General features: G+C 38.8%; 2 protein-coding genes and 1 long non-coding RNA gene across 12 annotated transcripts in view; 2 read left to right on the forward strand and 1 right to left on the reverse strand.

The window, feature by feature from the left end:
- Positions 1–922: 922 nt before the first annotated feature.
- Positions 923–110,483, forward strand: adgrb3 (adhesion G protein-coupled receptor B3). 10 transcript variants are annotated; one of them, XM_055018933.1, is made up of 32 exons: positions 925–1,249; positions 1,478–1,673; positions 3,352–4,120; positions 47,444–47,554; positions 50,069–50,230; positions 56,050–56,214; positions 57,014–57,178; positions 58,982–59,146; positions 59,752–59,853; positions 65,613–65,719; positions 66,765–66,962; positions 68,867–68,935; positions 71,814–71,922; positions 76,800–76,946; positions 77,939–78,014; positions 79,696–79,798; positions 80,361–80,404; positions 89,436–89,562; positions 90,588–90,691; positions 90,846–90,948; positions 98,695–98,845; positions 100,630–100,699; positions 101,103–101,169; positions 102,500–102,603; positions 102,911–103,009; positions 103,309–103,480; positions 103,779–103,874; positions 104,742–104,781; positions 106,365–107,041; positions 107,184–107,219; positions 108,056–108,160; positions 109,445–110,483. In XM_055018933.1, exons 3-32 carry the CDS (start codon positions 3,367–3,369, stop codon positions 109,631–109,633), a joined length of 4,617 nt encoding a protein of 1,538 aa, XP_054874908.1. In that variant the 5' UTR covers positions 925–1,249; positions 1,478–1,673; positions 3,352–3,366; the 3' UTR covers positions 109,634–110,483. The 10 variants fall into 10 exon arrangements, with proteins under 10 accessions (XP_054874913.1, XP_054874915.1, XP_054874908.1 ...); XM_055018936.1 differs by having other exon boundaries at positions 925–1,673; positions 102,500–102,585; XM_055018934.1 differs by having other exon boundaries at positions 925–1,673; positions 66,768–66,962.
- A 3,550-nt stretch (positions 110,484–114,033) lies between these two features.
- On the forward strand, positions 114,034–125,773 carry LOC129350874 (uncharacterized). Its single transcript, XR_008604444.1, has 3 exons — positions 114,034–114,807; positions 115,739–116,035; positions 121,438–125,773. It is a non-coding gene; the product is annotated as an uncharacterized LOC129350874 (long non-coding RNA).
- Positions 125,774–126,451: 678 nt separating this feature from the next.
- lmbrd1 (LMBR1 domain containing 1) overlaps positions 126,452–144,179 on the reverse strand; it is a 54,134-nt gene continuing 36,406 nt past the window's right edge. Inside the window, exons 12-16 of the mRNA XM_023261798.3 lie at positions 140,957–141,061; positions 140,725–140,874; positions 139,283–139,358; positions 127,825–127,916; positions 126,452–127,439 (exon numbers count right to left, since the gene is read on the reverse strand). Of these exons, the coding sequence (XP_023117566.1) occupies positions 127,329–127,439; positions 127,825–127,916; positions 139,283–139,358; positions 140,725–140,874; positions 140,957–141,061 (534 nt within the window). The 3' untranslated portion in view covers positions 126,452–127,328. The remainder of the gene's footprint in view (positions 127,440–127,824; positions 127,917–139,282; positions 139,359–140,724; positions 140,875–140,956; positions 141,062–144,179) is intronic.

Below are 144,179 nucleotides of genomic sequence, written 5' to 3' on the forward strand. Positions count from 1 at the left end.
AACTCTCCCATGTCCATTATAGTTCCATTCTTCCCATGATTTTAGCCAATGGGCAATGAAGGCTATTGCAGGAGCCATTGGTGCCACATTGTCAGTGACCAACTGCTGAAGCCTGGAGCTTACATGGGATTTAATTGACTGTTGATTGTTGAATGAATGCCTTCTCAGAATGTCAGGGCAGAACACTGGAAAGAAGGAAGGGAGGGGGGAGGCATTAACGCTGAGCCGTGCATTTAGGAGGGAAGTAGCTCATAATCTGCACATAGGAAGATGGTGAAAGAAAGAAAGAAGAAAAACTGCAGGTCTGGTGTTGCACCTGTAAAGTGCAACCTGGAACAACTTTCCCAAACACAGCACAGAAGTTGCCCCCATAAGCATTTGTTCTTCCAGAGAGCGATGCAGCAGCAGACAAGGTGGAGAAGAAATATCAAAACAGCGGCTGTCACCCATCAGGACAGAAGAGTGGGAGAGGAGCAGAAGGAAGAAATAAAAAAAAAATAACCAAAAAAAAAAAGGGCAGCTTTCAGCTTTCAAATCCCACTGATAGAGCACTCGGGTTTATGATCATGTTATATGCTCATCCACTCACCCTTTTTCCCCGCAGAAGAAAAAACCAATAATAATAATAATAATAATAATAATAATAATAATAATAACAGTAAAAGTCCATTGATAGATTCCTGCTTGGGCTGCAGCAGCAAAGCGCGTCGCTGTCTGCGCACTACTGAGAGGGTCCAGTTCAGGGGGGGAAACCCTTTTGACTGGAATTAAGGGGGAGCTTGTGCGAGAGGAAAGAAGAGGAGAGAGAAATAATTTTTTTAAAAAAGAAGAGGAGAGGAAAGGAGGGGGAGGAGGAGGGCAGGGAAGAAAGTGGTGGTGGTGGCGGTGCCAGACGCAGCGGCAGTAAGAAGCGTACGTACGTGCTTTATCTTAGGGGCTGAGTGTGACGTGATATTGCAGCCTGCTCCTGGAGCTCTGCAAGCACCAAGCAAAGCGCGTCTATTTCTCTGTGTGTTCTAACTCACTGGCCCCCCAGCATCCACCCACTACGGATCTTTTTTCCCTTCTTTTTATTTTTGGCTAAAAATCTCACCCTCTCTTTTTTTTTCTCCCAAGAAGAAGAGGAAGAGGAGGAGAAGGAGGGGAGTGTTTTTGCGCGACTTACTGGAAAAAAAACATATCAGAAAAAAAAAAGAAAGGGGAGAGAGAAAATTGAGACGTGGAGTCGTGGAAGCCGAATTAATTTCTGGTAATACTGTAAGAATTGCTCTCCTCTGCTCATCACTCCAAGAATTTCCCCCTTTCTCCCCTTCTCTCTCTCTCTTGTCTCTCTTCGGTCTTTCTGGTCTTTCTTCTTCCCCCCTTTTTCTCTCCTCTCTCCTCTCCCTCTCTCTCACCCTCTCTCCCTCTTTTCTCGGTGGCTGTCGTGGTGGTGGTGGTGTTGTTGCGCTCCGTTTTGATGGGAAAAACCCAGAAGAAGGAGAAGACGGGGGGATATGAGCGGACAGACCGGAGTGTAACGCATTTTATTTTCATCCATTGAACCATCTTGTTGCGCCGGACTTCTATTGTCGGGAATGGGGAGTATTGATTCACTGGAGGGCTGCAGAATTTATTTATAAAGGATGTGGTCAAGTATGTTGGAAAAATAGCCATAGCTTCCGCAGTGTAAGGTAAGATATTATTATTATTATTATTGTTATTATTACTATTGTTATTATTATTATTATTATTATTATTATTATTGCATGATGTGATGCTGCTGAGGCACCAGAAAAAGCCCGATTTTTTCCTATGTCATCTGTCAGTTAAAGTTTAGCCACCCCTGTTAAATATTTGCCCCGTCTATTCAACACGACGGCTGTGGAGCGTTCATGCGCTCGCATTAGTCCAGGGTGCTTAACGGATGATTTTTAAGAGCTGATCTCTCTCTTAAGAGGCAAAAATCACTTTAAAGTGCCGAGCGTCGAACTGACACTGCATGAGATGTAGCTCCGTACGTGTCTCTATATTCAGATTTCCTCTCGAGATGAAAATTGCTCTTGGAAGCCGGCAATAAAAATCAGAGTCTCTTGACGACCGATTTCTCGTCTCCAGAATACTGATTTTCCCCCCCTGTTCCATGCAGCCTTGGCCATGAATCTTTGCGGAAGGAATCATAAGGATTTATCGCGGCCAAAAAAAGAAAAAAAAAGCTGATATAACTCAACACCGCTTCCACAAATCCATTTATTATTCTAATGTGGTGTGACGGACAGGTTGGAGGGAGAAGAAGTTGGTGGCGCAAATTTATGTATTCTGTGGAAACTGGTATCTATAGCCCTACTTTGGATTTGAACGCCTACACAGACACACGCGCACACACATATACATATGCACACACATACACACACACAGTTTGAGACGCGCGCACACGCATGCACGTTCTGCTGTGACACTGCTCACAGCTGCATTGCCTGTAGGATTAAAGCAATCAGGACATCGCATTGCATTCTCTCTCGTTCTCCATCTCCCCCCCTCTCCCTCTCTCACACAAACACAGTTAAGAGCGCGCACGCACACATGCGAGCTCGAACAGACACACACACTCACACACACACACACACACACACACACACACACACACACACACACACACACACACTGGCTCTTTATCAAATTGCATTGTCAAATATGTCAAGCCCTGAATTTCGGAAACATGCAGGTCGAGTGGTGGAACCGAAAGCGCGCAAGAGGAGAGAAGCCACAGTGACCAAGCAGACGCAGACATTTTTTTTTTGGTCTGTGAATTCGTCTCCTTCGTATTATCTAACTGTCCTGCAAGGAAGCAGCCTAAATCACGAAGAATACGGCTACGATGTTTTTTGAAAGGATCCTAGTTTTACTGCGTAAAATGAGCAGTTGCATCCAGCACAACTCGTGGGCACCGCGCTGACTTGCGCACCGCTTTTTCACTGTTTGTCTTTTGATGTCAGGGATTCTAAATAGCTACATTTGAATATCTCCGGGGATTGTGCCATACCAAATACGACCCAATTAATAATGTCTAAATGACTCACATTATTGCACCCACCTCCCTTAATAAAATAAATAAAGACACCACGGGCGAAGCAACCACAAGGTGGCAATGTGTGCACAAAGTAAAGTGATGAAGGAGGCAGGATGAGATGCAAAAGACATTTTGCTGAGGTTAATGTGTCTTTATATTCCTTCCCCTCTGTTCATGGCAGGTTATAATAAGTCCTATTTGAAGAATATCAGTCAGACTTGATATAGATTAACTGTCATGTTTTCTTGTGAGCTCTGCTTTAACACCTCTTTGTGTTCATCTCTCTTTCTCTCTCCTTGCAGGCCAAATGACATAGGATGAAGGCTGTTCGAAACCTGTTGATTTATATATTTTCCACCTATCTTCTGGTTATGTTTGGATTAACTGGTGCCCAAGATTATTGGTGTTCCACTCTGGTCAAAGGGGTCATTTATGGATCATATTCGGTGACTGAAATGTTTCCCAAGAACTATACAAACTGTACATGGACGCTGGAGAACCCAGACCCAACCAAATACAGCATCTACCTGAAGCTATACAAGCGAGACTTGAGCTGCTCTGAGTATTCTTTGCTTGCTTATCAGTTTGATCATTACTCACACGAGAAGATCAATGAGTTGCTGAAAGTCAACGAGTCTATAGTGTATCTGTGCGATTCAAAGAATATTTACGTATTTTTGCTGTATGACAAGAATTTCGTTCAACTCCGGAGAGTTTTCCCTTATGATTACAATGGATTGACGCCGCAGAAGCTGGATGAGGAGGAGAAGTCCATTGTGGAGTTTTTGGTGTTGAATAAGGCGAGCCCTAGCCAGTTTGGGTGTCAAGTGCTTTGTACATGGCTGGAAAACTGCCTGAAATTAGAGAAAGGGACAGTGGAGACATGTGGGATCGTGTACACGAAATGCACATGTCCTCAGCATTTAGGCGATGGAGAATCAGAGAGCATGCTCATGCTCAACAACGTGGTTTTACCTTTAAATCCACAAACGGAGGGTTGCTTGTCGCCCCAACTACAAGCTGGGCAGGTCTGCAATCTGAGCGCGGAAGTGAAGCGGCCTCCTAAAGAAGGTGAGTATTCTGTCGTCTTCCTCTTTTATGCTGAAGTAGCTGTAGATTTAATGGACCACTGTATGCATAGATAAGATAGTGATCATGTCAATAAAATGTGCACGTCAATCACTCCTATCTCTGCCCTAATTGCATGTTTGAAGTGTGATGGCCCATGAAACAAAGAGCACACATAGATATATGGACTGTAGTTGGCTCACAAATGTGTCAACTTCAAGAACAAAGCTGCCAGAGGAGTTGGGTGTAGTAAAGACCACAGCAGCACATACCAAACCACCTAAAGGGGGTCTTTCATTTGGTTGGACTGAATTCAAAATGCACTATCATTGCTGTGAATTTAAAATGGCTGTTTTTGTACACATCAGCACAGAGTTAAAATGGCTGCAAATCCAAAGATAATATATATATTTTTTGTGTGTTCATACACTTATGTCAGTGTCATCCATACAAAGACCAACTATGGTCAATATGGACACATCCTTCATTTCTATTGGCATCTATGTCACACAGAATGATTGGGATTATGGATGCAGCAGATTGGATCACATTGCTCGAGCAATGCAACATTTAAAAATTTGCGGTTAGGATTTAAGAGTACATTGCTTTGTCAAATCTGCAAAGTGAATAATTTACAATATTTAGATTGTTTAATAAAAGAGTATCAGTATTTTCAGAGCTGTTCTGCAGGAATGCTGCTTGTTCAGTGTTGCCATAGAGCAATGCAACGTGTTTTCACTCTATGTTGGAATTGAGTATAAATAACATAGTCAAAGGCTCACAGAAGAAAATGACATTTTCAGTAGATCTGCTTTGCGGTATGCAATTCACACATGTGCACATCACAAATCCACACTCATTCACAGGTAGAAAGCTGAATGAACATTTACCAGCAAGCAGCTACGATAAGGCTCTTAATGATTCTGTGCATTCGTGTAACCAGCGTGCAGGGGGGAGGTTTTGTAGCTAACACATTCATGTAGCCTGTTTTTTTTTTTTTTTTTTTTTTATGAATTGCAAAGAGAGCCCTACTTGACACATAGCTGCTTGCATTTTTACAGATAGCACAGAAAAACACCCCAGAGGAATATGCTACATATTTCAGAGGTGAGGTGCGTTTACCACGAGACATAAAGGAGGGGCATTCATCACGGCACGCTGAACCAAAAATAATGAGTCAACCTTTGGATTTTGGGGGGAAAAATAATGATGGCAGGAACATTCTGGAGCTTTCTCCCTCGTGGCACTTACCAAAATAACAGTTACTATAATAGCACCCCAGATAACAGGTGGCAGTTTTCCTTTCAAGAAGAACAGATGAATATTGATTGCAGTAGTTCAGCTGTTTAGTTGGCTTCTGTTAACAAATGCTACATGCTACCACACATTTTTAGGCATGTTTTTGGAACACACTACTGCAAGATTTTTGAAAAATACAATTACTATACCTTGATTCTACTATAGGACACTCTTGCTCCAGATTTTCACATGATTATTCAGTGGCTAACCTCCATCAAGTTGGATGATAGACCCATTTTGAGCGTCATTCACCTGGCCTTCCTAGAGCCCTTAAGCAATGATGCACACAGTATCTGATGCAAATTACCATTGCAATTCAGCCCACAGTCAAGTAGCATGTACAGCAACAACGGAAAGTATGACTCGGCTGTGTATTTTATCAGATCATTTCATCATTTAATGAATCTCATGTCCATGTCACCAATACCACTAGGAAGCATAATGCTTATTTTCACTGGAAATTCTCCTCCTCCAAAATAACATTTGACATTTTTCTATCAGCATGTTAATAACAGCTTAAGAGCACAGCTTATTTTTTTTTCACTCAGAAGATTTTCCACAAGCTTCTATTTATAGGGTCTGTTGATGGGAGGTTTGAATAAATCCGTTTTCATCTGGATAACGGAGAGATCACCACTGGGTTTAAAAGAGCACTGTGTCTCCTGTGGCATCACGGTGACAGAATGGGTGTTCCTGATGAAGAATAAAGCATTACAAACAGTTGACAAGAGCTCCATTTGATAAAATCGCGTGTCTTTGATCTTCTCAGTGCCTGGTAGAGGATGGCTTCAGAGCACATCAAAGAAAAGCAGGGCTGGAGGTTGTGTACTCCAGCCATGCCACTGAAATACCCCACCAGTCTCCCGCATAGACGGAGGATATCAGCATTAAAGGTTAAAGCTCTTAACTATTTAGGGTGATTATTCAGACAAAAGACAGATCCCGTTCCTTGATATTGTGGGATTTTGAAAACCACAGCGACACAATGGAATCCAGATGTACCACTCAGATGACTCATTTATGCAGTTTTATTTTTATCACATTCTCCTGTTTCATGAATAAAAGTTGTAAAAGGAGGCAGCACAGTGGCGCAGTGGCACCGACAGCAAGACACATTTAATTTGCAATCTTTTTTTTTTTTTGCCCTGTGTGTTCTGTGTTTGTGTGGGTTCCCTTCCCGCATCCCACATAGTCAGAATCAAGTAGGCTGATGACTCTGAGCTGCTTATAGGTGAATGAGTGGCTGACTGTGTTCTGACTGTGTGACTCTTTGATGTCCTCGGATTGACTCCAACTAGTGTGACTCTAGAAAACATCTCACAGATTCTCTATCCTGTCACAGATTTAAAGTAAGCATATAAAAAGACATTCAGTAGCCTGACAGCACCTACAACCTGACATTTTAGACTATGTTCTCACCTAGATGCATGCCCTTTTCCTCACACAGCACCTCTGCAGATGCTGATATTTTTCATTTAAGCTGAAAATCCTCAAATTCACGCTGCCCTGTTGAAAGCATCTGCAAATTTCACTTGGCTACGGGAAATAAGCATTATCATGTGGCATTTTCTTTTTTTGTGGCTGAGCATGCTTGTATGCCCTTGGCTAAGGAAAAATGTATGATTCTTTGTGTCATTTGGTGGGAAGTTGCCAGTTTTCAAAGCTCAGGGTCAAGGAGTGTCATTATCTGAGAGGATGCTTTGTTGCACGTCCTCCATGGTGATCACTGTTAATCAGGCCTCAAGCTGACGTTCATGTCAAGATTTTTCACTGTTATAAAGACGGTCTGGTACAAAGAATTGTGACACTTTTGTGCTTCCTGAATTATTGTCACTGAAGAACTATTCTTACAAAACTATTTAAAATGAAACAGAGCAATCATCCCAGCAATCTTTTAATTCTGTAATATATTTTACTTCCTATTTACGTGGTCTCATTGAATTATAGCGAGAGAAATACAACAAATAATGCTACAATGAGATGCTTTCTGGGGATAAGGGGTTTATAATTTGTTTCAAGCCCAAAAATACAACAAAAGAACTGAAGCTTGTGTAAAATATTCATTTTAATATTTTATGAGTCCACAAACTAGGTCTCCAAATTCATTGTTAGAACAAGGTTAGAAATGACTCTGGCATCTCAGATTTGAGTCCTGATCCTCTGTTTGCCACATAAAAGAAAACTGTTCACAATTGGGAACACTGATTTGACGCTTACATGCAATATGTATAAGCTATACAAATTCTTTATTTGAATATTCTAGCTTTTCTCTAAAAAGAGTAATCAAATCAACCACCACTAAACCAAAAGAGGGGTAGAAATTTCACATTTCAGGAAGAACAAAAAAACACTATATGACTATATGCAGATGCCCATTTGATCATTACAGTTTCTGACGACGCAGACCGTGCACCATGTGGGAAATGGCAATAGGATTTATTGGCAAATGAATTGTGTGTGAAGCATTATACACTGTCACCCGCCAAAGTCCTGAGCACTGCAGCAGCTCAGCCTCGCTGCCTCACATAGTGAGGCCTTTTATTCACTTTGGATCTCAGTCAAGTCACTCAGTAGTCACACTGCATTATGCTCACCCCCATTGTTCAGTACACTTGGAGGCCATTTTAGTTCCAATTCAGTGAAGGAGAGAGCTCAGATCAACAGCACAGAATCTGTTTTATCTTAGAAAGGCATTATTTGTCTGCAGCTTCAGTAAATATCTTTAATATTCCATGTCCCAATTCCCCCTGAAATAATGGGCTTGTTTATTGCACCTTTTAAGAATACCAGAATTTTAACCCACTGTAAATATCGCTTCCATGTTTGGCTCTTGGGTTTTGGGGTATTTTATCCCCTCTTCTTTTTGTCGTTGTGTCTATTGTTGCAGTTCGCATGTTTTCATCTTCCCGAAGCTGCAGTGTTGGAATAGAAATGCTAAAGAAAGTTGTTGGTGAATGACAAGGTCAACACAAAAACCTTGACAGACTGTAGGTCCCTGAAGAATCAAAGAGACACTGCCAGCCATCTTCTTTGTCCATTAACTGTGAATTAAATTTTACATGATGATGATGCAGAGCGTGGAATGATTACGTTTTATGCTCTAATCAGTGACATAGCTTTGGGTCAATTCCAGTCAGTTTTGTGAAACATATACAGAAAACTGCTAAAATGAGGTCAGACATGCAAAATTACTTCATGATACACAAGACTGTCATTCCTAGGAAAAGACAATGGAGGTGACTTCGCAGTTCTTTTCTGTGTGGCTCCCAGAACTATACATACAAAAACTGTCCATTCTTCAAATGGCCCAGGCGGCCATTTCTGGGTATAAAAATTCATGAGGCTCCGTGACTCCTAAGTGATTTTACACAATGATACAGAACCACAAACAGTGTTGTCATGTTTGAAAGTCTGCTTAAAGCACTCACACTGTCACACATGGATGCAAATGGGCTCTTTGGAAACATAAAAGTGTAAGTTTTCAAGCTATTACAAATTGATGACACAGTAAAGCATGAGGTCCACCACATGAAGCTTGATATCACAAAGATAAAACTTTTACAGTCATGCATGATACCAAATAGCACTTTCTGATAATTACATTACCATAGGTCATGGATGGTAGCCTATTTTCTGAATTAGCCTCATACAGCATGAGACTGGATCCAAATGAAGCTGTGTAATTTCCTGGCAAAGTTAAATGTCATTTTGGGTGTTTGACAGAGCTCATTTCATAAGGTGGGGACACATATTTCTGTGCCCCAAACAGTTCAGCAGCATATCCAGCTATATGAAACATCATCTTCTTTTTAGATTTCATATTATTTATTTTTTGTATTTTCTAACCTTGAACCATTTTACATTTAGCATTCACAGTAGGTTTAGCTCTAATTCTGACAATGACAACCTGGCAGTGGGGTGGATGCAGATCAGCTGCAGATACAGTTGTTCATTTGACACGGATTGGTGATCTCAGTCCTGAGGCTCTATTTCAGTTGCATGACAATTCGAAGTCAGAGTGATAACCTTCCACTGCATAGTCAGACTCTGCTCTGCAAAACTGCCTCAGAGTAAATGAAAGCCTTGTGTTGTCACAACTGAACTGTTGACAGGATGCAATGAAATGCAGCGAGTCTGGAAGGAAACCCAGAATACAATTCAAAAAGTGAGGACACGACTTGCAGTTTTCAGACACACAGAAAGAACTGGTGAATACATAGCAAAACTAAATAAATACATGAAAAAAAGCATCTCATATGCAAAAAATTGTGATATTGTAGCACAAACTGCCTACAATTTAAAAGACTGATCTTTGTTTAATCTTAATTTGAAATGTCTGTGTTCTTAGTTCATTGTTAATTCTTAAATATTGAATATATATATATTCTGTTGTTAGTTATTGTGTATGTGGTATTTTACTGTTGTAGTTGGGTAATTTTGACAATTTATATACTATTAGGTGGCTTATTCTGTGTTATTGCATCATATATTATAGGCTTGTTACATATTTTGTAAAATATAAACCTGAAAAGTACCTAGTAACTACATGTTAAGTGAAAGTTCTTCAAATATATAAATGTACTACATATTAAAACAGAATAACTTGAAGCTGTCAAAACAGGTTCAAACCATTTCTTGATTCAGGGCATCAACTCTGAGTCCATTTCCAGCTCTTTTGCAGTGTCATGGAGGTGACAAGTCCCTCTTCCTTTAGCTTTACAGCCTACAATAAATGCAATTGTAATAAAATTTGCAAGTAACAGTTGTTGCCCATAAGACTGTCATATTACAGCAGGAACAGTAATCAGAGTAATGGGTTATGTAATGCGGTATCTAATTCTGTGATGTGATGTAGCCACACCTCTTGTCCTCAAAACTGAAGTGCTTCACCAGTAAAATCCTGCATTAGAGATGAGGAACCATGCATGTGAGATTTATTAGTGTGTATATCCCACCTGTATGCGTGCTTCTTGTTATGAATTCCACACACTGGTAGATTTGTGTCCACACTGCACCAGCTCCCACAACTACTCATAAATTCTTCTTGAAATGCCACAGATTCACCCGATTAGCATTCAAGCTCCCATTCAAATCATGCAGCTTTGCCTAATAAATAAAAATAGCACAAAGCAACAAATCTAAGCCACCACTGTGTTGTCGACAATAAAAAAAAACATGTTTTATGCACTGTTGACACTGCAGATGAAGAAAAGTAAAGTATGTGGAGGTGAAAAATACCATTTCTTCACCTGCTAGTATTTCAGTCAATTTGCATTATTCACATAAACTTTTAAATAATTCTTTAGCTGTAATATTTACTTACGTACATATAGTATGGCTTCCAAATGAGACCACTGTACGGAACATTTTAGCAGTGACCATCACTGAAAGATTTGTGCAATGGTTACATTTCAATGTAACATTGAAATGTAACCATGAGTATGTTTTAGATAAATCATTAAGTTACAGATTTTTTAAATTTTCCACTGCAGAGAACTTATTTTACATCTAATTATGTTGCACACTGGCGTTGTATCACTTTTGCCGTAGTGTGTTTGTGGCCGAAGCTGATGCTCTTCTTTGTCAAAGGCTCCAAACAGAACGCTGCTGCTGTACTGCTTCATCACCAGCACAACAGCAGACACTTATCATGCATGGAAACATTTCCATTTGTAATTGCAAGTCTTGCTTTGACATCACAGCGCTTCCAGTCGCTATTTTGCAATTTATGAGTTAATGATAAGTGGACCCCATAAATCAAAGGAATAGCCACTGTTGTGATCTGGTTTCCTTTGACTTCAAAAAGGTTTCTATATGAATGCAGCCATAGCACATAATGAATCTCTGTAGATGAAGACGACAGTCTCATCTTATTATTATACAAATTAAACTTGTTTATTGCTATCATATGCATTATTCAGCACAATGGTTTCTGATTTCCTGCTATAACAAAAGAAAATATTCCTGTAGTCTACTTCAGGAGAGACGGGGGACCACTATGAACTTGATTCCATTATATCCAGCTAGAACTCAGTGTGAAATGAAGGCTTGGTATCTTTGCTTCACAGCAGAAAGGAGCGATTCAGCTCATTGTAAAAGCAAATTTGGACAACAACAATTGTGATTCTCATGTGACAAATTCATTTAGAATGAAAAATCCTTCCAGGCAAGCCTCAACAACCACACTATTCATCCTTCTAAGAAAACACGAACAACATTCACATGAGTCTTCTACAGCTTTTCTCTACAGTTGTGAAGCGAGGGCGAGTCTTTGAAGCTCTTAGTGCGGATAAACACTGTCAAATGTCTTGAACATTTTTTTTTGCATTTAAAAAAAAAAAAAAAGCTAAAAAAAATCATATTCTAACTTTTATGTGGGATGGCTTGCTGTGGCAAATTTTTATCAAGCCGTTGTTGTGTGTTGCCAGAGATTTTAATGTGAATTATGCACTGCTTTCAGCCTCTCAGTTGCATGCTCCTGCATTTCAACCCAGTTAGTTTTGGCCTGTCACTGGATGGCTATTTCAGCCCACAGAGGAGAGGCATTTGCATAAACATCCACCCACAAAACCTGGCAAATGAGTCTGTCACTCAAAAACACTGTCTATGTGGGAAAGTGGAGGCAAAATCCAATTTTTTTCTCAAGGGGCTTCTGTAGCTGCTCTCACTGGCAGTCCCTCTGCAGGGTATGGCAAGTGTCCTCATGTAGCTGTAATGGATGCTGCCTTTAAACTTACATGGTATACTATGATCTAGAGCAGATACAGTACACACACAATCACTGTTGGCTAACACTATCATGCAGTTTACATATTCCCTTGCAAACAGTTTAAGAATTTAGGAAATACAACCTCTATTTTTCATTCTAAATAATGTTAATCATGCACTGATATCATAGAAACTGGTAGATTTGTAGCGATAATGTCATTCAGATCTTCAGTGCTGATACCTGCTATTTGAAAATTCTGTCCTTAATGCAGTTTTGCGGTCAAGGGCATGGGCTGAAGGCAAATGCCAATTAATTATTCACATGTTTATCCTTCGGTTCTAAATTGTCATTCTTTTCTAATAATGCCAGAGATAGGGAAATCCAAAGTGATGCGGATAAACGAAATCCCGACTAAATACAAGAACAAGAACAAATCCCTGCACCTGTCTTCACCTTCTGCACAAAATTTCTATTGGGTGCCCTCTTTTCCATATTTTCTAAATAAACAGTTTGTTTCTTGTTCTTGTGTATTGACAGCTATAATGCCTCTAATAAAAGAAGAAAAGAGAGCAAAAAGATGACATTACTTTTAAGTAGTGAGATTTAAATCAGTAATTTTCTCCGTAGAAGATGCTAAATGTAAGCAAATAAAACAACAAGCATTACATAATGTACCGTTCAATAAACAAGTGTAATAAAAAGTGTTCTTCTAACAGTGTCAGTGTTCAGGCATAGTATGCTCTGTTTAAAGAAAAGCGCATTATGTTCACCGTTTATTCAACTTAACAAGACATTTTAACAGCTATCTTTGAATTACAAGAATATATTATGTGAAAGGAAAATTACAATAAATTGAACTGAATTTAGAACACAGTGCTACAATGAGTAAACTAAAATATACAACAGACGGCAGCACACAACAGCATGGATAATTAAAATGAAAACACTGATATTACTTTTGCTGTGATTAGTGAGATGTTCTGGATTGATCCACTGGCATATCACAGTAATGAAAAATCAAAGTTTCAGTCTAATTGGCCCAGTTTGTATAATTATGAGGACAAAACAGTAGAAATCCAAATATCTTTGGCCTGATTCTGGTAAAATAGAGGCAGCATTCAAAAATCAGGTGCAGAGCTGTGTTTGTGTTTTGGTTATATGACTTAAGGCAGGCATACAAGTATTAATTGTAATTTCAGAATTTTTGAAGGAAAGGTCTTTTAAATGGCAGCATTGGTGCCTGACGGATGCATCCATGGGATATTTCAGTAACAGCCATCACTAACTAAGACAGCTGACATTTGTTTGCACTGCCTGCATATTTGCATAGAGCATTGTGGTTATTACGCTCCTCTCATTGTAAGGAGAAATGTTACGTAATGAAGAAAGAGATTCAGAAATTAGCACTCTGCAACACTCTTGTGCCAAATTGTCCTGCTGTCTGTGGCTTTGTCCTTCATAGCATGGAGAGAAAGGAACGGCAGTGAATCTCCTCTGATAGTCTATTATAACATAACAATAATAGCGAGTAATGTAAGTAAAGTAAGTCAAAAAAGTGATGCATAAACCTATTATTTTAAGAAGTCCATTTGTTTCAGCACTTAACACGAATCTGCCTTATTATACATTTAAATCACTGGGTCAGAGAACATTAAAAAAAAAAAAAAGGAAAAAATACTTAAAAAATGGTGATTATATTAAGAATATATGCCACTGAAATGTCTAAGTAGCTGCCACTGTATGAAAAAGTACATGTCTTAGTTTTACTGTTAGATTTCTTTTGTGCTGTTATTAACCCTGTGGTCCTGAATATAATAGCTGATTATATAAAATAGAAGGGTAGCCATTGTTTGCTTTGCTGCAGGTGTTTTTTGTCAGTAGAGGTGGCATCCAGCTTTGATTTGCTGAGTAAAATAACAAGCTTGAGTGAAGTAATTGGAGGGTATACTCATTGTGGACCTGCGGATATTTGGCATATCCAGATCTGAATTAGAATTTCACAGGGGGACTTAATTTACAAGTCAGATTTGAACCATATTCATGACTCTGCCAAAATCAGATTTGAGTGGAATTTCTGGACACTGTGTGTCACAGTCTGCCTGTTTAAATCAGATTTTAAACTATCCTTTACACCACTGGCAACCAACACACAGCACTGATGTCAAATTCAGAGCATGGTTAGCCTGCCAACGTTGCTGCACATCTTAAACTCATCTGTCACTGATGCTGTCTGGTGCCGTGGCAGAGTTCTGCACCACAAGTAGACATCGCTATGGCATGAAGAGAAAAATGGGCCTGCAGCATGATGGTCTTACTCTGCTCTGTCACTTACCACATCTACACATTACTGAGACCTTCCTATAGCAATTGGAGTAGGCAGCGTCACAATGCCACAACATATAATTTCTAATCGATCACTTACAAATAGCAGTGTGGGCACTTATCCCTGAAATTAGATTGGAGACACAAATGTGATTTTCCAGCCTTCTGCAGATAACTTTTATCCATCATCTTTGCTATTGCCATAAATGTCTATTACCTTATACTGATAAGCCACAACATTACAACCATCTGCAAAATATTTTGTAGATCACCCTGATACCACCATACAGATCTGATCCATCAGACCATGGACCTCTTAGAGTGTCCTGTGCTGTCTGGTACTGGGACGTTGGCAGTAGATTCTTTGGGTCCTGTGGGTTGCAGGGTGGGGCCTCCATGGATCTGGCTTGTCCTAGTGCATGCTTGATGCTTGATCTAACTGGGATCTTGGCAATTTAGTCAATGCCTTGGGCTGTTTGTCACATTCCTTGAGCTGTTCCTGAGCAGTTTTCATGGTGTGACAGGCTACATTGTCCTGCAGGGGAGGTTGTTGGTGTTGAGGAGTACTTAGTCTGCAGCAATGCTTAGGTGGGTGAGCATGTGTCAGAGTAACAGGAACCAAGCATTCAGAGCAGAGCAGTGCAGTGTAATGAGATGATCAATGTTATTGCCATCACCGGTCAGTGTTTCAATGCTGTACTCGATCGGCGTATACATGGAGGTCATTGTCAAAGACAATGATGCTGTGACATAAAGATTTCAAGAATTAATCAGACAAACATTTTTTTCAACTATCATCTAATTTTTTTTTTTAATGTTTGGTTTATTGAGGCAAACAAGACTTCTTCATCAAGACTAAGGAAAGGTTATGCTCTTGGTAGCTGCAGGAGTCTACCTTGATAGCAGCTCTGTGAAGCTGTACTTACAGTAGACTTTGTTTGAATTACTAATATCAGCTTGCTATCAGTGGAAATGTTAACATGCTGATGGTTAGCAGATTACCAATAACTATTAATACATTTAGTTATTTATTTTATTGTGCAAACCTCTATGAATGTCACTGTCAACATGCAGTGAAAAATTTGTGACCAAGTCCACCTTACTGCACATGTGCCAGGAAAACATAGTGATTAAAATAAATGTTTGGTATGAGGAGTGACTGTATGAGGTGATTCTCTGTCATTCACTGTTATTATAATTTATCATTAAAGAGTTGTAATTGAAGGAGGGGCTACTGGAGGCACTTTGATTCATGCTTTTGATTAATGGTGTCCAAGCACAAGAGGAAATCCTAATTTCTCCAGAAATCCTGTGCTATGTTCACCAACTGATAGATCTTTGTGCATTTTACTTCCTCTGATTTGAGGAGAATTGCAACCCTAGCATACCAATGTGTGCCTGTTGCAGTGAGAGTAGAACCGCATGTGTCTTTGCCTTTTGCATTCAAAGCTTGCATTAATTTGCACTCACACGTGCATAAAGCATGAATTAGCCCTTAGTCTGAAACTGGATTGTCACCCATTAGACTGGGGTTTCAATTCCGTTTTATTTATACAGTACCAATTAATAACATGCCATATATCGAGGCACTTCACATAGTTAGGTGGACACCTTGCAAACTTCCAGAGAGAAACCCAACAAATCTATTTTCTTCAGATTAGAGCTAGAACTAGAAGAAACTTCCAGCAGAACAAGGCTCAGGGAGGGCAGCCATCTGCCTCAACAGGTTTGGGTGAGGGTAAAGGAGAGAGAGAAATAAACAGATAAAACAAAGATATAAACACTTTGTAGGTTGGTAAGGCCAGTAATTGCAGATCAGAAACATGTAGCTCCACTGCCAGGGATACCTGCAGAGAGAACAAAACACACACTACGGGAGAGAGAAGACACAAATTACTGACATGCAATGGTGGCCTATAAATGTATAAAGAGAAAAAGAGAGGAAAGAAGAAGAGAGATGCTCAGCATAACTAAGGGATGTTCAGGGTCGCCCGAACAGCTCTAACTATAAGCTTTATCAAGAAAGAAAGGATTGTGTCCTGCTTTAGGCTTAAGTTTTGTTTTCACATGGTGGTTACCTTCATTTTCACTGGCTGTTTGGTTATGCTTAGGCACTATTATAGTTAGGTTTACAAAATAACGGTTTGGACTAAAACAAACCCTTTTACAATATTAACTAAATGTTAGAAGCTTGAGTAGATTTAGGCGTCAAAAGTACTTGGTTAGGAAGATATCATGGTTTGAGGTCAAATATGACCCTATCACAACATATTTGAAGCCCCATCTAATAAATGGTTGACTGGCTCAAAAGCGGCAGTTAGTAAACTGCAACTCAGTGTGAAAGTGCTGTTCACATGTATAGGAATGCAATTTTTGGTAGACAGGTTAAGTGGTACCAATGACTGCTGTTGTGGTTGAAGGAAAGCTGTTGTTAACGCACACAAGCCCATGCCTCCTGGTATAACTGTCGTTTACTTTGCTTTGTCATTAAAAAAAAAAAAAAAAAAAGAAAAATCACACTTCTCCTGTTTTTGGACCTGAACATGAACATAGCTTATTTACACCTGCTTAGACAAATGACCCATACTCCATGCTGTGATTCTTCCCGAGAGGACAGTCTGTTTGTTGTACACTATTAATTTAGCAGCAACCTCCAAAGTGAATGAAGAACTACTATTTTTATATTGTGAAGAAAATACTGAGTTGACCTGAATATGTAATATAATGAACATGCTCTTTTCCTGAATAATTCTTAATTGCTAATTTACTCACAGTCTCCTTGAAGTCTCAGTGGCAACATCACTATGAGATCTCTCAATAATATGAGCAAATCACACTTCACCAAATTAGTGAAAGTCTGCTGCAGGGAGTCCTATCCATCCTGCCAATACAGGCGACACATCAGATGGCTAAATGCTCTCTGCAGTATTGTATTAAAAAAGAAAGAGTTTCAGAGCACAGGAGTCATAATGAAATGTGACAGATAAATCAGAAGTACTTGGAAGATGGCTTTGGATGACTGAATCAATACTCCACCACCACAGCTAGTCCAGACTTCTCCAAACCTGCTCTGATTTACTTGCTTCCAATAAAAGCTTTCAGTTGGGCTTGCAATTTTTTATCTTCTGATACTGCTTGTAATTTCGGCTTTTGTGCATCGCTCCCATAAAAAGATACGCAGTATTGTGAAAAATAAAAGCAAATATGCGTATGCAGCTCAGAAAAAGCACATCATTTACTTGTCATGTGAGATCAATGATTTACTTCTTTAAAAGCCTAGAATGATAAACTGAACGCACATTGTCTAAATCGGGCTTTCAAGTATGACAGTTGAACAGACAGTTGTTATTTGTTACATATTTATTGTAAAATACTAACTTACCAGCAGCTGGGAATGGTTCATTTTGCTGACTGGTTAATGTTCTCACCTTGCTGCAATGGCGCACTGTAAAAGTGTCCTCAGGGTGTGTTCAGTGCATTGTGACATCACTGAGAGGTGGTTACAGGAGCAACAGGGCATACCTCTGACCACAACATCTGAACAAGGTCACTGAAACAGCGATTTTCATTGGGGTGTTAACCACCTTAAACATGTGAAACCTACTGTTATGTAGATGCAGTTATTACATTATTTGCTACATACATTATCTTGCCATTGCTGTGTCATTGTAATTGCTCACAAAGTTAAGAGCTCGATTTATGAAAGTCTATAAAGTCTGTCTAGTAGTGATGATCCTGCTATGAAACACTCTCGGTTGAAGCACCGATAGCTGGCAGAGTTCATCTCTCATTGCAGTTTCATGCAATATCAGCCCATTGATTATACAAGAGATGAACGAAGCATAGTGAGTCAGTATCAACATTCTTCCCCCTGATGATGGCGACATCTAGTTTGGTGTTAGGCAAAGTTTGCCATTGTCCGTGTCATTTTTGGAGTTTAGTTAGTGGAATTTGAAGTACGACTCCTTACAGAGTGCGCACATAAGGAAAATCAATATTAACGGTATAGTACTTTTAAGGAAAATGTATTTAAGACTACACACTTTTAAAAGAAAGCTTATGGACTTAATTATTAACAACAACAAAAAAAATCTGGTTCATGTTAATTGAACATAAACACATGCAAATAAGGAGGTCAAGGGATTAACTGTCAGCATCACAGCATTTATATTTAATATTAAGAACCTAATACTTTGCTATGCTTCAGGAACTCATCACCATCACTTACAACAAATAATTTATGTTAGTAACCCCTGCTAGCTACATACAGCATAATGAGGTTTTGGAAACTGGTACTTACAACCAGTAGAAGTTAATATTTTTAAGAGAGCAAGTGACCGCTAACTCTTCGCTTGTTTGTAATTCTATTAGTTTTGCCGTCTACTTGGAGAATGTCTGGCAGTCTGAGCATAAAGTAAATCAAACATGGCTGCCATGTAAATTCTGTGTTCACTCCTGTAATCTCTTTGATTTGGTGCATTCAAAGACACCTTTGTTTCCAAAGGAAACATTAATAGACCATTTCTATGTGTGAAGCAGTTCCACAAGCCTTTGATTTTGTCTCTTTGAAACACACATCTATGAAAAGAGGGCATGTGATACACAGCTGTTTTGTATGTGCGTGTGTGCGTGTGTGTGTGTTTGTGTATATTGTATCAAGCTAATGAATACAGAGCAAATGGCACGCTAGTGGTAATGTAGAAAATAATCACTCTGTGATTCTTAGCCTTCCACAGAGCAGCAGTTGGTTTCTGTCACTATTAATAAGCATTTCTCGCACTTCTGCTTCATGATGACTCAGTGTATTGCAAAATTGTATTTTCCTGTACTATGCATTTGTGGCTGCTTTAAAAATTTAAAATGAGCGCATTGCCTACAGAGTATATGTCAGAATGTAAATTATTCATGGCATGTATTGTCTGCCAGCATCTCTGGGATAATTGTGCAACAGTGACATTTAAATACAGAAAATCATATTTACACAATTAAAAAACATTTTTAAAAAAAAAAAGCATTTGTATAATGTGTTCATGTGCCTTAATAATGAATGACTTTATTTGTTTTAATTTTATCAGTTCTTTGCTTTAGCAAGGGTGGCGTAAATCCTGCTCAGTGTCTAACCTTGACAATTCTGCAGCCACTGCGTGTTTGGAAAGCAGAATCGAGTGCAAGACACCAGGAAAGCCAAAAACCAAACCAGCTTCACCAGCTTATTTTGAATACTGAAAGATCCAACATCAGCATTCATTGTTAAAATGCTGGCTCCATGCTGTGCTCTAAAATGTTATCAGTGTTGGGATGATGGCTGCAGGTGATCATCCTTGTGCGTCAACTGCTCATGTGATCACACCCTCATACACAAAAACTCTTTTTTCCTTTGCACTGTGCCACGTTCATCATGGCCAAAGATTAGGAATGATTCTGCCTTAATAGCTTTGGCTCTGTGCACTAAATGTAAGAATAAAAGGAAATCTTTAATTTAATTTTAAAGTTGTTACAGTAAATGGAGTTTTGGTGTGCCTGCAAAATATTTTGATTCCCAGGCTTGTTTTCATTTATTCAGGCATCTATATTTGATGATGTCCTATTTGAGATGCCGGTACACAATGGATGCCACAGTAGTAGAGTAATATTAAAGAAAAATCAAAACAGTTTATTGATTACTTACTTGCAAACCTCTTCTTTCGTATTCATAGAATGTTATCACTGCAACAAAGAAGAAACAACAACTGTTTTTAGTGAGCTGAGGTTATGTAATTGAAGTCTGTATTAACAGATTAGTTGCCTTTCTACTGCAAATTCAACACCTGACATTTATCTTAAAGGTAGAATTTCTTGGCTTTGTCATTGTGAAATGTATGAAAGAAATCTTCGTTGGAACAAAAAGCCAATTTTATTCAACAAAGGTTTTGTAGATGTCAGTATAAATTTTTTTCCAACAAATGCACTGCACTCTCTCTTCAAATAGCAAACTCTCATTTGTGTGTGTGCAAAGAACAATGGCATCAATTGAAATATAATCATAGATTCGTAGTGAGCGGTGTCATGCTGTACAGGCACTGTAATCACTGTTCAAACTGACAGACCCCCAGTTGTTATAAGTACAGCAACATTCTCTTAATAAATAGACTTTGCAGAGTTATGAAAGCAAATGCACATGTTGAAATTTGATATAATGATACGAACATAAACCTTCATTTCGCTAATGTCAGGCAAGTCAAAAATCAAACTGTGTTAAATTCTGTAGTTCTATGTTGGTGCATAAAAAGCAAAGAGTAGAAGGTGCAATGCAAATAAAAGTTTGTTCCTGCAAAAACAACCCTTCTTGTCCTGACAAAAGTATGATTGAAGCACACACCGAGGCATTTTTGCACATGCTTGTGTGCATATAAAGTAGTAACAGTGTTAATAATGGTGAGTAGGTGGGTAATTTCCTTTTCTCCTGATTTAAATATACCAAAAATCCCTAAACAGTAGCCAACGTTTTTATTTGCATGAGCGACCAAACTGATTAGACCCATAATTTATTTGATACAGGCTAATTGGGAAACTATTAGCAACAGCAATCTGTTTATCAAAGCTGATTAATGTATGTTGTATTACTGTATGTATAATGCAAACAAGGTAAAAATGTTCAGGGGCGAGGGACGGAAAATGTGCATGCATTTAGCAATTTCTCAGTGATGTTTCACATGCTGGTAGTCAAATGTATTCAGTTTAAAATATGAATATTGTTCAATCTGAGTAAAATTTTACTGCTAATAACTTCCATAACAAACAAAGTGTTCATTGTTCTACCAAAGTGTCTATTCACGCTTAAAGTGTTGATGTCCATAAGCATGAAAAATGTCATTACAGTTATTGCTGCTGCAGGGCAACTAAGCATTGATGAAGGAGTTTCAAGTTTCTTTAGGCAGCAACACCTGGAACTGCTTATTGGTTTACTGCTCTATGGGTACATTTATATGAAAATGTCTATACCCTCCAGAACTCTCACACAGCCATCTAAAGGTATCATTTAGCAGGTGCTTCGGAGCTTTGAGATCCTCCAGCTTAAGAGATCTGCTCCTCGTACCATCTTGCCTAACCATCAGCTCAGCGGTGTCCAAAGCTTGACTGTTGTGATGTTGTCTCAACAGTTACTGAAGTGCAATAATTGCAGCTTTCTTCTGTGATGTGAGGTGACAATTAGAGGAAGGGAGTGAAAGAAGAGGATTAGCTGTGAGAGTGAGAGAGCTCTTTGCCATTTTGGCAATGGGAACATACACATACTGAATTGCGGGAAAAATCAAAGGATTTTGTAAACATTGTTCTTTGTGGGTGTCAAGAGATGCAGCGCTGAGTCTTCTTTTTTTTCAGAGTGGCTCCAGATAAGGCCTGAATATATTTTCATACTATTACAGAAGCTTATTGTGCTGCCGTTTGTCTTCCAGTTTCACTTTGGAAATTACACAGCTCAGAAACTGTGAAGTATCTAGTATATCTCTGACCCAAGTGACAAATTAAAAATAGTGGATGAAGATGCTGATTTTGTTATCTGTGTTCTGAGCAGACTGAAGCATTACAATAAGCCCTAGAGGTCAGGGTCAGTAGGCGGATGCAGAGATTGCTCATCCTAATGTCAGCGCTTATCACAGCAGCTTGTTCCAAAGTGTCCACGTCTGCATGACCCTATTATGGTAAGTCTCTATCCATAAGGCCCCAGTGTTTTGTCCATAAGGTGAATTTCGCCCTTCATTTGCCATTATGGTGTCTGGTCTCCAGTCTGCTGTGCACTTCTTATAATTTGCCCAGCTTACAAATCGCTGATTGGAAGTGTCTGTCTCAGAGCTATATTACCTGTGACATATGTTGCTGGCACAGCAGTAAAGAGTGGACAAGAGATGTTAATGGGTTACAGATTATTGATGGATACAAAACCCAGTGCTGGTAAAAAAGAAAGAACAGAAACCGAAGACAGAATTAAATCAATAGAATGTTTAAAAGCCCTGAAAAACGATTTTCTCACTCTCATTCTAACTATGAGAAATGGGATCCTGCACAAACATTAGATTTCTCGGGCCAAAGCTGAAACAATTTTATTTGTTTAGCATATGAGATTTCTGTCTGTGCTGTTTTGCCTGAGCCCTTTTCATTAGTTTGAAGTGGGTGGATTACATTTGGGGAAAAAGGTGATACCACATACTTCCGTGGACTAATCAGGATATTCAAATCAAATGAGCTGACGGTTTGCTCATGTTGCCAGGGAGCTGCCAGTGAAATATGATTAAACCACACCCACACAACCGTGATGATGTGATGAGGTTTTATTTCGAGCATTAATCTTGATTGTTGGCTATTTTCTCATGAATGTTTAATGCCATTTGGAAATTTAAAATGAAAGATTTTAGGAGGTTGAAGATTTATTCCACGTTTGGAGCAATTGATAAAGTATAATACCAATCTAGAGCTGAAATGAATTAGAGAAAACAACTGAAACAATTTTGTTAGATTTGAGGATTTATTGCTTTTATCTGCATTACTGCAAATTGAATATGTTTGGATTCTGGATTGGTTAGTTGGATAAAACAAGCTAATTGAAGCAGAAATAGGGATTTGTCCTTTTGAACTATTATCTGATATTTAACAGACTTAACAAGTAATCAGAAAGATAACTGACAGACTAAAACATTACAGGCGCATATACACACTGCATCATGGATGAAGAAGGTGGTCTCAGCGCAGTGCATTATTCATTGCACATCCTCACACGTGCATGCACACGCCTGTGGCTATACAGAGGCACACATGGTAAAAGGCTGATAATGCTGTGGAGATCAGACTGAGACTGGCAGGAGATGACCAAACATACAAGGTCACTCCAAGAACTGGCATGTATGTGTTGGAAACGTACAACATGCTAAGGAAATACGGCAGCATGTGTCATTATGACTTAACTTAGCACTGCAATAGCTAATTTTATCCATGCTAGGATTCATTTAGATACTTAAAGCTGCGTTAAAATCAGATTAATTGTAAAAATGTCGAAACAAGCTGAAACAAATGCAATAAGGTAACAGCTGGAGATAGTCGATTCTAAGCTCAACAGTTCAGACTTTCCCTACACTTGCCTCTCTGTTTCTTGCACTTGCTGAGGTAATACTGTGATTAAATTACATCAGAAATCTTCCTTAGGGTCTCACTGAGCTCAGTGGACTATTCTGAAATGTATTTGACAATTCGGATATTGAGCCAGGAGTTATTTTGACAAAGCGGGCGAGTGGAAGCATGGCTGTTACTGGGTGGATCATTATCAAAGTGGTGGTACTCTCAAACACAGAAACCGATGAACACCATGTCAAGAGAGGTACAGACACTGCAGTCGGATTCATGTGCTATGATTCATGTACCGGTGCCTCGGTTTCAAATGTACTACAACTCTCTCTCTCTCTCTCTCTCTCTCTATATATATATATATATATATATATATATATATATATATATAATATTGTGGAGGCAACTCAGAAATTGATAAATGAGGCAATTAATATTATTTAACCAATTGTTTGATTAATGATAACATATGGGATTTCTTAAATATATGTATGACCTAATGATATTTTCAGTTATTGTATTTGTTTGAAATAATGTTGGCCACTTGTGCTTTTCTTAGCATTAATATCTCTTTCTGATTTGCAAGAGCCGTAGAAATCTCATCTTTCTCTAAGCTATGGCTGACCTTAATAATTTTATCTTTCTCGCCATCAGCAAATGGAATGAGTTCTTCTCTTTCTTTCAGTTCTTCTCTTTCATTTTTTTTTTTTTTTTTTTTACATTTTCTAACCATGTTAAGGAACTGCTCATAGGGCTCTCATGCGGGGTACTTTGTATGGTTACAAAACACCGAACAAATGTCCGTGTATACTTTCTGCCCCTGAGGCCACACTTGTTCACTGAGAAAATCATGGAACATTATTTTTTCGTCCTTGAGGGGAGAACATATTTGGATGTTTGGCCACTACTTTATTTGTGCCTGTCCTACAAATGCCCTCCATCAATTTCTTCATGAGTTAGTCTGAAAAAGCATTGATTTATTGGCCTCACTGCATTTTTGTACATTAACAGTGAAAAAAATAAATTTGATCTCAGAGGGAGTGTTGGTTTGTGTCCATTCTTGCTGCATGTCAGGTGTGTAACTCCAAGCCTGACTGAATTCCCAGATGGACTGAAGCCATCAGCGCTGGCCAGACAGATGAATCTCAAGCAAGCAATGAGATTTCTGCTGGAGTCTGCCTTTCAGGACAGAATGGCATTGGTGAACTTAGTGTGAAAGAGGTATTTGGTCTAGACAGTGTCTCCCTGCTTTTAATGCACAAAGCCAACGCTTTGTTTAGAAGGCCCCTCACGTTCTGGAGTAGGTCAAAGCCTGTCAAACAGGGACTGTCAGAATACCTCCTGTCTTTAACAAAAAGAGGAGCATGCCGATCCCATTTAATTATTCAAGGCCTCGGACTGGCAAGAAAAAATAAACGGCACCCATCAGATAATGTCAGTGTTGGCACAGTCGACAGAGTAAACACCCACACAAATCTGTCACTACCTTGGTATGTTAGTACTCCATTTTCTCATGAGATTTTAAAATGCAAATGGAATGTCTATAGAGAAGTGCTAATTGTATTACCTCTTATATACTTGTATATACTACCCTATACATATATAAGTATATATATGTATACATATGTATGTATGTATAGGGTACTCTGCAAGGGTATATAAAACATCTTGTTTGTGTTAAGGGTCAGAATTAAACACATATACTTTCTTTCAACAAAAACTGAAAAAAGTCAATTACATGTCAACACTTTATTTTTAAACAGTCAACACAGGAACATTTAAAACAAATAGTAGAGAAAGTGCTGAATATGTGTGTGTGTGTGTTAAAAAAAACAGGCCAAATTAGAACTGAACACAATACAGTGGTGCAACATGTTTTCTTGATTTTCAATGACAATTACAATTATTTATGTTCACACTGAGTCCATAAAGGGACCACCAGCTTCACTGAGACCTCAGGACTAAATTAAGCTATAATTTAACCAAAAGAGACTTTTGTTGCACACAATCAGTGAATCGAGCACTTACTGCAAAATGTTTTAAGCAATTTTTTAAACCAATTAAAAACCAAATTAAATGCAACATTTTTTTTTGAATTTTTTTTTTTTTTTTGCTACTATGCATTAGAAATGTCACCGCTTTGCTCTGAAATGAGATTCACGGTGCGATTAGGTCTTCTCATTTTCGAGGTTCCCAAAATCAGGAAATGTTAACAAAAGGTCTTAGTCAGGTGTGAAGTTAGAGAGTTTTGGCCATCTAAGTAATTTTAAATAATTTCACTGCAATAAATTACAGTATGCCCAGAACCTCTATCTCTGCTATGACAGAAGTATTTTTAGATTTAAAAGGTGACAGAGGTTTTAATGAAAGGTTTTAAGCAGTAAAATTAAAGTAGATTGCCTTGTGGGCATTGGTGCATTACATTATGTCCCCATTTGCATTTAATATACCCTCATCGGAGCTGGATTGGGGTGTCTGTAATGCCAGTGTTGTACTAGTTCTGATCATCCCTAGGCTCGGTCTGTTCGACAATGTGAGAATGAGCTCTGGTAGAAATAGAGGAAAGTTTGCACTCTACAGTCCTCACAGTAACACCGTGGGAGTGGGAGAGAAATCGAGATCAAAAATCTAAATTATATTGTAACATTAGTTCCCAAAAGCAGATTAATGGTGAGAAATAACAAGTGCCCATGTACTTGTTAAAATGTACCTCAAGAGCAGTTACATTTCTGTTCTTTAAATATGTGTTCTGGTTTCTACAATGTCCAGAATACAATACAGCCATTCAGTCTCAGTGCAGCTGATGCTTTTTGCAGATATGTTTTTCCTCCATCAACTTCTGATGCTATTCAGTGGATGACAGTTTGCTGGTTCATAATGGCATAGATGTGTTCTGTGTTGATTGGCCTACAATTGCGGATAAAGCCACATGTGAATCCCCACTTTCCTGTCACAACACAAGACAAAGTCTAACGTATTTATAGTCTCTTTGTGTGGCTGCTGAATACACATAATTATTTATATTTCTAATTTCTTCATGAGAGAGGTTGTGAATATGTGTGATTTTAAGCATAGCAGCCTCCGTGGAAACATGTAGCAGGTATGTAAAAAATCTGTCGCTACCTGAGTCCAGTGTATTATATAATCTATAAAAGCTACATTGTAAACATCGATTATCTCGCTCAATTTAAAATGATCATAGAAGTGTGAGAAATGAGGCAAGAGGAGGTTTTTAGATGCAAAAAAAAAGGGGGGGGTTGTGAGCCAGTTTTCTAAATCACAGTGCACTGCATGTCTTCTGCTTTTTAAGCAACCAGGACACCCCATGGCATGTTATATTTTGATATTTTCATAAACGTGCTATTATTAGCTTGTCCTCCAGCACTTGTGACATCAGTCTGACTGCAGCAGTCTCCCTTCATGTCTTGGCTTCGCCCATTACACTTCATCTGACTCACCAGTGGACTGTGCCTCCCAGCTGGCCATAGGCTGACACTCTCTTCCACCTCATTACCAGGAAGGCCAGTGAATGAAGTGAATGCGCCTCCTAGTCTAGTTAGAGGTTGGCACCTGGGGCTGTACAATACCTTATGTCATTTACGTTGGAAGACTACTGAGAAGACAGATGCAATGAACCAGTTTGGCAAGTTTTGTGCAGCTGTGAGATTTAGTTTGAAGTTTCATAGTAAGTTTTACACGCGATGCAAATACAGACTGCATGCAATTCCATTTTTTTTCCTTGCAGACTGCAGATTTGGTCAGATGCTGCATAGTGAAAGAATATTTACCTATACGATGCTGTAAGAATTCTTTAATGTCTCCACTGAACAATACCATGCTGAGATTCTCTCTCTGCAGTCTTACTCAAAACACTATTTAAAATATATTTAAAGTAGGTGTAATTGTCACAAAATACTCACGCACTCTCTCCAAACACTGCGCTGGATGTAGATGCACATTTGCACCATTAAACTAGTACTTTAATGACATACTGATTTGTTCCATGGTAATGCATGCTGTTATTTGTTTTGGTCTGTGAGCCCGATCTGTGTACAGTAAGTGTAGTCATAGCTCATTAAATTCTTAATAGAAAACAAAACACTATATATCATTTTTTAAAAACTCTTCTATGTGGAAGTGATCATTATATTGTGATTTAATGATAGTGCTAGTTCTTTAATGAGCTAGGCAGGAGGAATTGCTTCCTGCACAGGTAATGCATTTTGCACCTAGTGTATTGTCATATACTGCACTCCATATTCACCTGTTAAGTCTTTTTTTAAAGGGCAATCTACATTATTAGCGGGTTGTTTGGAGCAAAAGCATAAGGTCACCTTTGTTTCTTTCAGAAGCCACGCCAGCTTTGCAATTTGAAATTTTGCCATTTTGCTAAAGACACTTAATTATGGATGGGCTGAAGTGCGCATTTATCATATTTCACACCCAATATTATGGCATATTTGTCAGGGCATTAATTTAGATTAATGGCACGGGGAGGGTTTTGGGTGATCTGCAAAGCCCTTGACAGCTCATCCCTTCAGAGTCAGATGGTTTTAATGAAGGTGGTCAGTACAGTAGCAAAATGTGCTGCAAAATGTTTTGGTTGCTGCGCGTCCGCATTCTGTTTAAAAGACGGTGGCGACATTTAATGTGTCGCAATTGCCCCAAACCGCCATGCAGTTGTGTGTGTGTGCAAAATTAAATGGAGGCAGGTGCTCTGACAAAATAAATAAATGAAAGAGTCAGGGGGAAACCTGCTCTTTAGATGAGAATAGATAAAAAAAAGACATGGAAAAATGGGTTAGTTAACACGGGAGCAGTCACCTCAGACAGCTTAGTGACCTCAATGTTCATCATAATTTTGAATAATCTTGTGTTTAAAGTCAGCACCTTACCATTGGTTCTTTTATTAGAATAGAGCATTGCAGACACTTGCAGGGCCACTACAAAGTGCTGGGAGCAGTGCTAATTAACAGCCTATGTTACTAAGGGTTAGTTAAAGAGGTGTTGGCCCACTCATCAGACTCTACTGTATTGTTCCACATGGCTTTCAACCATTAGGCCTACCTCAGTCTTAGCATCACAGTGCGCTGAGAATCCCTGCATTATTCAAATGCATTTTGTGTCTCAGTCATCTGTCATGCAGAGGGCTGTCAAGTGCCATAAAAAGGTGGGTGGTGCTGTCGTGTGTTTCCCGCCTGCTGCTGAACTGAAATGAACTTGACACAGGCAGAGGCGCATAAACATATATGGATATTTGTTGTGTGTGTGTGCATGGCTGGATAGAGGCAGATGCATTCTGGACATTTACATCCTCTCCTACCTACTTTAGTATGCATATTGGGACAGCTGTGTACTTTAAAACCCTGCTATAATACTGCATGAGTCAGGATTTTTAGGTAATGCCGTCCAGCGATGACAAGCTTATGTTGTGTCACGCAACAATAATCATTATTAACCCTTGAGCTGATTTAAAAAATATAATGTGCAAGCTTTGTGCAGCTTTTTCTCCACTTTCCAAAAAAACTTTAGACAGCTTGTTGTTTATATATTGCCTGAATTAGCACCTTTAAAGCCATTTCATGAGATAGCAGTCAATATTATTCAGCCGAGGAGCTCATCTGTCTTGCCATATGCACATATTAATCAATGGCTGCTGTTTCAGCTTTCGATAGTATCTTGATTTGTATCCCAGATTTCAGAATTAAGACATTGTGAGACTGAAATATTAAATATCTAGTATTAAAATCTTCTGTGCTGTTTCTTGTGTCTTATCCTCTTATTGTGGCTTCGTTGCCAGCATAGCCCAAATCTACCCCCCCGGTTGCCTCTCACCCCCTTCCCCTTTCACTGGTTTTAAAACCCTGCAGAGAATTTATTGCCCTAACCATCACCACTGGCCAACTGCTTTGGATTCGAGTCACATCAACTTGGGAGTCTGAATAATGCCTCCAAATGAGCCAAGTGCTCATTAAAGGAATTTCAAACACCCTACTTAGGCTTGATCTGTTGTCCACATTCCTACTGCTTTGTCCATTAACTGGGTACATCCAAAAAGAAGCCTTGGAAATGAACAGGGAGCCCCAATTCTCCTCACACTGCCTTTAATATGGACAGAGCGGTATGCACATTGGTTGACTTGGTTGCTTGGTAACAAGAAGCTAGGCATGTGATTCCCATCTCTGCTTTTTTAGATTTAATTATGAAGCTGTTTTATAAGTGATAGGTGGGTTAGCTCATTTTGGATATGTACCCATCTGAGATTATCTGAACTGACCCAGCTCAATATCACACAAACAAACCAGAGATCTGCTCCATTGCACTTATGTGAGTGCAGCGCTGAAGTGTAGGAAGACTCACTAAACTTATCACAAGGCAATGATTTTAATCCTTGATGCAATTTCCTCAGATTTCAGCTGGAAGTGAAAGTGGAAACAATATTGCGGGTTCGGTTGCTGACGCTAATAAACATAGTCATTTTCCGGGACAAAAGCTAAATCAAGCAGACATCAGAGCACTGAACCCCACTGAGTTAGCAAACAAAAGTCTTCTTGTTCTAACTCCAGAAGCTGCACTTTGTGCTGCTTGTGGCATTGCGGTCTCCTTTGCCCTCCCCTTGCTTGCTCAGAAAGGCTGCTGAATAGATAGATGGCGTGACTTTAGCGTGGTTAAAAGCACTCTGAGGGAGATTTAAAAAAAGCATCTCGTAAGGGCAGAAAGGTTTTTTGGAATCCGTTCTTTTACAGCTAAGAGATGGTGAGGTTAATAGTTATTTAGTTTTCATTAGCTGACCTTTGTTGGATTCCATGATATATGATACATTATGAGATAACTTTTAAATTCACACAGCAATTTAGTAACAAGCCTGAGTCATGCCAGCAGCTTTGTAAGACTGTACTTAAGCACAGTGGTACTTCCAACAAAATTATAATGTCAGCATGCTGCCATGCTCTTAATGGCAATCTTAGCATGCTGATGTTTAGCAGGTATAATGATTACCATCTCTGTTTGCATGCTAATATTTGGTAATTAGGACAAACACTCCAAACCACAGCTGAGTATAATGGTAATGTCTTTGTAGAAATGTAATCAGACATGAATTTGAAGACAATGAGTCTTAGGCCGACCGTGAATCAATGCTTCAAATTACATGTGCAACATTTTAGTTAAAACCGCAAATTCAACCTCATGGTGGACTTATATCAAAAGTTAGGCATGCTTAACTATAGGCATACTGAGATTTCACAAAATATCACAAATTTGACTTGCAGATGGGAAAAAGAAATAGGATTACCATGTTAAACACCAAGCCATTTACAAGGATTAAAAAATATCATATATGCACTGTGTCATTTTGGCAATCTTATGGACGGTGATCTTTAAAGAACTTGTAGCACTGGAATCAGTGATGCTGATAATAAGTTTTGATGACAATCCTAATTTTATCAAAAGTTTTAGATTCTGAATGTAAAAAATACTAACATCATTATTCCTGTGTCTCAGTTAAGTTCATACAAAGTGCAAAATAAATTTGGAGCCAATCACGTGGCTTCCTGATGGAGAATAAGAATCTAAACACCTGAAGCGCCTTAAGCATTTGAACAACGTTGAGAAAATGGGCATCTTCTATTTTGCTACAGCTCGTAAAGACTAATGTCCTTGCATATATAACCACTGAACGTGGCAGTAAAAACTACTATCTGTAAAGCTAAATTGATGGTTAATGAATTCTTTGCTAACGTAGTCCTGGATTGAACTCTTGCTTTGTGTTATCAGTGTCATATTCACTATGTTCAATGATTACTTGTTTATTAGGAAGCTCTAGAGTCCACTCACTAACATTTGTGATAATATTATACAAGCTAATTACAAGTCTATAATAATAATAATAATAATCCAATAATATTGAAGTATTAGCTGAAAGGACAGTTGAATTTTTAATGTAATTCAAAATAAATGGTGCTGTATGAGTTCAAGGAAGACAGGCATTAATACTTTATATGAAACTCTCAGCTGTGTCAATACAAGTGCATGTAAGTGTAGGTTGACCCTCAACAGATGCACTTCATGGATGAAGTGTTGTACACCGCCTTGTGAAAAACCAGGTACATCTGAGATTATCTGAGAGGAAGTCCTCTGTTACTCAAAGTACCTTACAACCAAAACTTCACGGTACTTTTTAAAGATGGGGGTTGAGATGTCATTCATTGTTCAGATCCCCAAAGCCGCTGAAAGTAGAGAGATTGAGTTAAAAAAAATTTAAAAAAAGAGAAAAGTGTGGGATGAAGCTGCAGCAGTGAATAACTGCACAGCCTGCGATTGGAAGGAAAAGATAATGAGCGAAAATCTCCAACTGATTTGTGGTCTTGTGACATTTCCCTTGGAAGTTACTTCTGCTGCAAGTGTCACATGCTTAAAATGTGAAGTGTGAAAGTAGGTGTCTGATGTGTGGTTGGATTGTGGTTTCTTTTTTGTTACAAAATGAAGGATTTTTTTTCTCAACTAATCACAAATTGATCATGGAGGTCACTGAATGCAAGCTGCCAAACCCTGGCTGACCAAGACATTAAAACAAGGAGAAACAGAAAAGGCTCATTTGTAATGAATTATTGAGAATGTCATATAATGAATCCTGTCTCCCGTCTCTGCGGGGTGCCTAGAGACACCGGAATTGCTGATTGCACTAACTTCAAATGAATGTATTGCATTTTGCATTAACTTATAAATATAGTCATGGAGAAAGTGTCTGGGCTCATTAGTTTTAGCGATTTACGTGTCATTGTATATTAGATAAAAAGCTACATATAGGATATACAGCAAATTTATGAATAATTTTGCTCAATGCAGAAGGGAGCTGTATTAGTCATTATCCAAATGCAAGTCTTTTCTTCAAATATTTGTATTTTTATTAGTGATCTGCTAAATCTGTCATCACAACACGAAGTGTTTGTTGTCAGTGCCAGTGCGAAGAATAAACAAATAATACAGGATGTCAATTTTTTCTTAGTTTTCTGTGTCTGCTTCTTTGTTATGCATTAAAGGAAACTAACCTTCACCCTCCTGCTGGGTATCCTGACACTTATAATGATGTTCGTTTTATGCCCATGTGGTGCTGATGAAGAATATCTGTCTTAAAGGAATGGACTTTCTTCAATTATTAACAACTGATATGTGTGGAAATAATTGACCTAATTTTATGAGTGACTATAAATGAGACTTTCAATGGTTAAAAAAAAAAAAAAAAAAAAAAAATCTTATTAGTAGACGGATGTGTGCCTAAGTGTCATTGCTGCCTGCCTCAGGATTGCCACAAGAAATTAACAGCAGGGAATGCTAATTGTTGAAAAAATGTAGACACTAAATGAAAAATACGTATGGAGGATTTTAATGGGAGAAACCTCAACAAGCAATAAAAGTTTGCCTTGTGGGACCAGACAAATCAATAATGTTATGTAAGCAGGCCGTTTATGAATTCAAATTGGTCTTTTATGTGTAATCTACAGTGTGGTATAATTGTACAGCATGAGTGAAGCGTTTTATTACAGGCACCACAGAGGAGAAAAACAAATCTGTGGACGCATCCTGAGTAGATTATATCAAAAATGTGCAATAGAATATTTATTGTGTGGGAAACTGTTACTGTTTACTTTAGGTACCGCAGCAGAAGTAGCAATTTCTAGCTCAAAGATGTGTTCGGCATTTCAAATACCAAATGAGCAAATGTCTTGTATGACTGAGCACCACGTGGTGGAGCGCTGCCTGGTTTGGACTGGGACTTATGAGCTGGTCTGGAAAAAAAGATTGGAGAACAGGAGCTGTGTGGGAGCTGTTGGACTAGTTCTAGCAAATATCAGATTAAAAAAAGCCAATGAGATAGACTAGCATTTCATCTTTCTATTTGGCAGTAGTCCTTCATAACTTGTGCATGCTTTGCACAATTTTACATTTATTGTATAATCTTTTTTTTTGTTAGCATGAACCAATTTCAGCTCCCAGAAGTTTAAAACATATACGTTGCTGTCAAAATCGGAAACATATTGAATGCAAGCAAAATAATTTGTATGTCTTGGTAAAAATATACAATCTAGTATGAATAGTAACCAGTAACTTAGTTAAGAATGGAAACAGAAACTCTAAGCAATCTAAAGAACAAGGATCTTTAGGTTGTTTCTTTATAAAACCAACAGTCAGAATCCCCAAAATGTTCAATTTACTAGAATGAAAGACAATCAAAGTCCTGGCATTTGCAAAGCTGGAACCAATGAATGTGCCAAAGTACCAAATAGGCTTCTGTGACTGGACTAAGAGGGTAACAGAATAACTGTTTAGTGGTAAAGTGAGGTTGATCTTTCTTGATTCTTCCTGGCAATGTGAGACTGCTTTGATTATTCTAATAATTCCTAGGCAGTTGATTTAATAAAAGCTGTCGTTTATGCTGTAAAATCCAAATTTACTATTAAATAAAAAATAACATTGTTAAATAAAAATTTCAAATTATTGTTTTATTTTATTAGTTAACAATGATTTCCCACATATTCTGCCAAATGTTTGGAAACTGGTACTCTATAGTAAAGGAAAGGAGAAGAAAAGGCTTAAAACATGTATAAGTGCATAACCAAAGTGTCAGAAAAGCAGAAGACAAAACAAAAAAGTGGTGCTAACTCTTTCATTAATTTCTGTATTGGTAGAGTGCAAATGCTTTACAGAGTTTTCCCAAATGTATGAACAATCTGCAGTCACACCCAGGTTTAGAAATAAAGCAGCACTCACTAACAAAAAGCCATTTTATTTCTAAATTGTGCATCCTCATTTATTAACTAATGTATCTGTGTTTTCGTGTTATGTGTTGGTGTGCTGCCTTACAACACAAACATACTACTGAACTGCGTAAGGCGTTAATATTTTAACATGGTTTCTGCTTTGATTTTTTATTAGGAAGAATAAGTTGTAGAACAGTAGATGGCAGATAAACAGATATACTATATTACAATATATCTGTTGTATTTCATCTGTGCAGCTGTAAAACGAAAATGTAGTTTTCCTATTTGCATATGCAAGGAGTTGTTGAAATTTGTTCTCTCACTGTTTCCAGTGGGCTGTTGCTGAACTTTTGGTTTTCCCATTGAAATATTAGAAGAATCAAAAACAGACAGGCAGTAATAAATAATAGAAAATACATTTATATCTGCTTGCTTAGAAATTATTGTCTTCTTTTAAAAAAATATGTACATAATGTATCCACCAAACTTAAATCGTGCGTATATTTATGCATTTATGCATCTGCAAAACACAAACCATTTTTGTTTTTTGACATTTACAGCAAATGATTGTTTTTTATTGTCAACTGAGTTCTGTGGCCACGACTTTGGAGACTGAATGCTTAATCTATAGCAATGTTAAATTATACTTTTTTTCCATCTGTAGTTTTCATTCTATATATAATGCATATGATTTTAGGCATAGTCAGTTAATTTTGCATGTAATTTAGACAGTGTTAGTTGAAGAAAATCATCCAGCTATAATCCTGTTCTGCCATTTCTTGTCTGCATAGTATTCTGCAGTACGTAGTACATTGTGCCCTCTGATTACCCTCTATTTTTATATCAGCTCATGTCCATGGAGATTCAATTACTGGCTGAACATAGTTGATTTATGTGACCATTCAGTGCTGCCTGATTTAAAATCAGGAGGAAATACAGAAAATATACATTCATCAGTGCCTCTAAATGCTATAATGAGGTGAAAGGAGAGTCATTTAGCACACCCATTGGGTGTCTTATCCTTTTTCTACAATATAACTACCTAACTCTGTGCATGAAAGAAAATGTAGCTATTGATGTCCTTGAACTTTTGCCTAGTTTAATAAATTCTAATTAGATTAGAGCAAGAAAGTGCATGAAAAGACAGCATCTTTTCCTTTGCTGATTAGAGTTGGAGAAAAAAAAACAATATATGCGTGTGGCTCCATTTTTTTTTTTTTTTTGTTGTATTGAGAAACTCATTAACGCTCCTCTCACAGAAGTGCATGGGAAGTGGAAGAAAATGGTTTTGTCATTCAGGCTCACAAGCCAATCTCATTTTGGTTGTTGGGTGAGAAACGCAGAATGAACAAGTGACTGATTTCATAGGAGGAAATGTAGTGTGGCAGCAGTGAATAATAACTGTGTATTGGTGATTTAATGCATGTAGAAAGCCACATTTATTCATCACGAGTATCTCTCAGAATTACAAGTTATTGCAGACTGTTTGATGAATTTAAACACTGAGAGTCATTTTGTCATATCCATCCAGGCACGACAACAATAAACTGCCAGGCATTCTGTAGAATACTCGCCATAGCGGTGACAGACAAATTATTTTCTGCAAATTAACTGCTTCACCTGGCACCATTAGTGAGTTGGAGAAAGGGATGTGTTTTAAATCACCCTCTTTTCTTGAGACTTACGGCACTTTTGCTGAGAGGCAGGAGAACTGAGGGCTTTGACTGCATGTCAGACAGGTACATCGACAATAGCGTGAACTTGCTGACAATAGGTCAGACAGGCTATTCAGCCAAAGCTATTGGGGGGCTTGGGTGTCATGGGCCTTTAAAACTCCACGTTCCTCTGCAGTGAGTGTGTCGTGAGCTCCCTATTTCAGTGCTCCGCCGAGCACAGCTGAATGGACAGCAGCCATTGTGTGCCCAGATAATGCACTTCAATCATCCTTAATGTCATCATAGCCAACAAGGCCCAGAAGCTGACTTGAAGGGGCTTTATTTCTTCCCATATCCAAGAACAAAAATGGGAGCTTTAATAACAAGATTAAGGAATGTGATTGTTATGCACACTAATTATACTGACCAGCTGTACTGAGCTGTGGATGTGGATGGAAATGTGCAAAACACAGTGCTTGGTGGAAAGCAATTTAGCAATCATGGGAGGGAGAAAGCTGATAGTATAATTTACCTTGTTCAGTTGAACTTTTTATTTTTACATATCACTTAATATTCTGGACATGGCATGCTGCAGGGGAAGCTTGTGGTGCGGTAATCAATTCCATACATTGGCCAATGGTGAGATGTTGAATGGCTAATTGACCACAGTAATGGTGCATGGCTATGTGGTGGTGGACGATGGAGACGTTCACATTAAAAAACAATTAATTTCCAATACTGATGTCACTCTTGGCTGCCTCTGCTGCTGCATATAACAAGGAGCTGTCACTGATAACTCATTCCATACTCCATCTAGGATTTGATCCAGGCTGAGCAAAGTTAGAATCCCTACATCTAAGTGTTTCCTTTTTAGACTTACCTGATTAGAATGTATTGTTCTCTTTCAGCTGATGAGTTTATTTAACATCTTTCCTTCCGTGTTTTCAAAGCTACAATGCCATGGTCTGGTCATGGACTGATTACATTTTCTGCTCTAGCCAGTGAGCCAAATTTCTTCCACTCTTGTTTAGGCTATTTTTCAAGCTGCAGCAGGCAACTCTGCACATTACCAATTCCAGATGGAAACAAGACATCAGTCTGAAAGTTGGAATAACTTCACAATCCAGAAATCATAACATGACTTCATTAACTGCAAATCTGAGCTGTGATTTCACTTAGTTAGGGGTTCGGCAATGTTAGAAGTGATTTTTAGAAAAGAGCCAGCAGGTTCTGCCATCACTGATGAATGCTGCTTTCTGGTTGGGGAGTGTTTTCTGGCGGCTGTTTCGCAGACAGCTTGTTTTCATTCAACTTTTGATTTATTACTTTTTCGTGCATGATGGTTTATTTATTTATATGTGCTTGGGTTTTCACTTTGGTATGGTTACAGTGCACTGCAGCCATATCGAAGTGGAATATCCACACTGAGGCAATAGTTTGATCAACAAACAACACAGTAACCTAATTTTCCTTACAGTCTGTGGATGTGTCTCATAGTACAGTTAATGTCCAGAGGGATGAGTCAAACGACTGAAACATCTTCCTCGGTTTCTCCTCTTGATGTTTTCTTTTGATAAATGAATTTTATCCAGTAGAGGGATGTTTTTCTGTTATCTCCTTAATGTTGGCAATGCGGTTGTTTGTACACACACAAACTGTGTCGCCTGGTCAAGGTGAAAGTCCCAAAAACAACAAACGTGTAAATGAATGGAAATTATCTCTTATTTGTTTACCGTCTGCTCTTTCATCAGTTCTTATGAAGTTGATTCCAAAAGGCTTTTAGTGGATAATAACCTGAGAGGTTTTTCAGAATAATAATAAAAAAAGAAAACATCATGAATTAATTATTCAATTTTTTTAATGCGCACTTCCTTTTCTTATTTCACACAAATACTCTGCCCTACTGAAATTACAATTATCCTTCACAAAGACTCAGCATAATTTCAGCAGCACTATTCAGCATAATTTAAAATTCATGTAATTCTTCTTTGCTATATTACTTTAGTACTTAGCATCTCTTTGATATGTAGTTGCAAAAGTTTGAAAAACCACACCTTGAATACATGCATTAAAGTTGAAAAGTGTAAACAGCATCCTGCCGGGCCAGTGGGTATGATTCAGTATGCAGGTATTTTATTTCTGTGACAAAAAGGCAAAGGTTGTTCATTTAACTGTGCTTCTATTCCAAAATCTTTGACATGAAAACTGTATAAATGGGTCAGATTTAAACCCATTATGTGGCCACTCTGCTTGGTGTGTTTGTCTCAGGACTCTTACGGCTTTCCAGAGATCATCAAGTGGTTAAATCCCCTGTCTCTTGAACTAAATGCTCCTCTTGTCCTGGGAATGAATCCCTACAGAGCTTTCCTATGTTTCCAACTCTCACTCTCCCTGAACACTTTATAACAGTCTAAATAAAGAATAGAAAATACTACAAGTCAAGGGACTGCCAGCCTTACTTTGAAAGAAGCTCTTTTGTAGATTGTGGGAGTTCACCTCTTTCATTGCATAGAATAAAGAAAATATTTTATCAATACAGGGCTAGTAGTAAGTGTAAATGGTTAAGAACAATCTGCGCAACTTCTTTCTTTTTTGTCGTAGAAATCCTTCTTAATAATCACATGCAATCTTGTATTTTGTACTGAAATATCACAACAGTCTACGAGGAGCTCATTTTGAATATCAGTGAAGGGCTTCCTCAAAGGAGCAATTGTTGGGTTTTTTTTTTTCGGTCATGCTGCAAGATTTTGACCTCACTGTGTAAAGTGCCCTAAGAAGACTTATGCTCTGATTTATACTGAATTGAATTTGAGGTAGGGTTGTTACTCATCCAGTTATGTTTGACTGAAGAGCTGCATTTTAGCGTCTATGTATAACTGCTGAGGACAGAGTAGAAGTTAAATATGGAATTGTTTGAAATGGGAATAATTAAGTTAAATGAATGCAACCTAAATATGGTATGCGCTTGGTTATAAAATAAAAACAGTCATCTCAATCCAGTGCAGCCATGCGTGGCTCAGAAACTTGTAATAACTATGTTGGTTCTCGTGTTCCCAGAGTTGGCATCAGAATCCATTAAATGAAAATCCTATTGCACTGCTGTTGTGCTCCCACTTGTCTGAGGACATTTCAGCGTCGCGTCTGTGTCCTTGTAATTATTTTGGAGAGCGTATTTGGTTTAACATGAGCTTAGCCAATGAGCCAAGACAGGGCATGTTGCAGGCATCTTCCTCATGACTAACTTGCATATGACACAATGTTCCCTGTGCTGATAGATGCAGGGTGGCAGTCTGAAGCAGTGGGTTTTACCACTGCAAAAGGATCAGACACGATTGGTGCTGTGGAAAAGCTGACAGCATGAATTATGAAAGTCTCATTAGGGGCTGTTGGAAATGATTTATCTTGCTCCGAAATATGGTCATCCGACCACATTTGCCTCCATGGTTACAGAGTCCATATTGTGTTTTGCTCATTTAATTTCTTAGGTGTATCATTTTTCGTTCAGAGCGAGGAATTTTCATGGACGCCAAACCATGACTCTATTAAATCGAAGGTCACTACTTGGTATGCCAAGCAAAATGGCTCAGAAAAGGACAAGGTATGCTCTTTGAAAATTGGCTGCAGTCACAAAGGTGCTAAAAAATGTGTCATGTTTCTCACTTGACAGATGCGTTGCTTGGCATGGTGGCGTTGAGCTTGGCAGTGCGTACGACTGCCAGGTCATCTACTGGGCTTGTGTGTTTCTATATCCATGCCAAGACTTGCTACCATAGTTTTCCAATGCCCCTTAGCTGGAGCATTGTAGTAAAGCATATCTCTGTTATTAATTAAACAATAAAACAATGAATACAGAAAAAAAAAAAATCAAGATCATGTCCCGCTAAAGAAAGAAAAAAAAAAACAAAACAAAAGAAAGAAAATGCATTTTGAGGCATTTGGCCAAAACTTTCAAGAGAATGTTTAATTAAATGCTTGAGACAAGATTCTCAGATTTAGGAGCATCTCAGTCTACGATGTGTACAATGTCTAGTCTCTATACTGTTCATATATAACCTGACTTGTCTTTCTGAAATGGTTTCATTAGTAATCCACTTCCATCCTTGTTTCTGTCAGTGCACAGTAGTCCTTTCAGTTGTGGCCCTGCAGCAGCCCCACTTTTAGTCACGGGTGGTTCAACAGTGTCGCCTTTTGAAAAGGCTGGTGATTTTGCAAGTTATAAGCTACAATCTTGGCATTGCTTTCACTTTAAAATGCTTCATAGGCGGACCCATTTTCTGATAGCATCATGCAGCTGAACTGAGAGCCCGACACAGCTCACATTATCAAGCAGCGGATGCATCTTTGCAAAAAAAAAAAAAAAAAACTAAGCAAAAAACAGAATAAATAACAGGAAATGAGCATCTTTATTTGTTGTTGCTTTCATTTTACCCCCTCCCTCTTATTTGAAACAAAATGAGGTCTAATTTCCAGAGACTGATGAGCAACCATTTGTTTACAACCAGTGTAATGAGGATGATCCTGTTTTATGTGATACTTAGTGGTGGCAGTTTAATATAATTTAATGTTTAAACCGTGGAGTCTGCATCTAAACTGTGTAGCTTTTTGACAGTATACTTGTTTGAATAAATTGAAATGATATGAAAACAGAGTGCTGAAGTCCTGTTCCCTGAAGTGTGTGGAAAAAAGAGGAGGAATGATCTGCTCACAGCACCCAGCAACAGGGCTTCTTGATGCAGTGCTTTGATAACGTCAGAGCTCCATCTAGGTTGCTTTGTGAGGTACTGCTCAATAACCTTGTGATTTAACATTGCGCTGTAAATTATCAATGCAATCTCCAGTAGCCGCTCATTTGCCTGCACATCAGCAATACAAAATATATCCTCTCTGCTTAAGTCAAACTGCATTCTGAGTGCTTGTCTCACCACACTCACTCCAGTTTTAGGCGAGTTCACATGACTTTTCAATGAGGTGCAGTGGCAGTTGCACAGAATTCTAATTTGGCTTCAATCTAAGTCATTAGGAGAGTCAACAGGAAGCAAACAGATGGCAGAAGGAATATGATGGATAATTGTATGTCTCAGAGGACAATTCGTAATTTGTATCTGATTCCGTGCAACCCCCTCATTTTCTTAATGAAGGACTAATTGAGTTTTTTTTACATTGGCTCAAGCATGTGGTCTCACCACTAGTGAAGGGTTTGTATAATGGCAGTAAGCAGATATATTGAGGGTGCTGGAGTGGAATTCTAAGACTGCGTCTAAGCTTGGACTACCATTTAAGATTTGGTTTGGCTGCAGAAGTGTATTCATCAGCTAAAAAAAAATTATGTGTCTTCATTACGTCATTATCAACATATCAGTCATTATCATCATATTTATTATTTGTTTCCACTGAAAAGTACTCTTTCACAGTTTTGTCTAAAACGCTGATTCTTATTCTGAGAAAATCTAATTCTGTCCTGCCTCTAAAATGTTGAATTAGTAACAGAATCTGTACTTTGAATAAATGTGTATTTTATGTTTTTATGTCATGTATTTTTTTTAATATTCCTCTGTTACGCATAAAGTGTTGCTTTTCTCTGAAATGTATTTTTTGTAATAACTTTTCTTTTTGTTTTTTTTATTTTAGTACACATGTAATTAATTGTAGTTGTTCTGTTTGTCTTTTTTGTCGGGAAAAAATGACGATCTATCAGAAGAAGTGATTATTTTTTCTGAAGTTTATTAACAAGGAAGTGAACAGTTTGTAGATGGAGTCATTCTTGTCTTTAGTAAAGGCTCAAATCTTTTTTTTAATAATTTGGCATCTATTTAAATAGATTTCCATAATAATTCATGACTCAAAAAGAAGTCCAATCTATTTAAAAATGGACTGATGACTCAGAAAGATAAGTACATTTGGCCAGAATTAGTCAGCCTCAGCCGCTGTTGATTAACGGATCAGAGACGAGCCCGGGTCAGGAAGGTATTCCTCTTCCTGGTCTGTGTGGTCCGTTGTGTCTATTTTTGGGAAATTACACTTTCCAAAGTGCAGTGGTAATGAAGTGCCTCTCATTAAAAGCTGCATTTGTGACAATCAGTCTGTCAGGCAAGAATGCGTGGAGGGCAGTAAGTGAAGCGCCCCTGACAGAAGCTACTCATAGGGTCTTCTCAGTAAAGGCTCATTTCATGCAAGGTTAGACACATCAGTCATTGGACATGGGGCTGGCTTTTACTGCCTTTCAATGAAATTACATAATGAAACGTGCCCACACAGTGAAGATGAACCTGGAAATGAAATGTCTACCGCTGGACTGCGGCTGGAAAGACCACTGTCGGTGTCTGAGCTTAAAATTCGCTGCATGCAGTGGATCAAAGCCTCGGTGATGACAAAGGTCACAGGCCCAGGGAACTTTCACTCCCTTTGATTGTGTGCTAAGTCTTTATGTGTTTGTAATCTGTATTGCATGTACTTAGTAGTGGGACATTAATTAAATCAAACATGAATATCTTTGTAAATATGGCCACTAATTAAGCTTGAAAGCATCAGTGAGCTGTGATGGGAAAAGCTTTGAGGCCACCAACTCAGGCTCACATAAATTGTTTGGCTTAGGCGGGAAAATACTGTACAGCGGTATCCATGTTTGCACACCTTTGACACTGTGATGAAGGCCTGTGTGGGCCGTAACGCATACAGGGACACTGTTGCCTCAAATTCTGAGCCCTGTTATATTTCCATTACGACCATCATTTATTATCATCAGCTGAAGTTACAGCCCAGTGGTGTCTGCATAGCCAGTAATTTGAGCAGACATTTTGTTACATTTTGGCCAAAGATTTTGATTTTTCTTTGGCTGCTCCACAGCTGCCATGGCTGTTTCTCCTTCTGCATGCAGTGCTGGCTTTGCTAAGAGATGCACCCCTGGAGATCAGCTACCAAAGCTGATTGGAAGAAAAGAGTTATTTTCTTTCCTTTTGAGAGTGGCCAGACGTATCTCACAGTAAGATCAATTTACAAAGGAGGCTTATTCAAGAGACTGGCCACCCAATCATTTCAGCTTCTTAAAGTTGACGGAAGGATTTTTTTTTTTTTTTTTTGCTCAAAATAGCATAATCTCGTTCCCTACCTCTTCATTACTCACCTGATTTGTTGATAATCCCTGGCAAGCAGGCAAAATGGCTGCCATTATAAACTGATGGCACAGCATGGTGGCAGAAAGCAGTCTTTGCTTGCACCTTTTAAAAGACCTTTTTTTTTGCAACCACTGGAAGTAATTGCAGGTTTGATGCAGCAAAGTGTTACTGAATGGAGTGCTAATTCTGCCTGTTCCTTTGGCAAATTAGAAGCTTTAAAAACATGAAACGTGAGAGACTGTACTTGTGTGTGAGTGCTCGTATGCATTTAGGAACCACGCTTTCTGATACGTTTTAACTCTTTTTTTGTCACAGCCTTTAATATATAAGATGTTTCCAAAGCAATACAAGTCAAGAATCGTCTTTCATAGCATTAAAACAGATGTCAGCCACCTTGGTAAACCTGCTCGGATGTCTGAAACATCAATAAATGCTAAGGCATGTTGGTTTAAATTGACAAGGTACCATTTATGTTTATGTGCATCTATATACAAAAATAATAATCTGCTGAGAAATTCTGCTTGTATTGTCTCAGAGAGACGCTGAAATGTATTTATACTGTTTGAAAGAGTGGACTCTATCTAAAGGGCAATATGCTGCACAAAGAGAATAATGTAGATGGTTGCTGTGTAATAATAGATTGAATATAAGCCTGTGAAAGAGGTTAAGAGAATTTCCAGCAAGTACAGGTATATATTTAACCAGTAATCTCGCCCCTGTATTTACAGTATCTATATCGCAAGTTGTATTCCACTGTGATGACAGGTTATTATGTGAATGGTAGCCTTTGCCTCATTTTGTCTTGGAAATACTGTAAACTGACCGTCTTTCCATAAGAGTAACTGCACAATCTGCTGGACACGTTAAAATGTGAAGTTTTAATACCAAATTATTACTAATGTCATTTATCAACTATAAACTAAAACACGTTGTGCATTAACTAATTGAAGTCTGCATTTAAAAACTATTTGTCACAGCTTTGACCTTGTGATAAAAAGTGTTGCCTGTTGTGGAAGAAAATGTGGTGATTGCTGTTTTGTCTACCAAGGTCATCGAAGCAATTGGGCTCCCTATTTTGAGCAAATATATTCCACAAATCCTGCGCAACTTACTGGGTATTCCTGGAAAGTAACACCACTATTCCTCAATTTGGTCAATCATGCTAAATTGAAAGGGCACCAGAGTAGCTGTAAAAATGTAATTATTAATGCTTAGCCCAAAAACACACATGCGTTTGCAGGGGCATGTGCAGGCAAAACAAATGAATCCCTCATTGCACAAAAGGAAAGAAAACTAACAGTGACGGATTTCTCTGAATGACATTGACTTGTTGTTGAAGAGTGATGGCTGATGGATATCAATAATAAGTATTCTCTTTAGTCGTGACAGAAAGACAGCCACCTCATAAATCTTAAAACTTAATTTTCCTTGAAGCAGACAGTTTAAAAGTTCTCACTAGTGGCCACAACTTCAAAATTATGCTGTCTCAAACCGGAGAAGTGTTTCTAAGTAATGACATGCTAAATGCATCATCTGTGCTTTCTACCTTGTAACACAGTGGAGACACATTGTTTTGGGTTGCTTTGACAAATGACAACAGCCTACACTTCCAGTTATTAAAATTCCGGTTTGTCTCTCATGTTTACCATTATATGGCCACGGGCTTGAATACGATCCTCGTAGTTCAATTAAACCTTACTGCTCAGTACTTTTTCTGGAGTCATGTTTTGACATCCTGCTCTTTTTCATTGTACCCCGGGCTCTCTGCAGCACAACGTTAGGATTAACATCTTGGCTTTGTGGCTTCAAAAGAGACTCCGGTTTCTTAGACTTTAAAACAGAGACGTGTTATACTCTTAATCAGCCAGTTCCCATTTGTGTACCAACAGGTCGAGCTTTTGTAATGACTTCCTGTCCAGACTGATGCAGAAATAATTACTCAACCAGCCGTCAAGAACTGATGAATCCGTGATGATGAAACGCTTTCATTTAGAAACGTGTGAAGTTTGATTCATACAGTGCGTGCTCTGTAATAACTGTTTGCCATTTAAATATCTCCCTGACACCACGCTTAATGACATGTTGCAATGCTTCTGTTGTATTGTTCATCATGAGCTGCGGAGAGAGAGATGAAATTAGGTGTGATTGACTGTAGGGCTAATATGACTGCCGAGTTGATCAATGCTTTGCAGAGGCGAATAATTATGAAAAAGTATGATTAAGATCAATTATTTCTGAAACCAGTCCTGCTGATTAGTATTTAGAAATGACAATATACAATGTAGCAGCCTCTAGCACCATGCGCAGTTTGTCCTTGATATAACAGGGACTGAGCAGTTTCTTTTTCTTTTGCTGCAGTGGTATAGAACACAGCACAGCAAGGTGTATACAGTTTATACATATTCTTAGCCTTTTCCTGCATTGTTAATATTTGATGTTATTTAACAGTAAAGGCAGTAAAAGAAGCCATATAATTTTGGAGATATTGTTTTTATCCATCCAGTCCCACTGAGCCAATTGGCAAGAGAGAGCTACTATGTGAGGTCTTATAGCTTTTAGTGTTTAGTATCATTTATATAAATTAATTTTTAAAAGCCGTGTGCCCTGCTTTTCTTTTTCCCAGTGATTTCCTGCAAAGTAGCAGACATTCAGGTGGACTCAGTCAGACAGCCCTTTTGTTCTGCCAAATGAGGGATGGCTTCATGATTCAAGACACCATAGGGTAGAGCATGAAATGCAGTCAAGAGATAACATGTCAAAGAATCTACAGCAGTTAGCTTTGCACGACTGAAGATTAGACAAACTGCCTGCTGATTGTCCAACCATCAGTGTACCTCTGCAGTCTTTGTCTGGCACAGAATTCACACTGTGCTTCCTGCTTAATTTCAGAAAAAAAAAAAAAAAAAACAGATGTGGGCACAATCAAATCAGACTGAGAGACCTTTGAACAAGCGTCTGAAGCTCGTTACTTTGTGCAGTCACGGCCCCGAAGATCCCAATCAGCATCAAAAGGCTGCGATGTTTGTTTCTACCTGGCGGCTTTCCCTCAGTCTCTTTATACCCTCTTAATATTCAAATTTTTAATGCAAACACAGTTTTCTTGATGCTATACTGAGGAGTGATGTTGTTTGGAGCTGAAAACTCGCTTTTTTGTCCTGATTTGTGTATTTTTTCTTAATCCAATCATGGAACATGTTTGTTGATATGATTTGCCTAACGCCAGCCGTCTGATGCGTGGATCAGACAACTGTCTTTTTTTTTCTGTAGTGCAGCGATTTACCGTATAATTAGTCACAAAATTTCTAACATGATCAGATCAGATGAGTGGTAGATTTCCCCCCATATGCCTCACTGCGAGGGAGGTCAGCCTTTCTAGGATTTCAGTTTGCTGTGGGGAAAATAGATAACTGAGGCTGCAAACTATATTAGAAATGATGATTTAAACATCCCTATCAATGGCTGATGCATTGTATTGTCTAATGTACTAACATAAGTTATGTGTGAATCTGTTGTTGATGCATCACCTGTATTGCCTATTTGCAGATGATAAAATCACCTCATTAGGCCCACACTGCCAAACGTAATGCTAGTTTTTAATTAAAACGGGAGTTCAAAAAAGCCATTTGCATGAGCTATTTAAGTGAGTAAAATATGGATGTTGTCTCACAGTGTGTCGGATTTCCTTAAAACAGCTGATGCAAATTCTTATCTAAATGCTATATTTCTAGCATCACTTTTCTCAGTGTGGCGTCAGAACACTGTATTCATTGTCTCTTTGTTCCTTCGCGGGAACCAAAGAGGGCATGCATTGTAATGAACACAGCTCAGAATACATTTGTCGTACAATATTTTGGACTTGGTCAACCAAACAATGAAGAAAAAAGAAAAAGAAAAACAATCAGACAACAATTGCAAACTGTTGAGGAAACCGTGGATCAATAGCATGTTATGTCCATGACCCCCTCCTCTGTGGCTTTCTGATGGCTTACACATTTTTACTTTCATTTATTTTTGTTTTTCTTTTCGGGGTGTGCAGAAGGGTGGGAGGGAGGGAGCTGGACGGACAAAGTGTTAGAGTCTTAAAAGAACAACAACAATAAAAAAAAACAACAATGTGAGTTTATCTGCATGTTTGCTATGTGTCTACGCTGTGCTTTCAAGCTCAAATAATACTTCCAACTCACCTTTATAAATTCGTTGCATTGTTCTATGCCATAGAGAAAAAAAAGGACAAATTAAATACTTGTGTGGTCTTTGTTTCTAGCCATGTACTGCAGTTGCTTCAAACATCCTGAAAACAGTATGTAATAAGCTTTTGTTCTCAGAAGATCATGTTTAAGCCTAGCTTTCATATGAACCTCTATTTTGTCCCATAGAATATGGAATGATCGGAGAGCATACAGTAAAAAGTCAGCGGCCAAGATCAGTTCATGACACAAAGGCCCTGCAGGAGCAAGCTGAATCTGCTAAATTTATGGCACAAACTGGTAATACAATAGTTATGTTTCTTTACTTTATTTTGTTAACTAAACTTAATTTCATCATGCATGCTCTCTCTTGTACTGCACCTTTTAAGTGGAAATGTTTTGCATTATTATTTTTCCTACTCATTCTCTATTGCTACATATGAACAAGGAAGATAAATTTCCCATTTCTCTATGAGTATTTACTTTGAATATAGAACGTAATTGGGTTTTGTGGGTCTGTTTGTTTTATTGTCACATAGTGAGTTGGCAAGTGGATTACTCATACAGTATATTCATAGAACATTAATTAAACAGCAGTTTAAAACTAAGGCCCTGATGTAGTTAATCATTTCCTCCAAGGCGTGATAAATTAAATGTCATTCGATGGAAAACCCACCCCTTCAGCCAAATATGAAACACATACTTGGCAAAAATTGAATTGATAGATGTTGCCCTTAGAGATAAAATAAGGCTATGTGGCTTAATCAAGTGTAGCATCCAATAAATTAAAAACTGAAATTATCTAAATTCATAATGACTTTCATGACCTACCACCTTTTGACTAAAATCAGAACAAGTGGAGGTAAATTCAAACACTATGTTTATTTTTGCTTTCATTATTTATTTGTTTTTTTAGTTGTTCTTTGCTTTATTCTATATAGAAAATACATTTTTCAGTGGGTGGGTTTAGATCTAGCTGCTATTAAGATTTTTTCTTTAATTCTTTATTTTGAGTTTTGGGAAATGTTTTATTTTTTTCATGTGTTGTTCCATTTAAATTGCTGTCATTGTTTAAAAAAAAAAAAAAAAACTCCTTTCCTTTCATTACCATTTTAATTTATGACACACGATACGTACATACATACTGGTACTAACATATACTCATTAACACCTTTTCATTTTACTCACGCTGTAGGTATGTTGTTTCCCTGTCGAGTCGCATCGCTGTGCTTTTCTGTTTCTCATTCTCACACAATTTACTCTCCCTGTACTGCCTCATTTAACAAATTGATCCACCTTTCAGTCTATTTTATGATCTACAAAATTAAGGGCAGCGTTAAGATCCCCATTTGGCTGAATCTACGTGTCCTTTTTACTACATGCTGAGAAGCTACCTTGAAGCATAAAAAATTCTGATATGATTCGATGACTTCCAATGACATAAATGTATTCAGAGCTGCAATTGAGACTGTTCCTCTTTGTATTAGATTACTTTGTTAATACATAAATCTTCAAAGAATATTTCACCTGAGGGTTTAACACAATCCAGCATCAACATCGGAGACTACTCTCATGCAGGAATTTGACTGTCCACTCACTCGTCACCAAATAGTTTATCTTTCTTCATTTAGGCTACCATGGCTTTGGAAATTACCCCACTGCCTCATTGTAATATGCAACTTTATTTAGCATTTCATGGCTTTTTTGGTACTGTTTGGACCTTTGAGAGTGGAAGACTCAATGCTGTTTCTTCTCATTTATCTTTTGCCTTAATTCAAAAGGCATTTTAAGATGAACATAACAATTATGGTCCTGCTACCAAATGTTACATATGATTATTTAATGACAAAAAGTCTGCATGCAGAAACCTTAATACAGTCTCAATGGCCCGGACCACAGAAACAGAATTAATTCCCATTCTGTAGCTTTAAAACTACACATTGCGTTTCCTTTCTTGCTTTGAGCCGTAGTCACATACATTTTATTTTTTTAATGGCTGTGATATGCTGAATAAAATGAGCTAACTTTCTCATTTTCCCCCACCACAGAGTTCACAGGTTACGATAGATTTAAAAAAAAAACAAACAAAAAACCCCCACATATTTGAAGCCATTGTCTAAAACATTAAAATTGCTCCAGTGTTGTCAAGGAAACAGGATAGTTGGCTGCAGTGCAAGGGAATCCACATCTAAGACCTCTTTCTGAACTAACACCCATTAAATTCCATTTTATTTTTCTCAGATGTTGTCCTTCTTGCATGTCACCATGTTCTTATGAACAATTTTGTTTGTTTGTGGTGATTTTCTCCCTTTGTTTGAACACATTATTGGGTTTCATTAAAATGCATGAATTATTTAATTTTTAGTTTCAATTTTTTTTTCAAATGAAATGAAACAGCTAGATGTGATGTCTACTGTTATGCCTTCTCTGTGATCTTTGCATAAATACACATTTAAATTTGCTGTGAAAAAAGGCTGATTAATTTATACATCTCTCCTACGCTGTAACAGTTGTTGTTAACGCAACTACTTGCAATGATTGCAGCCACAAAACACTTTTGTGGCTGCATGCAAATTAAATCACTCATCCGAATGAAGCTGACAATTTGGTATTCATCAAAGATCACACGAAGGCAGTATAAACTATATGATAGTGTTCTTGTAAACTTATAGGATCCCACCTCACCCCAACGTGACTCATGTTGGCCCCTCCCCATGTTACTGAACCCTGCCCACCTTGCCCCACCCTGCCCCGTAAGCCGTGCCCCAGGACCATTTTGCTGCATTTAACTAGTGTCACCCTTCTCCCACACAGGTGAATCAGGTGCAGAGGAGTGGTCCCAGTGGAGCTCATGCTCTGTAACATGCGGTCAAGGGTCGCAGGTGCGAACAAGAACATGTGTCTCACCATACGGAACACACTGCAGCGGCCCTTTAAGAGAATCAAGGGTTTGCAATAACACTGCCCCTTGTCCAGGTAGTGTTAGCCGCAGATTCTTGAATATTAATGTTTTGCTCCTTTGTTGTTTCTATGGGAGGAAATGTGTTGTTCTGTTTTAACAAAAAAAAAACTAATTTAATGTGTATATTTCAGAATGTATTTACCTTTTTTGCAGTTATTACAATGAATCTAATGTTTTCTTTCATTGATGTTATTTTGTGAATGTTGTTTTTTTTTAAATTTCTTTCTTCATTATCACTTTTGCGTTTTCCATTTCATATAACTGTAAGGCAATTCATCAGCATTGAAATGGTTTAATGACATGTGGATCGGCATGAAGCTTGGGGAGCGATAGATACTGATATATCGTCAGCTTCATTTCCTTGAAGGTCAAGTGTGCATTTTAAAATAGCTTGCCAGCGTTTCTTCAAACACGCTGTAAGGCATTTCTCCCTCAACCCATGATGGCATGGCAGATGAGTCACTCCAGTCAGGTATCAGCATCAGATGCTTTTCTAACTGGGGATTGCAGTGTGCTAATGTTTGTCAGTGTGCATCTGGTAAGAGACTGTGACACGAGTTACCGTCAACCACTTTTGGAATTGTTTACACAGTCAAATATGTTGATTTAGCATTGAGATTCTGCACTCATGTTTAGTCAAGATATTTGATGGCGCCGATAAGTGTAGTGCTTCTGCATCACAAACTTGTAAGTAATTACGGCTGATCAAAAATAGGGTGAGCTGCACCCTCTGACATTCTGATCTGTGATGTACTGCACTTCATTTTTAGCAGCACGTGTACGTGGGAAGTTGGTAGTTTTCAAAAGGGTGATTCTCTCACTGTCTGTTGACACTGAGAACGAGAATCAGTAATTTCAAAAGAGCAGTTGCGTAATTGCTAGTCGTGACTTGTCTATGGCCATTATTATTTAGCCCAGACAGCATAAAACCTCCCTGTTCCTCAAGGAAATAAACTCCAAAGCCTAGTTTCAGGTGTATTCTTTTATTCACATGAGCAAGAATTATTAATTTAGGTCATAAACTTTCACAACTGTCTATATAAATCTATTATTATTGATATATCTCCTGACTTGTAGATGGTAGGCGTGTGCTCATGGCTTACAGTGGAACTTTCATTCACATATTAATGCAGAAAACCTTATCAGCAAATAACTGGGCCGTGACACTCAGGGAAAACTCTGAAGCAATTTTGGCTTTATTCACAAGGCTGCTCCAGAACTTTTCATTTTTAGAGAAAATAAAAGAACCAGAGTTAAGTGAGAGTCTTCTTAATTTCTAATTCACTGAATTGTTTCATGGGTTTTTAGTTAAGCCGTATCAAATGTACTCTAGTCCTGCAGTGTTGTTAAATTGCATTGCCTGTAATATCTGAAAGATGAGGGTCTTTTTCTCCCTCTATACTTATATTAAAAATCCAGCACTGGAATCATAGAACTTGATTTTCAATACGGCTGATATAGCACTAACCTGAGTTAGTTACAGTAGCAAAGCAAACTGGTACAAACAAATCCCGCCTGATATTATGTAAGGCAGACAGATCGATTCGCTTTCTTCACACTGTCTGTAGCACGCCGAGGCAGAAAGATACCTCTAAAATACAATATGCCTAAAGACACATCAGTTTCAATCTGAAGGGAATCTCACCTTATAGTCACCATCACTGAAAACAGCAACATCATCTGTGAACAATGTTTTTGGCGCTTCAAGCTGAGATCAAGCATTCTGTTAGAAATCCTGGGCCTCCATACAAGTTGTGATGCTTTACCCAACACAATGCATCTGCCAAAATAAAACTGCATCTCCACTTTATGAAATATCCTTTGAGTGGCGCATCCCTTTTACAACCCGACCAACAGAACCCAAGGCTTTTTTTCCCTCTGCATTTTACTGGCTTAAATCTGTACAAGTAAAATATCCCAGTCGACAGGAATTCTGATGTTAAATTCTACAGGATACAGTGCTCACATTCAGTGCAAATACAAGAAGCTCTTATATTGTAGCACAGCATAAAGGAAGTAGAGGCCATTTGGCATTGGCCTGTGCTTTAATATGAACTCTCAACTTATAAGTATAAACACTTTTCCATATTTAAATAATGCTTAACTAATACAGGTAAAATCAGGAATACAGATATGGCAAACGTGTATGGTTCGTCAAAGGGTGCTAAACTGTCAAAATAGGTTCCCTACTTTTATTTGTCTCAATATTTGATATGTCTCATGACACAATAGACATTTCACAGCATGAGGTTTGGTGGGGTTGGGGTGGGGTTTGGTGCCATCCAAACTGTCATAAACAATCTACCAAACAGTCACACTTTTGATCTGGAGTATCTTGGGTTATCCTGTTCCTGAATTTCAATGAGCACGGCTAGCTTTCGTGATTTCTCGGCTCTAACTGGCAAAGCAATGCAAACCACAAAACACACGATGCCAACCCTGTCAACCATAAACTCAACAGAATGATGTACCAGCAGACTTCTTTCAGAATAACCTGCGCTAGCTTTACTTACTGCAATGAAGTGATGTATCACCCAAGGGGAAAGTTGTGCCTCTTGTGTCTGTTTTGAAAATGTTGCATGCATGAATGGTATTTGGATGGCAGTCAAGTCATGTACATAGAAGGAGTAGCTACTTTGCACTGTGTCTAATGGTTAATTTGCTGGTTATAGTCTTATCTGTTAAATTTTGCATAGAACTCAAAGCATTTTCTATATTAATGTAAGAAAGAATACTGGCAATTAATATTATGTGCAAATATTAATTGGCCTCAAACAAATGAAAGCTTTTATCTAACTTGTTACTGTCTATCCCTTAGTAGTAGCTAAACACCTATAACAAATAAGCTAATTCGTATGTTTGGTTGGTATGCTGCGGGTGACGTGTTTCGTATTACCAGCAGCAGCTACGATGTAGAAAAAAAGCTGGCAATTAGAATTAGCAGCATGGAAATAAACGAGAAGAAAGCAGAAGGAGCTAGGCTTAGTATAAAATATTACATGACTGACAACCTTGTTTAATTAAAACAAACGAAAAACGTGTTTTTAGAACAAAAGGTAAAATTAGCAACCATGCCAAAACATGACAGTAATAATACATGCCAATTAAAGACAAATAAAAAAAAATAAATACTGGGAAAGGTTCTGTGGTTTCTTGTTAGCCAATAAAGAAATAATAAGACTTGATTATATAAGAAGTAAGAGGAGATGTTTTCTGCTGGTATATTAATGTAAAATCTAATTTTGTCCGTGACACTTAAATAACCGAGGTCTGGACTTGCTCTAAGGCATTTTTAACTGGATTAATACACTGACAAATTGATTTATCTTTAACAAAAGATATTTGAACCTGCAGTACAAGAACTATGAACCCAATTCGAGCTATCATATATTGGAAGCAAGCCCACTGCATTGCAAAAGCACTGAATTTTTTGTGAGTACAATTTTTAAAGGCGATAGCACTCTGTAACCACATTATACACACTACATGTTTATCACAATGAGCACAAGAGACAAGCTAGCAAGTTAAAAAGGTGAAACCTCATTGGAAAGCTATGTGAAAGCCAATCGACTCCCAGTTCACCACAAATTAATGAAAACATTTTTCGCAAAGGCAGTTATTTTGTCCACCATCTTGTGCTTGTCCAAGAATTTCACCTCTAGTAGCGCAATGCGATGGCTCATGGCCGTCTCTGTAATTCATGGCCACAGTTCAGAAAAAAACACACACAAAGAAGCAGAATCCTATTCCATCATTGCTAGCTGTGGCGACTGCCTGCTTTGAACTCCAAAATTTCAAAGTAAATGCTTCAGCTACCACGGGACACTTAGCTAAGAGCATCAAAGCAACGCCTAGAGGCAGAGGCTGGGACAGACGGTAGCTTGCCTCATGGCGGACCATCGGCTTGATCCCAAGATCCAACTAGTCTACAACTGATCCTGAGATCCAAATATTGTACCGCAGGAACTTATAGCCTCTGCACAAGCTGTGGATAGTGACCCCTTCTGAGGAGGACTCGTCTATTCCCTGTCTATTCTAAAACCTAATTTCCTCGAATCTCCATAAATTTTGCCTTTTATTTTGTACCTTAGTGTTGAAACACCTGAAAATGTCTTCAGATGCCTAAAAATGTGTGTGTACAGCCGCACCAACATCAAGCTGTTAATCCTATTGCAGCACCCTGTGTGCCATCATAGCTCATTAGAAAAGAAGGATTTTGCAGGTATAATGTATTTTGCGCGTGTCACAAATCTCTAGTAGACACATATTTCTGTTGCTAAACATTAGTTCCAATATATATTAGGTTTTATACAATTTTCATCCCCTTAAAGTTCATTTTGGGTCTTAATTCTATCAGTAAATGCAATTTTCGGCAGAAATTAAGAATCCACCAGTAGCGTCAGAAAATAATATCAGGATTAAACATTTTGAAGAAGTGTTTTCATCATTTAATATCTCTGTGTACATTTAGATGTACTGCAAGTGGAAAGACATGACAGGTGTCCAACCTGTCTGCCTCTCTGATTTCCATATTTAACTCTCCAAAATAAAACTTTGAGCCGATAGCAAATACTCTCTGTAGTTCTGTGAAGACTCTCCGTCTGTCAACCAGAACAGAGTTAGGCTTCCACACAAACCAAGATGCAAAAGGAATGATTTTACCAGCTATTTCTATTTTACAGTTAAATGGAAAGAAAAAAAACAAAACAATGACAGTCTAAAAGTTGGGTTTCTAGGAGGGAATGCTCTGTGATATTTAGAAAGCATTCATTTCAAAATGTGGGAAATATAATAGGGAGGAGGGGAAAAAAACAGCACATATATGATATAGAAATATATTTTATTTTTGTATTAAATGTGCTGGGAAATTATCTGCAGTAATGTAAAGGAGAAAAAGTGCAAGGAGTGATTGGAAAATCAAAGTCTCCCAAAATGAATCTTGAAATTGACGATTGTGGATTTGTGCCGTTCTACACATCAATAGTTTGGAACTGGAGTAAATCAATGTTGTTGTTTTTAATGTATCTTACTAATTTAGATCTTGCTGCCTTAAATTAAACAGTAGTAATAGCAGTACATCCCTAGTGTCTAAAATTAACAGCATACCACAGACTTAGAATTACTGTTATTAAGAGAAAATGACTAACCTTTGAAACATTTTAACATTAATTTACGCAGCTGTATGCAACTGATGAGAAAACACCATATGAACATCCTTTTTGATGAATTTCCTTTTGGTTTTAGGCTGTCTAGCCTGATATTTAGTCTGAATGGCCATTTCATTAGGGATCACTCAGCTAAATGTAAAATGTTGCCAGTTACTCAGAGGTCTGGAACAATGTTATGGGCTGTCTGGTTTGTGTACAGCCATGATTAGTATGTTAGTGTAATGACAGATTTCCAGCGCGATTGTCGCCCTACATTAGCCTGAAGGTCCACTGCTATTAGATTCCCAGTCAAGCAAGAAGACTTAACAAAGTGTAACATTGTGCAGAACTGCTGCTCCTCACCTGAACCTAAGGCTAGAGAATCGAGACTCTTATTGCTGTTATTCTATGTTGAAACTGCCATGGGAACGATTGACATTTTTATTGTATTCTTTATCTTTACTGCTGTATGAAGCATTGTTCATGGCCAGAGGAGACAGACAGCTCATGACTGAGACTTAGAGAAGCCCCCACAATTGTCTGTGTGCTCAGTGTTTCACTTGTTGCTAATTATTTTTGATTGATTTTATTCCATTTATGGCTCCGCGCAGTTTGTGAGGGGTCTGTTTGTGCTGTAACAGAGACAGAGACATTGATTAGGCCTGACGCCTTTTCTGTGCCCGCAGTACACGGTGTATGGGAGGAGTGGTCACCGTGGAGCCTGTGCTCATTCACATGTGGCCGAGGTCACCGCACTAGGACTAGGATGTGTGCTCCTCCCCAGCATGGAGGCAGGGCCTGTGATGGACCTGAGACCCAGACTAAGCTTTGCAACATAGCCCTATGCCCAGGTATCATCTGTCTGCTGTCTAAACCTATTAAAATCGTTTTGTCAACATTAACCCTGAACACGTGTAGATGAGAGGAGTGTAATGGTGAACATCCTAAATGAAGTCTCTTCAAAAAGATGAATTTCTCAGAATGGTAGCACTATATCTTATATATTAGCTATACAATTATCAATCAATGCAATACCGCAAAGGTAAGTAAAAAATAAGAAAGGGATGAACAAAGGCTTTGTAGTGCATTTTAAGTAATTGTGCTTCCACCATAATGTGGTTTAGGAAACCCTGTTGAGAGTGAGTACTGTAATACTGACATCAAAATCACTTACCCGCAATTGCCTGTGAATGGTAAGCAGATTAGTGATGATGAGTTTTTCCACACAGTAAATGTTAGCTTTGCTCTGGGTACAGACTCAGTGAAAAACCACTCAAATCCAGATGCTTTCCCTCTGCCCAGACAGAGAGGCAGCTAACAAATAGCTTCTGCAGTTGGTGCTTTTGACATTTAAACAATATAAATCCTAATATGAAAATACACTGCCAAATGAGTTTTTATGTCTTATTCTTCTTTTGCCCTTGGCTGTTTTGGAGAAATTCTAACCTATTGAAATAAACAAAGCCAGCTGCAGCGTAGTTTTCCAAAATCAACAAGTAGCCATGTCATATTTTGCTTTCCATTTAATATCTGTTTTATTGGCTTTCAATCTGAGAGAGAATAGTGATCTGAATATCTCCTCCCATTTCTGTCTGCCCTCTTTTTCCCTTCACTTGGGACATGTTTGTTGGGTTGTGGTTGGTGCCTCAGTGGACGGACAGTGGCAGGAGTGGAGCTCTTGGAGCGATTGCTCAGTGACCTGTGCCAATGGCACTCAGCAGAGGACCAGGCAGTGCTCAGCAGCCGCCCATGGGGGATCTGAGTGTCGCGGTCACTGGGCAGAAAGCAGAGAGTGCCATAATCCTGACTGCACAGGTAAAATCCTGAGCCTCTTAATTCTATATCCACTTTGATGTCTAAATTCAAAATCGTGATTTGAAACAGAGAAAAGAGAGACAAAAAGAAAAAAAACAGCCTGTCCCATTTTGCCATCATCATTTTTGCAATCACAAGTACCATGACCATTAGTACCAACATTTGATAGAATGTTGAGCTTGATTTTAGTGAGCTGTTAGTCTTTCTGTTCCGTATTGAAAAGCCCTACAGCAAGAATCTGTGTTGTAAGAATCAAGAATATTGTTTAAGACCATGCTCTATCAATTGGATTTCAAAAATCCAGTTAGATATACTGTATGCCTTTCACATAACTCAGGGTTAGCTGCTGAAACTGTCTGTCAACGTCATGGATGTATTAGAGGCTCAAAGATGTCAGCTTAGTGGTCTCGATCGGGCTTTGAATTGTCTGATCATGTGAAGGGTCTGAGCACTCTCATAATCTCCTGATGCAATTTTCACTGCAGCAGCGTAAAACAGCTAGGTTTTTATTGTGCGTTTCACTGGTATGTGTGTGGCACATGTTTTTCCTCTCTGTTTTTGAGAGTCAGCCCAAACATTGTGTAACCACTCAGCCAACCTTACGGTCCGTTGGTCCCTTAAAATAGTGACGGATACTTTTAAATGCGTACTTTTAATTTCTGCTCATGATAATGAAGTAGATGCTGTTGTTTGTCTCACAACGAGAGGATACATTAGACAATTTATTCATTTAATGAGGCCCTACTTATTTAGCAATTCTTATTTGTTTCCAAGGTGAGAGATCAAACATTAGTAAAACAGCACAGTCTAAACCATCATTTAACAAGTCAGCACAATGACTTCTAGAAGTGTTGCCTTGGCAAAGAGTTCAAGGCAAAACCAGGATGTTTTTCAGAATTAGTCAGATATATATTTGAGTATTTGAATGCACCAAAAAGCAACAGATATTAAAAATAATGTAACAGAAGTGCCTAATAACTACAATGAAGGCCTGCACATGATTCTGAATCTATGTCATGATTTTCAAAATTGAAAGAATTTCTGGAGGACTGCTGGAACAATGAGCTCTTTGAAACACATGAGCATGCATCTGTCTGAGGAATCAGCGACCATGGTGCGAGCAGAGGCATCAGTATCTACTGGGATTTGATCAATGTCTCATGGATAGTTTTAGCCAACAGGTCATGATAGTTTCTGTTTTTCTTTTGAAGCAATTCTGACAGAGGTTAGTTGTAGGACATAGAATATGCCCATATATGTGAGGGAGGGGGGTAAGTGGAGGTTAAAACCAGAGTGGAGTGTGTTTCATGCTCACAAGGTGTTGTACCTTTCTGTTCAGACAAGGGCATGTGATTTACTACACCGCTGAAGGGGAGCATCTGTTTTTTTGTCTAATGCACGGTTTAACAGTGTTCATTACAAGGACATAAAACATGCTGCCGGTTTTCGGAAACTTCAGCATAAATGTGTTTTAATGTTGGCAGAGTGATACGAATAATCACCACTCTCAGAGCAGCTTCTTTAGCCATCAAATACACACTCCTGATTATTCAAAGAAACTTTGTTCATGTTGGGGATATTGCCATCAAACTGCATCTACAAACTAAATGCAATGACATCAAAGGAAATAAATGTGATCATATCTCATATTTTAGATATCACACACTGATTAGGAGCTTGAATGACATAAGATTAAACAACTGGATATAGTGATGTATCATTTTGGCATGTATTGTGTTATCTTTTGGCAAATGTTATTCCTCTGAGAGTATCTGTGTCTAACTGAGGATGATTCCGTTTTAGCTAACGGCCAGTGGAATCCTTGGGGTCCGTGGAGCGGCTGCTCTAAGTCCTGTGATGGCGGATGGCAGAGACGAGCCCGGGTGTGTCAGGGAGCAGCGCAGACTGGGCAGCAGTGTGATGGAAACGGAGAAGAAGTCCGAAAGTGCAGCGACCAGCGCTGTCCAGGTGAGACTTGAGGATAATCACACCTTAAGCCTTAGCGGGCACTGAGAAGCTGAATGAAAGTGGGGGAGAGATAATGATCTCTGCAGAGTGAATGACTTATCTCGTTACTAGAAGATCAGTTAAAACAGAATGTGGAGAGGAGATGCAGATAAGGGGAAGGCGGGTGCCTGAGTATGAATATGGTCCAGCAAATTAAGAAGTTGAAATACTGGTGGTGGATATTCTGAGAAATGTTGGTATCTTTAAAGCTTATTGTGTGATTCATTAAAAAACAAAATCTCTTTATGAAGTGGAATCTTAAACATAAGGTCACTTAATACTTCTCTCTTCTAAAGTAAAGAAAGCAGCATTCCACAAAAACACATTAAAACCTTCTCCTGCTATTATTATCATGTAGCACCTACACTCACAAAAGCTGTGACTTCAGAACAAGCTTCAATTTATTGCAATCCTTAAATGACATACTCACTGACACTATACAGCTTTGATCTCCTATATTTCCATACCTCCTTCTATGTAATATGGAGAAACTGTTGCATCATGTTGGAAATGCAAAAAAGCTCTTTGCATTGATGTAGCAACGCTTGTATGATTTTGCTCCTCAGCACCATATGAGATTTGTCCCGAGGACTATGCAGTGTCAATGGTGTGGAGACGGACCCCTTCAGGAGAACTCGCCTTTAATAGATGCCCACCTAACGCCACAGGTAAGGACGAGAGCAGAATATTTTTAATTCTTTTTCTATTATCACTGATTAATTCTCAATAGATGAAGCTCTGTAGATGAATTTGGACATGCCCTTCTAATTTAAATTAATTAAATCAAAGGGGGAAAAAGTGAGCCGTCTAATTTAAATTAGTAGTGGTCCAATAAATAATATGATGTGGATTTTACCTTTTTCTAGACAATGCATGATTGATTGATTGACCTAAATTTAGCTTACATTCAAGGAAAGGTCATTTGAATCACACTGCAGTTGTCTCATTCTACACTGCAGTGGCAGAATTAACCTGCAATTTTACACTAGTGTCACGGTATGAGTGTTTGAATGATACTGCCATTCTGCTATTTGAGGAATTATGCCAGATTTCTGCCACTGCAGTAACCTGTCCTTAAATATACAAGTTATACAACAAGCATTTTGCTTTGTAGGCTGCCTGAGTGATCTTTGCATAGTGTATAAAATCAGCAAAACATCATAATGATAAAACTATATTTTGGGGCAGAATTGTGTTTTCTCATCTGTGAAGAAAGCACATATCCGTTCATTCCATTTCCACAAGCACTGATGTAATTTATGGCTGCACCCTTCCGTACACAGCTTGTGCACTTGGATGTGAAAAATGGTAACTGTGATTCGGAGAGCATTGTTAAAGAAAAGCACACCGAGGTCTGTTTTTAGACATTAGGCAGAAGCTTTAATATGTGCACGGAGAGAGGAGCATGAAAACAGAGGATGCAGGTCCTGTAACAGGGCACGATGAGCAGTCTGCTCCCGAAAAGAAAAGAAAGGAGTGAGAAAGCAGGGAGAGGATAAAAAGGACTGCAACCTTTGATGAATCTGCTGTGATACAGGTTACTTTTGTTCCTGTTGAAGGTCAGTTTGCAAACAGACAGACAACAGGACAAAGACGGGCGGCTGGATGCTAAAGTTCCATGTTGGTTCTCCACAGTGAGACGTTGTAAAATGTAAAACAGTCCGGTGGTCTGGAATGACATTTCTTCCACAACCATAAAATGGATAACTGACAAACTAGATGTAGTAGCAAACACACTGTCATTCACAGATGGCCTACCTGCGGCAAAGTTACGCAGAGTAAGATTTACTAGCATGACATTAGCTTTCTGGCTTGACATTAGTTTTATGGCTAATAACAGTTTGGAACTACAAAGCTGTTTCCAGCTTGCAGGGCTTGTGTGTCTGTGTGTCTGTGTCATTCCCTTGTGTGATGTTGTGTGATCTAACAGCTTTACTGATCAAGACTTTCATTGACATCAATGAGCCTGGTTCAGGTCAGTTAGACAGGGCGAGACACTTGGCTCTTTACTCTTCTTTACTGAGCATTTTTGAGTTTCTGTGAACCTTGGACTCAAAATATTAATTCATCCCTCATGTCTTTTCTTATATGCAGCTGAATTTTGACACTGTTCCAGAGATGTGCACACTATTTCTACTATATGTATACTAGATTTTCATAGTGTGACATATTATAGTAAAATCAGAGCTGAATTCTTTGTGATTGTTAGTGTTTATGGACTCTGGACACCTGCATAGTGCAGTTCGCCTGAAATGATAACAAAATGGTGTTACTTTTACTCAACCAGAGAACAAAGTAATGCCCAAACAGTGTCATGATTAAAGGGTAAAATAACAGCTAGCAGACATATTTCATCTTTAAGCACAGTGCATCCCCCATTGTCAAAGCTGGCACTGACCACTGGAAAAAGACCAACATAGACAATAGTTCAGGTCAGGTCAAGTTTATTTGTAAAGCCATTAATCACAGTTCCACTGTCAGTGGGTTTCACAAAGCCCCCATTATAAAACCATAAATGAAAACAACACTTCCCAGCCTTTGCCCTGTAATTAGATCAAGGTCAGGCTCTCATTGAGAAAAATGCAAAAAAGCAACACCTCACGGTTAGTCCTCCTCCTCCTTCGAGGACAGTCTGAGAGCAGGATAAACACAGATGAAATATTGATCAACAAAGGCGACGTAACAGAATGTGCAACATGAATGTGACGTGACTGCATGGGCGAGTCATCCAAATGTGTCAGAGGGTTTCAGCACCTACTCAACCGTGGTCACTGTCGTCATCAAGGTCACCTCAGGGACAGCACTCCGAGGCGTCAGCTTCGCCTTGGTCAACATGGATGTCAACCGCCACCGGGGGCGAGAAGGGAGGAAAAGTCGAAAGGATGCACACAGACACAGAATTGCACACACTGTGTCAGACAAAGATTCAGAAAGTGGTGAAAAGTACCATTACAGCCAGTAAGATTAAATTTACAGTGACATTCCTCCTTGTACTTATTCTTTGGAATACTGCACAACATTATATAAAAGCCTATGTTAGTAGTCAAATGTAGTAATTAGGTTTTCCAATGTAGTGTCCTTAAGGGATAGCATTTGAAAAAAAAAACATTGTTAATAATTGCAGAAGTATCTGTTGAGTAAACTGTAGTCAACATCCTGTTGCCTGAGCTTCCACACATGCTCACACTAGATAGGCAAGCATCCAGGACATCAACCAGAACTGTGACATGACGTACACGACACTGAATGTGATTGTCTGATATCATGTTGATAGATGAGGGAAGCTAAAGTTGCACTATTGTTTTACTTTGGCTATAAGCTATCTAGACTATATTTGGCTCTCCGTCACTGCCACAGTGCTAAAACAAAGTGTGGAGATAGAAGATAGGTGGGAATTTGTGTTAGAAACTGGGGAGAAAGCATAAACACAGTCCCAAGATTGTATTGGAAGATTCATTTGGAGTCCTTAATATAGAAATCAGTCCACAGGCTGTTAGCGGAAACTGAGAAAGTCAGGCGAGGTCTCACTATTTTAGTTACATTACAATCTGTCCCCACATAAGCAACTAATTAACACATGTAAGTCACTTCACATTCTTACACATAGTACCTTTGAATAGCTTTTCTTTTCTTAATGCGTCTCAACCAGTGACAGACAAAGATGGAGGCATTTAAAAACAGCCTTGAGGAAATTTTTTCAAATCTGGCACCAACGTTTACTTAAACTTGAAGATGAACTGATTTTGTGGTTCAAGATCACTGTGACCAAACTGTGGCAATAACTCAAGAATTCATGCTCTAATTGTGGCAAAATTTCACATTTATGTCTAATAGAATAAAATCATGATGTGGTATTTTATATCCAATGTCATGTCTGCACAGATACGGATGTAAGCTGCAATTCTGACAAGCAGAGACAACCGCGAGGCACTAATTCTAGTTTGACTTTAAAATTTTACGTGCAGCTTTTGCAAACTTATGAACAACTGAAGTTGCTTGTTAATTTGCACAGGAGATTTTACTTCGAAAAGTTACTGCGCTTTTATTAATGCCCCCGCGAAATGAGAGCCCCCAAATCTCAATTATCAATTAAAGTTCAAGCTGAAAAAGCAATTAAAGCACCAAATACACAGGTTATTAAACAAACGCTTCACAGGTTAATGCAGAGAAAATGATCCTGCCGTCTCTAGCAAAAATAAATTACTCATCATCCTTGAGAATGGAGGTGGTCATTTTATTTTTGTATATTCGGGCTTTTCATGTTTCTGGTAGCTGCAGATTTTTAGGTTTTATTTCTTTATAAATAAAGGAAAGGATTTTCTCGCTTTATCACCACTGGATGATGTTCAAGTCCATAAAAATCCTTCTCAGAGGATGTTTTTAGACACGTCTTACCTCAGACTCGTCAGTCCATAAACACTGTTTAAACCTTCTGTCTAGGGCAGGATTGTTTGACTAAAAATCTCCTTTACAGGCTGCCGAGTAGAGAACGCTGTAAAACCAGACAGCGACAGGTCAATGCCTCAGTGGAAAGCAGCCTTGGTTTTGATCAAGCACATCTCCACTGACCTATATTTCATACTCAGCCTACTCTACATACATCACTGATGATGTGGGGACAGATGACAGATTGGTCTAGAATCACAGTGAAGGCCTCAGGTTTCTGTCTCTGACCCTGTTTGATCCCACCATCAACACGGATCAAAGCCATCGGAGATCAAATTCTAAATAACTGTCAAGCAGGATTTATTTATTGAAAATATAAATAACAATCAACACAGTGAAATTATGAAAATTGACTTGTCTAAGAGAAAATCTATAAAATCGATAAGTTGTTTATTCCTCACCTCACTCACTGCAAAAATCCATATCCCCTGAGCACCTAAGATGTAGACATGTTTGATATTACAAAATTATAACACGTGTAGTGTTAGGTTTTATTTTGTACAGTTAATTAACCACAATCAGGATCTTTTATCCTAAAACAGGTGAGTGTTTTCATCTGTAAAACTGTGTGACTTTTAGTACTACTGAATTCACATTAAAGATGCAACATAATACAATGTAAAATTTATAAAAATAGGCTAAAAAACAAGCATGATTTCAATGAAATATATAATTTTCACTCCAGATTTAAACTTGCCTTTTAAATCAATACAGTGACAAGATTCACATCTGTTATTGGAGCAACGTTCATGCCTATGAATTTAAAACAGTTCTTAAATGTGGCCCTCTTCTTACTGTTTTGTGTCTTTTTGTCAATTCCTGCTTGCAGCCTTTCTCGGTTCACAGTGACCTTTAGGAATGTCAGTGCAAAAACACTGAAACAAATATCTAATTTCTAGGTATCAAGTCACCAAAAAATACATTTTCTACCACCTTTTTTCAGCAAAGGGCCCTAAAAGATGATGGAAAAAAATAGCTGAAAGTATTCCGGCATCCTTACCAGTACAGATATGGATTGTGAAAGTAAATTAAACCGGCCAGGTGAAGCCAGTTTTGTGGGAGACAGCTGCTCAGCATAGTGTAAAGGAGTGGGCCTCTCCTGCTGCCCTCTGGGTTGTCTCATGGTGCTGCATGGCTGCTCCCAGCGTATAGCGATGCTCTGTGTGCGCTCATGGCTTCAGTGAATATCGCCGAGTGGTAGCTGTGGAAAAGGTGGGTGTCGGGGGTGTGGTTTTGATCTCTCTCTGTCTGTGTGTGTTAGTGTGTGAAAGACAGAGGGCGAGAAGAGAGAGAGAACACGAGATAGAGAGGGGGCTTATGTGAAGCACGGATGCCGGGGGAAATGTTTTGTGCTGTGGGAGTTTTCCTCAGGATGTCGAGCACCTGTGTTGGAGCGGCGGGGTGATGTGTGAAGTGCACTCCACCGGGTCGACAGCTGGGAAGGTGTGATGTTGGACCCATATGTAGGATGTGCATGGCGATGTGGGTGGATATTAGGATGTTCTGCTATTTCAGGATCACTGACAGCTATCACAGCCTAGCTGCGGCATGTTTGGATAAGCAACTGTAAGTAGTATTAACACGGCACACAGTGCATGTATTAAAAGCCCTGGGGCCGTGTCGCTTGTCACTATATTAAACTTGCACAAACCTTCCTCCTCTTTCTATAATGCGCCTCAACTCCAATGCAAACTTTAATGGGGGACATAAGATTTTGATGGTGAGTGAAGAAACGGACAAAAGGGAAAAAGAGAAGACTGTCATGAAAACAATTAATTTTTTTCTCTCTCTTCTTTTTTGTCTTCTTCCTCCTCCAACTCCCTCCACTTCCATCTGCCTTTCTTTTCCCTCTCTTTTGGTCTTAATCCCCCCCAACCCCCCATCTCCTTGTACGCTCTCTGCGCCTGCTCATCTTCCCCTCTCATCCCTCCCTCGCTGATTCTCCTCTCCAAATCTGTCGCCGTCTCCTTCCCCTCCACAGGCACCACTAGTCGACGCTGCTCTTTGGATCACCGTGGTATGGCCTTCTGGGAGCAGCCTAGCTATGCTCGATGCATAACAAATGAATTCAGATACTTGCAGCAATCAGTAGGTGCAAAGTCAGCTCCCTCTCACAGCCTCTGTTTCCAATGCATCATAAATTACCTCCCCAGTGTTTCCCCCACCCCCTCATTCGCATCACACTGTAGCCAAAGATTAACCACTTTCAATAGTGGAGCAAATTAAAATACAGATTTTGGCATTTTTCTCCTTTTTAATGAATGATTATTGTCAAATCCTTAAACGGTTTGATATAGAGTTTCTGGCATGTTCTCATCTGTATTTATCTTAGTTCTTACACTTGAACTCTGAAAAACAAACAAATGCTGTAATTAAGAATCATGTTGTAGTTCTGCAGCATTCAAAGAAGTTGCTTGTGCTTGTTTTAGATATTATCTGCTGCAATACATTATAATACACTGTGTTTAATTTAAATCTAAAGCATTTCACCATAATGAAACCAGGTAACTCAGGGAAACAGTTTTCTCTTTAATAGAATCAGTTCCTCCGGAGCAGGAGAACCTTATGTGAACCCTCTCATCTTTTTTTGCATTGCTTGTCTGATGAGACATTTTAATCACACGAAAAACTGTTTTTCAGTGAAGTCTCGGTACATTTTATTGAGCTACTTTAAATAAATTTCTGCTTTAGTATGTTTGCCTTCAGCCTGGAAATGCGGTAGCGCTTCCACTAGAATAGGTAATTTTGGTAACTCTCCGTCACTGTTAAAAATAAAATAATTCAGAAGAGCTGAGATAGCACATATAGCGCTGCACCTGTGAACGTGTATTTATGGACATAAACCCTGTGCAATGATGTGAAATGTCATTTCACTGTGCAATTTCTGCCTAAATGTGTGTCTTCTGCTCCAGTTAACTCTTTTATTCGTATTGGCTCATTTCAAAACATCCGCGAGGCAGAATACATTCCGGCCTGGCTTAGATATAAGTGTCACATAACGGGCCTCAGAGAGTAGAGTCTTTCTTCCTGATTTTTTGCACTCCATTTACTCCAAATGTGTAGCTTAACGTGTATCTTGCAAACCAGCACCAGAGGACACCGATGCCCCAAGTTCTGTCTTCTCCTGTTTTTGGAGGTTCAGGGGCACCTTGCAAAGGGCCAGAGGATGCTGGCGGGGGATGGGATGTCCCAAGTCACAAAAAATCTCCTAGATCTCACCCAGAGGAGGAACTTCTACGCTGGTGATCTGCTGTCTTCAGTGGAGATCCTTCGCAACGTGACGGAGACCTTCAAGAGGGCCAGCTATGAGCCGTCGTCAGATGATGTGCAAGTAAGGGGATGCTGGGTTTATTTTAACACCTAAACATGGATCTAACTGCATTGTTTTGTCAAATGCATCACTTTTGACAGAACAATTAATTGGATAACAGTGATGCTTGATACATTTTAGCATGAGCTTTGTAATATATGTCTGAAAAAGCACAATGGCTGACAAGCACACCTCATAGCTCTATTGTATCAGGACATCTCCTACACATCCTAAGCTGTTTCATCTTATCATGTTGGGTTTGACTGCAGCCTTGATCCTCTTTATGTCAATAGGATGATGGAGATTATAGCTAAAGCTCCACCTCCGTCAGCAATAAGACAATTTATGTCATCTTCAAAACACCCTTCTCAAGCCTCTTTGTGATCTCTGTGCTGTCCTGTACATGTGTGACAATTTGTATACATTGTGTTTATAGTGTTTCTGTGTGTTTGTATATCCCTTGACACATGCTTAGCTCATGCAGTTTTTATAGAGGGAGTAAATGGGAAGGAGATAATCGATATTCATTTTGTCACGCTGACAGTAAAGCAAGTTTTAATATTTTATGGGTGTTAATGATAAATGTTATTGTCCAGCTTCTATCCTTGATTTGTTACCACATCAGGCTTGTTTTGTTGTGACTCTTCTACATACGACTGTAAGTAATAGCACCAGGAAATTAGCAAAGTGTGAGCCATCTTCTGTATAGTAGAAAAAAATCTGTTCCAAGAATGTATAAGTTCCGTTAGTGAAGTCCCAAAACACACAGTATGGTATCTACTGACTAATAAGCTTTTTCAGTATATTAAATATGGAAATATACTAGGATTATTGAGATTTTTCCAGGATTTAAGGAGAGAGTTCATCAACTAGAAAGAAAGGCCAAAACAAATCCTACATAGCAAAACTAGTGACATTAGACACACGTCACTGTTAGAGCTTTAGCATTTTTTGTGACTGGATTTAATTGGCATGCAGCTTCTCTAATTAAATCTCAGAAATGGCCAAGGTATTTAATTATACACTTCCAAAGCGCAGTGATATTTAGACTATAAAATGTCAGAGATGCTGCTTTTCTGGATTTTTCTGCTGGTTTCATGCACATTTATCAACATTTTCCACTGGGTATAAGGTGTATGGTTCATCTAATATTCTGCAGAAATAAAACCCAAATGTGCTGGCCATGGATGGGAAGCCTAGGCCCCCATTCAGCCATTTTCCTACCATAGAAAATCTGAGATGAGGAAAGCATCCTGTCTCTGGTTATTAGGAGAGCTCTATAGTGTGTGTGGGCAGACAGGAGAGCAGTCAGCCAGCCCAACCCCTCCGTGTGTCTCTGCGCTAATGCAGTGTTAAAGTGGGCACATTACCACCAGAGGGAGCATAAGCATTCAAGTAGAAAACAAGATAGCCTGTGTCAAGAGAGAGAGCCACTCCCTCAGGCACATTGTAGACCAGACGAAATAACAAGGCTAAAGATCAGACAGGGGTCCTATTACTACTGCAGGCATGCACCCCAAGCAGCCCCTGCTCTCCACTGCTGAAGAAGACAATCCACACAGCTACTCAAACATTCCCTTTCATCTTTTTTTTCCTGATTGCAGCTTGTGCTTATCTCCAGTAGCATTAAGTGTTTGCTGCAAGCTGCAGAAGGTTCAAGGTATATTTATGTCGGAGCCGAACCAGAAAGTTCAGCTTTTCTAGTATCATTTATCTTCATGGCTTGAACAGCAAATTTCCTGGTCCTATTTAGCCCTGCAGGGACCATCATTATTCCCTGCAATCAGAAATGTCAGCATAATATCCATCAGTCCTCTCTGAGTGCATGGTATTTATGTCATGATTTCAGAAAAGCGTTTTGCTGCAGTACCTATAATACTTGTGTGTGGGTGTGTTACGTATTTTCCCTTTCATCATCTCCACAGAACTTCTTTCAGATCATCAGCAACCTCTTGGAGGAGGAAAATAAGGAGAAATGGGAAGACGCACAAAAGGTAAGCGTGTGGCAGTGCTCTTAGTAAATAATTCAGACTGCTGCATGGATGTTGTGTGCCTCAGAATTCAGCACAAAGCTTGTTTGTAGTTGCACAATTGAAGTAGCAGAGATAAAGAAGAGTCAGGGTGGTTCCAGGGTAATTTACAGCTACATATACACGTATGATTGTGAGGTCATTTAGCAGGTGTGACATCTGGCCTCATTTAGAAAACTAGTTCCTCAGAGCTCCACTTGGTGGCAGCAGCACTGCCATAGAAGCTGTCCAACTATTAACACTGCAGGATTCATTCCTCCCGCACACACATTGTTTCATCCATATCTGGGCAACCAGTGCGATTTGATCATCACTTAAGTTGAATTTTGCCATACAAACAAACACGTTTGGCATTTTATTGCTTGTACTATCACAACTGTGACTCCAATTCCATGTCTGCCTTTTTTTTTTTTAGACATTGTAAGGTTGTTCTATCATATGAAAAAAAGCAATATGAGGAAACAACAAAAACAACTTCAGTACCCTCTACAAATACAGAGACAACAAACTGCAGCACTGCAGTAACGTACTGTATATCAAACATTTGGGCACAGAACAGTGCTCTTACTCTATATTGTGTTTTTCCATGAGGATTGGCTTCTGGCTACGTCCTCTGTTGGGCACATCTCTCAGCTTGAGAGGTGGTAACTCTGGGTTTCAAAAGTGCCACCGGTGTCTGAGACAACCTGAACCCTGAAATCCCACACATCCAGACTCTGACAGAGATGCCATCTGTGACGACTACAAGACTGCAAAGGGCACCAGCTCTGTTGTCACCTTCACTGGTAAATTGACTTAAATTAGGTGTCACCTGGACTGACACACAACAGAGGTGGTGCCTTTAAATAAGTCAGATCTCTCTTTTGCCTCCTTTTCTCTACACTCGACTTCAGCTAAGATGGTAGGGGAACACAGGCAGTTTAAACATTGCTAGAAGTGCCAGTCCTGGCTGTCTGTATAGGCAGTAATTAGGTGTTTGCTTTCTGCAGATTTAGTTTGTCAAGCCCCAAAGGTATGTTGCTGGTGCGAGAAGCACACAAACGAGCAGTTTTTGTCAGTAAGAATAAGTCAGAGACAGGGATGGACAGATCAGAGGAAATATAGCAAAAGTTGTCTGTGTGATTAAACAGACACAAGAGATATGTGACATGGTTAATTATTTCTGTAGATATTAACGTGCATGTCTAAGGAGAGCTGCTTCAGTTTCCTCGCTTTCCCAAGTGGACATTGCTTAAGCGGTGCCGTCTGATTTCACCAGACGACGCTTGGACTTCACAGTTAAACATTTTTTCTCACTTGCTGGCTTTACTTGCATTAATGAGTGTTCTGAGCTTGTTTTCCACAGCACCCACACACTGCATGCTGTGGACATTTAAAACACTCACATGAAACACCTCACTATGAGGTTTTTACTGGCTGTAGAGTTGGCTTTGTGCACAGATCACTATATATTCACCCCCTGTCACTGTTACCATGGCAAGGAAAGGAAGAGCTCTGTCTACAGAACCTCCACTGCAGCCATTTCCCTGCGCTGCCTTCACATCTCATGGTTGCCATGGAAACCAACAGAATGAGCATGACTGCACTCTGCGTCAGACATGCCGGAAGGGGCGACGTGATGTGCTTTTCTCCCCCACTATGGCTTTCACTCTGCTGTGTCAGAGGCTCTCAACTTCAGCATCACTGATCCGCTTGCCTGGCTTAGCGGCGGCACATGTACAGGCATGTGCAAACACACAGAACACAAGGCGTTGCAGTCGGGGGAAATACCTGCCCCAGGTGTTTGTTGAATACCAACTCGGAGTGAGGTGTTAATTGCTAAATGCCACTCAAAGGCCTTTCTACTTATCTGACATCAACCCACATATGTTGAAGCCCTGCGTGACAAGACGCAATTGTCAAACCAGAATTGAAATTGTATTCTGTGGAGCTGATATTTTGTCGCAGATATGACACTGCACTGCCAGTATTCAAGATAGCCCCGTCAAAGCCTCTCAGTAGAACTGAGCCATCACCACGAGACTGGCAGCCAGGACAGTGGTCCAATCTTTTGAAGGTCAATCATTGGATTAATGTTTCTTTGATTTATTGACTCATGGGAAAGAGCTGACTGGACTGAGTGTTACTGGGTGAGCCATGGAACTATCCGTGGTCCTGAATTCTTGCCTCTACGTTCTCTCACTTAGTGCTGATGTCCATGAAATGGCACATGAACCGAGGCGATCACCCTTGACTTGGCAGGGCCTTTGAGAGGGGAAGCCAACCAGCAACTATGCTGGCAAAGCCGGTGGTTACAGCTCCGATGCTGATGTCACATGGAAGGGTCACGTAGGGCTGCAGCTAATGACTATTTTTATATTCACTTGCTGTGTAGATTATTTTCTTCATTAAGCAAGTAATCAATTGGTATTAAAAACATTAAAAAAATAATGAATAAGGCTGTTTATAATTTTAAGCGTTTCATATTTGATTAATTGTTTCAGCTGTAGAAGTTTCAACTGCATGAAAATTACATAAAACTGTACAAAAGTATGCAAATAAATGGTGAAATTTGTTGCAAAACTAAAGAATAATTTGAATGAATTTAAATATCAATAAATATGTGACCCTGTTTTATATATATTCCCCATTTTTCTTCTCTTCCATTCAAATTTTATTCAGCTATGCTGATTTTTAATGTTTTATTCAGTTCAGCTTCTGTATTTAACTATGCAATATGCTTTGCTCACTCTTTTTATTTCATACACTTCTGTCTTTCTAGTAATACCTACTTTTAAAATTGTGAAATCATTTGAGCAGTGCTGAAATTGAAAGTGTCCTCTTGCCTTTTTATCTTGTCCAGATCTACCCCGGAGCGGTGGAGCTCATGCAGGTCATAGAGGAATTCATCCACATTGTTGGACTGGGCATGAAGGATTTCCACAATGCCTATCTGATGACGGGGAACTTGGGTAAGAATCAGCCCACTTTTCTTTCCAGCCCTGCAGCCACTGAGCTCGTTTTACCATTTATTTCTGCTTGACATGGACACATAATCCCTGTGCTTTGCTGAGTCCTTGTGTCAATTTCCCCACCATCATTAATTTAGGATGAATGGCGTGTGGTAAGGGTGGGGGAGTAAAATTACTGCAAATCAATAATGTTAATTAAAACTGATCTTGTGGTCTTAATGTGGTAAATTCCTATAAAAACACTTAACAACCAATCCAATATCAAGAGCATGCGGTGTAAGAAACCCGCCAGAGTAATGCTCTTAACTAGAAAAAATATACACATCACTTCTAAATAGTGACGATGGATACTAATAATATTGACCATTAAGCTAAATGCACTCCATGGGTACATTTTAAAATACTAGGAATTATATAATTTATAATATATAAGCAGTGCAGTAAAAGATTTGGTATGCTTTTTTCCTTTGTTATTATTCACTTCGTATTGCTTTCTGACCACTAAGTTGTTAATTAATTATAGGCATTCTCTATACATAATTTCAAAGATTCCTTCAATAATCACATAAAATATTTATGGTATATTTGAAGGTGAAATAATTATGTCTGATATTGCACCATACTGCAGTTCTTTGAGAAAGGCCTGATTAGCAGAGTGTACCCTAAAGCATGTTTTGCAGTAGTGGAGCAGAATTAATAAAAAGTTGTTTGTCAGTTGCTTGTGAGATTATCAGTCATGGACAAAAAAAAGAAGGGAGTATCTGATTAAAAGGCTTCCAAATTGGAAGTGAAATTACATGTGATTCTTTGCAGCTGTAATGAGCTTTTATGCAACACTTATTTTGGTCCAGATTATGACTCCACTTTTTTGTGGAGGAAAAAAAAAATAAAACTGTCTCTGGATATGAGTCTTTGAGCAATAGTTCTCCTCCTCGATGTTGCTGTGGGTTCTTTTAGCTTCTGTCGCACAGTCTCTTGGATGATCTGAGGTCTCTATGGCATTTCATTTCTTACTCAGCCATAAATGGTGTCTTACTGGGACGGAATAATAGAACTGTGGTCTTGATTTATTCATGCAAGTGAATGTGAGCATGTACATCTGCGCTGGAATGCAATTTCCCTTGAGGAGTGAGGTTTCCTCCTTGTATTCTTTACAATACCTAACATTTGACCCACTTCTGGCAAACACTCACTCACTGTGGTTCTTTATGGTATATCATTTCCATAATGATGAATAGGTAGCCCCCAGAATAGCATACCAAACATGGTTCAATGAATGCACCCATCAAAATGCCATTATGAAACATTGGGAGAGTCAAATTAACTAATGGATTTGGACTTGGAAATCAGGTTGGAGAGCATTTCATAATGCCAAGCATTAATGACTTCTTTCACAGATGTGAGATTATTTCTGCGCCCTTCTCCTATTTTATGCTTCTTTCAATTTGGCTTAATGGTAGTCTTCCAAACTCACTGCCGCTGTCTCCTCGTAGTGCTCAAAAAAGCATTAACACATGACCCCTGCTTTATACACAATATGAAATTTGTTCTGTGAAAGCGACTCCAAATTGACAGTTAAGTGTTTAATCCAGATTCATACCAGTTCCTTGAGCGGTGGTGTGTATTGCGAAGCTGAACTTGAATCTGAAATACTTGACTCTTGTTATAATTGTCAACTATATCACTGCCTGGCCTCTATTCATATCTGCGAGACTGTGGACTAAACCGTAGCCATCTGTCGGACATGATATGAAAGAAAATCTTTTTGAGAAACATGGAACAATGGTGCAGCTCAGCAGCACTGTGTCTCAGTCTAAGAAAGCACTGCCTGGCATAATCAGGGCCCCTGCTTGGAGTAACATACTGGAGCTGCATGCTTTATCTTTCTTTTGGTGCTAATCACGTTTTATTTTTTCTCCAAGCATATAAAGAATTTTCACTTTTTTTTTCACAAGTTTCATTCGATTCCATACACTAAGATAATTTCCTTAAAAACTTGACACAAGTTCAAATCTACTGTGAATATTTTATCTACATGCACTGCATTGTAAAAATGTAATTTGGACATATATAAATGAGGATATAATGTTCACTACAAAAGATAACCTTCATATTCACATATCCACTAGCATAATACTACAGCATGACTTAGTATTTAATTGCAATCTGAATTTGACCAAACAAAGAATTTCACATAATTTGAGACCATTTGTTTGCACATAAATACAAAGAATATTCATTTTGCAGTGGCTAATTCAAAAACCATTTCCTATCAAACACTTGGAGTACAGTACAACATCATTATCATTTTTATTATAGAAAACTAACACAGGCAGATTTCTAAAGCAGTTTTTTTTTCCGTATTTTTGTTAAATCTCAGCACAAGGCTGAGGGGAAGATTTGGCTTTTGAGCAGTTATTTGGAGTTATAGCAGTAATGAGTTGCCTCTGGCTAAAATAAACCACAACCTCATTGGTTGCTGGTAGTGAAATAAAAAAGGTCTTGTAAGGAGAACTTCTTTGTGCAAGAACTGACTGCGTGTTTTCCCATTTTGTTTTTATTTTCTCATAAATGTCAGAAATAATTGCTGCTTTTTGTTTAAGTCTTCAAGTGATTTGGAAAACGAATGTGCCAGACTTAATAATACACGACTAACACAAGGGATGAAGAGTTTTTTCTGTGTAATTGTTTCATCCTTGGTCACTGCGCAGGCCAGCAGCAGTAATTTCAACTCACACCACAGAGCCTCGGTGGCCACGTGGCCCCTTTTGATTAAAGGAATGGAAAGTTTTGTGGATCCATCGGTGGAAGCCAAGTGGAGAGCATCTGGCTGAGTAGGATATTGCGGCATCATTTCGTCACTAATTTATGGCAGCCTCTTGACACCTAGATAAATACTGGCTGTCACCACTGTATCGTCCTCTGTCCTTCTACTTTTAGTCAAATAACCTTGATTGCAAAAGGCTCTCCACTCCAGCAACTTATTCCCCGTCCTTACAAGCTAACTCTTAGAGGACAAAGTGAAGCTTAGGACATGTTAGAAAATTAAATGCCGCTTTGAAGGTGGAATGCATCATGTACTTTTGTCATTTTGGTTCTGGCAGTCTATTGTGTCACTGTGCTTCATGGCTGAGAGAATATTATGACATTAATAGTGATTAATTACAATTACGCACATACAATAGTCGCAAATGCTCATTAATTTATTTTCTGTGGAAAATGTTAGTGTTGTCTGACTTCAACAGTTTACTTAATGCTGAACCTCTCATGAACACATTCAGACGTAATGAGCGATGCTGTAATTCCCTCTTATGAAAATGAGCCGTACAGAATACTCTTAGTGCACTGAATCGGTGTTTAGAAGCATCGCTGTCCTAAATGACTGCTTTATTTGTGCTGCCTAGTCCTATCAGACGACCGCAAAGCCCCATTTACCTGCAGAATTGCCCAGAACTCTGAAAGACAATCTTCCAAGCACCCTGTTGTGTTTCACAGTGTGCCCTGTGACTAAAACCGCAAACACAAATAAACACGTACTTACCACTGCTGCTCCCAACATCTGGTGCTGGGAACAGGCCTCCTTGCAAATGGCAGGGCTCGTGGTGCTGTGTGATTTCATGCCCACCGCAGGATCATCCCAAACACACAGACACACCTTCGCTGTCACAGATTTCACTCAAACAAGGAGTCTTGCCAGGATTCAAATTGTATTATTGGCACAGCACAAGGAAGAATAGAGCTTCTGCATCAATGGTAGGATTAGCCTCAGATTCCCCCTTGCTGAAGCACCACCTGACTGGGACTGGATGTGATACCAGGTAGAGAACAGTATGGCTTTATCCTCCCCTTGTAATGCTGAGGCCTTTTCGGTTGATCCCGGGTATTTTCCTTGTCATTGCCTTAGTGCATGCACTGGCCTTTTATGGCATCTCAGCAGGGAGGTGAGAAAAGGAAAGAGTGATTAAGGAGATTACCTGTCTACCAGTTGTCAGGTGCCAGTTGTGGCTTTGATTTTGTACTTTCAGGTACATGGGCGCATCAAAAGCCCAGCTGGCTCGGGTTCTTTGACATATGAATGACCTGATATTTGCATACATAATTCGATTTAACTCAATTATTTCAGTGTATCAAAATTGAAAATATACACTGGTCATACTTGGGGTTTTAGTAACATTTCAGGTATAAACAAATAGTATAAACTCTCTTAATTTGAGTGTGCTCAATTTCTACATCTTAAACTTTAATCAAAACACTTCTCTTTTTTCTATTGAATGATTACAGATTGTGTCTTTAAAGAGTAAAGCTCAGGTGTTGGTGGGCGACTCTGTGAAGCACAAAAGTTTCAGCTCTGTTGTGCTCATATTTGCTTTGCAGTGTTCAAACAGAGATGTAGCAGGTAAACTCAGGTAACAGAAACTGCTCTGTGCACAGTGATGTAATACTGGACTGTAATATAGTTCACACACTCTCTGGGAGTCACTGCCTCAACTCAAACATAGCCCAGCAGTTAACTCCCACACGATCTGCCATTTTTACCTTGGTTTTTGCACAGTGGAAACCAACAGCATATAGTATGTTATTTACTGTGGTACTAGTAGCCGTTTTTTTCCCCCATCCACCAGAGGTAGTTGTACTGTTTCCTCATGTGAGTGGATTCGATCCTTCTGTCTAACTCTCTCAGCAAGAAGATAAATAAGCATATTTCTTTGAACTGTTTCTCCAAGTAACCAAATTTAGCAGTTCAACTCAATTTTTTATTTACGATGATTGCCCGTTAGATGGTCGACAAGCTCATAAATGCTCTTTGGTATGTTAATAATTTATGGCTTTTTGTTGGTGTTTTTTTTCTTCTTCTTCTTTTTGCATGAATGCTGCAGTTGCCAGCATCCAGAGACTTCCAGCAGTATCCGTGATGACTGACATCAACTTCCCCATGAAGGGTCGTAAAGGCATGGTTGACTGGGCCAGGAACTCTGAAGATAAAGTGGTCATCCCAAAGGGCCTCTTTGTTTCCCAGTCAGCAGGTACGTGACTGAACGTATATATCACAGAGTCATGTGACTTGCAGTCCAATACATCGTTTTTCAGGAGCCGGAGCCACTTGCACAGCCTCCGTGTGCAAACTTTATTTGTCTTGGAATTGGTATGTCAAACTTCAGAAATAAAATCTGCAGTACCTTCTTTAAAATCTGTAGAAGAAGCTGTAGTAGAAATGTCGGATTAATGCATACTGAATACATAATGCTGCATTCAGTGGCCACTGCCGAGGAATAGAAAATAAATATCTTGACATCTCGGGAATGATTTTTAGCTGAATTGCTTCATCTGAAGGCTTGCAAAACTTTCAAACAGACACATCAGTCTCCTGAAGATTTTTTATTTTATTTTTTTTTACTTTATGCTATACCACCATTGTTTTGGGAAAGAGAAATAATGCTACAAGTCATAGAACAAAGCTGGTTTGCTTGCCTGTGCTTGTTCAGTCACTGAGTTTTCCCTCAACTCAGCATTTTCAGCATCCTTTCAAACACTGCCAGTCTGTACATCGCAATCCGGAGCCAGACAATTTGGTAAATTGGTATAATCAGTCTTATCTGGAATATATCAAAGAGAACAAAACAAGTGATTGATTAGGAATCTGTGCCACGTGCTCAGTCCAAGTCTCTCCAATTTGGACAGTGTAAGAAGCTGATTTTATAGGAGACTTTAGCACTTCTCTTACTGAAGTCAACAAAGCCTGTTGTAAGAAAATAAGAACTCCTTGTCAAGAGAAAATCCTCTTTTTTTTGTTCCTTTAAGTGTTATTAGCAGAAACTGGCACAGCAATTTAGTAAGTTTATTCAAGCCAAATGTTATTCCCAATTAAAACTTTCCTTTGAATTATGAAAGCTTACTATGCTGCAGCGTAAAACATCCTGCAACGCTTGTTTAATGAGGGTGTGTGATACTAAAAAAAAGAAGCCCATCAATGTAAAAGCCTAACAATAATCTTAAATGATGCTTCATTTTCTTTTAGATATGGAAGGATCACCTGTCTTCATTTTGGGAACTGTTCTCTACAAGACTCTTGGACTCATGCTACCTTCACCAAAGTAAGGGCAATATTTCTCCTTGTCTGTACTTTCTGGTCTGCTGGCAGGAGGAAATATGAGACAGATTTAATCCTTTGGAAGCTGCAGAGGTGTCCATTTTTATTCACAGTGGTAGCTCAAGCCTGAGAAACAGGCTGCGTCTCTGCAGCTCTAGTGTTGCTGAAATGTTCCACTTTGCAGACATGCAATTAAGTTTCAACCAGTTTTTACTGTAGCTACTAACAAAGAGGGGTTCTTATACAGAGAAATGCAGGTTTGTATTGACTCTAATTTAGTAAATGAAACATTGTTACTGTAGCATAGAAAATGTAGTTAATTAAGGGTGACATTAGTGTCTGGAAAAGCAGTGGGATGCCCCTAACAAACACCTGGTGTCAGACCCCAGTCAACAAGTCCCTGGCACCAGAGTCCCAAGGACGGAACGGTCATTCCAGGACCAGCCAGGCCAGCTGTCACAGGTAGAGCAGCAGCCCTGTGAGCTCATAATGGGACGCTGAAGTCTGCCCTCTCCAAACCAACTTGACGATAAGCTGATCAAGTGGCAACTGTTAGACTTGAGCGTTTTCCATTTGCCAGATTTTAAGCTTTTGAAGCTTTAATGAAAAAAGAGAGAGCAAAAAAAAAAAATCTTTCCCACCACTAAATGTCAGAAATCTGTCAGTGCAGTCTGAGTGGAGAACTAAAGAACCTATCCATTTAGTTCATTGATTTCCATTTTAAGATAAGTACAGAAAACGGACTCGTACCATATGAGAAAGTCAGATAAAAATATTTTCAGCTCAGATGGTGCCTGTAGGAAAAGAGGCTGCTGCAGTCTCATCGCGACTTTTCTTTGTGTAGATGTCAGTTTTCTTGCTAGTGTAAAGTGCTCATGGATTTTTAGCTTCAAAATACATATATAAACATATTAAACTTTTTTTTAATATATATATATATATATGACTTTTTATACAGTAGCTGCAGATGTTTTCGAAGACGTGACTATAATGGCAGATTTTAAGAGCGAAGGATACAAAAAAGAAACATCATGTTCATTTCAGCCGAGCTCTGTACTCTCTGTTTTCTTCTCTGCTTGGACCTTTTCAACACCATTACAGGTAAACATCCTCTATAGCTGCTTTGGTGTGTAATGGGCAGCTTTTTAAGTCCTCCTGTTATTGAATATGTGCTGTTTGGGCTAGTATTCAATGCAAGGGGCACTAGAGAAAATACTCAACTACTTGAAAAATTTATTTTAAGGACATCTACTCTGAATTTTAAATTATTTGATCAGCTGGCAGAGAGGAACTTTAAATTCTCAATATGCGTACAAAATCCCCCCTAAAACACCGAATCAGGTTTTAATACCCGCGTGCTGCACGAGTCTTGCAGACTCCACACCTAAACCTAATCCTTAAGTATTAATACTTATTCATGGAGCATGAAAAGAGACCTGAGGCGTTCAAGGTTAGGGTTAAGGATTTGAACACTGGAAATGTTGCATGATGCATGATGTGCTTCTTATCACACCCATAAGCCAAATGTAATATGTATAAACATATACAGGAGGGTAACATGCCTAAACATCAACACACACTTAGAAACAGCTTTAGACCCTACATGACAATTAAACATTGTTTGGCAAGGACTTCCAAGAAATTAGAATAAAAATCTAAATTTTAGTCATCTTTGTTTGATCCAGGAACCACACAGTTGTGAACTCCAAGGTCATCGCTGTGACTGTGAGACCCGAGCCCAAGGCAACTGAGTCCCACCTGGAGATTGAACTGGCTCACCTGGCAAATGTAAGCACCGCAGTCATTTTGTCATTCTGAATCACAGCAACAAACGTTTTCAAACACGCCACATCAACAATGAATACTCTATATTGTTTGCACCCACAGTTTTTGGTTTTCGTGTTCCATTTTTGACACCGTTTTTGAAAGACTTTTTTGTCTGTTGACTGAATGCCCCACAAAGACCACAGCGCATATCTCCTCCCATTAGCCGTCACACAATGGTGGTTAATTGGCTCGATAATTAATTTGCAAGCACCCAGTGTCAGGAGAGCGCGCTGCGTCCAGATAATTACAAAGACAATCCCTTTTTATGATCCAGGCCTTTTTATTCATCTTAGAGATAAAGTGAATGTCTGAGCATGTCAGCAAGTGTGTGTGTGTATCTATCACAGCACAGGCCACACTCCAATTTATGGTTTCTATGTGATCCATGAAGCACATTTTCAAAAGGTCTACATAGAAGGACAAATATGCAGTTGATTTATAATGATGACAGTGGTGGTGATGAAAATAATGATCAGTTATCGTCATTATTTACCAAATATTTTGTCCTTCTCTTGCCTTTCAGGGAACAATGAACCCCTACTGTGCACTGTGGGACAGCGCTATGATGTAAGTGGGCATGCATTTTCACTTTTGCAACTTTTTGCTGCAATAGATTTGCTTGTAATTACTCTGTTAAATAGTATGGCTTTTAGGAAAGGCTACATTACTTTTCTGTTACACTGATATCGTGTGAGAGTTCATTCTCACGTCATCTTCAGAAATCAGGATGACACATCTCTCTGGGTAACCTAATGGCACAGCAAACAAGCAAGAGAGCTGGGAAATAAATCTTCATTGAACTGTTATCAGGAGTGGACAAAATAAAAACAACACCTTAGGAGTGCTCTTAGAAAAGACCAGATATACTGTATATGAAACTGTGTGAAGTTTGTGATTTCCTGAGACTCTCACGTGTTGATTTAGCCCTGTGGTAATTCGGTGTGGACTGTCATTCAGTGTTGGTGAGATTCTATTGTACTGATCCTGTGTAGCAAATGAAGTCATGATTCCATCAGCCACTTAGAGCAGACAAAACTGGTGGCCTTGGGAGCTGTGGAGCAGACAAAACTCGCTTCTGGGGACTTCCACATAAGAGTATCCACTGAAAATGGCAAAGTGAGATCTAAAACAAGATGTAGGATATAAGGAGGCTCCTCAGCTGGTCCACTGAAGGGCCACAGGCTTTAGGAAATACAGGGTCAGGGAACGCAGGCAGGAGGCAAGCCAGCTAAAAGCTCATATCAATGCACAAGGGATTCACAGGGGGGGAGTAAAACGCATGCACTGGACATGATACAGAAGAAAAAACAAGATCATTTGGTGTCTGGCAGTGATGTTGTGATGAAAACATGGCCTGTTTGGGTGCATACACAAGAGTTTCTCCTCATCTGTTGTGTTCCTTACAGAGCAGCTTCTCACAGCGTGCTTGTACCCCGGCGGTCAATACACAACTTTCAAACCCAACTGAAGGACCAATATTATTAGACTTGCTGTTACCACCAGTTACCAGAATTTTAATCTTCATCTTTATAACCCCAAGATCAGTCTGGTTAATTTGATGGAGAACTGGATGGATTTTTCTAAAACAGGAATTATGCACAATACTGTGTAACAGTTGTAACAAAGACAATTATATTTATAATATGTTTTGTGTGTAGTCATTCATTGGTTAACAGTGAAGTTGGATGAGCACTCACTAGAAATATGTTTTCTGAAATGTGAAAGCAAACAGCAACTGTGTATGAAGCAGCTCCGACAACAGCTGACATGAGGTTGTTGTCTTTTACTTTGAAGTAGCATGTGAATTGTGCATGGTCTGTCCTGTATCACGGCATTTGAGGGCAACTAGTCTATTTTTGAACAGCAAAGATACAACTGGGACAACTCTGCTCCATTCTCTTTCTCTGACTTTCATAAACCAATATCCACGTTTTCTTTTTTTTTTTTTTTTTTTACCCCCAGATCTGCACCAAGTCATTTTAATCAGAGCACCCACCAAATGACTCTATGGTATGATAATCATCTTCATTTCAAACATTTGGCTCTTCCTACTACCCAATAGCAGCCACTCTCAGGACTCATTCAGGGGGTAATGCACCATCTGTCAGCCATGTTGGTTCAAACCAAATGAGAGTGCTCGCTGTAACAATTAACAGAAGGAAAATATTGTTCACAAGTGGGAGAACTGTGGTCCGGATACAGAACGTGTGGATACTGAGCTGCTCTATTTACATTTGTTGAGACTAGATGATCCAGCTAATTGTAAACACATCTTGATATTTGGATTGATTATTTGCACTGGTGGAAAAAAAAACAGTCAGTGCATTTGTAAATCTGTCTCAAATTTATTCATCAGCTTTTATATGAGATGCACAGGGATTGATTAGTCTAAACAACAATGAAAAAGCTTAAAGTGACTGAATTAGCTCCAATTCTAATATTGAAGTGTTAAAAACATTAGAGTGTTTGTCAATTGCCATTATTAGCACTTACAAAGGAGCTGAGTTAGTTTCCCACCAATGATTATTTGTAATATTCAGAGGAAGAACATAATAATTCGTACAATCATAATGATTACATCTCTTTAAATGCTAAAGCAGAAATCAGTCTTGACAAGCTAATTGCTTACCAAACTATCTTTAGTTCATCTTTTTTGCAAGTAAAATGAGCAAAATTTACTCACCTGTCAGATGTACTGTTGTAGATTTCCCATCAGGTGAGGGTCTGGACTATATTTAATGAAATATACTTGTTATGTTTTGATTAGATTTTATATTCCAGCCCTGCACTGCTTCACCTGACCAGTTTAGTGATGACCTTAAAGTACCAAAGAAAATAAAGGATAATATAAATAAGCACACAGTGTTGTGGAAAATATCCACAATACACAGAGAGCCTTGATAACCAATATCTTTTCTTTGTTTTTTTTTTCTTTTTAAAAAAAAAAAAAAAAATACTCTTTTACAAAAAATACTTCAAGTCTGCAGCTCCACAGCACTGAGTGTAAACAGGTCAGATGCATACGCTTTTATTACTTTTTCAAATGTCAATATTTTCTGCTATCAAACAAGCTTGAAATTACCAATATCCCTCCGCTGTGCCAAGGGAAAAATATGAAACGCATCCCAGTGGTTTTTAGATCAGTTAACTTCCGTGTTGTGTTCAAAAACAAATGCTTGGGGGAGTTAATCTACCAATCTACTCATTTTACTTTGTTCCTAGCTATCAAAAAAAATGCAAAATTATGATACTTACTAGAAATATTACACTGTCGTTGTGAGTCCAGGATGAGTTTTAAACAGATTGCTTTTCAGATAAGCTTGGAACTCATCTTTTTAAAATAGTTATGGAGAGTAATTAATCCCATTTTACAAATTGTAATCACTTTTATAAATTTAAGCTCTTTTGTGCTTTCTTGCTGCCACTAAACTGGCAAGAAAAGAAGAATTACAGAATGACATAACAAACTGGTTCTACCCTTTTTTGGCATTCCCCTGCAATTAAATGCTTTTAAAATCCTCTGTATGCTTGTAAAGCAGTGCATGGAAAGCCATGTGAGTGTCTTTCTGACATTTTAATGCTTTAGCATCCCCTTTTAGATTATCCAGCAGAGTCTTATAGCGACTAGACGTCAAACAGAAAAGGACAACCTTTATCAATAAAGGCTTACATATCCTTAAATAAGGATTTGCAAGTCAGCACCTTGACCTTTCTTTAAATTATCTTTGAAACACAGTATTTTTACAGAGCACCATTTTTATTATTATCCTTTTTACCTTTAAAGATGATCTTTTTCATCTTGTTAAATCTTTTCTCTTCCCTTTAAAGCACCCTGAATCTAATACATTATATATTTTCTGCCATTCTTTTGTTAGCATTAAATATCCGATTTAACTACATTTCAGTCTTTATGACTAATTATGTGGGATATATTTCCATAACTGTAGTGGAAAACTGTGTTGAGATTCAGGCCACAGGATTAAATGTTTTCATTTTGTACTCAGGTTAATTAAATAATGGGTCACTCTGCATATCTTACAAAGCCATATGCTAAATGATAACATTAACTTTATAATAAAATGAAGGAGACAGTTTTTAATAAGAGGAGACCTATGATTGCATGCGTTAAAAGGTAAAAAGTGCACTATTTTAGAATGATTTGACAAAAACAACACTATTAAACATGTGCTTTAGCTTTTACTTATGAATTACCTCAGTTCATATATTGAGGTTGTTAAATGCTATACCGTTCATACAATGTATGTACCAGGAACACTCTCAATCCTGAGGAATCAAAACTTATTAATCATTTACATGTTGTGTGTGAAAGCAGCTGCCACAGCTTCAGGTTCTATAAACATCTGGAGATCCTGAATGTGAGCCAAACAGGCCACACCGAACACTTTGCTGCAAAGTCTACGAACCAAGAGAAAATCTCCTTATCATCACCAAAAAATATGTTTAGTGCCATGGGCTCAGCTTGATGTGCTTATATTCCAGCTTTGTTTCGCTGATGTTTAGTACAAGCAAACCCTGTTTTTGTTTTTTTTGTTTGTTTTTTATTTGACATCCAAAAAACCTAAAGCATCCCAGGAAGCGTTGAATTGAAATATGTAAAATATATAACTGCAAAGTAGAATCAACCATCTAAAAGTTTGTCTTTTAGTTTACTCTGCAAGCTGTGTTGAAGCTCTAGCTGGGATGTAGCACTGATGCAGTCACCTCTAACCTGATTTTGCATTTAGCATCACATCTATGACATGCAGATCAGGGGTATTATCCATGTGGTTAAATTACATACAATATTAAATCCTATGTTACAGTTTATAATTACATATTTCTAATAAACTAGGTGAGCGTTTTGTTCGTTCCTTAATGCACTCTAATGAATAATACTATCTGTATCTCTACTGGGATAATTTTATCTATTGTGTGTCGAGCTACTTAAAATGTTAGACATGTATTGTAAACAGTTAAATCCACCTGCAGCTGGTGAGGCATTTTTAGAGCTCAGAATCCATATCTCCGATTTATCTTTCATTTAGGTTTTATTTGATTTTAGTTTTTAGTCTGAAAAGGCTGTCTCATGGTTTCCTTCTTTGAAGTCAAGCTTCTTTGACATTTCCGTATCTGAGATCAGCAGTTGTCACACCCAAGACTCACAAAACGTCACATTTGCTCCATAGTCTCACACTTGATAAGATTAAGTCCCAGGGACCCATGTGGAAAGAGTTTAGCTGTTTAGGGGGGATGCTTTTGAATGAAAACTATCTACAATGCAGATATGGGAATGATAATGTTAGGAGCGTCTTTATTTCCGATGGGTTCATTTGTAAAGAATTTAAGCCGCTTCTGATTTTGACGGGATGTAGACAGAATAATAATGTCAGTGTAAAGTAAAAGGTCATTGACAGGAGCAAGAAGTAAGAATGTGAACAATATTTACCGCAATTCGAAGCTTCGCTCAAGCAAGGACTCATGACGGACTATGAGGACTGTAACTAGGCATTAGTTGACAATGGGAGGTATTGTTGTGTTTGTGTCTATGGGAGCACAGGATGTGGGTTGGGGTAAATCACATGTACACACCAAGGGAGGACATGAAGTACAAATGCAGCAGGGTCATGGTCCTGTAATAATTCAGTGCTGCTTCACACGATGAACAGTTTGACTTTATTGTGTTTGACTTTATGTATTTCTATATAGCTTTAAGTGCAAAGCTTGTGGAGGAATTCATGCTTTCACTAATTCACTAGCCATATAGTTTCAAACACCTATTAAGATATTGCACCACTAATCTGGCAATAAATGCAATGTAATGCAGACAATGGTTGATACACTGAATACCAACTGACTGTAGTGCTAATCGGCATACTGGGCCTTCATCTATTTATTCAGCAAGTGCATGACACCTTCATTTCATTTGCACCTGCAGAGTTATTCTCGTCCTCACTAACAAATCCAAATTTGCTTGTCTACCTCATTTTGTGACATTTGTCCCACTCTGAAATGAAAAAGAGTTTTCCTGCTACATAATATTATGGACTCATTTTTCTTTTCTCCTCATTCAGTTAACACACGCATTGCGGCCCACAGGCTGATATAAATTGCCCGTCATCAAGAGATCCAAGATGGATGGAATAATTTCCCAGCATAGCCCCCACCCTCCTCTGCCTGTCATTGTGTGTCAGTCTTACAAGACTTTATAAAACTGCCTAAAGTGCATAGCCTAAGACACTCTTTAAGCCCCCACCCCTAATCTAATGTGGGCATGCAAGGAATTTAAAAAGGTTTTTGCATGCCTAAAGATACATATGGGGAGCAATACTCATATGCCATCTGACATGTAAGAACAATCCTGGCTAAAAGGCTGCAGCTTCCTTTGGTCATTTAGCCTGAAACAGCTGCACTATTTACTTTATCTTCGACAATGATGAGGATGCATAGCTTCACTGTTTGACTCATACAGTGAGTACAGTGCATAGGCATTTGGCAAAAGGTTTGGGTTTAGTAATAAGATTGCAAAAGGAAGTGAATCTGTCAAGGTTAAGCAAGAAACACAAACCTAATAGGAGTTTTGCTCTGACTCAGAGGTTTAACTACTGAATGTGCCTCAAACTTTCTCAGCCTTTTATGTCACTGGTGTCATTCATCTTACATCCTGACACCTAGATATATAAAAATTCTGTCATAAATTCAAAGTCTTGCAAGTTTTGATACAAAATTGTCGATACGTCACTGCACCGGCGGAAAGTGGTCAGCAAAGGGGTATGTGATGAATGTCACATCGCCACTCAGCGTGGTTAACATCAACACTGACACTTTCTCTTGGGGACATTTTAGAGTTTAGGGCCACCAAACCCCAGATAAGGTCAGACAACACATCAAACGTGGCGTACATAAATCCCCAGTCAGGGATGTTCTCCTGTCAGCTTCTCCCTCTGGCACAAAAGAGGGGAAGCAAACATCTAGCAAGTCAAAAGTTAGGAAGAGATCATGCTGAAGATTGAGTGCTCAGCAGGGGAAATGTGTGGATTCATCCCAAAGTTATCAAGAAGCAGAGGCTTCAAATATATGCTATCTGTCTGTCACATCACTAGAAAGTGTGCATCGGAGAGTGAGTTTGGGTTTGAATGTGACAATCAGATTTTGAGTGCGCTGTTGCTTCCTACTCAAAGCTTGATCTCAAGTAGGCAGCTGGGTGAAGGGTCTGATGTTTGTTGGTCACCCGGAGACTTAATCGTGGCTTTTCTCCCACCTACAGAAAGGCCTGCATTACTGCTGAAGGATGTGTGTGTGTGTGTTTTTAGCTCAAAATGTTGTTTTCCATCACATGCTGTATGACTATGGGCAGAAGAAGCCTTCCTATAATTCTGGGATTTACGACTCACTTTTTTATCATGCGGGCTTAAAGCAACATTAATCTTAATTTTAAAGCTGGAAGCTCAAGAGAGAGTCAGACACCTTTACTGATGAAAAGCTGGAAAATCCAACATGCTCTTCATCAGCAGCATGGTTGTGAGTGGACATGATCATGACTAGAGGGAATAAATGGATGTGATGTGTATGTTTACAGTTTTTAAGGCATGTCGGTCTTTATTTCACCCTTTGATGATTGCTAAGTATGTTGTTTTGTGTCCATTTTGCACCCAGGTTAAAGAAATTCAGCTGTCTTCCACGTGTTCTGTCCCTATAAGGTCCAAGTCAACACTGGAGGTTTTAATGGGTCCCTTATGGTGTTGCACTTATGAGAACCTGTTTGAGAAGCCATTATAGAAATCCTTAAGATTTAAATCAGCAAAATGCCGCAGCCTTCTGTTCCGGTAGACATGGTTCATGGCTCCAGCTGTCTCCTCTGTGAGATATTTGCTCTACTCCATTAGGGAGTATGGGATGTATATGGTCGCTTTATAGTGGCTAGAAAGTAAGGCGCACTTTTCACTCAGTTGTTCTTCACTGCATTTAATTTACTCAGGTTTTCTGATACTGCCATTTTGCTGATAAACCACTTTTCATTTAAGAATTCTTTAAGCTACCTCCACACTGTAAGCCTCTCGCTGTTCCTTTGTGTGCATATTGGGGTGAATAAAAACATGCACCAGTTGTTTACAAAGAACAGCCACAACCCACTTAAGAGGAGAAGCGATGAGGAGGGGGGTAAATATGGTAAAGGTTCATTTATCGTTTTATGGCAGTGCACAGACAGCCCAGAGTACTGGTCCTGGCCCTGGTTGGAAATTTGCAACTGGCTCCAAGGTCCCTTCCAGGAATAATAAATATTGCTGCCATATTGATCAAATGACAAAGCAGGAGTGCCTCCCACAGCAGGCACTCCTGCTCTCACAAATCACCAGCCAGTATGCTCCACATTGTCCTAAATCAGCGGTATGCATCTTGTTTGGGTCTTTTGTCATGAAATGAAGAGTGAAAAGACAGCCAGGTGTCTTGCAGGACAACAGGTGTCTGTGCTTGTGACTCGAATCTTAATCCGGGGCTGCAGCAGAAAGACGCACCACAGTCCGGTTCATGCGTCACAAAAGTTTCCACACTGGATATTTAATCAGTAATGATTTTTTCCTTTTTTTTTGTGACGACAAAAAGAAATGTAAAAAATGAATCAGTTCGGCGAATGATAAATAGAAGAGAGACGCTCCTTTCATTTCACCTACTGGTGGTGTGAAGTGGGGACTGGCTGCAACCATTTGCGCTGCCTCCGCGGGGTGATATTAGTTCTGCAGTGGTTTTTTATTGTCGAGCGCTTCGCACCGAAGAGCGACAACTTTCGTGTAGGAAAAAAAACAAAACATGGTTTTGAGGAATTATCCAAAAGCATCATTTATTCCCGTCATGTTGTCAGACGCGAGTGAGCAGATCCTGCGACGGCGTGTGTTTCACAACATATATATATAATTTTTTTTCCTCCATTGTATCAACCTCCCCCCTCTTACGCTAGCAGAGAGGAACAGAGTATCAATCTAATGCTGTCCACCGTTTCCAGGGTGAAAATCCCCCTAAGGAAGCGTTCAAAAAAAAGAAAAAAAGAAAAGCTGCTAATTAAAGAAAGAGAGAAAAAAATCAACCGAAAAGGGAGAGAAGGGGGGGAAAGGGCAGGGAGAGGAGGAAGAAATTTGGATACTGTCGTTTGGGGGAAAATATCTAGAGGGATAGAAACCACGCAGAGGGACATACAGGTAAATATAAACGCTTTTAATCGGAAGTATTATGAGAGGTAATAGCGGTGTTTTGGTACCAGCAGGCTAGTTGGTATTTATCTGCGTACAGCGAATCAATCAGCACCGGTCTGCTTGGACAGCTCCGTGCGTCCTCCCCCTCCTCCGTGTCTCTGCCTCTCTATCTGCTCCAGCTGAAATGCTGCTTGTAGCCACACAAGAGCCGTGTCGATTTGTCTGTTCGCCCTTTTTTTCCCTTTATTATTTCAATACAACAATCTCCATAGCTCGTACGAGTAATTAAATAAATCAGAAGAGGGGAGAAGGAAGAGAAAAAAAAAAACGCCGAAGAGATGTCGATAAGTCCTGTGAAGTCGTGTCACCGCTGGAATTAAACCTTCTAATTGCCTTCTGCCTCCTCCTTGCAGGAACGATTCTTGGGGAGCCTGGTCCACAAAAGGATGTAAAACGGTGCTCACAGATGCATCCCATACGAAATGCTTATGTGATCGTGTATCTACCTTCGCCATTTTGGCTCAGCAACCAAGAGAAATAGTAAGTAGGCTATTGATTTGTTATTCAGTGTGGGTTTTATGGGCTAATGTAAAGGAGAAACGCTGCCTGTTTGTGTGTGTGTGTGTGTGCGCCAGTGTGTGTGTGTGTGTGTGTGTGTGTGTGTGTGAGCTGGTGAGAATGGAAATTGAATCTTTGCTTGCGCTAATCCTGTTAAATAGTAATTCGGCGGTAAGGGGAGATAGTGGGGGTTGGGGGGGTGGGGGGTATTTTCTAGTTTATGCATAGATTTAGATAACTGTGGATGCATGGGAGGGTGTGTGCATGCTGATGCTTGTGTGTCTCCTCGTCAATCAAATGCACATTTGGTAACAGATATAGATAAGACTTTTGCCATTATGTGTGTTGTTTTCTATCAAAAAAGAAAAAACCCGAGTAATTGGCATGGTGTGATTATTAAAGCCCATTTAGAGCTCATGTGCTGTAATCAGACTCCTGTAAAGGAAACAGAGGAGTCTAATTCCTTGAGAAAGATACAGTAATTAACAGTGAGGACATCCTTACACTCTGGCCTCTGTATTAGTGCACAGATGGAGCAAAAAGGAATCTATTACTTGCTTTTCGAGCAGGCCTGAAGCATGCAACAGCAAATTTGGCATCTTTTCTTGCCATAAAAGTGCATCCTTATTGGTCTGATTGACTGAACCCTATTAGCGTACAGTAAAGGTAGCATCAAGTGCTGGCCTGTGATTGGGTCCACTGGCTTCAAATGTGACTTGGAAAACAGAAATCAGAACCACTATTTTAGTGCACTTGAGCCTTGCTTCACTGTTTTTATAATATCACCTCAAATCATAATGGATGGAAAGTTTGGGGCATGCGTCTTAAGCCCACACACGCACCGTCAAACCTCACAGTAGATTAAGCAACCCACCCTGGACCATTCAGACTGGTGTTGTTTTGTTTTGATTGGTTCCCTCTCTAAGCAATAATAAAGATTTACTGTCCTGCATGAACCACATCCAACCTCCCACTGACTGGATTGTCTTCCTCTGTCTCCTCCACAGACCATGGAGTACTCAGGGGTCCCATCTGTGACATTGATAGTTGGCTGTGGTTTGTCCTGCCTCGCCTTGATCACATTGTCAGTGATCTATGCTGTGCTATGGAGGTAACTGCAACACTTCTGAAGCATATGCATCAACCACAAAATGTTTCAGTCAAGTTTATAGCATTTTTCATGTTTTAACGTGTAATTAAATGTGTTTGACAACTACAAGCTGAAGGAACACACTGATATGGTTGCTTCTGCCTGTTTTCTTCAGATATATTCGCTCTGAACGATCCATCATCCTGCTCAACTTCTGCTTATCTATAATCTGCTCCAACATACTGATCCTTGTCGGACAAACGCAGACCCACAATGTAGTAAGTGTCATTTAAGGATTTACTGGGCACAGTTTACAAAGTGTTACACTGGTTGTTGAATTTCATTCAGAATAATGGTACATTTGAAAGATCCAAGCGATGCTTTAATGTGGCCTTGGGTAGGTAACACAGCTCAGTGTTCTTTATTTTTATACTGGCCATTGTGAGCATTTCTGTGAGATCCTTAGGGGTTCATTTGCAATGTGTGAAAATGTACCTACCGGGTGTATTGTGCACTTCATCTTGAGGCTCCTCTCCATGAGTTTTGAAGATAAGGTAAATAGTAGAAACGCCACCATATTAACCTGTTCACAGTCAGTTTGAGAAATGTCAAATTTATTCAGGTTTTTTTTTTGGTTTTTTTTGAAAATGCTGAGATTTGAATCAATAGTCAGTCTCATCCTTCACTTTCAGAAGACTAATCTACAAAATAGCAGCTTCTGAATACCAGATGCCATCTCTGTCTTTGACAATATGAAAAAAGAATAAAACAGTTAGGTTATTGCCACTTTTCGAGCAAATTGCTCTTCTGCTTTTTTTTGGTCTTGTACTATGAAGTCTTTCATATTTAATCCAAATGGAATATGAAGTGTTTCTCATGCCTCCATAAGATGTAGATCTACCAGCGAATTGGCTCAGGACCATTAGTCTTCACTCAGGTGTTACATTGTCCTCTGGTAAACTTCAGACAACCCCAATCTGTTGGCATGGAAACAGTGATGATATTTAATTGCAATTAAAAGCATGAGGACGTAAAGAAAACCAAAAAAAGAAATAGAAGAAGAACAAAACGGGCTGTCAGAGCTCCCTGAGATGAATACTGAAGATGGTTTTATTGCTGTGGTTCAAATGTGAAGCAGAGCAATCATTAACAAGTCAGGATACTTCCTCAGTTGAGGAGATTCGACATTGTAGAAGCAGAAAGGAAGGCATTATGCACACCAGGATACATGGTGCACAGGTCAATCTTAGTAAAACTACTGGTATTCAGCTCTTCTTGGATATGATGAGCACTGTGTATTGCTGAAGTGACTCAAAGACATTGCAAAGAGATAAAAAAAAAAGTTTTTATTCAGATGTCAATGAGAGCTGAATATCAGATCAAGCCACAGCAGGATTCAAAAGGACAACTGCTCTAAGTAAGGAAGGGCTGCTTCCAGTAAAACGTATCATTCCCTCTCTCTAGCTTCGTAACTGGCCAGTAAACAAGTGGCTAATGTAAAAGATTGTTTGGCAAAAAGTAGTTGGGATTTACAAGCAGCCCACACAGATGCCCTTCTCAGTCATTTGGCAGCACTACAGAATGACACATTGTCCGATTACAGGCATTTTATTGTGTAACCATTTTCTCTGTGTATCTTTACCTTTTGCAAGAGACACAGTGTTTTTTCCCCTCATCTCATTATCTCCCACTGTTTCTCCTCATTAATCTATTCTCTTTAGATTTTCGCCTCATTAATAAGCCACTGTTGTACTATCAGGGCTTTCTTACATAGCAGCAGTTGTAGATTTTGGAAGAGTTCAGCAGTGCAGCTAAATCACAGCCAAAAATGTTGTAAAATGTTTGCAAAAATCTGTGTGTTCTATCATTACAAAGTGCATTCACTGGTGCTGTATAGCACGGCTACTTACATTACTTCTATGCATGACTCACTGTATTCTGGGAGCAGATGGGCCAGCAGCAGTTGGAGCTCATATTGGACCATATCCTTTCCATAAGTCAAAATGCTTCCTCCTGAATGTTCCCCATGTTGAAACTGACAGCGCTTGACTCATTATGACAGTATGGATTTAATATGGACAAAATACGCAGACTGTAGCCATTTGCCAGAAACTGCATTGGTTCATTTTATGCAGATCAGTTTAATCTCATAAAATAACAAAAAAAAAAGAAAAACAGCATCCACACACAATAAGTTCATCTGTTTCCTTGCTGGCCCTTCATATCTGGCAGACAGTTATAGCCAAGACTATGAATGCACAAAGCTTTAGGGCATCTTTAAAGCTGAACTGATTTGAAGCCTTGTCAGATTTAATCAAGACTCCAGTCATTTCCTGCCTTGATTATGAGGACCTCCACTTAACATAGGAGACTCACTCGGCATGCTTCTAATAGGATATCTGTCTATGAAATCTGCAAAGAGATTACGCGCTTTTCAGTAAATCCACTGACATACTGAAGATGTCATTTTGGCGTCTTCTAGACTGACTCAACGCACCACCTTGAATGACTCACATGGTGCCAAAGACACAATGCTGACAAACTTTTTTTTTTTTTTTTAATTGTAGTGGGGCAGCATTGTTATTAATACGGAACATTAAAGCTGCATGAATTAGTGTTTTATTATTAACAATGGGATTAAATAACTCTTTGTAATGTGAAAGGGACCCAAAGAGAATTATAACGTGACTTAAAGGTTCTCTTCAGGTCTGCTGAATATTTTAGCACCTTTTAGCTATTTCTTGTCCCCATCTTCACTATGTCGGTTCACTCTCATGGTTTGTGTTTTTGCAATGGCAGACAGCTATTTTCTGTTAAAAACAAAGCAAAATTTAAAAAAAAAAAAACAAACTCGGGTATACCTTCTGTCTGCCCAGTGCTACCTCACAGACAAACAAAGCTATGGCAAACATATTGGAGCAGGAGTGGATGGAGCTAAAAAGAAAGTAAATATCGGACTTACATTTATCAGGTGGCTAGAAATACACCCCAAATAAATGCTAATTTGATCAATACATGTGCCATATCAGGTTTTTAATATGTCTTAATGTTTATTGTCAAGCCAGGTTAAAAAAAAAAAAAGTTATGAATCCTTATAGTTATACATACAGTGAAATCAGATGCTGTATATGTACAGAAACACACAGCCAGTTATATTGTTTTTAATTCAGTCTTTTTTAGCAATAAAATATGAAAAACAAAAGCTACATTTCATTATTTTTCATTATAAATACAAAAGTTGCACTCAAACCCTATAGTATATTCTGTTAAACAAAACGCTGAAACATACATTGATCTAAACTTTTCTGATCTAAAGTTTTCAGATATCTAAACCAGAATTTTGCACATTTATTTCTGACTGGCCTCAAGAACCCAAACCAAACTTAATTGGACACCTCAAAACCAAACCAGTCAAGTTCCACTATTCACAATTGTAAAATATATTTATTCAAGCTCCACGGCACTCTATATATATATAACTTCCAGAACAATGTATTTCCTATTATCGTCCCTTTGTTCTCTGTTGAATGTCCTGTTGTAATAATATTTGAGAAATATTTCATGTGTTTGATCAGACATACTGTAGAAGCCAGTGTTAGAGTGGTAGGCCAGCAAGAGGAGAAAGCACAGTCCCTGTGTGGGTTTAATTGCCATGCTGCCTGACACTGCCTCGCTTGTTTTTCCTCCATCTCCTGTAAGAAGTGCATATAATTGGCTCCACTGTTTGTGGATTCGGAGTTGCTCATCGTCTAATAGAAATCATCTCTTTGCTGTGGAGGTGTCCTCTGGGAGCAGGAAGTCAGTGAGTCACCTTTGCCTGCCTGTGCTTTTCCTTTGTCCTCTGTCGTTCATCTCGGTTTATAGAAAAGGATACCAACAAAGAAGCGCTGTTGGCATTGCCAGGGAAGACAGAATTTGGGAGTCTTGGAGATGGAGAGGATGTTCCTGTAAAAATGTTCAGCACTGTAATGAGCAGAAAAAAATACATTAGGTGGGTGAGGGTCAAGGTATCGGAAGTCCATTGGAAGGAGAAAAGAGGGAAAGCTTTCTGCACCTTATCTGCATAAATCTGTGTCAGGAGATTAATATTGCCAACTTTAGTTTGAATGGTGCATATTACTGGATGCATGAGCAAATCCTCTGTACAGTAACCTGGTAAAAGTGAATGTCCTTACAATTATGAAGAAGTTGAACATTAGAATATTAAACTAATGGTGCAGCATTATTAGGTAAAACCACATCTACACATTGTAAGTTTTCTATATATATGTCATAGGCATAAAATAGAAAATAGACATGATTAAGGAGCATACATGCACTGTATGTTCTGCATGCATTAACTGCAACAGTATATTTTTAGTACACTAAGCTTGACCTCTCTTATAATGAGGTGCAGGAAAGAGGGAATATATTCATCCTTTTCCTTCCAGTTGAAGGTTGAGCTTTGTAGTTAAATTAATGTTGTATAGAATCGAAAAGAAAAATGCTGCAAAAATCAACATACAGTTCATTCTGACAGACGTGGCAGCAGCTTTACAGCAGCGGGAATCTTCTGGTTATGTTTGCATTGTTTAAAGCCTTGGGGGTGTTATATATTGAGATAAAGTAGGCAGAAATCACTCCGGCTTTGTGTGAGATACATCCACAGAACGGGAAGTAGAAGTAGCCATTTTCTGACTGTAGTGGCAAAGTCAGTACATTTTGTGGCAGTGTTTTTTCTGCAGTTCAACAACACTTTGCCACCACCACCACCACAAGCACTCTGTTGTTTGGGGTTTTTTTAATGTCCTCCAGCCAAGCACCGACTGTATAAAGCACTGGGGCACTTGTTGCTTGATTCAGAAGGAGGGTGCTTCAGTCAAAATAACAACCAGCCTCCTCCTCCTACATTGATCCAGAATGGTTGGGAAGATAAAAGTGATGTTATATGGTCTGGCTGACTTCCCTCTTCCACATTTTAAACAATGTTGCAGGTTCTCTGCAGGACTGCACTATAGATACCACACTATTGGCTGAACAAACTAATTCTCAAATCTCTTTAAGTGCTTGATGAAATGAGAGTGACATTATATTGAACGTTACACTGTTAATGGCCTTAAATGTAGCTGAATTTTGTACAACTAATTAATAAATCTGAAAATGATGTAAATAAGTAAATAGTGAATAATGATTAGTAAGTGAGAGTGCCTGATGCTCTGAGGAAAATAGTTTAATCACCAACGTTATTTTTTAATCCACTTATGAAGAGTGTGTTCTCAACCGTACTGTCAGCAAAATTGAAATCCCTTTTTCATGTTTCGCTTCAATAATATGTCACTGTTCTTTTTCAGTTCATGGCAATTTAGCTTTCCATCCCTAATAGTCGAGAGAGTATCAAGATTCAGCCCAAATCAGAGTTTAGTTGGGCCATGGTAGGAAATTCTTCAAATTTCCTGTCCTCATCTTAAACTGCCATTACTGGAGTGGTTTGAAGTACACTTTGTCACCACCTACCCCTACCTCCATGTCTGTCAGCTCTGCAATGTTTTAATGTGGTCCCTTCCTCAGTTCCTCTGTTTCCATGGATACTGACACTGTGTGCTCAACATCTCTCGGCATTTGCCTTTCTAAAGGGCAATGTGAACTCTAGGTTTCAACCTCATTTTTGTATTACCGCCTGCTTCCAATCTGTGTCATCATCATATGCTGTCGTTCCTCTATTTCCAAATGCACACTTCTTATTTTGATAAGTCTAATGAGGCTGGATGGTATAGGCTTCCAAGTGAACCGTGAAACACAACGTTTTCATATGACCTGTTTCCAGGAAACAAGGCAGACTCTATTTTCAGCACCTTGGACAGCACATGAGCAACAGCAACACCAGAATTAGCTTTGGGTGTTTGTCTGCAGGCAGTATAGCTACTGTGTACGACAGACCCGCAAGGTTCCCCTTTCTTCTTTTGTCTCCATTTCAAAATCAGCTTGTAAAATTGCTGCTTTCACTTTCATGTAAGATTTTTCCCATTGATTGGTCATGCATGCAGCACAGTGGTGTAACATACAGGCTACTGAATTCTTAAATCCATTTTGAAAGGCACGAGTATTTCAATAGTAGGTGGTATGCTGCTGTGTTAAAGCACACAAATGCTATTTCTTATTCACAGCTTATTAAACAAAGATTTACAGCACAGAATGTTTGTGATTTCTACAAAAAGCATCTGTATGCACCTGTAATTGCCACATGAGCAGGTGGCAATGCGTCATGGGAGCGTCATGTGCTCTGGTTTATTTGTGTTGCTTTGATACTTCCATCTGCGGCATTAGCAGCTCTGAAGTATCTTAAGTCAAAGTCCCCCCAAAAAGGATCATTTGTTATGCTTAAATACCAAACAGCATTTTTATAAGCATCATAAATGTATAATATAATGAAAGAAAATGTGACTCTTTGCCTAAAACAGTCTAAATGTTTAAAGTTGGAGTGGCGTTCTCTTTATTTAGTTTAATATCTACTGATAAAATACAAAATGTGAGTATGCTGCTGACTATTTAACAGTTGGAACCTGTCAAAACCTGACTAATATTTTGCTTTGCTAACGTGGCTCTCACCATTTATGTTGCTACAATAACACAGCCTTATTCCCCAGTAGATCTTATTTTGCAGCTAGTTTTTAGGGCCAGTAGTGACTTTACTACACATTGAACTGACCTGGCAAAATCCACGATGGCTGATGTAAAAGTGATGTTGAATTAAAATTTCAGTAGAACACACTGTAAATCTGACATTGCTGCTTTATTATGCTGTTACCACTTTGCACTCTAAAGTTAAAACGTAGTATGTCTTTATTTCATCGCGTCAATTCAAGCAAGGTGATTATATTGCTAATGTTACTTATTTTCCGCTAAAGTTGTGCATTTTAAAACAAAAACGTGCACATTACATTTGACTATCAAAGAAACTGTAAAAATGAAACACATACTGCACCTGAATGCCTCCTACGTGAATTTTAACAAATGCTTTCTGCCTGAGTCTACATTTATGTAATTAATATCCCTCATGGGTGCAGTTAAAGAGAATTTCCCACTTCCCAGGAACGAAGTTAGGCAGGATTATTGTCTCGTGTGAACCCCGTGAACACTACAGGGGATGAATGGATTTAGTGCGGCTTTCGCAGTGGGAATGTAAAGTGTATGGGAGATCTCACAGTATGGTGTGGACGCCCTGGGACGAGATGATACACTTCAATCTTTCCCTCTTTGTACAGTATTACTCAGATTACCACAGCTTCACACTGCAAACAATTTGAACGGGTGAGGGGGAAAAAAAAAGTCTAATCTCTTCTCACTCACAAATGTCAGCGTGCAGTGACGAGATTCTTAAGGATACTTCTTTATTTCTAATCCTCTTCTAAACAATCCCATTTGGAGATGCCTCTTCGTGGAACAAAGATGGACAAGCTAATGAAGCTGAAAAGTGCCACTATGCTGTCAAGCCTCACCGCAATCTGCTGCCTCAGACACATGCATTCTGTATCGTTTAAGCAGTTGTGTTTTTTTTTTTTCCCTCCTCCCTTCTGTCTGTGTAAAACAATTGACCTTGGCTCACATGCCTCCAGGTGGGATCCCCAGCATACTAATGAGGGTTAGTGCAGAGGAATGCTACGCCATGGCTTTTTGTGTCAGCTAGCCTGGCTCTGATCTTAACTACTATTGCCACCTCTGTTGGTGCAACTCAAGCCGATGCTTTGTTTCATTCACTGCACAAGATGGGACTTCAGCGGATGGTCTAGACAGGCAAATGGTGTTGGTCCTGCAAGAATAGTTCAAGGAAATGAAGGAATATCAATATAATTGATGTGTATCTGCAGGGAGCCTCTTGCTTCACAGGAATCTGTACTTGTGGAATCTGATAGCCTTTTTTTTTTTGGTTTAATATAACACATTTTTATGTAATAGCTGTTTTAAAGCTGATGGTTTTCTTGTAACATTCATATCTGTGAAGGTGAAGCTCAGTTTGAACTAAGTGAATTTTCTTCGCCTATCAACAGGGCGTCTGCATCATGACAACGGCCTTTCTGCACTTCTTCTTCCTGGCATCCTTCTGCTGGGTCCTCACAGAGGCCTGGCAGTCCTACATGGCAGTGACGGGAAAGGTTCGGACTCGGCTCATCCGCAAGCGCTTTCTGTGTCTGGGCTGGGGTAAGTGAGCGACTTGTCTCCACTATCTCCCATCATACTTTGCAGCTGCCATTTATCTCCCATTGTGTCTGGCCGAGGTGTCTTTCCAAGTAACTGTACATCTCTTCCGTCCGCTATTCTCATCCTCTCTGTGGGGCAGCTAGATCTTCATCCTTTCAGCCTCTTTGTTGTGATGCCTTTGTGCTCCAGTCAAGCTCTCTGAGGGCTCGGTAAATGGACCGGCCTTGAGCAGTTGCAGGGGCAGACAGACTGGTGCTGCTCTCCAATAGCAGGTTGCAATGACCTTATGTCTGATAAAGACGGTGTGAGCTGAGCATTTACACTGCAGCAGAATACATTTTATCTACAGATGTTGGACATACAGTAGAGGAGGTTGGAATATTTGCAAAGCTAATGCAATAAATGTATGTTGACAAAGTGATTTCAGACAGAGTTGTATAATTACATATATGGCAGAGTCTAATGTTCAATCATTTGCAGCGTTTACCTGCAAAATGTTCATGTATTACCAAACAAATAAAGGAGGCAGCACCAATATGAAGCATTTCCTATCTGTATTGTGACAGATTTAAATCATAAACTCATAATCCAGGGGTAAATATGAGTGTATACACATATCTGTCAATAAACAGGCAGGCAAAATATCTGTATCAAAATTTTAAAGATTTCTCTTCATTTGATAAATGTCAGTATGAATCCTTGTCCAAACAGTTCTTCCTTACAGACTACTAGAAATCTCTCCTTTAAAAAAAAAATCAATTTGATTATGAAAGAGCCCACACTCATTCTTCTTGTTACCTAGCAACAAACAAGGCTCTCTTAGTCATTGCAGTGCCACTGCTTGCTGCAAAAAAAAATAAAAAATGGACAAAGGCTGTTCTACAATCACATAGATTTCTGAAACAAAAAAACGCCATGATAGACAATTTGACGATAAATATGACAGCGTCATGTTGTAAGACATTAAACATGCATTGCACTACAAAATATGAGCCTGAGTTTTACATGTAATGGCTTAGAAATCGAATTCTCTAATGCTCTGCAGATTGTGATCTGTATTCAACAGAACACAGCAACATTTCCAAAACTGATCTACAAAGTGACATGCAGCACACAGTGCCTGTTGTCTTTTAATTCAGTCTGTCTGAAGTGCGGCGTCTCCACCAGGCTGTTGCCTGCACTGTAATTTATGACATGCTTGTGTACACTCGGCACTCTTTACCTCTTCAGCACTGCAGAGAGGCACTGGATGGCCACAGGGTCTTCGCCTCGTGCCTCCAGGAAACTGATTACATCAATAGCACCTGCCTGCGCTGCTCTGAGAGGAAACGCGTTAATATTCCGAGCACACAGTAGTAAGGACGGAATCAATTACAGCAATCTATAATGAGGAGCCATACAGCAAAACCCTTCTCATAAAAGGTGTGGAAGGTGGTGGAATTTCTCACAGTACAGTGATGAAATTTCACTACATGGCTTTCTGGACTCGATGCACTGCTGCCATTTTGTCAAAGCTTTGTACTGTGTGTTCTCCTTTGCCACTTAATGGAATATTGTACAATATGTTGATGGAATTATTGAAATGCATATAGCTGATCATCTACCCTCAGATGTCTGTGTAGTCTCATGTGGAGGCTCCTAATGGAATCAATCTAGTCCCACTTTGTTTAATGAGTGAAAGGCACAGTGGCTGGCTTTTTCTGCATTGAAGTGGGTTTATGCTCTCAGCTCTGACAGGCGACTAGAACTGCTCGAATAATTATTGATTGTTTTCTCTTTTGAAGGATTACCAGCTTTAGTTGTTGCTGTTTCAATGGGATTCACCAAAACAAAGGGCTATGGGACACCCTCATAGTAAGTTATTATTTCTTCTTTTTTATATAGATTCACTTTTCAGCACACACACAGTGTAGGTTCACGGTAACGCTTAGGAGTAATGATTAAGTGCTTCTGCAGTAGCTTACTTATCCTAAATAGTACCATAAACAAAGTCCCATGAACCCAATCAAATTTCAAAATAGCACAGCGAGAACCCAATTTCATGTGAGTTGTATCCCTGCTGGATATCAAACGCATAAACACTGCTTAAAATCTCTTTAGCATTTTATTACCTTGTGAAACTTTGGATATGGAGTTACAGCATATGGCAGTTCTCTCCTGACAATTGAGGAAAATACAATTGTATGCTGGTGTGCACCATTAACTTGGATGTTAATGCCTTAGTGGGAGTTAACTGTTTTTCTTGCTTTCCCTGCAGCTGTTGGCTCTCTTTGGAGGGTGGACTCCTGTATGCCTTTGTTGGACCTGCAGCTGCTGTTGTTCTGGTATGTTTCAGTCATCAGGGTCCAGTTTTTGCTTTCATATGCTGAGAATATGAGGGAAATTTACAACAAAAGGGGAAAAAAAAAATGCTGAAAATCAGCCAGCACCACAGGAATAAAAAAGTGCAGATATCTTCTCTGCGAGTTTTTCTTAGCAGTATGTAATATGCAGTATTATCCTGTTCGAATAATGTATATTTCACTGCAGATAAAAAAAAAAAGAGCTTAGCATAATTTAACATCATTTGATGATGATATGGTATGAATGTGGTACAATCATGCTGTGTTGAAACTCGACAAAATTATGCTATGAAAATGTCTATCAGGAGGAACACACTCTGGTTTCAAAGTCAAAGTAATGAGCATCCCATCAGGCAATGTGCTCAAGTAATTCCCTTTCATTTACCATAATGGTCCTTCATGTAGCTTTGAGGTTATTAAGTATTTATGCATTAGATTTGTCCAAAATCTAATATACTGGCGTATTTTAATCATCTTGTATTTACATAGCTGTACAGAGAAAATTACACAAAGAATGTGATTATGCAAATCACTAAGTCTGTGTCAGAGGGACAGAGGACGGATATATAATGATATTTTTCATTGTCAGGCTTCTATTCTGTGGTGGGATTTGAAAGAAAATGGTTTCAGACTTATAAATATTTTTGAAAGTGACTAAACGTCTTAGTTTGAGCATCAGTGACACAAACACTTGCTTTTCTGTGATTTTCATTTGCAATGTACCTCAGAGGAACACAAGCTAGTCTCTGCAAAAATTTCAGAAGCAACCATCTGCAGTGAGAAGGACCACCGCACTGTGCTGCTGTTATTGCTGTATTGACATTGTAACATCTTAATCACATTTCCACTTGTTGAGTAAAAACTTCCCCAAATGTATTCGCATGAATATTTAATGAGCTCTTTAGCTCAGCTACAGGGGTTTTAAATATACCGTAGCTTAATGTTTTTAAAATATTTTCTACCCAGTTACTGTAAAGCTCCTTCAGTTTTCTGATCATAATAAGAGGAAGTACATTTGAGATGACGAGTGCTTCTTGTCAGGCGGATCTTCTCCTCAGGCTGTTGTGCAGGGCAAACCTCATCCATGGCTGAAATGGAGAGCGAGAGAGAGAAAAGAGCAAACAATAGAAGCTAGAGGTTAAAGCTCATTGAGAAAACTGAGAGAGAGAAAATAGAATAACATCAATCTTCTGCTACCTATGGAGACTGTCCAGCTGGGAAATTAAACACTATGTTTAACATTGGCTGTGGAATAATCTTGTTGCAGCTGATTTATTGAAAGCAAACATCCCTGTTCCCTTTCTATTGACAGGTCAACATGGTGATCGGTATCTTGGTGTTTAATAAACTAGTGTCCAGGGATGGCATCCTGGACAAGAAGCTGAAGCATCGAGCAGGGTATGACAGCACATCCTTGTTAGTACCAGTTTTTTTTCTTCTAAACTTTTTTTATTCTTGCAAAAATATACATATATACACGTGGAAACGTCCTCCTTCTTCTTTGCTCTTGAAAAGAAATTAGAGGCACAAACATAAAGAGGTCACATCTCTCTTGGGAGCGACATGGCTTCGTATTTCTTTGGCAGAATCAGTCCAAGATGAAAATCATAAAAACGCCCACACATCGGCTGCCTGTGCTGTTGCTAATACGACGGGGAAAATTTAAAGTTGGGTTAGTGGCTGTTTGCATTGTTTGTCATGATGTTGTCTCTATATCCCACAGACAGATGAGTGAGCCGCATACAGGATTAACCCTCAAGTGTGCCAAATGTGGTGTTGTATCAACAACTGCTTTATCAGCAACTACAGCTAGCAATGCAATGTAAGTGCCTGTCAGTGCCTGTGAATCAATAAGGCGATGCTACGAGGAGACTCTGTATGTACGCCGTGTCCACATATCCAGTTTTGACCACCTTGCAATCCACTGCAATGCAAATTTAATTTCCAGTTACATTCACGGTACATAGAATCACAGCACAGGGATATATTTTAATGCCCTGCTGTCACTATGGAGTAAACAGGTTGTGATGGAGATTTTACTCCCAGACCTTGATAATATTTATCTACACCATCGTGCTCGTCTTTGTTTTTCTCTACACGACCCTTCCTCTGTTCTCTCAGGGCGTCCCTGTGGAGTTCCTGTGTCGTCCTACCTCTGCTGGCTTTGACCTGGATGTCTGCGGTGCTCGCCATGACAGACAAGCGCTCCATCCTCTTTCAGATCCTCTTTGCCGTCTTTGACTCACTGCAGGGTTTTGTCATTGTGATGGTGCACTGTGTCCTACGGAGAGAGGTAGAGGATGATTTAAATGCCGCCTTCTTTTCACATGTGATCTCTGTTAGTGACTTGGAATACAAACTGTGCATCTGTTTTGTTTTGTTTTTTATTATTATTAAATATTGAGTAAATTAGCTGCAGCTGATTGATTTTTGAAAAAAAGTGACAAAAAATTCTTACAGGTTTTATATCTAAAGAATATACATTACATTTTACAACTTGATAAGACCAAAAAACAAAAGCAACAATTACATGTGAGTGACTAACATGCAACACTGCTGACATGCTAATGAACTGATCCCCTTCTACTCAGGTCCAAGATGCGTTCAGATGTCGGCTCAGAAACTGCCAAGATCCAATCAGTGGTGATGCAACAGGAACCTTCCCTAATGGGCATGCTCAGATAATGGTAGGCACAGTTACCCCCTGTTATCTGTACCCATTAGATCCTCTATAATTTAAGCAGACTCAATGTTCCCTGGCTATTTATAATATGTATGCACACCCCCTTGTTCTCCACTAACCTTAATTTAACTTGTACGCTTTAACTTGAGCGCGTCATGCAATTTTTAGATGTTTTTTTTTTTTTTTTGTTTGCTTATATGACCTCTAAACCATGAGGCATTGTTTCCTATTGGTTAATAATTTCCCACAAAACACTTTTGTGAAGCTATAATTACATGCAGGGTAGACACTTGGCCCTCTGATAAATGGCATTAGTTCCCTTTGGTTTTCTTAGCCCCTAAGCCCAATCCTTTATATCCGTTTGATTGAACTCACTGTCCATGTTTGCCATTCATCCCTCTCATTTCCTCTCACTGGGAAATGGAGGACTGTTCCCTGCTTGACCTTTGAAATGGGACACCAGTCTCTTCATCTAGCAGGGCGACGACGCCACTGGCACATCATAGCAATGATCTGCCATTAGTATTCTAATACCCCTCAGAGTGAAATAGTTTTCACGATAGCAGAATGGTGTCAGGGCCCCCTGGTTCAATACAGTCATTAGCAGTGAGCATAAAATGCTTCCCAGCTGCAGCAGCAGCATTTTTTACCCCCACGTTTTGTTGTTATATTGTTGGAATGAAGCAGGCAAAGAAATTGCTTCTCATCGTTTTACTCAAGCACTTGGAAGTAATTCTAAGAAAATATATTGATCCTCATTTTGCAGCTGGGTATTGCAGATGATTTGCTTTTTTGTTTTTTTTTATGTATACAGTGTAAAAGGCTTGACATTTTTAGCAATGTTGAACATTTGACTGTCTTCTGTCTACAGACGGACTTTGAGAAAGATGTGGACATCGCCTGCCGATCAGGTAAAGAACAGATGGACTCTTATTAGCAGGATTCCTCCTTCCGTGCATGTAAAAAACCCGAAACGAGGTTAGACAGTAAAAAATAGCTCAGGTTATATAACAACCAACAGTCCCCACAGGAGTTTTTTCACAGTTACCACAACGCTGACTTTAATCTGAGAACAAAACACTATAAAGAGAGCTGTTGGATATTCGCTTTATCTTTCAGCTTTACTGCAATAAACAGGAATAGCAATAGTTTTTTTTTCTCATTCTTTGGCATTGTGCTTTGTAATTACGTTTTTCATTAATATGTTGATGCTGTCACAGATTAGGTGTGTAGGAGCTGTGTATCTAATTTTGAGAGGATTTTCTTCCTCGACTTACACAAGTGGGAAGATGATATTTTTTCAGCTTTCTGGGTCTAGTTTTTTTTTTGTACTTTTGAGCTACAGAAGCTGCTGGAAGACATGTATGATGAAAACAGTAAATAAAACAAATGGGACTAAATGTTAGAAAGAGACTGTGCAAGTTACCCTGCATGTAACTAGTGGTGGCAACTTGCATAAGCCCAAAGTTTTCTCCAGTCCTTTCCAAACCAATGAAAAGCACATCCTAAAAAGATCTGCAGGGAATAGCCATGCTGACCATTATTTGGCGCCCTCAGAAACACAGCTTGTTAAGAGACAAAAAGGGCTGACTAGCTCTTTTGACCTACGTTATTTCATGCTGTGCAGTCTTGTACATCTAAAGTGGACATACCCGTTACAAAAAGGCAGAGCAGACAGGTGTCATTTATAAATCATGACCAGATTTAGACCAAAGTAGAGCTGCAGCCAGAGAGAAGTGCACTTTACAGATTACTCTGTGGGCTTGCAGAGTTTAAGTTTGTTGTTTACAAGCAGGGATCGTTGTCAGCAGCAGAAGTAATATTCTGCGGTGTCACCCTACAGAATACAAGAGTAAACTTTGATCACAGAAATTCTCCTGTATGAATACCAGACCCAGACTGTTTTCCTCATGTCCACACTGAGCATTAAATTAGCCTCAAATAGAAAAGGGAGTATTCGATCTTGTTTGTTGTTCTTGTAATGCCCTTGCAGGGCTTTGTGAACCGACCACATAATTCCGAGTGATTCATGAGGCAAAGATTAAAATGCTCATTGGGGAGGATACGGTGTTCTTATAACCAGAAGGTACTTCTAAATAGATAACTGTTGTTTTGTTTGTTGGTAGAGTATTGGGTGCATTACAAGGTCATCAGCGATCACTGAGTTAGCCCTACGATGCCACACAGTGTATAGATGGCAGAAGGAGGAGTTCAGGGAGAGAATAAAACCATACTAGCTTATTTACACTAACAGCCTCGAGAGACACTGCTGTTGTGTCCCTTTGTATTTCGATGTGATGTCACTCTCAGTGCATATTCACAGTTATTTATCCTGTCATTTACAGCTTCCCCTCTGCAGTTCAGAGTCCTTTGAGAATCTCTTCATATTGATTTGAATTCTCTTGTTCTTTTGGTCATATGTTGGATAATCTCAGACAAAGCGACACTACTTTCATTACTGAGAAACTAATCCTTGTATCACCCTGCCCTGCAGCACTCCACAAAGACATGGGCTCTTGTCGCGCCGCCACCATAACAGGCACCCTCTCCCGCATTTCCCTCAATGATGAGGAGGATGAGAAGGCCCCCGAGGGCCTCAACTACTCCACGTTGCCAGGCAACATCATCTCCAAAGTGATTATCCAGCAGCCTTCAGCTTTGCACATGCCGATGGGAGTGGGTGAGCTGAAAGAGCAGTGCATGGCTGACAGTGCCGCCGACATGCGCCGCACTGTTTACCTGTGCACCGACGACGCCATGCGCCAGAGCGACCAAGACATGGGCGGCCATGACATGGAGGGCCATTCGGCGCAGGGCCAGATGATGGAGACAGACTACATAGTCATGCCTCGTGCCTCTGCAACACTGTCAGGGTCGGGTAACATGCCCACCCTCCTGAAAGAGGACACCAAGATGAACATCACTATGGATACGCTGCCACACGAGAGGCTAATGCATTACAAGATGAGCCCTGACTTCAATATCAGCCCATCAGGCATGGACCACATGAATGTGAACCTGGAGCAGCAGTATCCTAGCGCTCCAGAGCAGATGCAAAACCTGCCCTTTGAACCTCGTACGGCTGTTAAGAACTTCCTCGCTGAGATGGAGGAAAGTGCGGGGCTTTCTAGGAGTGAGACAGGGTCTACAATATCTATGAGCTCTCTAGAGGTACATGTGCTCACATTAATGAAACACAGAGGGAGCTGCTATAAACACTTCACTACACATCTTAAAATTTGCAGTACATTAATGTATATAGCCTCTTAAACTGATGACTTAACTTCAAATTTTTCATGTTTTATTTTTACAGAGAAGAAAGTCACGGTATTCGGATCTGGACTTTGAGGTACGTGAAAAGAAAGTTTCTTTCATTAATACATGCATCTAGCTTTTTTTATGCAGAGAAAAGCCATTTTTGCAGTTGTGTTTGTCATTTGATTTAGTAGTACTTGTGCCTCTTAAGCTTATTGGAGTTACACAGCCTTGACTCAACGAGATTTATTGACATGCTGTGTAGTTAAGGTAAAAGCAAGGCTGTCAACTGACAAACAGGGCAACAGTTCTCATCTACATTTTGTCCTCCTCCATCTCCTACATCCATTAGCTATATGTTGATTTTCAAAATGTATGCTTTTAAAGTCATTTGCACATTTCACATCTGATTTTACCACTGGTTTCAACAATGATTATATTGGCTTGCAAACACATATTCAAACCCCCTTTGGCAGGTTTTAGCTTTTCCTTTGGATTGTTAAATTAGGCTTTACTGCATATATATTGTACACTCTGTCAAAATACAGGAAACATGAGGCCTTTGGCAGCTATTTTGGCTTGGGGTGCATTTACTCTAGCTTCGATGGGCACCGGCCATTTAAAAATGGAAGATTTGTGCCAAGGTTCGATTTCCCTTAGTCCAAGAAAACTCTAAATGAGGCAATTCATCACTGAAGAATTATGTTTAGGCTTTATGTGTCCTATAACCCTAACTTTAATTATATTGGTGTTTCCTTTATTTTGGCAGTCACTTGTATATATGCAGACACAAGTAGATTTGTTTCAAACCTGGCCTATAAGTAAACTACCATGACACTAACAAATTGATCAGAGTTGGAGGGGGTGGAGAGGAAGATGCATTTCCATTATTGGCTGTCAATACCAAAGAAAAAACCCTTGCCATTGCAGAAAGTCATGCACACCAGGAAAAGACACATGGAGCTGTTCCAGGAACTGAATCAGAAATTTCAAACCCTGGACCGATTTCGAGACATACCAAATATGGGCAGCATGGTGAGTAACAGGAAACCAGGGGGGTGGCTATCAGCCAATTAAAGAGAGCAACATCCAAATAACCCTATTTAGATGTCGGATGCAGGACACTTAATGTGTGATTGTGCAAATGAGTGAGTAATGTAGCTCAAGTATACATGCAGCGGTGAACCTTCCTATACATAGTGGGCCTGCCAGCAGATGGCGAGAGGCGAGCGAAGGGGCTGCCCCTTAAAACCACTGAAGCATTTTCTCCACAAGGCCAGTCTCAGGGAAGAAGGACCTTTGGTAATCTTGTTGCAATAGAGTGCATCCATTCCAATGCAAGGCCATGAATGCACTTTTATTTACATGCACATTTATCTACTTAGCAACCCCATCATTTTTTTCCATTAATGCATGGCAGATTATTTAATCTATCAACATCTATACAAATACTACCACAATGTCGCTGTTCTCTTACGGCAACTGTGTGAGGGGGGAGGTGGACTCGAAGTAAGGCTAATTGTGAGAATTCTTCCTGACCTTGCTGCAAATCAAAAAATCTTACCATCTGCCTCCACACCTGGCTGGAGCTGTAGACAACGGGGATGTTGAACTTTGTCCCCCTGTCTCAGACGAGCAGCATTGTTTTCTCTGTTGAATGCAGCAAAAAGAAGTTGAGCTGGTGACCAAACATAGTCATACTATCAGACAATAACAGTTATGCAGTAGCCATTTGGTTACATATAATCCTTCATCACTCACATTTCAATCACCCATAGAGTTCAATGCAATTCAAGGCCCGTTGCTTAGTTACAGTGCAAGTTCTTTTGTATAGGAAACGATAACCACAGTACATTCTCACTCCCCCCTTTTTCTTTTTTTTCTCCCCTAAATGAATCTACTGCAGAGCTGGCTGCAGACATTAGTATCCATTTTATATTCCCTGACTGGGAGCAGCTTCTCTCCCTTATTTGCAATGGTGTGTTTGGGACTGTCAATGAGAGCACATTCAGATGAATGGCTCACACATGCAGCCCATATAGTAGACCAGTTTCTGAGCTTGGGGAAAACACAGTTCTGCTATGACTCCATGATAATAGTGTAAGCATGTTCACATTTAATACACTACCATTATCTTTTGTTATTTGATGCTTTCCACAGCATTAATCCATTATTTTCAATTAGCAATGGGTAGAAGTTCATATAATGCCCTCTTGAATGATCTGACTTGACTGGAAAAGTCAATTTTGTAAAAGAATAACAGTTAGCTGCAGAGGATGTCATGCCACTAATGTCACACCCCACTGGCCGTGTTCACAGGACAAGGCAATGCCAAACAAGAACCCATGGGAGAGCTACAATCCAGCCTGTGAGTACCAGAACTACGCCACTATGAATGTACTAGAATCTGACACCAAGGACTCACTGGAGATGACGCCTGCAGAGTGGGAAAAGTGTGTCAACTTACCCTTAGATGTCCAGGAGGGAGACTTCCAAACGGAGGTCTAGAGGGTGACGAAAGGAGAAAATGCAAACTAGAAAAAGGAGGAGAAAGGGATGTATTTTGCACTGAATAAAGCAACAGACTTTTCTAACAGCCTTGGCATACATATCTGGATAATACGAGTGTGGCAGGGACATTATGTGCCAATACAATATAAGGACTGGTGAGAGAGAAAAAAGAAAAAAAAAGGGATAAAAACATCAGTGTTACTTTTTGTATTCTCACTAGTGTACTTAGTGTGGGGCAGCCTGGTGTACAATATTTACCATCATGTGTTTCAAATTATCTGTTGAGGAATTGGCTAAAAAAGGTAATCTCTCTAGATGAAACCTCACAAAGCAAATGACATGCCATGTCGTCCCAGCTTCATCGGGTCTAGTTTTGATTTCATAAAACTGGACCCGGGAGCACAATGTATATATTTATGCAGGTTTTTAAAAAGTTTATAACAGTCTGTTTGGCCATTACTACACTTTTTACTTTATAATATAAAACATGGGAGGCAAAGAGGATTTTTCTGTCATATTAAAATGAATGTTTGTCAAGCTACATTCTTCATTGCTTTAAATGCAATAAAGATAATACTCACTTTTATATAAATAATATATTTCACAACTTTAATACTGCAGAATCTGCTTGAAGGATCCCAGCAAGCTCTCTCATCTGCAGCTCTGTATAAAATATTTAAAAACAAAATGTTGTATGGTGTAAATAAACTTTTGTCTACATATGTTTTACTTGTGCCAATTTATTTTAATGAGAAAAAATGCCAACCTGATCAAAAGTTATAGCGAAAAATGTTAACATTTGAAAAAGGAATGTAAATAAAAGAGGAAATATGTTCGTACTGCTTCAGAGGTTGTGTCAAGTTTATGTTGTTTGTTGGTTGTGAAATGCATCACTCACATTATTTAGTTAAAGGAACATTCAAATGTAGGAAACTCAGATGATGAACATGTCTACGAATATGAAGTAGATTCACTGCAGTTCAGGAACACTGGACTTCTAAGTTAGCTCAGGATTGATGGTTTGCTGAATAAAGTTTCCTCCAGTTTCATTTAGAACAGACTAAAGTGTCAAAAAAAAGATCTCCAGTACTTCACATACTGTCCGCTCTGGTGATTTTTAGCCCGCGTCGGTGATTTAAAATCTTCCCTTGAACTCTAGTTGAAGGTTTATTCTGAAAAGTTTCCTGCCTCATCTCATAAATCCAGTCTCATGTTTAATTTCTGAATACGGATAGGAAACATTTAAACTCTTAATAAGTCTCTGTGCCTCCAGAAGCTCCACCTGACAAGATCAGTTTTCATAGACAGACATGCAGAGTGCTAATGGGAGGAGGCTGGGAGGGCTCACGGAAAAAAAAATCTTGTTTGGTCTGTCTGCTGGTGGTCTGTGTGATGCGATGGGTGACACTCCGGCAATGAGAGCACCAGTATGTGCCACCCCCGCACAAGCCCCACCTTCTGGGAAGCAAAGGGTCCACATGCAGGAGAAGAGGAAAGAGCCGGAAGAGGAGGAAGAGGTGGAGGAAGAGGAGGAGGAGGTGTGACTTAGATCTTCAACATCAGTGGAGACCAAGGACTAGAGGGGAAAAAAGATAGAACCAGACAGGAAACAGAGGCTTGCATGAATGAGGACTCATCTGTGCTCCGACGTCGTCGCAACATAAATTAAGATGATTGAAAGCAGGGCTCAGTCTAGACGTTAATGTCTGATTCTTTCCCCTTCTTTTTACAGTGCATTTCAATTTAGTCTACCAGACATAATTAGGTTAATTATATACAGCGGGCTACTGCTGCTTGTTACAGGCTCTGTGAGAGGTTTTTTTTTTTTTTTTCATGAATGTTCCAGCATCCAACAGAGTGAAGTGCCTTGAAAAACACTGTCATCTCTCCACAGGCTCTGGTTATATGTTTCATGCTGGAAGCTGTCTTTTTTTTCATGCAAAATCCTGTTTGCATAGAAGTGCCTAGTTTATCTGAGTATTGAAAGTTTATAATGACACATTTTAGCAGGCAGAGTGCATTTATTAGTCAGCAAAAAGGTACTGGCATTCCAAAGCACAAGACAGACAAATAATTAATGTTGCTTTTTGTGTTTAACAGACACAGTCATCTGGTTTGAGAACATACTGTACTGTACACGTGAAGATCTAAAGCAAAGCAGCGATGCTTGCAAGGTCATCTTGAAAAAGAACACAACATAAGCCACTTGATGCATTTATTTTATTTGTTATGAAGATGATTTTGTTCTTGTAAGTTCTTGTAAGCAGTTACTCAGTAAATGCATCACAGCCTGCCTTGTATTGCAACAGACTGAATACCATTCAGAGAAAGAAATTGGAAGTTTCAATGTCTCCGGAGATAATTTATGTGCTTATTTGCCCTAATGGTATTCAAATGTGGAGCTTCAAAGGTGTGTTCACCAGCTCAAGAGGAAGTTTTAAAGTATGTGGGTGGACAAAACACCGCAGCCTTAATGCAGATGAGTTCATTGTTTCCTCCATTAGGAGTGTTTTAGATTCCTTTAACAATATTGTTCACCATAGTGAGGGGAAACACACTCTGACCTTTAATTTAAGAGCCGCTTTATTTTAATAGGCGAGCAGTTTATCCACAAAAAGTCCCCAGACAAAATTAGTGCTATCACATTCTGTCTGTGCCACAATTCCTGCAGGCCTTGTAATACTTAAAACATTAAAAAGCAAAAACTAAAAAAACATTCAAACATAATTTAATATGGAATTACTTTACTTTCTGTGAAGTTTAGCTTAAACTAGTATGTGTGTAGCTCAGTTTATGAAAGAAATGTTCCTAAGATTATGACGACGGCTTTTAATAATTGAATATTTCCCACTTGGACTGTCGTTTGATGGAAATCCTGCCGAATAGTTTGAGTTTGTACACAGATTTATCACTCCGGACACCACTGTGTGTCTGGAAACGGAAAGTGGCGTTATTTAGTTGTTTGTAATTGGAGCTGGGACGTGTTGACAAGCCTGCTGGACAAGTCTTCATTCAGCAGTGAGTGGCAGGTCCCACAGGCCCATAAGAGCAGAGAGGTTAACCTGCTGTGGGGCTGCAAACACTGAATCACCATAATTACATTGATCCTGCGTCACTCTCCTCCCCGGGGGCACGGCTGAGGGGTAAGGCAAACTGCTCGTCTATCAAGGGCCTGTCAGAGGAGTTAAAGCTCAGAGGGGAGACTTAAGGCCACCCAAAAATCACAGAAACCATATCGACTAAAGTTGTGGAAGACATTATGAAAGAGGGGGAAATGGTGCAATGTTTAGCAAAGAGCAGCACAAGTTCACCCTGTTTTTGTAGGGCATTGCGAACTCCAGAGTGTAAGAGTTGAAACAGTTTCCCTGAACATAGGGGGTAACTGCACATTGACCCCTTTTATTTTTCTTTTAGTTTGCTGTGAATGGATTTTGGGTGTTGATGCACTATTAAAGGTTGTAGTGGACACTGAGAGTCTTGAACTAGATGGTTGGTACCACTGTTCCCTCTAAGTTGCGCGCGTGCGCAATTGCGCACTGCTGACACGGTCTCCGCGCACAGAAAATCTGCGCTGCACACACACACACAAAAAAAATCCAACCTAAATTGAAAATAAGATAAACACGTAACAATTCATTCTGTGCTATTTTTCAGTGTGAGTCAGTGAGTGACCGGTGACTGGCTGCTGCAGCCAATGATGCGATTCACATACATATTTACCATAGACTGTATATAATGGGGGCTGCACAGTGCCGTAGTGGTTAGCACTTTCGCCTTGCAGCAAGAAGGTCCCTGGTTCGCGTCCCGGCTTTCCCGGGATCTTTCTGCATGGAGTTTGCATGTTCTCCCTGTGCATGCATGGGTTCTCTCCGGGTACTCCGGCTTCCTCCCACAGTCCAAAAAATATGCTGAGGTTAATTGATTACGCTAAATTGCCCGTAGGTGTGAATGTGAGAGTGCTTGTTTGTCTATATATGTAGCCCTGCGACAGACTGGCGACCTGTCCAGGGTGTCCCCTGCCTTCGCCCGAGTCAGCTGGGATAGGCTCCAGCCCCCCCCCCCGCGACCCTAGTGAGGAATAAGCGGTGTATAGATAATGGATGGATGGATGGATGTATATAATGGTATTTACGCAGCTAATCAACGTCAGGCGTCCTTATGTGTAGCCACCATTGTTGTCATAGATATGAATGAGTAGATAGGACACGCCCCTTTGAGCTGCGTGCTACGAGGCTAAGCTAGTGGGGGGAAAGTTTCAGTGCATTCCGTTGATGTAGACGGCGTGGAAACGGAAACAACAGGTATGCCGGCTCACTGTGCTGCATACAGTTACACACTACGTCGTACGATTGAGACAAGGAAACTTGGAATGACTTTTCATAGGTAAGAATAGTTTTGGGCTCTTTTTTCATTATGAAATCTTGTTGAGCGCTTCCAGTCTATGAGAGCTAACTAGTTAGCCACTAGCAAAACACTAAGGCGAGCTAGCAGCTTGACAAGCAAATACCAGACGATTAATAGTAGCTGTAGTATAGTTGTACAAGCAGTAGTAGTAATACTAAAAGTACAAGCAGCAGTAGTGTAAAATAGCTGTTAGAGTCATAGAAGTAGTATCAGCATTTGTAATAATATTACAATTTGTAGTAGCAGTGCCAGTATCAGCAGCAGTATTTACTGTACCACCACTAGTACTAGTAGTAGTCACATTGCTATTACTACCACCAATACTACCAATAGTATTTATAAAGCCTAACTCATATATATCCAGATTACCATTTATGTTCTTCCTCCAAACCCATTTTATGATTGGGATTACAGGCAGTTCTTTAGGACTGCTCTCAAATAATTGAAATGTTACTAAACAAGGTTATACTTATCAAATTAAATAGCTCTGGTCTCCAGTATATTGGCGAATTCGGTTCTTTGTACTTAATTTATTGGCATGATTTTTTTTTTAAAATATGTTGTGTACAGACACTTACTTCTCTGTCTACTTTTCTTACTCCATGTAGGTTTCCCAGAGACTATGGGTTGAGGAGGAATTGGAAGTTTGTCGGCTTAGACCTGGTGTCATTCCATCAGTGTTAAACTTCCCGGCTCATCTTGGAAGAGTACGTGCCAGAAAGACCACGACCAAGCAGCCTTGAGATCTTAGACAGCGTCTCCCTGAGGTGGGTGTCGACAGTGTTCACGGTCAGGTCTGTGGTAATCCTGTCAAAAAACAAAACAGAAAAAAATCTAGATTATAAATCAACATGTAACCAAAGCACTCTGTGTATAACGCCATAGTATAGGATGTAGTTCAGAAAATGTCAAAGTATACTATACTTTACTCAAGAATAACATAGTATGGCCTGCAGTTCATAGTATAGCATGTCGGCAAAAAAAACCCATAGATTATTATGTGGTTCAAAAAGCGCAAAATGATAGGATGTTGCCTAAAATTGTCATGTATGATATGTGGTTCAAAAAATGTCATAGTGCAATATATTGTCAAAATAGTATGTTATTCAAGAAAACATCAGAGTATAATATGTCATCTAAAAAATGCCATAGAATAATATTTCATTGCACAAGTAGAAGTATAGTAAGTTTTAAAACTGTTCAAATTGTTATATGTTGCTAAAAAACAACAAAAAAACTAAAACAAAAAAAGTTTAGTAATATGTCAATTAAAAATTCCTATAGTATAGTGTGTCGCCCATCAAACATCATAGTATAGCATGTCGCTCTAAAAACGTCAGAGTATAGCCTTTAGTCCACAGCTGTCAGTAGGTGAGGAGCAACACAAAAACAGTCCAAATGCTGGTTTCCAGAGGGTTAGACGAGTATTTATTTGAAAGAGTAAGTTTACAACAACACAACATGTGAGGGGGTTAAAAACAAATGGGTGTTAGTAAAATAAAAATAAATAAACAGAACTAAAAGTGAACTTCACGCTGACATTGATGGGCATTCCAACCAGGAACAAAGTAAAAGATAATCAATATGAAAAAAAAAACACTTCTTGTTCACCTCTTCAAGCCCAAAAACACACCACAGTAGCACCCTAAACTAAAACTACCAATGGGTTCCCTGTTTTCCTTTCAGGACAATTCAAAGGTCCCTCTCTATCTCCCTACACATCCACCAACCACTGGAACACATCTCCAAAGTTCTGCCGGGCCAGCTCAGCTTCCCCTCAGAAGAAGTGCAACCACCTGCCAGATGAAGGAGCGTTTTGAGAGGCAGCTGGCATCGTGATTGGACTGTACTTTGGTCTGTTCCAATCCAGCTTCAGCTCCAGAGACGGCAGGCGGGACGAGTCAACGGAGGCCTGGTGGACGAAGACATGCAGCTGAGTACAATCCAGAAAACAACAGAGGAGGAGTGCAGGGCCAGAACAAGCAGAGTAGCATCGTATGTCTCTTATAGGGGCTTTCGACCGGGGTGGAGCCCGTTCGGAGTCGGAGCCGGTGCCCGACTTGGCACCGGGTTTTTGTCTTTCCACCACCGGAGCTGCGGCTCCGGGCTCCAAAAACTGGGGCTGTTTCGGGCACCAACTCGTTGCTGGGCCAGAGATGGCCAGAGTTGAGAACCGAGCATGTCACGGGCAGGGGGCGGGGTGACATCTAAAAACATCTAAAAAGATAAACATAGATATGATCATCAACTTATTGCGCGTTTAAATGCTCAGTAATCAATGCAAGCGTAGTCGAAGCTAAGTAGCTAAGCTAATGCTAACACATTTACTGTTAAGTATCCAAACATCTTTGGTAATTACCTTTCTTCTCAAACGTGATCGCCGGGCATTGGAACGGCGATGCCGATGGGTAACCCCTAACAGAAGGTTTTTCTGTTCAACGATGGCAAGGCACACTAGCAAAGCCATGAACACCACTCCAATGAAGTCCTCAATTGTTGTTGTGTGGGCTTCTGTACGGCGCGAACGCTGTTGAACGGCTACGTACGCAGTGACGTACACACGTTTTGTGGTGGCGCAATGACGCAGCTCCAACTTTGCTCCTTCCGAATGGAAACACAAACCGGTTCTGGGGCGGCATGAGATTTGAACCAAAAAAGCACTGGCTCTCAACTTTGAACCAACCTAGCACCTGGTGCTCTTTGGTCGAAAGCCCCTCTTAGAAAACATCATAGTATAGCCTTTGGTATGAAAAAACGCCATCATATACATCGTATATTGTACAAATAACAAGTCAAAGCAAAGAGACTTACATTGTAGAATTGTAGTAATTGTGGGCTGACTGATTTACTGATTATCAGTATTTCTTACTGATTTATGGTAATAAATACATTTAAAAATGGCGCTATTTTGGCTCTGAACCTTTATCTACCTGTGGTCGCTCTGTCTTCTGGAGTGATTTGATTGGTTATACGTCACGAATAAAACTCCTTTAACTTAACATCTGTAAACAAAACAAAAACGTATCAACAAAGTTTTCTGTTAGAGTTTGTGTTCTTCTAAGTTTAACTCCAAGATTTTAAATACTTTCATTTACTGCAAATGATTATCTACTCCAAATGTCTCCCTAATAATCATTATCAGTCTTAAAAACCCACAAAACTCCCCTCTGTACTGGACCACACTTAGTACAGTCCGGTTCCCCCTTCTATAAATCTGCTTGGAATCATCCACTTCCTGTTTGTCAAAGTGGCCTTCTACCTGGACAGGTTTTGTTGGAGCTCATGCAGCAAACATTTTGGGTAACTGCACTTTAATATGGATGGATGACACTAAATTAGAGTCTGTTTTAATGAGACTGAGTTCAGATGTGTAGCTCTGTCATTAAATAGTAAATTATTTCTCTGAATTCACAGAGAAAAGTCTGAAATGTTTGCTAGGTTAGCATCCCACGTGTTCTTTGGCTCAGCTAAAGCTAACTCTCTCCAACTTCTGGATCTCTTGAGTTGCTTGTTGTTAAAATATCTTGCTAGAGGTGCTGAAGCTCAGAAAGTCTGAGATGTTTGTTCAAAATAAGCTCATTCTCAAGTCTTATCTGAACTGTCCTCTTTTGTTTGAACTTTCCCTAAACTTAGCAGTTAATGACAGAGCAGCACATCCAGACTCAGTCTCATTTATGTTGAGATTAAACTTCAGTGTCATTCATTGATGTTAAAGTGCAGTTTTTCAAATGTTTGTTGTACATGCTCCCGACCAAACCAGTCCAGGTGGAAGATGATGTGAAGAGAAAGCTCCAGAGGATGAATATCACACATTTACATTGGAAATAAATGCCCTTTAATTGGACATTGTCATGCAAAAGTTGGATTTCCCTTTAATGATGTTCAAATCTTTGTTGAGTGTTTTGTTGATGTTGGTTTCTAAATGTTTTCTGACACTTGGCCCCAAAGATTAAAACCTTCTACGGCTCACAAGCTGCAACAATTCACACATTATCAACTATCTTTCTGACTAAACTAAGATAAAAAGTGAAAAACTGCCTGATTCCTGCATCATGAATGTAAATCTTTTTGGTTTTTATGTCAGTAAACTGAATATATTTGGGTTTGACATTTTATAAACCAAAACAAGAAATGAATTACTGGAGAAAACAATCAACAGATTAATGGACAAAGAAAATGTGTTTTCCAACATATATGGCTGAATTACTCCAACATTACAAGATACATACAATTTGAATTCAATTTTATTTATATAACACCAATTACAGGTCAAATTGTCTCAAGACACTTTATTTTTGTATTTTTTGTCATATTTAAAATATGACAAAGTAAGAAATTTAAACCTCTTGACTAATCCAATTTATTATTTGGTTTTTAAGAGACTAATCGACAACTAAAATAACTTTCTCCACTAAAACTAATCAGCATGAGGTCAAATAGAAGGAAGAGTTTTAAATACTGCAGTCCCACGATGACAAGAATAAAGGTTGTCAACAAAAACTAAATCTGCAGGTGGATTCCATTAAAGTCCTAATAAATGATAATAAAGTGTGATACTAAAGGTTTGTGGTTCTAAAAATGTCCAAGTAAAGATATGAAGTTGAACATCTGGATGGAGGTTGATAAAAGTTGACCTTTCATTTCTCTGGAGCGACTCCATGGATTTTATGGATGGTGGTTAAAGACCTGCTCTTCTAGTCATCGTCCTTCTAGTCGCTGTAAAAAGTCAGTCCATCCTGGCCAACTTCAACATCTCTTCATGACAGCTTGTTCTGCCTCCGACCTGGTGGAAACTCCAGAAACTCGAGAAAACCTGTGGAGACTCGAAGAACTCGTGGAGACTCGAAGAACTCGTCGGGCGGGGGAAGGTGTGGTGGGCGGTGGGGGGAGGTGGGGGAGTTGAGGGGGGAGGCCGCCACCCACCTCCCTGCCCACTCTCCGCCCTGACTCCACCCAGACTCCGCCTTGGCTCTGCCCATGTGGTCACTTCAGGAACTACGATGCCAAAGGGACGACGAATTTATTTCTTTTCATCTGATCTGTAGCTCAGTGAGTTAAGGATTTGCCTGTGGAGCTGCAGGTCGCTGGTTCAAGACCAGACCCTTCTTAAAATTTTATCAAAATCCTGACAAAGACAAAGAAAGAAAAGAGCCGGTGGTGGGTCTTGAACCTGCGACCTTCCACTTGGTAGTCTGTCTTCTTATCCCCTGAGCTATTCGCTCAGATACTAATTCTTCTTTTTTTTGCGCATTTATCATCTATTTTTTGTCGTTTTCGAGTTTTTTTTTTAACTCGGGTCTCGACTCGACCGTTTTTCTCAGGAGGTTGGACTTCAGCCTTTGTGCTGGAGGGTGGAACCCTCAGTTCCAAGACTTTCCAAAGCCTCCACACCTCCTGAGTCCTCAGGACCTGAGCTTTCACACAGTCTGAGGGCTGAAATTTTCTAAGTCCCCCAGTAGTTCTCTGTTAGATTGAACTTTCAGACAGTCCAAGGACTGATATCTTCTAAGTTCTTGAGTAGTTCTCTGTTAGTTTGAACCTTCAGACAGTCTGAGGGCTGAAATTTTAAAAGTTTCTCAGTAATTCTCTGTTAGTTTGAACTTTCTGGTTAACAGAAGCCTTAAAACTTGTGACCATGAGTCTTGATTTCACATTTAGACCATCCATCTGAGTTCTTCTCAGACCTTCATCTGTGGGTTTTTTAGAAATCCTCAACAAACTTTGATTCTCTTCACTGAACAGTAAAGTTTGTGGAGATCAGAAGGTAACATTAGTTTGATTGATGCCTTCAACTACTAGTAGACTTTATCTGGAAAGCAGTTTTCTGAAGTGAGTTCTTAGTAAATCTGTCCACAATCAAACCAAGAACATAGAAAGAGGAAATGTTTGAAGAAACAACTTGATGTTTTCGTTTCAGACTAGAAAACGCTTTAAGACTTTTTTCTGTTTTTGCTCTTTTTGATCGTTTTATTGTCTCTTCTGTTTAATTTGATCTTCTAAAGTCTAACTGGTGTCTTTTCAAATGTTTTGTCTTTAGTTTGATTCTTCTTAAACGTTTAGTTTTGCTCTTTTCTCACCTTTTACTCTTTTCTAATGTCTGATTTGATTTTCAAATGTTTTGTCTTTTTAATGTTTGTTTTTTCAAATGTTTATCAGCTTGTTTGAGTTTTTTTTTCCTTTCTCAATATTTAATGTTTCGATTAAATCTTTAAGGTTTTTCATTTTACGTTTTACCACCTTTTAATGTTTTTCTTTTTAAATGCTTCATTGTATTTTCTGTTTAATTCCTATTTGAAGTTTTATTGTCTTTAAGATGTAATTTTCTAATTAAACATTTAATTTTTTAATTAAATGTTTTGTCTTTTTAAAGGTTTAATAATCTAATTAAATGTTTTGCATTTTAAAAAAATGTTTAATATTCTTCTGTTTAATTGTATTTTTTAAATGTTTAATTATGGAAAATATTTCTATCTAATTTTTAATATTTGTATTTTCAAAATTTTGTTTAATTTCATAATGACGTATTGTATCTTGTTGAATTATGTAATTCAATATTTTGTCTGTTTAATAGAGTTATACATTAAATACAATTAAACTCCATTAAACAGACAAAAATATTGAATTAGATAATTCAACAAGATACAATACATGTCATTATGAAATTAAACAAAATTTTTAAAATACAAATATTAAAAATTACAGATAAAAATATTTTCCATAATCAAACATTTAAAAAATAGAATTAAACAAGAAGAATATTAAACATTTTTTAAAAAATGCAAAACATTTAATTAGATTATTAAACCTTTAAAAAGACAAAACATTTAATTAAAAAAATTAAATGTTTAATTAGAAAATTGCATCTTATATTTCTTAAATCTTTTTAATAATAAAACTTTCAAAAAGTTTTATTGTATTAATTTTTTTTCCTTTGATTGAATTGCTTTTTGTTATGTAGTTTATTTCTTTAATGTTCTTTTTCTGTCAAGATTTTAACCTCAACCTTCAAAAAGAAATAAACCCTTACATCACAACGAAAATACTTCTGTTGTCACAATCATGAGTTAGTCAATTATTCAGTTTATCAATTCAACTTTATTTGTTTAGCACCTTTTACACAGATGACAAAACTAAACAAGCAAAGAGAAAAAAACTATGCTAAAACTATGATTAAAACTCAAAAACATAAAAAAAACAAAAACAAAGATTTAACATGGTAATAAAATATGTTGTGTCCAGGGGATGGAGGGAGTTTATTGAAGTCTTCTTGGGCTCACATGGGAAATCATTTAAAATATAAACTTGATATTCAGTCTAAGGAAACTGCAGAGCGACAGAAGAACCAACAATATCTCCTGTTTTCTCCTTTAATGAGTCGACTCTTCTTGTGCTTTCAGACCAAAGAACTACAGACTCTTCACAACCTGCTCAAACTCTTGGTACAGGACCTCACCACACGGGTCAAGAAGGTTTCCGTCTCATTTCTACTCTGAAGCTCACCTTCTCCTGCTCAAACTGCTGACAAATGTTTCTGCTGCTCTAAAGTCTGGTCTCCAGAACTTTCTAAAAACTCTCAAAGTCTCTTCTGCTGCAGGTTGCTTTGTAGAACTGTTGCAGAAAACCTCACTAAACCACATGGAGGAGCCTCAAGATAGTCGTCCAAATGAAACCATACAAAAACCAAACTAGCACAACCCAAACGCTAAAGTCTCCTGCAGCCTACCAGAGAACCTCTGAGAACAGAGAATCAGGACAGGAACTCTTACCTTCTGGACAACCAACGCTGGTTCACAAACAAGAACACAGAATGTGTCTGACCAAAAACCTCTAAAGACTCACTACAGCCAAGATAAAGTCACAACTCAGCTGCACCAAATCCACTAATCACTGCACACATTAGCACCATGTGCTAACTGTGGCTAAAGAACCACATGTACCAAGACAACTATCCAGTACAAAGCCCTAAAACACACCAAGAAACACATTAAAGTCTATTTTACTGCTGGAAGCTGCAAGCCAATGCCTAAAGAACAAACTAAAGCAATGGAGCCAAACAGTGGTGAAGAGAAGCAGAGGAAATGTTTGTCTGCAGCTAAATAAAGCAGGAAGAGACTGAGCTGCTCAGGTGTTCCTGATAACACCAAGCAGCTGCTCAGGTGTTCCTGATAACACCAAGCAGCCACCTGGACAGCCAATAGGAACACAGCTTACTGGAAGTCCAGAGGGCTGAGTTAGTGAAGGAAATTTAGTTTAAAGTTGAAGCAGAAAGTTACAGAAAGTTGAAAACCACCTTCTGATACCTGAAATCTCTGAGTTTTCACACAAAGAACACCTGAACATGTCAAACTGGTTCCATAGTAGAACCATCATTGTAAAAACGTCATAGTGTGGTGTGTTGCTCAAAAAACATTAGGACCCGGCTGTTAGGGGACAAACATGTAAGAAACATGAGAACAGAGAGAACCCAACCAGTAGGTCACAGTTTATCATCCCCCAGTCATCTCCTGAAGTCCATATGGTGAGAGACATCAGTATCTGGTTGTTAATTTACCAGAGGATGCTTATAATCATGCTGATGTGGTCTGTACTCTACAGTATTTTAGTGACTCAATAAATGCCTAAGTTGTTTTTTTAAAATGCTTTTTAGTTTTTAATAAATATTTAATAGCCTATATGTGATCAATAAATGGCCTTTGCCTATCTTAAGAAAAACTCAGAACTCTATGTAAACAGTACTAAATAAATCAATAAATACATGCATACACACAAAAATAAGTTAATACATTAACTGTGTTAAGATAAGATTTAGATTTTTTAAAAAGTTGTTTATGTTTTTGCAGAATCCAGTATTGCTCACTGGTTGATCATTACATTTTGTTAGTTTGATTTCACTGTTTAAAATGATGCCACCTCTTTTCAGACAGAACCTGTGATAATAAAACAATACAAAATTTTTAGTTCCGTGTTAATAAAGCACTTAAAGCTTTAAGTATGGCTAAATGCTTTTTTTCAGAATTAAATATATCACTCCTTAGGTGGTAGTGGCCCCAAGTTCAGTAAAGTTGGAAAGATATTCACAGATTCGGACTTCCAGCATCAATAACTCATTAGATATAGGTTGTCAAAACATAAACGGTGCCTCTTTCCCATTGTTGCAAGGCAGACAATGTGCTACAAGCCCAGTTTTATCAAAAGTAGCTGTCTTTCAAGCTACAGGAATAACATTGGTGTCTATGGAGTGAACAGGGTCCGTCTGCAATTTGCAAAACCGCTGCAACAGTAAAGAGAGACAAATATTCAATAACTTCACTCTTATACATTGTAGTGTCACTAAAATCACTGCAGCCTTCAACTGGCTCCTGTTGACAAAGTGTTTTAACAAATGTAAATGCTGTAATTTGATTCTTTTAATGAACCATGTAACTTGAATGGATGCGATGCTGGTGTGACCACAGTGCACACGTCTGATGTTGCTCACAGTGGTCCAAGGAACGCTCAGGGAGTTTGTGTGTTTGCTCAGACTCAGGAAAAATTAGAGGGAACATTGGTTGGTACTGTCAAAAGAATTTTAAATACAACGACTGAAGTTTTGTTTCAATTATCGTACTTTAATATGTGTCCATAAATGTGTCCAAATCAAGATAATAATGCACATTTCTGTCTTTATATAGAAATTCACCTAGATTTTGTCGTTATCTTATATGCAAAATGTAAAACTATGACTAAACTTTTGAGGATAGTTGCACTAGAAAAGAAGAAAAAGTTGGGTAAAAATGAAACTTTGGAAGACTCCACAGCAAGTTACTTGCCATGCACTGTATAATGCATTACGGTCTCTTATCCTGTGGAGCAGTAAGATAGATGATCGCTACAGAGGCCCCTGACAATGGCTATAGTGTTCTGTAATTCCTCTTGGTATCTACAGTAGTCTACACAATCATATTTGCCTTATTCGAAACCTCCCTCAGACAAAAAACAGAAGGCCGACCTCTCTTGGCTCTCCTGTCAGATGCCCAAACAGAGGCCACTTTGTTTTGGTAAGTTTTTGTTGTTATTTCCCGTCTCAGAATATTCGACGATCATACAAACTGGGAAATGACGAGGCCATAAATTTCTTTAAGGTTTCAAATTGATCGGAGTCTAAAACTCCACTGTTTTCTTGACTACTTCGTTGTTGTGTGGCTTTTTTTTTCCAGGTTTAAAATGGTTAGAATGGTTAAATCTAAAAAAATGAGTTTTGAAGCCATCTTCCCTGTTCAAATAATGGGATGTCCTTGCAAACGTAATGCATGTAAACACTTGGCCTAGACAGCATTGACATGCAGAGTACTGGTAATAATCATATTAATGTAATAATAGAAATTTTTATTATTCAGCAAATTGGATTTGCATAAAATTATTGCATTCTAATGTATGCATTTATGAGATAAACTGCAAAAAAGAAAACAAAAGCAAAAGCATTTGTTATGTATGGCCCTCGGGCTGATCTAATAGTGCAGCTCTGCAAAAATAGTTTTATTTTCCTGAACAGATTCATTCATTTATTCATTAAAATGTGTTCACTGTTGCCAAACAAACTTGCAAGGGGAGCCTAAAAAGCGACGCAGGGAGGAAATAGGAGATGAGACGAGCCTGGCTTTTTTGAATATGAGGGATAACAAGAAAAGTTGCACTCCAAACTGCAAAAAAAAAAATCCTCTGATCTGACATGTTGATCACACAATCCTCTCTGCAAGAGACCTGGGGCTCATGTTTTTGGCTCAAGGCTTATTTGGTTTATTAGTGAATGTGGGGGTGGCATAGCACAAAATGGCTTACCTCAAAGCAGGCCTGCACAATAGTTATGACAAGGTATGCATACCTCAAGCTCTAATTGGACAGGCACACAAAATTTCATGCAAATCCGTCCAAAGAAGGCACTGAGCAGTTACAAGCTAATCCGAGGATGAATGTGTTTAATACATTTGATATGTGTCTTTATTAGGCTACTCTGAAATATTTCACTTTATTTTTTTGACATTTAAGTGTGAAATCCTGAGCTTTGGACAGCAGAAAACATGTTTTTACTCATAAAATTACTGGTTGTGAGCAAGTACTTCGCAGCCTCTCAATAGATATTAGAAAATCTGACCACGTTGTTGTAATTTTGTCACAACCCTAATTATAGTTGCAATTATAGAATAAAAACATACTGTGTAAAACAATTAAAAGCAATATAAAATTCTACCTTCCATCGCTAGAAACAGATATTTCACTAAAAAAAGAAGTCACGGTCAGTAAATTTGATAGACAGCAATATGGAAGAGCATTTCTTAGGGGGCATACTGGGCTACAAGAGACATGTTTTACTGAGACTTTGATGTTTCTTTGATGAATGTATGGTAATCTGGTACTAAACAGCCATTAGACAATTTTAAATGTAAATGCAATTTTAAACAGCTTACATGGGGAAAGTTAGTCAGATATATGCAGAAGAAAGACATACGGCAATATATACTCATTCATTAGTTTAGTGTGTATAATATTTGATGATGTGCCTTTTTATGGACAATGTGTTGCATTTCCCATAAGTTTATTTGATTTCTGTTGTGCTATTGTGTTCATCGACAAGATGAGACACTTTGAAACGAATGAAAGATGTATGTTATGAATTTTATGTGTTTTTTATTTTTGCAGTTTTTTCTGAGTTGCTGAAGAGAGAGAAGGATAAAATAAATATTCAAAAACATTTGTATGGTGCATGGCAATTGTTTCTTTGGACCTGCAGAAACCTGACTCAAACACTAGGCTTTGGACAAAATTTAGAATTGTAGACTTGACAAGATTTGATCTAAATTCCTGAATGACAAGCCAGTATTACTGTACGTAAAAATGTGATATGAAGATAAAACAACCAAGTATGGCATCATATTGTAGAAATGAATGAAAAAGGGTTGAAAATATTGTGGGGTTTTTTGTGTTTAAAATTGTTTTATTTCTTTAAATACAGGTATCATTCAATATTAACACAACTTTCACAACAGCAAACTTTTCAACCAAGCTGCATGTGATGACGCTTTCGTCATCATCATCATCACCACCACCATCACCTAACTGCATTTGCAGCTGCTTCCTCCTCTGACACTCAGTGAAGGTAACCAGACTAACATATCAAAGCAAAACCAAAACTCGTGAGATTCAAAGTGATTTCTGTCAGGCTAATTTAGGCGAGCATATACAGACGCATGTGCCCGTCCTGGAATTGTACATTCATGAGGCACAAATATTTGGTTTCCAAATTAAATCGTCAGTTTGTATTCATTTGACAGCAAAATACACTGAAATAAAATTATGTATGCTATTAATAGTTCTGTCACAAGCCTGTTGGAGATAAACTCTAAAGCACAGACAAAAATGAGAAGTAATCTTAAATTAAAAAGAAAATCACATCCATATCTTTTATTATTATCTCTTTTCTTTTTTCACTCTTCTTCCAACACAGAAGGAGAGAAGCTGTTGAACACATATTATTAAAACCATGAATAACTCAAAACTTGAAAACACAACTGGTCCTTTACATTTCACCAACAGTGAACGTATGCGAGTTCAGTAACATTTCATTATATAATAGTCTGGGACTGCAAATAACAAAATGTAGGGAAAGATGCAGCAAATCCACTAGCACTATATTTAACCTCAGACAAAAACAAGCAAAATAATGGTTTAAAGTGTCACTGCTGTCAGCATTTAGGAATCATTATTTTCATACCAATTAGCTTTTCTGAAACATTTTGTGTGCGCTCAATTGGTACTGTATCTTAAAAGGTACACTGAAACCAGATGTTGTTCTAGATGTTGCCATGACGTTAAAGGGTCCAGAAAATCCTTAGAGAATATAAAAAGTCAGTTTATGCCTGAGCTCTGTTTCCGAGCAAAGCTTGGACATAAAGTTCTGGAACAGGATATGACTTTGTCTGCTGCAGTAAGAAAAAAAAACGACCAATTCCTGCCAATTCAAAGTGTTTACAGGTGAACTCTCAAGGTAGAATTGAGTTGGAAGACACTCTCACAATCCCAGAGTTATCTATAATATTGACTGAGAAAGACACAACAATCAGTCTGTGTGGTCTCATAAAGGGGAGTGACCTGTCAACTCGAAACAAGGCTTGACACCACGGCAAGAACTCATCGAAACACATAAATTAAGACAAATCACTGACAGGCATTTATTTGTTGACGACTGTACTTTCTAGTCCCTTCAGGTTATGGTTACAGTATCTACAAACCCATCCAAGTGAAGAGTGTTTTTTCAGTGCACGTATTCATCATCACTCAGGTCTGAGTCATCAGCCTCCACCTCACCTTCAATCACAGACTTCTTCCCTCGGCAGCAGGACACAACCAGACCAATGAGGAAAGCCTAAAAATAATGAGTAAAACCCTCATTAGGAAACATTTCATAAGGATCATTTGATCGATAGAATGCAGGAAGAGCGCCCAGGAAAGAGGCTATTAAATATTTTGCTGAGGAGATATGCAGCATGTGCAGTCTCAGTAGCTTTTTCAGAGTAGAAAGCTCCCCCACTGAAGAAGACTCTCTTGAAATGCTTTTGAACTAAATCAAATGTTTTATAGATGTTGTTGCTGTAAATGTTTCATGGTTGAAAAGATACAGAATAACTAAAGGCACTGGTTATCATTAATCTTTCCGCCCAAAAAGCGCATTCTTTTCCTCCAAATTCTGCAAAGAACATTATAATTCTCACTCTGTTTGAAATCAAGGTTCTTCACATCCTTGAACTTACCCCAATAAAGGCCCAGTTACCAAAGTAGTAGATGGTGCTGAAGAACCAGAACTTGTGGAGGAACAGATAGGATCTTGTCACAGTGCACTGGTCTGAAAAGACAGAGAAAACATTTTTCTTTAAAGGTGAAGTCTGTGTTTCTTAAAAAAATATTGTTGATATTTAGCTAGTTAGTATATTGAGCTAGTTAGCATATACCAGGTTTACCATCCCTCTCCCTCTCACTGCCCCATTCCCCCCCTACCTTTGCCCCTGTCCTCTGCACAAGCACAAACTGCACGACCTCAAACATACACAGGACACTCCGGAATAGTGTTGTGTGGATCAGTGCGAGCCATTTGTTTGTTTCCTATTTACAGAGCCAGGGCTGTGTATGGACTGTGCATGGGATTGTTTTTCAGCACACACAGAACAGAAAGCTAGCAGACTGTGAGGGGATATTCACTGAGTTTGACAAAACGTGTACTGAAGTAGTTTCATTGACTTTATCTGTAATTCTAGCTTTTACGAGCATTTAGGAGTCGAAAAAATACATGTAAAATTAAAGACAAGAGTAGAATCAATGAATACAAAGCCAGCTTTTTTCTTTTTTTTCTGTTGAACATAATTTCAATCCAAAAAAATTCTTCTCTGGGAATTTGTTTCATAGTAACATCGATTTTTTTTTTCATTGTGTTACAGTCATACTTGTCTCCAAATGAAAAGCCCCAAATTAATATTTCACTTAGTGGAATGCCAGTTTGTTTCCACTAGCGTCTTTCAGGTGAAGTGTTTCTATGTGACACAGAAAACCTATCTGTAGTCTGAACTGTCCTCCAGAAGAACAACAGGGGTACAGTGAAATGGGACACGTCCACTGATACATGATCTTTATAACTGCATGAGTGCAGCACTTGTTATACATTTGTGTTTATAAAAAGGGTCAGTATCCAGTGCAAAAAACAGGCTGCTATTACTACACAGAGCCCTGCCTCGAGCAAGTTGTGTTATTGTAAACTAAAAAAGACAACCAGTCATCTGAAAAGAGGAAAGCTGTGTCACTGTCAATGTGAATATGGCTTAACCAATGAATAAAGCTGGAATGGTGTAAGCTTTAATGGAGCTTAGCATCAAATATATCCAGTATCACACACTGAAACTGCAGAAGGTAGAAGCATGGGCCCACTGAAGACAGACAAATTGTGAAGACACTGAACCATAGGTTATATGTTATGCATGTCACCCTGGTGCTCTGATGAGGTAAAAACGATGCAATCTCATGAACTACTCTCAAGTTTTCCAGATTATTACGTGAACCGCAGTTCTCAAAAGAATTTCGAACGAAATTCATTATATAGCTGCACTATGCAACCAAGTACAAAATGATCAAAAACAAAAAAAAGAAAAGCATAAAAACATTACACTGAAATAAAAGAATAGAAATGAAAATCACTAAAATTAAGACCAGAGAAATAAATAAATGAAGGAGAGTATGGTGGTTGAGTATGTGCAGTTCAAAGGCAGTGCACAACATAAATATTTTAGTCTAGATTTAAAGCAAGCGTGATTATACATAAATTATGAACATTCAAAAGTGAAAGCAGCAAAAAGGTAACTGTTGAATAATCCATCTAATTAATTAATTTGACCTCCACACTATTGATGCAAGCATTTTCTGGTAGCACCATTTGTATCTGTAGATGTAAGCAAAACTCAACTCTGCAGTGTACCTTCACTAATACTTTGCAGCCGTGACCAAAGACAGCTCAATCATTATTGACTGAGCCCTGTGATCAGGAATATGAAACGCATTAAATTCAAAAACCTGAGGAAAGAAACTCACTTACTGCTCATAAAATCCAATTTCTTTCTTTGTCTGTTGAGCAGCTCTGTGCTTTATACTGGTGACATCACCTTTAAGCATTAGCTCTCCAGTTTCTGAGAAAACTGATACTGCTATTGATCTGACTGGCGGAGACGGCAGGAATAATATGAGAATTTTTAAGCTGAGTCACTCTCCTTTATGTGCATGAATAAATACTGGCAGGCATGGGAAATGCTGATGACGTCAAAAGTGGCAAGTGCCAATGATATGGGCGTAGTGTCTGGGTTTCTCCTCAGTACTCCGATTGTTTCTGTGTGAAGGCACAGGAAGAAAGGGAAGAAAAAACGGTTCGCTTCAGATCACATTTATTCATTAGCTTAGCCATGCACACTGAAGCAATAAAAAGAGAAAAAAAAATATGTAAATACGCTCCTAATGAGACTTTTCCAGTTTCAACAGAACAAGGCAAGAGAGAAAGTCCACAAAGCTAAAGTGAAGATGAAATGCGCTGTCTGGCTATGTTAGAGAGCCATCTGGAGCATTAATGCTAACCCTGCTGAGCTGCTCCTATCACACTGTTTCATACACAGCTCTTCACACTGACTTGAACCCTATGAACAGTGCAATCAGACTTATACAAAGCAACATGACATCAAGGTTCACAGCAATAACTCAGTGTGGTTTAGAATGTATTCATTAAAGCCGATACTTTCAAAAGCTTTCTTCACCAGAGTGCTGAATTTAAAAAGACGGAATATCCAGGTCTGTGCCGTTTCATCTATAATAAAGATTAGAGGTAGCATACCCACGGGAGTTGCAAAGGTGCAACAACAATCAGCTTTTACTTCACAAGGATCAACAGATAATAGAAGAAGCAAGTCTTTCTTCATCCCCATGACCCCATACTTTTCCTCCAGTACCGCAGCCATCTGTAGCTCTCCAGCTGCTTACCTGAATTGCAGGGATCTGAGTGGGACCTACAGATGGTTCACAACAGTGGTCTGCCTAAATATATTATCATGTACACCACTGACCAGCTTCACCTTGAAATCATTACTGTTCTCTAATAAGAGCATAGGGCAGTGTGTGAGTGCAGGTAATTTCACTTTGACTGGTGATATCCGGGTGAGTGCTGCCCTGTGTAGCATGATGCATTATGTATAACTTTCACCTCTGCATTTGAACACAAACATGTGCATAAAACTCTGCACACATGCGTACGCACATTGTGTTCTTTTGAAAGCCTCTCTATCAGCAAGCGCTGTTATACCACCACTGTATGCTTTTACTTTCTCCCCGTCTAAAAAGCAGTGGAGCACTTTCATTCCAATGTCCTTTGAGGATGTTGATGTTCCTTCACCGGAACTATTTTCAAATCTTTGGCTTCTCGTATTAGTGTAGCCCATGAATGTTCACCAGAAGCATCTTTTCACAGTGCAAAATCCATTTGAAGGGAGCTCAAGACCTCTTGGAGCACACATAAAAACAGCACACACAGAGACCCAATCTAACTTGACCAACCAAAACCACTGATCATGCCAACAGGAAGCCAAGCAAGAAAATTGCACCTATTTAAAATATGGGTCTTGTTTTCTATTACAGTTGGATACACAAGTGAATTACTTTCCTCACCAATGCTATTTTTTATTTTTGCTGCAGACACAACACTGACATATTTTCATTTTGTACAGTTGTTAAACATATGTGTAAGCAGCAAACAACTGTGTAGTTACACATTCAGAAGATACAGAGCAATTTTAGCATGTTATCTGAAGTCAGGTTTCAGGTGTCCTGACAGTTCACACAATATTCACCTTCTTTTAAGCAGTTTTTTCAGTTTCTACCTACTCCTGAGAGAAATAGCTAGCTGCTAAATGCTCCACTGTTATCGAAAGGTCGTTGTTCAGAGTATCTGCTGGGCAGATAGTGTACAGTGGGTTATTTTAAAATAATGATTAGACAGCTTTCAGCAAAGAGGGGGATTTTAATTTAATTTAATTTAATTTTAATTTGATTTAAAGTTCAGTCATCTGTAATATTAATTTTATCAATTAACCCCCTGAGCCCTAGGCTGTTTTAAGGGTAATTTCACTACCTTTACTTGTAAGCTCTTATCTTGGTCACTTTAAGGGCTGGTCATACATCTTGTGTATCTTTTTTTTTAAGGAGTCTAGGCTATCTAGATCTTTAATCATTCGATATGAAAATATGTATAGATTTTATATTTAAGACTGTAAGAAAAAAAATCATACGACATTGGTGTTTTTAATGTATTTCACCATACAAGGCTGTCAGCAGAGATTTTCTCATAAATATTTGTAGGAAACATTTACTGGCAATTTTAGTACCATGATGGCGGGATACAAGGCCAAGGGGATATTTCTTAATCTATGCTGCTTCCTTGGCAGAATTCGATCTGTCTTCACAACATTATTACATGTGGCAACAAGCAAAATCACAAAGTTCTGGTTCAGTTTTGTCTTGTGATATGACACTGCATTACATAGATAGTAACATCCAAAAAATCATGAGCAATTCACCAAGGGTAATGGGTGTGCAGATGAATCCAGACCTGTATGTAAGTATTAACGATGAATTAATTTGATTTAAACTCTTTTTTCTGTGTCTGTCAGGTTCTAAGAGTGAACAGATGGGATATTTTTAGCACAATACCAAGCATACATGTATTTCTTGAAACAGAATTTTACTATAAAAGGCAAGGGTTGTCTTTGAATTACACAATGGACATTTTTTTTTCAGTCGAGTAACTTTTTGATTGACATATTCCATTGCAATGCAAATTGATGATGATCCCCTTGATGCAAAGAACATTACTATTAATTTGTGTTGGGGTTGAGGGAGTCTCCTGCTGGAAATTGCTTGGGCTCCTGACATCTCAAAGGTAACACATGAAATTGTGACCATCTCCCCCCTGAAGCACTTTAAAACAATGCCGTGGAAACTGGCAAGTTGCTAGGAAACAGACAGTCTATATATGAAAACACTCCACTGTACTAGAACGTCAGTCACTGGGATTCATATAGCAGTGACATGATATATCTTCCAAAGTACAAACTGGACTTCAGAGCATTGTTAAAATTTAAGTTAAATTGCTAGATGTTTCAAAAATTAAATAAAATCAAGAAGTAAGATAGAGGTCTATTTAAGTAGGTGGTCTGATGGATTATTAACATTATTAACAACTGTGTGGAATGCTGTCATAATAAGTGTAAGAATTCTTGAGTTATGGCCAAAAAAATATCATGTTAGGTCACAGTGACCTTGACCTTTGCTTCAGTTTATCATCGAGTCCAAATGAACCTTTGTGCCAAATTTGAAGAGCTTCTCTCAAAGCATTCCTGGGAATAGGATGGACAGACAACCCAAAAACATAATGCCTCTGGCCACAGTTGTCCCTGGTGTAGAGACGTAACAAAAATTACCATTTATACTGACAAGTGCAGACAGTAGATGAGGATGATCTTAAATGCACATCAGAGTTTACGATCAAAGCAAATCTCCAACCAGAAGAAGCAGCATGAGCATCACAGTAGCAAGAATAATTCGACAGAGCAGCCTCCTCATATTCTGAGAATTCTGTGCATATCAGCCAGGCCTTGTGAATCCATAATATACCAACACTAAACTTTGAGAAATTTAGTGCAGCAACAGTTCAAGTTTGAGTCGGTGGCTTGAGTGATAGGTTGGATCTAAAAATAAGGGAGTAAGATGAAAGCAGCATTACTACAGTGCAAAATGTACCAAAATGCTCAAACAGAAGCAACACTTAGATGTTTAACTCCCTGAAACACCTTTACACTCTGCGCTAAATGAGATACTGAAGAGGACTTTAAGGTTCAGGTTGTCTGAGGCCGCGGCAGCTAATTCCCGAGGATTCATTTCCATTTTGCTGAGTAAATGAGTAATGGCATGGTAATGACCTTAGAGTAGATAATGGAGAGCTTGGCACTGAGCACCTGCTCACCAAGATGTTAGTGTCATTACCCCACTGTGACCAATTGGCCAATCAGTCACCAGCTTGACTTCTCCCCTTTTTTTGCCTAAGTTGTCTTTTGATCCAGTATCATACTAGGGGTTATTACAAAGTGATGCCCTTCCTGAGCTTGTCTAGGGATTGATACAATTTTCTATCTAAGAGTATTGCCATTCTTATTTTTCACATTCACTAAGAGGAGCTGGAAATACAGAGAAGAACTGAATGTGTATTCATATTGATGTCCATGTGGTAAAATTTCTGAATATAGGGTGATTAAATAAAGGGCACCTTTATACTACTAAATGGGGTGCATATACAGTACATACATGTCACATTTTTGGTAGAATTTGGAGAGACTTGATATTACCAGTTAAATCTTGCACTATAAAGTTACCATTTTTGTATACAGAATAAATATTTTACAAGCAGTCAGTTATATATTACTACTTTACTATAAGAAACATGAGGCAACAGAAACCTTTTGAAAAACAACTAGAATGTGAGCTCTTAAGATATCTGATGGTAAGCCATGACAGTCTAAATAGCCTATTTAAAAGATCAATAATGGAATCTATCGGCCTGCATTCCTGCTGTCCTCCTCCTGTGTCTTCTGAGACCCGATTCATGTTTTGAGAGCTTTGAAAGCAGAGGCCTCAGCAGTCAAGTATGGGCAGCTGATTGATATATAGCGTCTATGATATGATGGGGCCTTACATTAGGATTCAAGCCAAGCTAAACCTGAATGTGAAATAAAACATGAAGGTTAAAGCAAAATCTGTCATGACTATCAGATGAACCATATACCATTTTGATGGGCTCTGTCATCCAGAAAAACATAATAAACACAGGACTTATGAGGACCGAGTCGGCTACAACGTGAAAGATTGGTATAATCTATTAAAACGGGGCTAGTTTTAACAAAATGTGTTCCTGTGACTTTCTGTACAGACCCATTAGTCTTTTGGAAACTGTCTGTCTTGACTTCAGTTTTAAGGCCTCTGCTGCCGCATGCTCTCATCTGCTTTCTAGGCAAGACGCAGCTCCACTCAAAGAAGCCTATTGCATCTTTTCCAGAACCAGAGCTGACCGGCTGAATGTGTCTCATCTCTGACATGGAGCGCTGCCTTCTTGCATGTAGACAAACCATTAGCACACGCCGACTGATGGTTTTCCACAGATTTTTTCATGTGACTGACTTTGTATTGTGACTTGAAATATGGCAAAGTACAGTATATATTTTCTTCCTTTTGTTCGAACATTTCCAGTTTTTTCCTTTATTACTGGATCTATTTTATCTTGGGGATAGTTTGCTACACCCTAGCAAACAACAGAAATTGTACAAATTATCAAACAATCAGATGGGTCGGTTGTTTCACGGTCCAGCCTTTTTACCCCTCACATCAGTCTTTTCACAGTTCCAGATAACACTGCATATCATGGAGTGACTGAGGATTCTATCCTTATGAAAAAGCTGCTTTATGCAAATGAAGACAGCCAGCCTTCTTTTCTTTCACCACACACATGAAATCTTTCACCTGTTACTTTTACACTATTTCAGTTGATATGTGTCTGATTGTATTCCCTCTCAAGTCGCATGTGTTGTCTCTGCTTGACACTTCCTCCCCCTCATGGTAGGTGGTACAACGGCTGTTGTGAAAGCAGGAGCCATTTCCAAGATGGCCAAAATAGGATCTGTTTTGCTAAGCTGGTCAAAAGAGAAAGTCGAAGCCTGCTGGTCAAGTGACTCTGGAACCATAGTGCCTTTACTATAGCAGTGCTGAAGAGCTCAATAATGTGTAAATAAGCAGATCCCACAATTAATATTACTTAGTCACAAAGTGATTTTAGAGGTTCACAAACCGCGATCTGTAACATCCCCTCTAGTCCGATACAATACAATTTCCAAGCTGCAGTAAACAATCTGGCAAAATGGTGCAGACTCGTGGCTAAATCTGTTTGAGTTAATTGTGATAGTTGTGGGACAGGAAACAAAGTATTTGTTTGAGGAAAACAAATAACCACACAAAAAAAGCCAATTAATTTCCACAATACTGTCTGAATAGGCATGTAAACAGAAGTATTACTGGGGGATCAGTTTATGTAATTACTTTATGTTGGCAATATTGGCATTATTGTCAAGCGTAAACATAACTGCATTAATTGAATGCGACCTTATCAAACACTAAAAGTGATAAAAGCAATCAAAATAATACATCATATTTATTATTATTTTAATTGCAACTCTGCTAACTGACTGCACTGTTGGCTTTAAAATTAACACTGGTCCTCAGTTCTTGTAATAAAAGGTTTAAATATCTACAGTGAAATCTTTAGCTGATTATTCATTTATTTAATATACTAGATATCTTTACAGTATAGCGTTAAGAAGTATTTTGGTATACTGTGTATTTCCAATTATGAGCTACCACAAACACATACAGTACCCGTTTCCACAGAGAAAGAGCAATTCTTGGCATTCCAGTTTATTTAGACACTGCAAATACACAACACTGCTGCTTTTATAGTTGATAAGATGAGACATGTGATCCAAAGAGATGCTCTTCTGTTTAAGTTGTCAAACACGCATGTCTATTAGTGCATCCATGCTGTTCATATACCTCTGATATAGGCACCAACCATGGAGCCGTAACAAAAATGCTCATCACTTTTGGTTCTTTCTCAGTTTAGTTTGTAATTCAGCAAATCACTCTTAACGTGTTTGCATTCAGATGATTAAAGAGGCTATCAGGTCACTCATGCCAAGGCTTTGCCAAAGAAACTACCAGATGCAGTATCACTAACAGCAGCACTGAAAAACCAAGGTTAACTTTTTTAAAATTCTTTCTTTCAACACAAAATCATAGAACTATTGTTGCAATATTGTAAACTCTGAAAAGCCAACAAAACCATGACCCTACATGTCCATTTTTTGTCAGAAGCAGTATCTTAAACAAATTGATACAAATATATCCCGACCAACTGACCAATGGAGTGTAGTTTTGTTTCTGTACTGAGCAGAAGACTAATATTTTGCAATTAAAAGACAAAACAGCATTGCACAAACCGAAACTTATGACACTGTCTGCCCAATGATACAGCAACTTACTTCTGCATGGGTTCTGGAGATTTAAAAAAAAAAAAAAAAAAAGGTTCTTCAATGGGTAATTGTAAGATGGAAAACAGAGTGTGCTCAATAACGAATGGTATGTCAAAGAAATGTGACTGCAATGCTGCACCACAGTTCTCTGAAAAGAAGTACATTTTGTGGAATCTTTTTTCACATTACATAACTTTTAAACCTTGAAGAATTTGTGAACCAGCTACCATCTACTACAAACAGTATGTATGTTATTTCTTCTTATGCTGTAACTACAAGTTAACCAATGCCAAATCAAGCAGCAGCAATGTTTGTGGAGGTTTGTGGCAATTCATCATTACAGTTTATTACAGCCAGCTAGATCAAGTAATTCGTTTGGGCACAGCCTATATGCTACCAAATGTAAAATGCACTTGAAATACGTAGGGGAGAAGCTAAATGTATGCATCAACATATCAGATTATTGTACACAAAAAATATCTTGCTCTAAATCTCTGCACAGACTCTCCTGCCTTGGCCTTATCTTTCTATTTTCTGCCTGTCTTACCCTGTCTCAATACATTTTCAGTACTGTTGGATAAAGTGAAAATTATTCATGAAAACCAAGTCAATAATGGCTATCTCTAACATCTTGGCTGTACTCACGCATACACCATATTGTCATCTCAAACTTTCCTGCAACAGCTCCAGACGCACATGTTTTTTTAATCCGTATATGATAATATCAACATACCTACATAAATAAAGTAACCTACAACAAGGGTTTTCATTTTCACTGCATAAAAAAAATATTAGCAGATTGTTTCAAAAGATTTCCTTCTCTTATTGTTTATACCCTCCAACAGAAAGCACAACACACTCCTCGAAAAAATTTTGGTGCAATTTAATGCTATTTAAAAGTTTGCTATATGACTATGATCTGTATATGTGTGACATGTCAGCATTATGTACCATGTCACCTCTGCCAATGAGATGGAGCCTCGGTGGAGGTTATGTGTTCAGCGTCCTTCGCCTGTCAGCAGAATTATGCAAGAACTACCAATGGGAATGTCATGAAACTTGGTGGAGAAGTGGTGCATGGACAAAAAAAGAATCAATTAAATTGTGGTCTGGATCCAAATCAGTATATTTAAAACTGTGGGATAGGGCCTTGGTGGAGGTCTGCTCTCTTCAAGTGCACTTCTTCTAAGAACAAAACAAATTTGATAAAGTACCAACAAAACTTCTTCAAATTACTTATTAGTTATACAGTCTTCCTACATATGAGTAATGAAATAATACTAAAGTAATTTAAGACAGGCACATTTAGGAGACAGATTTATTAAGAAATATAGTATTTGGAAGCATGAATTATGATTGACTTTACGAATTAACCACTTCTACTAAAGTGCGAAAGTGAACTTTCTCTATTTTCTTTTTCATACTTGACATTTAAATTCATCAACACTCATTAGTTACTCTAATTGCATTCCAATTCTGTGTGTACTTGGGGAGTATCTATGCTCCAACATTGACTCATTTGAAGAAAAAAAAAGTATTTTAGTACATTATATATATGTGTGTGTGTGTGTGTGTGTGTGTGTGTGTGTGTGTGTGTGTGTGTGTGTGCGTGTGCGTGTGTGTGTGTGTGTGCGTGTGTGTATGCAAAGAAGCTCTTTCTTTGAGACAGTCCAGCTCATAGTAGCAGGATGCAAGATGCAAGCTGGGACACCATACAAGCAGAGGCACAACCGAGTGGCTGGGATAGTGTACAGGAAGGAACATCTGTGCCGTGTATAGACTACAAGTCCCCAAGTCCCAATGAGGCACACCACCGAAAGTGGCTGAGAAGAACAGAGCTACGATCCTGTGGGACTTCAAGTTCCAGACTGACAAACAGCTGTTGGCTAGCCAACCAGACATAGTGTTGTCTGACAAGGAGCAGAAGAGGGCAGTTGTGGTGGACTGTGGCAATAACAGTGGACAGTAATCGAGCGAGTTGGAAAGAGCGAGTGGTACCAGCGGCTTAAGGAACAACTGGAACACATGTGGCAGGAAGGTAAAGGTGGTCCCTGTAGTAATCCCCAAGAATTATTTGGGCTTTAACCCCCAGACTGTAAGTGTGGAATCAGTCTCTCTCCCTTTATATAGTCACATTCCATAAACATACTTATTATGCAATATGTCTACTTTAAATCTCTACTCAGACTCCCTTCCAACACAACAAGAGCTTGACTTCAGCACTAACCAAATTAATAAATGATGGTATGATGTACATTCACACGTTTGTGTTTTCATGGCTAATTTACTGGAATAAGCGTTGGCATGGCGACTGCAAGTGGCCACATACTGCATTAGTAAATGTTTGTCCTTGGTATTATTAGCCGTAATGAATAATAAATAGTGATAAAGATTGCCGAACAGTGTTCTACATTAAATGGCTGGCTTTTACACTGTCCTTACTTTCTGCTGGTATAGTCTCTACTTGAGCAAAATAAATTTTTGATGTTGTGTTGTAAGTTCTTCCAACATCTCACTGTACTACCTGTGCTACCTTACTGTGGGACCAGAGATGACTCACCCTCAGGCGCGTCTGCATCACATATCCTTGTGGTGGCAAAAGTAGTATTCCCAGGACCTGGTGAGGGCATCTGAGTCTGATCAAAAAACACAAGAGCCATGAAAGTGTTTAGCACAGGAACACGACAAGAAGGAGCATGAAAGTAGGATATAAGCTGAATCTCTGTAAATCTATATTACTAGAATAGTATCCAACAACAGCAGCTTTTCACTCGTAAATTATAGATTGCAGTTTTGCAAAGTAATCTCGAGATGGTTGGTTTCAAAAGATGCTATAAGCTTTTCCTTGGCTGAATTGAATACACACACATCATTTGGATGCCAATATATCAATATGTATATAAGCTTTTTACTTTTTATGTACAACCACAAGAAAATATAGTGTTATTTTTTGAGTATTTTTATATCAAATGTGTTTTCTTTATCATCTAAAAAAGAATATTTTTGATGACTGATCTTGTACTCCAGGTAAGTTAGATGAATGTATTACAATCAAACATAATTTGAGGTGAGTAACTTCACCCAAACTATAAAATCGTACTCGATTGTCTACTATGGGTAACAAACAAAGCAGGATCATCAAGTCTGTGTTGGGATTTCATCAAGGAAAAACCGAAAACAAAGAATGTGACTGAGATCTGACAGATCTGTGTAACTGTTGTCCTCCTTTTAGCCAAATGGAAGCCAACACGTAGTCGTCAGCAGCTCCTTAGTATAATATGTCTCCTCAACTCATGTTGCATGTCTACATTTGTTAAGCTCTGCCTATTTTTAAAGGGAGCTAGTCAGATCTAAAGAATTTAAGTTCCCCTCACAACTTAGGTGAATGTGACAGTTCATCATGATACTGGCTTTCGATGATATTGCCAGGCCTAGATATCCACTATATGTAGGTTATACTGTATATACTCAAAGAAAGAGAAGAAATGTGTACAAATACTGTAGGTGAAAAGACAGCAGTAGATAGGAATAAACCATGTTATCCTATGAGTCATATGGAACCAGTTTTAAAAAGGTTTTTCTCTCAAGAGGATGTTTCAGCACAACAACACTGTGGTTCATTTAAATTATGTTGTTTAAAAGATTTTTTCAGACGAAGCGTAGACACGAGGGTCCATCTAAACCACATGCACACACCCACACATACAGAAAGTGAGAGCAGAGCTGCAACAGATCACAGGGAGGATAGACTGTCAAACAACAGACCCACACAGCAAAAGCCACATAGTCTAATACAGGTAGACAGAATTCAAAATGAACAAGAGTCTAAAAGCCCCTCTGCCAGCCCATGGAGACCATTCTCCTGCCTACACCAAGCTGGACCAAAGTGGTTTGAACTTGCTGACTAACCAATGCTGCCATCGTTAGAAACACATCCTTAGAGCTGGCTCTCATCAGAGAAAAACCTAGAAATACAGAAATGTACAGGAATTTTTTTCTGACCTGAACAAGGTATTTCTGGCTGCCATACATGACATATTGGGGGGCCAGGCTGTAGATCATGTAGCTGGTGTGCAGAACAATCAGGAGAAGAATCATACAGAGGAAGAGCAGAGCCTGGGGACGAGTTCTCTTTGGTCTTATTTTGTACAGCTGAAAAAGAACACATTAAGATGCAATTAATTTTATTTCTGAGATGTTGTCGAGGTAAGGGAGAAAAGGGGCCTTTGCTCACCCTTATCCAGAAGAACCAGATGCCCATGTTGCGAATGCCAGCCATGGATGTGAGTACGAAGTACATGGTGATGACTGTGATCAAGATATAATCCAGTGGAAAAACCTGTGATACAAAAGGACAGAGGTCAAGTGCATCTCTCAAATGCAGCAATTATTGCTTTCAGGTCCAAACACTAAAGCTAGCTGCCTTTCAGCAATGCTTAGAGTTGTTAATGAGCAACTGGTATCAACTAGATGGTATTAGTCATCCCATTTATTTTATCAACACAATTTGTCTGATTTTGAAGCACATCACAGCTGGTCAATGTGTAGTGTATTTTAAAATCATAAAAATTGCTGAACATTAAAAACTTGTGTTGTGCAAATTGAAATATTCAGATTTAATCTAAAATCTCAAGATGGTTTGTTCCAACAGATGCAGCAACTCCTTACGTAGTTAGTATCCCATTCTTAGCGTGATGCACTTAATTTCTTAAATACCAAGGTCATACTTCTAAACACCAGCCTGAGATGTTTAATCAATGCTATTATTTGTGCAGCAATTGTTTAATAGTCTGAGCTTTCAATCATTTTTTTTACTCAAGAATCTGCTGCAGAATACTAAATTCATCAGTGCATATTCTATTGAATGTCTGCAGCCAGCAACACTGACCTGAAGGAAAGGAGAAATGGTAATGATTTGATATTCTGTCAAGCTTGACAGTTCACATTTTAAAAATGTACTTATTAAGACTAGTCATTTAACAACATTTCAAATACTGTCTATATGCTATTTTTTGTGGTCCATAGTAACGAGCAGAACAACAGTTTATTGCATGAGGCATGCCAAGGCAGAACTCGCAAATTTAAAGGACCCTTTCTCACAGAAGTAAATTTGGATGAGGCATTTGAGAAGGCGACACATATGAAACATGCCTTCCCTGCATCAGGTAACGGATGTTTACAACCAAAAGACAATTTAATGCTCTCTTGGAGACAACAGAACATCTCCTGCTTTCTAAAGCAACTGATAACGATCTAAGACTGTCAATTCTGAGTCGACCCAGACCTCTACACAGCAGGGTATGGCATCTCCTATTGAGACTTCCTGACCATCTAACAAATAGAGTCTTTATACAAAAGAATAAATTGTAGTTTTAAAGCCTAAAATTATGAAATTCGAACATTAATGATGTGATGTGATGAGTTACGTCCCATATCTGAACTCAATAATCCAAGACACTATAATCATTAGGACCAGTACTGGAGAAAACACTTTGGAATTTGATGGTGTGTGGAGGATGCACATAAACTCACACAAGATGCACAAACACCCCAGTTTTCTCAGTCACATTTACGTAAGACACAAAGAAATTTTAATCCCAAGTATACATGTTGCAAAAGTCTTATTTTTCTCATTGCAGAAATGTATATGCTTGTTTTCTTAGATATATTAGTAGCTGCTGTGATCTATAATGAAATCTCTCAATGTATAGGCATGTTTACACTTTTTATTATTATTTCACAAGATAAACATATTGTTTTTACATGTTTATCTCATTTAGTCACCTGAGCCAAAGGGGTTCAGATCTCTGTATGCTTCAGAAATTATTTCATTTCATTATTTCGTTTCTAACTATAGTTGGCCTCTAATTTTTCCTGGACAGTATTAACTCCATCTTCATTCCATGGGGATGCGCACATCCATGATTGGTTAGATGGTGATCTGAATTTCGCTCCCAAACTATCTGTGTAATAGAGAGTCACTGGAATGCAACATAGGCTTTTAAACTTTTCCTATGGAATTTTTTATAACCTCTAAATGTATTGATCTGGGGCTTTTTCAATGTAATCACACAAACTTTTTCTTCGTCAACTATGCAAGCTTTTTTAACTTCCTCTGTAATGAGGGCTTTTTCAACGTAAGGAGGCATTTTCGATATTGGATGTGTTTTTACTTCAGCACATTTTTTCTATGGAACTATACAAAAAGTCCAGTCCTGTCTCTGTACTCCTGAACCACCTCAAGCAGCACATCTTTAAGGCGACACTTCCTGTGCAGCTGCAACTTCCTCTCTCCCTCTCGTTCTCCATGTTGATTGAACAATTGCCAAGGCTATCACTTTCTTTCTGCTACATGGGTAAATATGGAAATTGTAATTGGCAATTCTAAAGTGTTTCTGAAGTTATCATCACTCTTACTAACTGCTTCCAGTGACGATCACTTCTACTGTTCAGCTCGTTCATCTGTTGTATACTTTCATTACTAAACCTTCATTAATTTATTCATTGTCTGTTGAGTTGTTTTGTTCTGTTATTGTTAGTAAGCAGCAGTAGTTAAAAAAATTCTGTGCGTGATCATTATTAGTGCTGCGGCGTATTTCTTTGTTTTTTGGAACTGGAGGTTAATGAAATCACAATGTAGGACTTCAGTTCAATGTAGGACTGATCTATATAATTAGATTTGATAATCTATTAATATTCAGAGATTTAGTGGTACCCTGACAAACGAGTGCGATTCAAATCATTAAGTATAGCTATGTTACATTAGTTTTCCAAAATCCAATGGCTTACTATTGCACAATAAACAATAATAGAAATGCTTGCACAACTGATAGCTTGAATATTACCATATTAACATATAAATACATTAACTGACAGACTAAGATTTTGATTATGGCGTTTCTTCATTGTGAATCAGATTTTAAGATTGAATAACAGCCAATCTTGATAGGCTTTAAGTGTGCAAGTAGTATAAAAGATGTCATTTTTTGAAAAGCACAAATATAACAAGGGGTAAGAAAAGGAAATAAACACATTTTGATTCATTATCAAGCATTATTGCAATTCTCACCAAGATTTCTTCGGATCATTTTGTTTTACTTCAAAGAATTTTGCAAAACATGCATCAAATTTTTCAATTACATGTTGCCATTTATTTATCATTTGTACTACTCAATTATCAGCACTTGGATTTATGGATAATGCAGATTTTGCGACTGAATAACAGTTAATAATTCTTCACTTTTGAAATGTCTGTGTCCAGTTATTCCAAAATTTGATTGAAGACAGAAGCACCTCCAGGAAAGATAAATTAATCATACAGTGATTCCTCCTAACACTACAATTTATTTTAAGTCCTACAAATCTGTTTTAGTTGATATACTACTGATAGCCTGGCATTAATAATTTTTATTTACAAAGACAGTAAACAGAGCTTTCACTTGTATATCTCTATTGTA

This window comes from Amphiprion ocellaris, chromosome 16, assembly GCF_022539595.1.
Source record: "Amphiprion ocellaris isolate individual 3 ecotype Okinawa chromosome 16, ASM2253959v1, whole genome shotgun sequence".
Taxonomy (NCBI): domain Eukaryota; kingdom Metazoa; phylum Chordata; class Actinopteri; family Pomacentridae; genus Amphiprion; species Amphiprion ocellaris.

What these genes read in the sequence shown, in the direction of transcription:
- adgrb3 (XM_055018933.1), top strand. Translation starts at nt 3,367, where the DNA reads ATGAAGGCTGTTCGAAACCTGTTGATTTATATATTTTCCACCTATCTT. An exon ending in TCAGATACTTGCAGCAATCA is followed by an intron (nt 65,720 to 66,764) that starts GTAGGTGCAAAG and finishes CTCCTGTTTTTG; the next exon opens with GAGGTTCAGGGGCACCTTGC. An exon ending in CTTTGTTTCCCAGTCAGCAG is followed by an intron (nt 76,947 to 77,938) that starts GTACGTGACTGA and finishes ATTTTCTTTTAG; the next exon opens with ATATGGAAGGATCACCTGTC.